The sequence below is a fragment of the Cetorhinus maximus genome, chromosome 13, assembly GCF_964194155.1.
Source record: "Cetorhinus maximus chromosome 13, sCetMax3.hap1.1, whole genome shotgun sequence".
Lineage (NCBI taxonomy): Eukaryota > Metazoa > Chordata > Chondrichthyes > Lamniformes > Cetorhinidae > Cetorhinus > Cetorhinus maximus.
Window position 1 is genome coordinate 520648 of NC_135891.1, and position 121527 is coordinate 642174.

At 47.1% G+C, this 121527-nt stretch overlaps 2 protein-coding genes across 5 annotated transcripts; one reads left to right on the top strand and one right to left on the bottom strand.

Moving 5' to 3' along the window:
• Nucleotides 1–7138: 7138 nt before the first annotated feature.
• Nucleotides 7139–77683, top strand: mtss1 (MTSS I-BAR domain containing 1). Its single transcript, XM_078556256.1, has 13 exons — nt 7139–7184; nt 12385–12469; nt 12674–12765; nt 15118–15192; nt 36854–37011; nt 42229–42336; nt 43165–43265; nt 44464–44590; nt 49186–49305; nt 67878–68051; nt 69719–69884; nt 72041–72067; nt 73831–77683. The coding sequence occupies exons 1-13, from the start codon at nt 7139–7141 to the stop codon at nt 74559–74561; spliced, it is 2010 nt and encodes a 669-aa protein (XP_078412382.1). The 3' UTR covers nt 74562–77683.
• A 9636-nt stretch (nt 77684–87319) lies between these two features.
• Nucleotides 87320–111424, bottom strand: LOC144688341 (CMP-N-acetylneuraminate-beta-galactosamide-alpha-2,3-sialyltransferase 2-like). Of its 4 annotated transcripts, none has more exons than XM_078554776.1 (7): nt 111193–111424; nt 101271–101661; nt 98565–98752; nt 97572–97751; nt 92028–92073; nt 90457–90576; nt 87320–87765 (listed from the first exon to the last, which is right to left on the bottom strand). In XM_078554776.1, exons 2-7 carry the CDS (start codon nt 101535–101537, stop codon nt 87580–87582), a joined length of 987 nt encoding a protein of 328 aa, XP_078410902.1. In that variant the 5' UTR covers nt 101538–101661; nt 111193–111424; the 3' UTR covers nt 87320–87579. The 4 variants fall into 4 exon arrangements, with proteins under 4 accessions (XP_078410902.1, XP_078410900.1, XP_078410903.1 ...); XM_078554774.1 differs by lacking the exon at nt 111193–111424 and adding an exon at nt 102496–102673; XM_078554777.1 differs by lacking the exon at nt 111193–111424 and adding an exon at nt 101786–101895.
• Between the last annotated feature and the right edge of the window lie 10103 nt (nt 111425–121527).

Genomic DNA, 121527 nt, shown 5'->3' on the forward strand with positions numbered 1-121527 from the left:
GGATCTTGGAGGAGAGAGGAAGGTCAAGCAGTGTGTGTAATCGGGAATTCAATCAATATTTCACCTGCAAAATGAGCTCCAGTCACTGACCATTTCAGTGTAGCCATTGTGTACCTACACTCTGGTCAAGCTTTCTTACTTTGGTCTCTTGGACCTTCTCTCTCTCTCTCTCTCTCTCTTGCACACACGCACACACATACCCCTTCCCATCAACTCACCACAATTCCACTTCTGTTTAGCTAAATAATTCTGTTTGCATCTTATTGTCCCTTTGCTTTGCTTATTCTATTTCTCTTTCTCATTCGTCCAATCCACAGGATTTCAGACTCAGTTCAGCCTCTTGTAACTCCAGCAATTGGATCTGAATTCTCATCGCTCCCTGGGCTCTTCCTGTGCCCGAGTCAATTTATGCAAATGCTTCCCTGGGAATTAAGACTTTCTGTGCAGAGTGGAACTTCCTTCCGGGGCAAAGTACTGGGGGCCATTGATGTTGGGGTGAAAAAATGGGGGTTCCCTTGAAAATAAAATCGAGGTTCCAGTGTAAAATATGTGAACAAAATAAGTTGTGTATGTTGGGGTTTAGCAGCATTAAATGACGAGATTTTGTCTGGTCCCACAGCAACAACCATTGCTTGGCAGAGAGAATTCATTGCTGTTCATCCATCACAGTGTTACTGAGTGACAAGATTGGGCATGGGCTGATGGGATGCACTGCAGCAGTTTTACACTGGTGGAAATCTGGTCAACGGAGAGGGTCCTTTAAGAGGTGTTGTTCTGTGTTTGTACTAAACTGGAGCTGGCTGTGTGAACAAGCTGTCAGAATGAAGTTTTGGTTTTCACACCTCTGTGAAGTGGTCGTGTTATCGCACCTCCGCACACACAAATTGATGCAGCGACAGTATGAACTCACGGTGCTAAGAGCACTGGCACACCAACCAGGCTGGGACCATCCAATGTTGAATTTTCACTGCAAAGCCAGCCCTGTTTAATCAGTAACATGTTTTCCTGGGGTTGGCTGTTTCTGATGGGACCACTCTGTGATCGCTCCGACAGGGATGTCTCCTGGAGTGTCCTTGTTTGAGATTGAGTTGGGGGGGCGTTACCATTGACCAGAAACTGAACTGGACTAGCTGTATAAATTCTGTGGCTACAAGAGCAGGTTAGAGGCTAGGAATCCTGCAGTGAGTAACTCACCTCCTGACTTCGCAAAGCCTGTCCACCATCTGCAAGGCACAAGTCAGGAGTGTGATGGAATACTCCCCACTTGCCTGGATGAGTGCAGCTCCCACAACACTCAAGAAGCTCAACACCATCCTGGACAAAGCAGCCCCGCTTGATTGGCACCACATCCACAAATATTCACTCCCCTCACCACTGACGCACAGTAGCAGCAGTGTGTGTACCATCTACAAGATGCACCACAAGAATTCACCAAGGCTCCTTCAACAGCACCTTCCAAACCCATGACCACTACCATCTAGAAGGACAAGAGCAGCATATACATGGGAACACCGCCACCTGGAAGTTCCCCTCCAAGTCACTCACCATCCTGACTTGGAAATATATCGCCGTTCCTTCACTGTCACTGGGTCAAAATCCTGGAACTCCCTCCCCAACAGCACTGTGGGTGTACCTACACCACATGGACTGCAGCGGTTCAAGAAGGCAGCTCACCACCACCTTCTCAAGGGCAACTAGGGATGGGCAATAAATGCTGGCCCAGCCAGTGAAGCCCACATCCCGAAAACGAATTAAAAATAAGACGACTGTTCTCTTTTTGCAGTTGATGAGATCCTTTCCCTGTCTTCCATAACTTTAGCATCTTTCACCACCTCAGGAATTCCCAAAGTGTCTTATAGACAATCAAATCAATCTTTGAGATGGAGTCACTGTAATAAGCCAGTTTGGACCCAACATGGTCCAATAATCTGTTTTCATGATGTTGGCTGAGTGTAAAATCTTGGCCAGATCAGTGGGGGAGAACCTCCCTGATTTTCTTCCAAATATGGCCAAGGGATCTTTTGACTTTCACCTGAGGGGCAGACGGGCCTTGGTTTAACATTTCAAAAAAAAAAACCAGAACCTCTGCTGGTGCAGCATTCCCTCGGCACTGACCCTCCGACAGTGTGGCGCTCCCTCGGCACTGACCCTCCGACAGTGCAGCGCTCCCTCGGTACTGACCCTCTGACAGTGCGGCGCTCCCTCGGTACTGACCCTCCGACAGTGTGGCGCTCCCTCGGTACTGACCCTCTGACAGTGCGGCGCTCCCTCGGTACTGACCCTCCGACAGTGCGGCGCTCCCTCGGTACTGACCCTCCGACAGTGCGGTGCTCCCTCGGCACTGACCCTCCAACAGTGCGGCCCTCCCTCGGCACTGACCCTCTGACAGTGCGGCCCTCCCTCGGCACTGACCCTCTGACAGTGCGGCGCTCCCTCGGCACTGACCCTCCGACAGTGCGGCACTCCCTCGGCACTGACCCTCCGACAGTGCGGCAGTCCCTCAATACTGACCCTGCGACAGTGCAGCATTCCCTCAATACTGACCCTCCGACAGTGCGGCGCTCTCTCGGTACTGACCCTCCGACAGTGCGGCGCTCCCTCGGCACTGACCCTCCGACAGTGCGGCGCTCCCTCGGCACTGACCCTCCGACAGTGCGGCCCTCCCTCGGCACTGCACTGAGGCAACACCCTCCTCAAATCTCTGGAATGGCACCTGAACTTATGGCTTCTGATTCTGAGGTGTGTGTGTGTTACCTGCTGTACCACAGATTGCACAGTGAAACCACAGAACAATCCATCATAGTGTCGACAGAGTTGGAAATGCGAGGGATTAACTAACAGAATGTACCAGCCCCTGGGGCAGTATGTGAACCGGGGCAATAGTGCAGGAATGACAGGCATGTCTCCAGGCATTAAGTTTCTCTGCTTTTGCTAACTCTGTGCACATAATCACTGACCTTCAACTTTAGAATTCAAGGTGAAGCCTGTTGCAGCCAGTCAGTCAGCTGTTGACTGCAACTTGCACACTGGAATTTATTAGACTGTTAAGGGAGTAGATCCCTGGTGATTTTCTTTTCACCTCGATTCTTGTAGAAGCTGTGAGGAATAACCAAGAGACAATGGACCCCAGGGGTGAGCAATAAAATGTCAAATTCCTGCAGGTTTCAAAGCTTCAAATAGGCTGTGCCTGCAGCTGTCCAGGCCGTAAACTCTGGGATTCTCCCTAAAACTCTTCCTCCCCGCTTCAGATGCACCTGAAAAGCCACCTCTTTGTTTTGGAACTTGTTTTTAGTCACGTGATCTAATGATTCTTTGGTTGGGTGTCGATTTTTGTTTGAATTACACACTTGTAAAGTACCTGATTATTCTCATACACTAAAGGTGCGGTTATAAATGCAAGCTTTTTTTATATCTTTCATGGGATATGAGCATCGCTGGCAAGGCCAGCATTTGTTGCCCATCCCAAATTTCCCTTGAACTGAGTGGCTTGCTAGGCCATTTCAGGAGGCAGTTAAGAGTCAACCACATTGCTGTGGGTCTGGAGTCACATGTAGGCCAGACCAGGTAAGGACGGCAGATTTCCTTCCCTTAAAGACATTGTTGTATTTGACATAAGTGAATGACAAATTAAAAATCAATCCAAATTAAAATTAGCTTTAAGACAAGGTGACACAGCATTAAGTACAATTTGGGTGTTATACTTGGTTAATGATGAGAAAATTCTCCCTACAATGCTCTCTAAGCTGTGCAATCCTGGGCAGTTTAAAACCCCACCTCTGTGCTAAAAGAGGAATACAACTGCATGGAGTTATTTAAACTCAAAACATTAACCCCAGAATCCTTTTGACCAGAATGGCTCCGAAATAGAAACCAGGAAACCCACCTCGGCCTGTAATCAGGGCATTTTAAATATTCTGGCAGGAAGTAGGGTTTTCAGTTTGACTGAGCAACTTTGATTTTTTATTTGAGTCCCTGGCTGTTTTTTTGGGGGAATGGGGGTGTTAATTTCTGTCTTCCTATCTCCCGGCTGTTCCCATGCTGCAGCCCAGCACTGGACAGTAGATTCATGTCAGTCACAGCTGGATACTGTGCTGGGACACAGCTGGATGTTGTGCTGGGAATAGCTGGATACTGTGCTGGGAATAGCTGGATACGGTGCTGGGGAATAGCTGGATACTGTGCTGGGAATAGCTGGATACTGTGCTGGGGAATAGCTGGATACTGTGCTGGGAATAGCTGGATACTGTGCTGGGAATAGCTGGATACTGTGCTGGGAATAGCTGGATACTGTGCTGGGAATAGCTGGATACTGTGCTGGGGAATAGCTGGATACTGTGCTGGAGAATAGCTGGATACTGTGCTGGGAATAGCTGGATATTGTGCTGGGGCACTGCTGGATACTGTGCTGGGACACAGCTGGATACTGTGCTGGGGCACAGCTGGATACTGTGCTGGGGCACAGCTGGATACTGTGCTGGGGCACAGCTGGATACTGTGCTGGGGCACAGCTGGATACTGTGCTGGGAATAGCTGGATACTGTGCTGGGGCACAGCTGGATACTGTGCTGGGAATAGCTGGATACTGTGCTGGGAATAGCTGGATACTGTGCTGGGGCACAGCTGGATACTGTGCTGGGGCACAGCTGGATACTGTGCTGGGAATAGCTGGATACTGTGCTGGGAATAGCTGGATACTGTGCTGGGAATAGCTGGATACTGTGCTGGGACACATCTGGATACAGTGCTGGGACACAGCTGGATACTGTGCTGGGAATAGCTGGATACTGTGCTGGGACACAGCTGGATACCGTGCTGGGACACAGCTGGATACTGTGCTGGGGCACAGCTGGATACTGTGCTGGGGAATAGCTGGATACTATGCTGGGGAATAGCTGGATACTGTGCTGGGACACAGCTGGATACTGTGCTGGGGCACTGCTGGATACTGTGCTGGGGAATAGCTGGATACTGTGCTGGGGCACAGCTGGATACTGTGCTGGGAATAGCTGGATACTGTGCTGGGGAATAGCTGGATACTGTGCTGGGACACAGCTGGATACTGTGCTGGGGCACTGCTGGATACTGTGCTGGGGCACTGCTGGATACTGTGCTGGGAATAGCTGGATACTGTGCTGGGGAATAGCTGGATACTGTGCTGGGGCACAGCTGGATACTGTGCTGGGGAATAGCTGGATACTGTGCTGGGAATAGCTGGATACTGTGCTGGGACACAGCTGGATACTGTGCTGGGGCACTGCTGGATACTGTGCTGGGGAATAGCTGGATACTGTGCTGGGGCACAGCTGGATACTGTGCTGGGAATAGCTGGATACTGTGCTGGGGAATAGCTGGATACTGTGCTGGGACACAGCTGGATACTGTGCTGGGGCACTGCTGGATACTGTGCTGGGGCACTGCTGGATACTGTGCTGGGAATAGCTGGATACTGTGCTGGGGAATAGCTGGATACTGTGCTGGGGCACAGCTGGATACTGTGCTGGGGAATAGCTGGATACTGTGCTGGGGAATAGCTGGATACTGTGCTGGGGAATAGCTGGATACTGTGCTGGGACACAGCTGGATACTGTGCTGGGAATAGCTGGATACTGTGCTGGGAATAGCTGGATACTGTGCTGGGGCACAGCTGGATACTGTGCTGGGAATAGCTGAATACTGTGCTGGGAATAGCTGGATACTGTGCTGGGAATAGCTGGATACTGTGCTGGGACACAGCTGGATACTGTGCTGGGACACAGCTGGATACTGTGCTGGGAATAGCTGGATACTGTGCTGGGAATAGCTGGATACTGTGCTGGGAATAGCTGGATACTGTGCTGGGAATAGCTGGATACTGTGCTGGGAATAGCTGGATACTGTGCTGGGGCACAACTGGATACTGTGCTGGGGAATAGCTGGATACTGTGCTGGGAATAGCTGGATATTGAGGATGCTGAGATCAGACAGGGTGAAGGACTCTTCATTCAAGCTGCCGATGTGATTGTGAGAGCAGTGGAGAAGATCAGGGGCGGTCCTGTAGGGTCTGTCTCTACCTTGTCTCCTTGCTCAGCTCCTCCTCCCTCACCCTCTGCTCTCCTCGTCCCTCGCCCTCTGCTCTCCTCCTCCCTCGCCCTCCGCTCTCCTCCTCCCTCACCCTCTGCTCTCCTCGTCCCTCGCCCTCTGCTCTCCTCCTCCCTCGCCCTCTGCTCTCCTCCTCCCTCGCCCTCTGCTCTCCTCCTCCCTCGCCCTCTGCTCTCCTCCTCCCTCGCCCTCCGCTCTCCTCCTCCCTCGCCCTCCGCTCTCCTCCTCCCTCGCCCTCTGCTCTCCTCCTCCCTCGCCCTCTGCTCTCCTCCTCCCTCGCCCTCTGCTCTCCTCCTCCCTCGCCCTCTGCTCTCCTCCTCCCTCACCCTCTGCTCTCCTCCTCCCTCGCCCTCCGCTCTCCTCCTCCCTCGCCCTCCGCTCTCCTCCTCCCTTGCCCTCCGCTCCAATCTCATGTTTACCGATTAGTTTAGTACCAGCTTTCATGTAGCAGCACCTTCCTGTTTTTTACATTTCACTCCCAAGCTTGTTACTCCCTCAGACAGCCTGCCTTCTCCTCACTGCTTCAGACAGTGAATCATCTGTGGAGAAAATGCTCAGTGTCCCTGCCAAGATATAACTCAATCCAGGTGCTCAGACTGCACACGGGATGTGCTACTCAACTGTGAGATAGAATCCATTCACTCTCCTCACAGCCCTTTCACTGCTGGGGGGGAGAAATGCTCCCAATCCCCTCACCTTGCACATCATCCGGAACTCCTTCCTGAAATTGCGCAGAGGGCTACCGTTTTGGCATTATGTGCAGCGGCCAAGCAACAGGAGGTTGTGATTCTTTTGTTTTTTGGCCTTTTAAAGTGGCCCATCAGCCAGTCGTATGGGAGAGGTTAAGACTGCAGCCTGTTAACAGACTCTCAGCTCCCAGACTTGCCCACTGTATTGCAGCCGTTGCCACATACCCATAGCAGCATTAACATGAAACTTTATACTGGTCTTTGCCCTCATGGCTTGGTCTGGAATTTATTTTCCTTGTTCACCTGAGGCGGTGTATTCAGGAGGAGAGGGTGAGCCTCAGGCTTCGACCTCTGTTGGTTCAGCTGGGGTGATGATAAGCATCACCTACTTTGCTAAAAAGCAGAATACAGAGCCAGGTTTGCTGCCCCTCACCCCTATCCATCACTCCCCGCGCCCCCCACACTCCACACCCCTGCATAAATGTCAACTCCAGCTTCTGAACAGACTCCACTGGGGGAGGGGAGAACATTCTCAATAACAAAACGACAAACGAAGCAATGTGTTGCTGTTTATAAAGAACGATGCAGCACAGGGGAAGGCCATTCAGCCCATCGAAGCTGTGTCAGCTTTGAAAGAGTTACTCGGTTAATCCTGCACCCTATCCCTGTACTTTCCCCATATCCTTATAATCTTTTCCTAATTCCTTTAGAAAGTTATTATTCAATCTACATCCGCTGCATCTTCAGACAGCGTGTTCCAGATCATCATAACTTGTCATAAGATTTTTCCTCGTCTGTTATCTGGCTCTTTTGCCAAAATAAAAGCAAAATACTGCAGATGCTGGAAACCCCAAACAAAAATAGCTGGAAAAACTCAGCAGGTCAGACAGCATCTGTGGAGAGAAAGACAGAGTTAACGTCTCGAGTCCGTCTGACTCTTCTTCAAAACTTCTGATGAAGAGTCATACGGACTCGAAACGTTAACTCTGTCTTTCTCTCCACAGATGCTGTCCGACCTGCTGAGTTTTTCCAGCTAATTTTGTTCTTGGCTTTTTTGCCAATTACCTTCAACCCTCTGGTTGCCGACCAACTGCCAGTTTCTCTTTACTTACTTGATCAAAACAGTTCAGAATTTTAAACTCCTCTGACCAATCTCTCCTTAACTTTCTCTGTTCAATAATTGTACTTTCTGAAATTTACAGGATGTTACACGAGTGGGAAATATTTTGTTCTGAGAAACAAATTCAAATGTAGTAATGTGAACTGAAACAGCATTTGAAATACAGGCCTGGCCGGTCAGTGTGTGAAATACAGGCCTGGCCGGTCAGTGTGTGAAATACAGGCCTGGCCGGTCAGTGTGTGAAATACAGGCCTGGCCGGTCAGTGTGTGAAATACAGGCCTGGCCGGTCAGTGTGTGAAATATACAGGCCTAGCCGGTCAGTGCCTGAAATATACAGAGCTGGCCAGTCAGTGCGTGAAATATACAGGCCTAGCTGGTCAGTGCATGAAATATACAGGGCTGGCCGGTCAGTGCCTGAAATATACAGAGCTGGCCGGTCAGTGCATGAAGTATACAGGGCTGGCCGGTCAGTGCCTGAAATATACAGAGCTGGCCGGTCAGTGCATGAAATATACAGGGCTGGCCGGTCAGTGCCTGAAATATACAGGCCTGGCCGGTCAGTGCATGAAATATACAGGGCTGGCCGGTCAGTGCCTGAAATATACAGAGCTGGCCGGTCAGTGCATGAAGTATACAGGGCTGGCCGGTCAGTGCCTGAAATATACAGAACTGGCCGGTCAGTACGTGAAATACAGGGCTGGCCGGTCAGTGCATGAAGTATACAGGGCTGGCCGGTCAGTACGTGAAATACAGGGCTGGCCGGTCAGTGCATGAAGTATACAGGGCTGGCCGGTCAGTGCCTGAAATATACAGAGCTGGCCGGTCAGTGCATGAAGTATACAGGGCTGGCCGGTCAGTGCATGAAATATACAGAACTGGCCGGTCAGTACGTGAAATACAGGGCTGGCCGGTCAGTGCATGAAGTATACAGGGCTGGCCGGTCAGTGCATGAAATATACAGAGCTGGCCGGTCAGTACGTGAAATACAGGGCTGGCCGGTCAGTGCCTGAAATATACAGAGCTGGCCGGTCAGTGCGTGAAATATACAGAGCTGGTCGGTCAGTGCGTGAAATATACAGAGCTGGTCGGTCAGTGCGTGAAATATACAGAGCTGGCCGGTCAGTGCATGAAGTATACAGGGCTGGCCGGTCAGTGCGTGAAATATACAGGCCTGGCCGGTCAGTGCATGAAATATACAGAGCTGGCTGGTCAGTACGTGAAATATAGGGCTGGCCGGTCAGTGCGTGAAATATACAGGCCTGGCCAGTCAGTGCGTGAAATATACAGGGCTGGCCGGTCAGTGCGTGAAATACAGAGCTGGCCGGTCAGTGCGTGAAATACAGGGTTGACTGATCAGTGTGTGAAATATACGGGGCTGACCGGTCAGTGTGTGAAATATACGGGGTTGACCGGTCAGTGTGTGAAATACAGGGTTGACCGATCAGTGTGTGAAATATACGGGGCTGACCGGTCATTGCGTGAAATATACAGGGCTGGCCGGTCAGTGCGTGAAATACAGAGCTGGCCGGTCAGTGCGTGAAATACAGGGTTGACCGGTCAGTGTGTGAAATATACGGGGCTGACCGGTCATTGTGTGAAATATACAGGGCTGACTGGTCAGTGCGTGAAATATACAGGCCTGGCCGGTCAGTGCGTGAAATACAGGGTTGACCGGTCATTGCGTGAAATATACGGGGCTGACCGGTCATTGCGTGAAATATACGGGGCTGACCGGTCATTGCGTGAAATATACGGGGCTGACCGGTCAGTGCGTGAAATATACGGGGCTGACCGGTCAGTGTGTGAAATATATGGGCCTGGCCGGTCAGTGTGTGAAATATACGGGACTGACCGGTCAGTGTGTGAAATATACAGGCCTGGCCGGTCAGTGTGTGAAATATACGGGGCTGACCGGTCAGTGTGTGAAATATACGGGCCTGGCCGGTCAGTGTGTGAAATATACGGGGCTGGCCAGTCAGTGTGTGAAATATACGGGGCTGGCCAGTCAGTGTGTGAAATATACGGGGCTGGCCGGTCAGTGTGTGAAATATACGGGGCTGGCTGGTCAGTGCGTGAAATACAGGGCTGGCCGGTCAGTGCGTAAAATACAGGGCTGGCCGGTCAGTTTTTGAAAGAGGTTGGTGTTTTGGATGGGTCTTTGTTGGACTGGCCCCTTCTCCGGTTCACAGTGTAATGATTTTCCCCGATAGTATTATTCTTTTCTGTAAATTTGCTATAGCCTGGGTTTGCGGTAGATGCCTCTTTGCTGATGTATTGCAAATGGAGTGTAGCAGAACAGAGGAAGCTCAGGTTCACTTTCTTCCACCAAGCCTTCTACAGCCAAAGCAAAGCTGGAATGAAGTACTTTTTGAGGTGTAGTCACTGTTGTAATGTAGGAAGCAAAGGAACCAGTTTGCACACAGCAAGCTCCGTCAAACAGCGGAGTCATTATGGCACAGAAGAAGACCATTCCTTCCTTCGAGTCAGTGCAGGCTCCCTATCGAACAAGCCAGTGAATTCCATTCCCTCACTGTAGCCCTGCAAGTTTGTTTCCCTCAAGTGTTCATTCAGTTTCCTTTTTAAATCATTTATCACCTCTGCTCCCACCACCTTCTTAGGCAGCGAGTTCCAGGTCATTATCACATTCTGTGTCAAAAGAAGTTTTTCCTTAAATCTCCGTATACCTTAAACCTTTATCTCCTCATTTGTGTATCATCAGTCAGACAAATTACCAGATCAACTCAATTTGGTGATGTTTGTGGGATAAATATTGGCCAGGTCACCAAGGGGAACTCCCCTTCTTCAAATAGTACCATGTGATACCAGACGGGACTAACATCCGATCTATAAGAGCGCAGCACTCTCTCAGTACTGACCCTCCAACAGTGCAGCACACTCCTAGTACTGACCCTCCGACAGTGCAGCACTCTCCTAGTACTGACCCTCCGACAGTGCAGCACTCTCCTAGTACTGACCCTCCGACAGTGCAGCACTCTCCTAGTACTGACCCTCCAACAGTGCAGCACTCTCCTAGTACTGACCCTCCGACAGTGCAGCACTCTCCTAGTACTGACCCTCGGACGGTGCATAACTCCCTCAGTATTAACCCTCCGACAGTGCAGCGCTCCCTCAGTACTGACCCTCTGACAGTGCAGCACTCTCCTAGTACTGACCCTCCGACGGTGCAGCACTCTCCTAGTACTGACCCTCCGACAATGCAGCACTCTCCTAGTACTGACCCTCCGACAGTGCAGCACTCTCCTAGTACTGACCCTCCGACGGTGCAGCACTCTCCTAGTACTGACCCTCCAACGGTGCAGCACTCTCCTAGTACTGACCCTCCGACAGTGCAGCACTCTCCTAGTACTGACCCTCCGACGGTGCAGCACTCTCCTAGTACTGACCCTCCGACAATGCAGCACTCTCCTAGTACTGACCCTCCGACGGTGCAGCACTCTCCTAGTACTGACCCTCCGACGGTGCAGCACTCTCCTAGTACTGACCCTCCGATAGTGCAGCACTCTCCTAGTACTGACCCTCTGACGGTGCAGCACTCTCCTAGTACTGACCCTCCAACAGTGCAGCGCTCCCTCAGTACTGACCCTCCGACAGTGCAGCACTCCCTCAGTACTGACCCTCCGACAGTGCAGCATTCCCTCAGTACTGACCCTCCGACAGTGCGGCACTCCTTCAGTACTGACCCTCCGACAGTGCAGCACTCCCTGCAAAAAAAAAAGAAACCAAATAAATAGAGCCATTGGCATGGGTTTTGGGGAGTCTGTTGCTTGCAGAAGGAAGTAAAGAACAAGTTTGATTTCCTAGGAGCATCAGAAGTGTATTTGGGTTTGTTACATGTTCTTAGCTCTATTCTCTTCTCTAACTCGAAATATTCACAAGTCTTTCATGATATGAAAGAAATATTGTCCAAATTTTGTAAATTGCTTTGAGTCAGAGGGTTAAAACCTGACTGACCTGTTGTGAGAGTCCGAGTACAGGTTGTGTACCTGTGGTTTTCATTTGTTCTATTCCTGACATTTACTTCAATCTTCAGTTTATCAATTCTGCGATTGACTGTCCAATAATAAAATAAACACTCCCAGGACAGGTACGGCACAGGGTTAGATACAGAGTAAAGCTCCCTCTACACTGTCCCCATCAAACACTCCCAGGACAGGTACAGCACGGGGTTAGATACAGAGTAAATCTCCCTCTACACTGTCCCCATCAAACACTCCCAGGACAGGTACAGCACGGGGTTAGATACAGAGTAAAGCTCCCTCTACACTGTCCCCATCAAACACTCCCAGGACAGGTACAGCACGGGGTTAGATACAGAGTAAAGCTCCCTCTACACTGTCCCCATCAAACACTCCCAGGACAGGTACAGCACGGGGTTAGATACAGAGTAAAGCTCCCTGTACACTGCACTAATGTGAGTGAATTACTGAGCTAAGTAATTAAAGTAATTGATATGATTGATATATATTTTGCTTCAGGTGCTACGAAGGAGATTGGTTCCGCTCTGACCAGGATGTGTATGAGACATCGCAGCATCGAGTCGAGGCTGAAGCAGCTGACTGTGTAAGTCTGTTTCCGACCTCACTCTTATTTCTAAAACAAACCTCTGTCCCTGGATTTTTTGCTCTCTCACTTGGTCTCACTATCTCAGTCTCTTATTCTTGCTCTCTTGGTTTTATCTTCCTTTATCTCTCTCTTGCAGGTGTGCAAACTTTCTCTCGCAAATCCCCATCACTTGCTAACTTGTTTTTTCTTTTCCCGAAACAGCGCTTTGACTGACAGTTTGATAAACCCTCTCGAGGGGCGGATTGAGGAGTGGAAGAAAATTGCTAACCAACTGGACAAAGACCATGCCAAAGGTAACTGACCTGGCCCGGCTCCCTCCCTCACCACCCGACCCAGTTCCCTCGCTCGCGGCCCAACCCAGGGCACGATTTTTTCTTTCACTGTCTTTCTGTAACTCTCTCTTCCCCCTCAATCCCCCATTTATCTCGCTCTGTCTCTCTCTCGCTCCACCTGTCCTTCTCTCTCTCGCTCCGCCTGTCCTTCTCTCTCTCGCTCCGCCTGTCCTCTCTCTCGCTCCGCCTGTCCTTCTCTCTCTCGCTCCGCCTGTCCTTCTCTCTCTCGCTCCGCCTGTCCTTCTCTCTCTCGCTCCGCCTGTCCTTCTCTCCCTCGCTCCGCCTGTCCTTCTCTCTCTCGCTCCGCCTGTCCTCTCTCTCGCTCCGCCTGTCCTTCTCTCTCTCGCTCCGCCTGTCCTTCTCTCTCTTGCTCCACCTGTCCTTCTCTCTCTCGCTCCGCCTGTCCTTCTCTCTCTCGCTCCGCCTGTCCTTCTCTCTCTCGCTCCGCCTGTCCTTCTCTCTCTCGCTCCGCCTGTCCTTCTCTCTCTCGCTCCACCTGTCCTTCTCTCTCTCGCTCCGCCTGTCCTTCTCTCTCTCGCTCCGCCTGTCCTCTCTCTCGCTCCGCCTGTCCTTCTCTCTCTCGCTCCGCCTGTCCTTCTCTCTCTCGCTCCGCCTGTCCTCTCTCTCGCTCCGCCTGTCCTTCTCTCTCTCGCTCCGCCTGTCCTTCTCTCTCTCGCTCCGCCTGTCCTTCTCTCTCTCGCTCCGCCTGTCCTTCTCTCTCTCGCTCCGCCTGTCCTTCTCTCTCTCGCTCCGCCTGTCCTTCTCTCTCCTGCTCCGCCTGTCCCTCGCTCTCCCGCCCTGCCTGCCTCTCGCCGCTCTCTTTGTCTCTCCTCATTCCAGCAGTAACCAGGACTAGTTACTCTAGTAACTACTCTCACTGGTTGTGTTAGTTGCAACGACATTCGGACTCAGAGCAAACAGAGGGAGTGTGGTTTGGGGGCAGGAGGGTGGTAATGCTGTTTATATATGACATTCTTTATCATAATGCTCAGAGAAAACCCACTCATTGTTGTAGCACAAATCAGAGCTGAAAGAAATAAAAATAGTCCATGTAGACGAACAGACAAACAGAATGGAAATGCAGATTTAGGCACAAGTTAAGATCGATTTTTGTGGAACGTTTAAGGACTTTGCCTGTGTAAGTCCAACATGAATACATGTTCAGTGGCTGTCACATGGCCGCAATGTCAATTTGTTCAGATTCCCTCTTACCTCCTGTCAGGTTTTTTTTGCTGGAGAAATTTTCATGCTGTCCTTTGTTCCTGAAGCTTAGCAATTCAGCAAAACAATGAAGCAGCCCATGTACCTACAAACCAGCACACACAAGGAAGCAGATTATCACATCAGAGCCATTAAGCGCAGAAAGAAGCCATTCAGCCCATCAAGTCCATGCTGGCTCTCTAGTGTAATCCAGTCAGTCCCATTCTCCCGCTCTACACCTGTAGCCCTGCAAGTTTATTTCCCTCAAGTGTCCATCCAATTTCCTATCAAAATCATTCATCATCTCCGCTTCCGCCCTCATGGGCAGCAAGTTCCGTGTCATTACCGCTCGCTGCATAAAAAAATAAAGTTCTTCCCCACCTTCCCCCTGCACCTGCAACTTTAAACCTGTGCCCCCCTCGTCCTTTAACCATCAGCTAACGGGAACAGCTTTCCCTCGGTCGACCTTATCCAAACCTGTCATAATCCTGTAAACTTTAAGCAAATCTCCCCTCATTCTCCTTGGAGCAAAGGAGAAAAGCCGCAGCATTTCCAACCTAACTTTGTAGCTAAAATCATCCATATCGCCAGAGTCACAATGAAACAATGTTTGTGCTGCAATGCTCTGTTCAAAGTGTCCAGGGCTAGGAGGCGAGATTGTCTAAGAGCATAAGGACTGCTGGATTTGTTCCTGTCTGTAATTCTTGACTGTATGTTCCTCCTGAGCTAAGATCAGACCTGATAATGCTGAAGGAGGCTCTGGGGAGTGAATCTGTAGTTCGCCCACTGCTGTACACATACACCATCTCCTCAGACCCTCCTCACCCAGTGTCATATACAATTCTCATTAAATGCAGGCCTGTGCATGTTCCAAGATGCTGATTGGGCAAGTGACTCATTAAAAGCTGTTCCCAGGACTTTGGCACAAGGTTGGGTGGTCTGGGGAACAAATTGTGACATAGAGTGAGTAACAATTCACAGGGCCGGTTGCAAAATGTCAAAAAGCATCAAAGCAATTGATGGCGTGTAACAAGACTCCACTGCTACTTCTGTCAGATCCACTTCATTTTAAACCCTTCTTATTAATGCTGTCTCCACTGGTAATTTTTGCAGACTACAAGAAAGTTCGGCAGGAGATTAAGAAGAAATCATCTGACACGCTGAAACTGCAGAAGAAAGTGAAGAAAGGTTTGTGGATTTTAATCTGAAGTTGGAAAATCTGTTTTTACCAAGCTCACATTTTTGAAAGATGTTGAGTGGCGCTAACTAAAATCCACTGCTATCCAGTGTCTATGGACCAAGTGCAATTAAGTCGAGGGAGGGACCAAGGAGAAACCAGGCAACTGAATGTCACTCTCGACAACCAGGAAGTATTACAAAATGAAACAATTAAAATGCTCACTTAATCTCTTCAGTATTTCCAATTGCCAATTACCATCCATCCATTGGTTAATGCATAAGCTAAAAACAAAACCCCTCACATAACAATTACAATTGGAGAATTCTGGAGAAATGATTAAATGTAGTCCTAAATTTGATTAAGAGTTTGCTCCTCAGATACTTCTACATTCTCAGTGCTTTATGAAGTTAAAATTGGGCTCTTATGTTTGGGGTGGAGTTCATTTTGTACCAGTAATTGGAACTGATGTTTGTCATCTGCCAGATGTTGATACTTATTTATTGCTGACTTTGGATGATGTAAATAACTGTCCAAATAGCTGGGCTTTAACTATGGCCTGTGGCCAATAGAAAAAACAAAGGACTTGCATTTATATAGCACCTTTCACATTCCTCAGGATGTCGCAAAGTGTTTTACAGCCAATGAAGTACTTTTGAAATGTAGTCACTATTGTAATACAGGAAACTTGGCAGTCAGTTTGTACACAGCAAGATCCCAGAAACTGCAATGTGATAATGACCAGATAACCAGGCTCAGTGATGTTGAGGGATAAATATTGGCCAGGACCATTCGCAACTCCTCAGATACTGAAGCCGTCCATATCCAAATGCAGCAAGACCTGGACAATATCCAGGCTTGGGCTCACAGATGGAAAGTAACATTCGCACTACACAAGTGTTCAGTAAAGACCATCTCCAAGAGAATCTAGCTGTCGCCCCCTTGACATTCAATGGCATTACCATCACTAAATCCCCCACTATCAACATCCTGGGGGTTACCATTAACCAGAAACTCAACTGGATTAGCCAAATAATACTGTGGCTACAAGAGCAGGTCAGAGGCTAGGAATCCTGCGGCAAGTAACTCACCTCCTGACCCTCCAAAGCCTGTCCACCATCTACAAGGCATAAGTCAGGAGTGTAATGGAATACTCCCCACTTCCCTGGATAAGTGCATCTCCCACAATACTTAAGAAGTTTGATGCCATCCAGGACAAAGCAGCCCACTTGATTGGCACCGTATCCACAAACATTTACTCCCTCCACCACCGACGCACAGTAGCAGCAGTGTGTACCATCTACAAGATGCACTGCATAAACTCACCAAGGCTCCTTAGGCAGCACCTTCCAAACCCACGACTGCTGCCATCTAGAAGGAGAAGGGCAGCAGATGCATGGGAACACCACTACCTGCAAGTTCCCCTCCAAGCCATTCACCATCCTGACTTGGAAATATATCGGCCGTTCCTTCACTGTCGTTGGGTCAAAATCCTGGAACTCCTTCCCTAACAGCACTGTGGGTGTACCTACGCCACATGGTCTACAGGGTTCAAGAAGGCAGCTCACCATTACTTTCTCAAGGGCAATTAGCGATGGGCAATAAATGCTGACTATCCCGTAAATGAATTTTTAAAAATCCTGTTTGATAAATTAGAGTTTTTTGAGGATGTAACTAGTAGGGTAGATAAAGGGGAACCAGTACATGTAGTATACCTGGATTTCCAAAAGGCATGTGATAAGGTGCCACACAAAAGGTTCATATTGAACATAAGGGCATGTGGAGTTGGGAATAATATTTTAGTATGGGTAGAGGATTGGTTAACAGATAGAAAACAGAGAGTGGGAATAAATGGAGCTTTTTCAAGTTGGCAGGCAGTGCATGGCGAGGTGCCGCAGGATCAGTGCTGGAGCCTCAGCTATTTACAATCTATAGATCCTTAGATGAAGAGAAGGAGAGTAAGTATCAAAGTTTGCTATGGTACCAAGCTTGGTGGAAAGGTAAGCTGTGGGGAGGACACAGAGAGGCTGCAAAGAGATATAGACAGGTTAAGTGAGTGGACAACAGGATGGCAGATGGGGTATAATGCAGGGAAGTGTGAAGTCATTAACTTTGGTTGTAAAAATCGTGTTATGATCCCGGCTGATGTTACTACTGGGCAATTCAGATCCTTCACCTCAGCTATCTCTTTACACACTCATACAAATTTGGAAAGATAAACCAATTTACCATATCTATCTTATACCCTAATATTCAGGGTAAGTGCGCGGTACATGTGAACCAACTGGTGAACTGTGGTCAGACACGCCACATGCCAAAGTAAATGACAGATGCAACCAAAGCTGATTCCATGGATTTCTCAACAACCCACCCAGACGCTTGTTACACCGTGAGCCAACCGGTCTCACTGAAACTGTCTTTCACACAAGGGTTTCTACTCTCCACGTTCGAACAACTCGCTTTGGAATTCTCTCCACAAGTCAATCCCACTTGGACAGCTTCAACGAGAATCCACCCCCAGGGTTTCAATCTCACCTTCTAAAATTCCTTTCCCCTGGATCTCTGTGTGCACTCAACCTTCACCTTCCAAGCACAATTTCAGACCTTCGGCCATGCTAAGCAGAGCACCACTTCTCTAAAGTTGGGCAATAAGGAGTCACCAGCCTTCGGCTGCCTCCTCAGGTCTTCAGTGTTTCTCTCGAGCCCACTTTATTTCAAGTCTGCTCCCTGCAGCTCTCTCTCCGATTTGTAGCCTATTCCTCTGTTCTTTTTTCTCAACTTTATGTAACAGGATCTGTTTTTGATCTCTGTCCTTGTCCAATTACCTGGGTACTTCTTCTGGGACCAGTTTCTGCCTCGCTCCCTGGTTTGGGATCTTCTTTGTTTGAAACCTTCTCCCTGCTCCCCTCCCCGTGTCCTGCTCCCTGGGACACCTTCTCTCGAATGACACTCCTGTTCAGGCCCCTTACCTCCAGTTTTGCTCCATTTCACTTTTCTCCTGCGCATGTGCACAGGGCTGTTTCCTGGCCTGAAGACATGAAAGACATCAATTGTGCATGTGCAGCCGTTTCCAGGGCAGCGTATGCGTGAAAGTCTCGAGGGCTGCCAGGAACTGTAGTCCCTGGCCTACAAACTCCCAATTCTGACTCCTATTTAAGCTAAGTTCCTCGGGGTTCATCGCAATAGAAAAGCAGAATATTTTTTTTAAAGTTGTTGATGTTCAAAGAGACTTGGGTGTACTTGTACAAGGAACGCAGAAAGTCAACATGCAGGTGCAGCAACCAATAAGGGAGGCAAATGTTATGTTGGCCTTTATTGCAGAGGGATTGGAGTACAGGAGTAAAGAAGTCTTACTACAATTGTACAGGGTTTTGGTGAGACCACAACTGGAATACTGTGTGCAGTTTTGGTCTCCACATTTAAGAAAGGATATACTGCATTGAAGGTTCACTAAATTGGTCGCTGGGATGAGGGGGTTGGTCCTATGATGAGAGGCTGAGTAAATTGGCTCTATATTCTCCAGAGTTTAGAAGAATGAGCAATGATCTCATTGAAACATACAAAATTCTGAAGGGGTTTGACAGGGTAGACGCTGAGAGATTGTTTACCCTGGTCGGGGAATATAAAACACGGGGGCACAGTCTCAGGATAAGGGCCGATCATTTAGGACTGAGATGAGGAGAAATTACTTCACCCAAAGGGTTGTGAATCTTTGGGATTCTCTACCCCAGAGGGTTGTGGATGCTCCATCGTAGAATACATTTAAGGCTGGGATAGACAGATTGAGGGATATGGGGAGCGGGCAGGAAAATGATGTTGAAGCCCAAGATCAGCCATGATCATATTGAATGGCGGAGCAGGCTCAAAGAGTAGGCCATATGGTCTACTCCTGCTCCTATTTCTTTTGTTCTTGTGACTACACTGGGATTGTCGGCCTGGATTATGGGCTCAGGGTCTTTGGAGTAGGCCTTGAACCCACAATGTTCTCACTCCGAGGTGAGAGTGTTGCCTCTGAGCCTCAGCTGACTCTGCAGAGGGGAGGAAAAGAGCTTCAGCTGAATGTACAAACCCAGTGTGGGAAGTAAGATGAAGAAATAAATACCTTTTTTAATTTCGTAAATGAAGGTTTGGAGATTTTTGGGAAGGGAGGAACTTGCATCCCAAATAAATCCTGTAAATCTAGCTATTGGAATCAGAGCCAGAAAAGCAACATGCAATCAACTGGGAAAAAGAGGATTGAATGAGGAATAAAATAAATTTTTCTCTCTCTTGGTGAAGTGGGAAATAAACAGCATCAGAAATCTATCTCGAGTCCTGTTTATCACACATTGCTGATATTTCGAACCTTGTAATATGTTACACTGACAGGCAGTCTGCCATCTCTGAATCAGCAACTCGGTAAATGTTTGTCATTTTCTCTAAATATATTCACCAGGGTTATAAATGGGATCCCAGCGTAAGAAGCCTGGGGTAATTCTCGACATTCGTTCACTTGCTGGGCCAGGTTGAGGCAGCTAGAGGGGCGGTGAATGGGCACTGCAATTGTCTAGTGGTCTAGGGTGGTGGCTGGGGAGCAGGGCAGGGAGGGCACAATTGGCTGGGGTTCGGGGTCCCTTCTCCAGAGACCCTGCTGGAAGTGGATGACGATACCTGCATTTTTCAAAGATGCAGAGACAATTGAATGATCCAAGATGAAACAGCACTTTGACTGCCCATCATGGTTTAATGACCTATCAATCCTTACTGACTTGGTTTAAACAGGATGAACAGGTAGTTAGGCTCCTTCACAAGCAAAGATGTGAAAGCATCCCTGTTAGTTACAGAAATCAATGTTGGAAATTCACTGAGAGCCAGTTTGTGGTCTTCACTCCGACAAAATCTTGCTCAAATCCAGTCTGAGCGATTCGTTAATAGATTAATGACAAGTTTGTGATCATTGAGCAGCAAAGTCAATAACTGTGGTTTGCGAATCAATACTGCGGCAAGTGATGGTGACCTTCAGTTTATGGAGCAACAATATTAATTGAGCTGTTTTAATAAAGGGCATGAGAGGTGCTGTGAGAAATGACTGCAGAAGAATTTTCCTGACTTTGGAATTAATCCTGACTGGGAGTTTCTGCTTCTGCTGCTCAGTTTGGGACAGGAATTAGAAGCTGTGGGTTTTTTGTTGGGCTGGATGTTTACCGCTTGTGACTCAATCCTGACACGGACAGACTTTAGAAAGAAAATATTTTGAATTCTGATTTCTGTAGCTCCTTTCACAACCTCGGGAGGTCCCAAAGTGTTTGCAACAGCAACCTGTATTTATATAGCACCTTTACTGTAAGAAAACGTCCCAAGGCGCTACACAGAAGTATAATGAAGCAAAGTTTTACACTGAGCACGAGGTGATATTAGAATAAATGGTCAAAAGCTTGGCTGTAGGTTTTAAGGAGCATCTTAAAGGAGCAGAGAGAGGTAGGGAAGGAATCCCAGAGCTTAGGGCCCAGGCAACTGAAGTCATGGCTGCCAATGATGGAGTGATTAAAGTCAGAGATGCTCAAAGGGCCAGAATGAGAGGGGCACAGATATCTCGGGGTTGGGGTGGACGGGGTGCAGTTGTGGGGCTGGAGGAGATTACCAGGAGAGGGATGGGTGGGGCCATTTATTTGAAAACAACGATTAGAATTTTAAAATCATGTGGTTGCTTAACCGGGAGCCAACGTAGGCCAGCGAACACGGGGGTGATAGAGGGACAAAACTTGCTGCATTAAAAGACAAAGATACCAGAGGTAGAATGTGGGAGACCAGCCCAGAGTGTGTTGGAATAGTTAAGTGCAGAGGTAACAAAGCAATAGATGAGGGTTTCAGCAGTCAACAAGCTGAGGCAAGGATGGAGATGGGTTATATTACAGAGGTGGAAATAGGCGATCTTAGTGCAAATATGATGTTGAAGCTCATCGTGGGGTCAACTGTAATACTGAGGTTGCAAACAGTTTGGGAGAGAGATGGAGTCGGTAGCTGAGGAAGAGTTTGTCACAGGCGGAAGATGATGGCTTCAGTCTTCCCACTGTTCAGTTGGAGAAAAATTCTGTTCTTCAGTTCTGGGTGTCAGGTAGCTGAAGGTAGCTGGGGAAAAGGCGAGGGGATCCTGAGGAGAGGCTGAGGGACTTGGAGGGTGAGCAGAAAGAGGATGAAGTGAGTCTGAGGGAGACTGAAGGGGACTGTGAAGGCAAGGAGACTCTTGAGGGAGACTGAGGGAGCTGGAAACCCAGACAAGACATTTTATTATTAAGCGGTAAGCACACATTGTTTCTAAAAGAGAGGCTGAGTTTTGAGTGATTACCTCACTGCCTCATCAGCATCTTGACACCTGTTATTTTTGAGCGAATGCTTAACTGCTTCTCTTTAGAAAATAAGTTTGAAAAATGATTTAACATGCCCTCTTTTTTTAAGGTTCCTTGCTGACTAGGTTTTTGTAAGTGAAAGTACAAGTAAGGCTTATCTTGCCTTCAGGTTGTGTTCTAACAGCATCTACAATGAATCACTTCAGCATATTTTTGTAGCTAAGCGTCGTCAATAGAAAGGGTGACTGTGTGTTACTGGCTAACCACTGGAATTGGAAAATTCTCCTTCAAAGTGATTGGAATCAAATATAAACCCCACCCCCCCCTTCCCCTGGCCCCTTCCCCTCACCCCCCATCCCCAACCCTCAGTCTCTCTTTTCCTTCAGACTAGAGAACATTAACGCATTTTAAGTCGCGCCTTGTGGTTCTGCCTATGGATTCCAAACCCGGTCAAGGGCGATGAAAGTTACTTTTCTTCATTGAGTGTTAAGGGTATGGAGTGAACTTTTGTGCCCAGCATCCACGCCACCAACCACCCCCCCCACCCCACCCCACAACCTCTGTTTTGTCCCCTCCTCTTTTGATGGTGGTGCTGACTCACACTGGGGCACAATTCGCCCCGAGTGTGAGCCGCTGCAGTGAGGGTAGGGGGCAAGATGTTCAGTGGAGAGGGTATCATGGCGGAACCTAGCACCAGGCCTCTTCAAATATCCCTCGACTGCTCTTGATGAAGAACAGGGGAGGGGGCGGGGGGTGGTGGTTCTCCCAGATGTACTGGAGCCAATATTTATCAACCAACATCACTTAAAAGTCATTGGTCATTGTCACACCACTAGTTGTGAGAGCTTACTGTGTACCGTTTTGTCGCTGTGTTTCCCACATTACCACAGTGGTTAGATTTCAGAATAGTATTTAATTAACTGTAAAGTGCTTTGGAACATCCTGGGGTTATGAATAGTGCTATACAAATGCAAGGTTGTTTTTTCTTTCTGCAGGGATTGGCCATTAGAAACAAGTTCTCCTGGTGATGAGCTTATTCTCTTTCTGGATCACTGAGTCCAGGTTTCAGTCAATGAAATTAATTCATATTTTAATGAATATCTTCAATGGTCAAAGTCCTGGGACCTGTTGTAATTTAGAGCTCCATGGGCAGTGCTCCTTCGTGGTCATAGAGGGAGCTGGGACTAATCTATTGTCAATAAATATCAGATTATCTCAGTTAGTTAGCACTCCCATGCTTGAGTTGGAAGGTTGTGGGGTTTAAGGGCCACAGCAGAATTCAGAACCACACAAGTGCAGAGAGAATCATCCTCCCATAACCATTGCCCCCAACATCAATTAACTGGTCATTGTTCTCATTACTCTGTGTGCGATCTTGCTGTACACAAAATGGTTTTGTACACTATTTACCTACAGTAAATTACCTTGAAGTTGACTATTTCAGGGTAATTTATTTACTCTGCGTGAACACTGTTCGAGTGAAATGACGTCACTCTCACTTTGGAATGTCTTGAGTTTTTCACGTTTGATATGGGTTGTTTGATGTTTCCAGCTTGTTGCAGTATGAAGTGACCTACATCATCCCCCTCTCCTCCCGCAAGGAATCTGTAAACAAGAGACACCAGCTTTTGTTATGTAATTGTCAATGATGCAGAGATTAATGGTGCAGGTGACCTTTACTTCATTGGGACACTTTCCAACTGTAAGGTATTGGTGAGACCAAGGCTGGAGTACTGTGTACAGTGTTGGTCTCCTTACCTAGAGGATATATTTTCCTTAGAGGGTGCAGTGAAGGTTCACGAGACTGATTTTGCAATGGAAAGGCTGTTCCATGAAGAAAAATGGAGTAGAATGGGCCTATGCCTTCTGGGGTTAAGAGGCATGAGAGAGGGTCTCATTGAGACCTCCTTATATGGCTTGGGATGGGTAAATGGTGTTTCCCCTGACTGGAAAGTCAAGGATGAGTGGGTGCAGTCTCAGGATAAGGGGTTGGGTTGCCAACTGTGATTAAATGTATTCCGGACGTTTCATCACATGATTTGCTCCAGCCATTAGCGGCCATCCATCCCTGTGACGCGCAGACTTCCTACGCCAATTGGAAAGCAAAAAGACTCATTATCCAATTGGATGATGCTTGACTGTCGGCCAAACAGCCTTTAGTTCCATTTTCAATATTTTTAAATTTGATAAAGAGAAATGTTCAAAGAAAATTATTTAATATCCTGATGATTTTTCTCCAGGGTTACACATAGCAGTGTCCTGGAGACTGGTCTACAATTCCTGGAGACTGCAGGCCCATCCTAGAGGGTTGGCAAACCTAATGGGTCAACCACTTAGGATTGAGACGAGGAGAAATTTCTTCACTGAGGGTTGTGAATCTTTGCAATTCCCTAATCTAGAGAGTTGTGGATGCTCAGTCATTGAGAACATTCAAGAGCTGGATAGATTTTTGGTTATTAAGGAATTGTGGGATATGGAGAGCAGACGGAAAAGTGGAGTTGAGATAGAAGATCAGCCATGATCGTATTGACTATTGGAACATGTTCGAGAGGCCAAAAGGTCTACTCCTGTTCCTATTTCTTATGTTCCTATAATTGGGAAAATTTTACGGGCTCAGATGCACACAGGTACATAAACATGATATGTTCCGGTCGGGAGTGTGATTCTATGGAAATGGAGAGGGCCACCCAAGTGTGCACTTGGCCCTATTTGGAGTAACCAGCGTGTATAAATCACTGAATTGGTTTGGATCGGGTCCAAAAGTTACTAACACTAAGAGCAGGAGGAGGCTATCAGCCCCTGGAGGAGTTGTTTTTTTTAATTCATTCATGGGATGTGGGCTTTGTGAGCCTGGATTCTGAGCTCAGGCCTCTGTCATGGGCTTGAATCCACAGCACCTGACTCAGAGACAAGACTGTAGCCCCGGAGTGTGTTGAGGCATTTACTGTGATGCAGATTTCACTCCAAAGCCACCAGCTCTTGCTGATATCTTAGGCATAGCTCTGAGTTCTGCTGGTGCAAAAAATGGACCAAAATTGGAGCATTTTGGAAATTGTTCATTGATAGTTTGTCCCTGACTTGGAGGAGGTGGAATGATTTGTGCTTTGGTATATAGTTGAGGCATATTTCTTGATGTAGAGATGAAAGGCTATGAATATCATGTGTTTATATATTTTCCTCTGTAAAGCCATTGAGATCTGAAAAGGTCACACATTAATGAGACGAGCGTTTACAAAGAGCAATGGGCAGAAATGCCAGTGTAACTAGATCGCTGCTTATTGTGCTGCCTTATAGGGTAAACCGGAAAAGAATTCCTCACTTAACTGGCGGAACAGGACTAGTTGTTTCATAAATAGCTGACCAGAAATTCTATTTCTGGATAGAATTAACTCTTCAACTGCTGAATTTGGATGCCCAATTTTTCCACAGAATCGCAGAAATGTTAAGGCACAGAAGGAGGCCATTCGGCCCATCATGTCGGCACCAACTCTCCAAATGAACATTATGACTCAGTGCCAATTTCCTGCCTTTTCCCCATAACCCTGCACATTGTTTCTATTCAAATAATCATCTAATGCCCTCTTGAATGCCTCAGTTGAACCTGCCTCCACCACACTTCCAGGCAGTGAATTCCAAACCCTGACTACTCGCTGTGTGAAAGTTTTTCTCACGTCACATTTGCTTCTTTTGCAAATCACTTTAAATCTGTGCCCCCTCGTTCTCAATCCTTTTTCGAGTGGGAACAGTTTCTCCCTATCTACTCTGTCCAGCCCCCTCATGATTTTCAACACCTCTATCAAATCTCCTCTTTGCTTTCTCCCCTCCAAGGAGAACAGTCCCAACCTCTCCAATCTATCCTCATAGCTGAAGTTTCTCATCCCTGGAACCATTCTTGTAAACCTCTTCTGCACTCTCCCCAATGCCTTCACATCCTTCCTATAGTGTGACGCCCAAAACTGTACACAATACTCCAGCTGAGGTCTAACTAGTGCCCTATACAAGTTCAGCATAACCTCCTTGTTCTTGTACTCTATGCCCCTGTTAATTAAGCCCAGGATACTGTGTGCTTTGTTAATTGCTCCCTCCATCTGTCCTGCAATGATCTATGCACATACACACCCATGTCCCTCTGGTCCTGCACTCTCTTAAGAATTGTACCCCTCATTTTATATTGTATCTCCATGTTCTTCCTACCAGAATGCATCACCTCACACTTCTCATTGAACTTCATCGGCCACTTACTTGTTTATATAACACCTTCGATGCGCTGTTTCAAGTCCCACTCCAGAGATTGGAAGACAAAATCCAGGCTGACACTCCAGTGCAGCACTGAGGGAGCGCTGCACTGTCGGAGAGTCAGTACTGAGGGAGTGCTGCACTGTCAGAGGGTCAGTACTGAGGGAGCACTGCACTGTCAGAGGGTCAGTACTGAGGGAGCACTGCACTGTCAGAGGGTCAGTACTGAGGGAGCGCTGCACTGTCGGAGAGTCAGTACTGAGGGAGTGCTGCACTGTCAGAGGGTCAGTACTGAGGGAGCACTGCACTGTCAGAGGGTCAGTACTGAGGGAGCACTGCACTGTCAGAGGGTCAGTACTGAGGGAGCGCTGCACTGTCGGAGAGTCAGTACTGAGGGAGTGCTGCACTGTCAGAGGGTCAGTACTGAGGGAGTGCTGCACTGTCAGAGGGTCAGTACTGAGAGAGTGCTGCACTGTCAGAGGGTCAGTACTGAGGGAGTGCTGCACTGTCAGAGGGTCAGTACTGAGGGAGTGCTGCACTGTCGGAGTTGCCATCTTTCAGACGAGTTGTTAAATCGCAGCCCCGTCTGTCCTAAGTTTAAAAAACATACTTTATGCAGGGAAAAGAGAATAGCATAAAATTATCAGTGAGTAGCTTATAATTAAAACCTGCAACAATCGAGTGTGCAACTAGCACAGTGTCCTGGGTGTAAAGGATAAGTGCCCTGTCCTGGGTGATCTTTTATACCTTGGCAAATAGGCTAATCCCTGGGGCCCAGCAGCTTCATCACAAATACACAGAAGATTTGGGCCTTCAGTCTTGGAGCAAGAAGACTGAGTCATGTATATGAGGGAGAAAGGGCCAAATTCAACCATAACTGTAGTACAGGGGTAACTGAGAATCACAGTGCAGAGGAGGCCCTTCGGCCCATCGAGCCTGCACCAACACGTGAGAAACACCTGACCTACCTACCTAATCCCATTTACCAGCACTTGGCCCATAGCCTTGAATGTTATGACGTGCCAAGTGCTCATCCAGGTACTTTTTAAAGGATGTGAGGCAACCCGCCTCCACCATCCTCCCAGGCAGTGCATTCCAGACCGTCACCACCCTCTGGGTAAAAAAGTTTTTCCTCACATCCCCCCTAAACCTCCTGCCCCTCACCTTGACCTTATGCCCCTTTGTGACTGACCCTTCAACTAAGGGGAACAGCTGCTCCCTATCCACCCTGTCCATGCCCTTCATAATCTTGTACACCTCGATCAGGTCGCCCCTCAGTCTTCTCTGCTCCAACGAAAACAACCCAAGTCTATCCAACCTCTCTTCATAACTTAAATGTTTCATCCCAGAAAACATCCTGGTGAATCTCCTCTGCACCCCCTCCAGTGTAATCACATCCTTCCTGTAATGTGGCGACCAAAACAGCATACAGTACTCCAGCTGTGGCCTCACCAAGGTTCTATACAACTCCAACATGACCTCCCTACTTTTGTAATCTATACCTCGATTGATAAAGGCAAGTGTCCCATATGTCTTTTTCACCACTCCACTAACATGCCCCTCCGCCTTCAAAGATCTATGGACACACATGCCAAGGTCCCTTTGTTCCTCAGAACTTCCTAGTGTCATGCCGTTCATTGAATACTTCCTTGTCAAATTACTCCTTCCAAAGTGTATCACCTCTCACTTTTCAGGGTTAAATTCCATCTGCCACTTATCTGCCCATTTGACCATCCCGTCTATATCTTCCTGTAGCCCAAGACACTCAATCTCACTGTTAACCACCCGGCCAATCTTTGTGTCATCCGCAAACTTACTAATCCTACCCCCCACATAGTCATCTCTGTCGTTTATATAAATGACGAATAATAGGGGACCCAGCACAGATCCCTGTGGTACGCCACTGGACACTGGCTTCCAGTCACTAAAGCATCCTTCTGTCATCACCCTCTGTCTACGACAACTAAGCCAATTTTGAATCTACCTTATCAAATTACCCTGTATTCTATATGCATTTGCCTTCTTTATAAGTCTCCCATGTGGGACCTTGCCAAAGGCTTTGCTGAGATCCATATAAACGACATCAACTGCGCTACCCTCAAGTTCTTCTCAGTGAAGAAACTTCAAGAAGAACGAAAAAATCCCAAGACTTATTCTCAGAAACTGGGAGAGGGGCCTGTAGATTTGTTCTTGGCGAAAAGCCTACAACAGGCGACAGTCCTGATTGTTCAGTGGTTGAAGCAGAGACAATATTCAAGAGTGGGTTAGATAAGGGGGTTGATGGGAAGGGAGCTTATCTGGAGGGTGAGTGCGAGTGCTGAGGCTGAATGGTCTGGTAGCAAGTCGCTGTTTCTCATAATTGTGAAGAGACATGGAGGTTCGGGGAGGTTCCTGGTTGGAGAAGTTGTGATGAACAGGGGGCTGCCGCTGAGAACCAGCTTACTGTCCTGTCGGGCAGTCCCAGCCTTACAGGGCAGCAGGGGATTCAGCTACTGGAGGCTGGGCCTGGGTGTTGCAAAGCAGGCCGGAAACATGTTCCCCCGACTGTGATGTGTGCACAGAAGCTGCTGGATGTCTCTGTTGGAATGCGGTTGTTATAGTAACAGATTAGGCAGCTGTGAGCTTGTTAGCAGCGTCACATTATCCCCTAAACTCCCGCCCTGCACAAACAGCCCAGAATATTCAGTGAGAAAGCTGGGCTCCTTGTTATAAAGCTGCTCAGTCAGCAGCCCGGCACGTGAAAGCCTGTTTACCAGACAGCCAGGCCAGGCTGGATCCTGTGACTTTTCACATGGTTCTGCTGGGAAAAAAAACACAAAAAAAACACCCAAATCTGATTTAACTGTGAGATTGAGCTACTTTCCCATAATCCACATACCAGCAATGATCCAACAGAATTAACTTGTTCCAAATTCTTGCCTGTTTTAAAGAGCTGTTGAACATGTGAATGATTAAACCATCGCTCCTCTATGTTTAAACTCGCATTTAATCAGAGGGACAGTTCCTGGAATCTCTCACCCTCCTCACAACACACAAACTTCTTTTCTTATGTAGTTAAAAAGTTTCCCAGATTAATCTTGTTAATGAGTTGAATTTCACCTTAACAACCATCTGATTGTGGGTAAATCCACTCAGTTCGGTTCAGTTGGTGCCATTCACTACTGAGTGCAAGGGTTCGAGCAAGGATTCAAACTCATAAACTGGACTGGCTCTAAAGTACTGAGGGAGTGCTGCACTGTCAGAGGGTCAGTATTGAGGGAGTGCTGCACTGTCGGAGGGTCAGTACTGAGGGAGTGCTGCACTGTCAGAGGGTCAGTACTGAGGGAGCGCTGCACTGTCAGAGGGTCAGTACTGAGGGAGTGCCGCACTGTCAGAGGGTCAGTACTGAGGGAGTGCCGCACTGTCGGAGGGTCAGTACTGAGGGAGTGCTGCACTGTCGGAGGGTCAGTACTGAGGGAGTGCCGCACTGTCAGAGGGTCAGTGCTGAGGGAGTGCCGCACTGTCGGAGGGTCAGTACTGAGGGAGTGCCGCACTGTCAGAGGGTCAGTGCTGAGGGAGTGCCGCACTGTCAGAGGGTCAGTGCTGAGGGAGTGCCGCACTGTCAGAGGGTCAGTACTGAGGGAGTGCCGCACTGTCAGAGGGTCAGTACTGAGGGAGTGCCGCACTGTCAGAGGGTCAGTACTGAGGGAGTGCTGCACTGTCAGAGGGTCAGTACTGAGGGAGTGCCGCACTGTCAGAGGGTCAGTACTGAGGGAGTGCCGCACTGTCAGAGGGTCAGTACTGAGGGAGTGCCGCACTGTCAGAGGGTCAGTACTGAGGGAGTGCTGCACTGTCAGAGGGTCAGTACTGAGGGAGCGCTGCACTGTCAGAGGGTCAGTACTGAGGGAGTGCTGCACTGTCAGAGGGTCAGTACTGAGGGAGTGCCGCACTGTCAGAGGGTCAGTACTGAGGGAGTGCCGCACTGTCAGAGGGTCAGTACTGAGGGAGTGCCGCACTGTCGGAGGGTCAGTACTGAGGGAGTGCTGCACTGTCGGATGGTCAGTACTGAGGGAGTGCCGCACTGTCAGAGGGTCAGTACTGAGGGAGTGCCGCACTGTCGGAGGGTCAGTACAGAGCGTGGGCTCACTGTTGGAGGATCAGTACTGAGGGAGTGCTGCACTGTCAGAGGGTCAGTACTGAGGGAGCGCTGCACTGTCAGAGGGTCAGTACTGAGGGAGTGCTGCACTGTCAGAGGGTCAGTACTGAGGGAGTGCCGCACTGTCAGAGGGTCAGTACTGAGGGAGTGCCGCACTGTCAGAGGGTCAGTACTGAGGGAGTGCCGCACTGTCAGAGGGTCAGTACTGAGGGAGTGCTGCACTGTCGGAGGGTCAGTACAGAGCGTGGGCTCACTGTTGGAGGATCAGTACTGAGGGAGTGCTGCACTGTCAGAGGGTCAGTACTGAGGGAGTGCTGCACTGTCGGAGGGTCAGTACAGAGCGTGGGCTCACTGTCAGAGGGTCAGTACTGAGGGAGTGCTGCACTGTCGGAGGGTCAGTACAGAGCGTGGGCTCACTGTTGGAGGATCAGTACTGAGGGAGTGCTGCACTGTCGGAGATGCTATTGTTAAACCGAGGGCTGGTCTGCTCCTCTGGGCATAAACATAGTCACAAAGTGAAGAAAAGCAGGGGAATATTTCCCCGTGTGTCCTTGCTGATATTTGTCCTTCAACTGATATCACTGAAACCCTGTTTCTCTATCACTGTTGGTGCGTTTTATTGCTGTGTTTATTTACATATTAGTTGGAGCTGTTGACCATGCATGATGTATTCTAAGAGGTCCAGGTGCAATGTAATGCAGGTCTGTAACAGACCCATTAACCTGTGCAATCTGCCCTCGATGCCTGTCGAGGTTATTGGATCCTCAGCAGTGGTAAAGTCTGGTAAAGGCTGTCCTAACTCCGCTCACACTGAGGCCCCTCCCAACTCGAGTTAGACACACACCAGACCTCCAACCACTCCACCCCCATGCTCCCGCCAGCTCTTGCATTTATATGCCGCCTTTATACGGGACATCCCAAAGTGCTTTACAGCCAATAGAGTTCTTGTTTAGTCATGGCTCTCAGGTAGCAGTCAATTTACACACAGCAAGCTCCCATAATCACCAACATGTTACTGACCAGAAAATGTTTTGTGATGTTAATACAGGGACCAGGAGAATATTGACCAGGACACTGGGGCTGTCTTTAAAGTAGTGACTGTGGAATCTTTTACCTCCAGCTGAGAGGGCAGATGGTTTTAACACCTCATCTGAGGGAGAGTCAGAATTGGAAGCAGTCATTCAGGTTTCCATCCTGTGAGGGTGAGGCATATGGGGCTGGTGTTTTATTATGAAGGGAGCAATACCTCTGAGAATCTCAATCAGATATGCCTTAAACACCAGAGTATTCCCTGGAGAGATGAGCAGCAGAAACTTCAGAGGAAACGTTAAGGTGAAGACCCATCTGTTCACCCGCCTCAGAATATCCCAGATTAATCATAACCAGACTGAGAGTGTGTCACACAGCCTCATATCCTGTGTGGGGTAAAGGTCATGCCTGAGAACAATGAAACCCCATCTCAGACACTGCATGTTTCTTTGCTGAGTGTGTACATTGATAGTGAGTGCAGAGACAAACTGCAGTTTGTAACTGAGAAGGTATTCCCTTCATCCAGATACAAGGACGTTATCCAGCACATTGTAACCACGGTGAAGGATTCATAATTCATCACTGAAGCCACTAACCATGTCTTCCTCAGAAGCATCTCTTAATCTCGGTTCAGTTTTCCCCTGTTCCTCATTAAGTCTTTCTCTCCCCCCACCCGCGGCACCCCTCCACAACCCCACTGATCCATACACACACACTCTGCTCAGTCTCCTTGGCCTGGATACTAACTGGAATGATTTATGTGGTGGGAGGGGAGGTGGAGTTTGAGAACCCGGAGACGGAGTTTATCTCGCCTTGTGTGGTGGAGTTTAGGTTCCAGCGTGTGTCGGTTTTGTTGCTGATAGGCTTCCCCATCCGGAAGTTAGTCTGATTTGGCAGGTTTGTCTTCCAGTCAGCTAGCGGACAGGATGTAGGAACAGATAGGTTAAAACTCCAGTCCTGGGTGGGACCCAATTCCAGATCCATAGAGATTTCCTAACCCCTGGGACTTTGTATAGGGGGGTGGGAGGGGTGTCAATGATGTGGGAGCTTTGGGGGGGCCAGAAGGAGACACTCCTCTGCCTCTTGGCCCACAAGCAGTGCTGTAAAGGAATTTACCTTCACTCTGAAGCTGCCCTCGCCTCCCTTCAGCAGCTGCGTTTCCCACGTCAAACAAATTCCTCCAACCAATGTTAAACCTAAAACAGATTAAATCGAGCCTGTCTGCCCCATTAACATATTTAAATTCTCCCCCTGCCTTGTGTGAGCAGATTGGTTGTCCACCCCTGTCCTGTCTCTTAAACCTGGGGGGGTGACAAGTTAGAGAGAGAGTTCAGGCTTTTAAAATTTAACACCTGACAACCCACCTGTTTTTGTGCTAAAATTCAGCCCCTCCATGTCCTCTCCCACCAACTCTGTAATCTCCTTCCATATTCTCTCTTGCTCCCCATCTTTCACCCTAGTATCGTGGGGGGCACTTGCACAGCCTGAACCATAGTCTCCTCCCCTGAACCCCTCCCGCTCTCTACCTCTGCAGTCCCCCCCACCCTCTTTATCCATTTCATTACCACTCCCATTTCCCCCTTTCCCTTTCACCTGGTAGGGGTGTGGGCGGGTGAGGGGGATGGTGAGCAGAAGGAAGGGGGGAGTATGGGATCAGGGTGGGTGGGGAGGGGGGAGTGCTGCATTGTTAAACAGATGGTCATCTCTGCTCCCGCGAACAGTAAAGATCCCTCAGCAATATTTAAAGATTAATGAAGTATGGTGTGGATCCTGCCCATTAAACAGTGTCTTCCCTGTGTCTGTGGGGTTTTTGTAACTCATTGTTTGAGACACTTACAAATATTGTGCCTATAAAAGTGGGCATTATTATTTGCTATATGTTACCTGTCTGGGGTAGAATGATTCTCAGTCGTGGGTGGGGTTTAATTACTTAGCAAAGGACACAATAGGTTGAAGTTTGTAACATCTGGTTAGGAACAGATGTACATTCCGACGTTCAGTTATTCAATAGAGCCAACCCCAGAAACAGGTTAATAATCCACTCACTGGTTAGGTTAATGATACATCACTAACTGGTTAGGTTGGGTACACACACAGCTCTCAATATCTTCGAGTTTATTCCATTGAGAGCAATCCTGTGAAGTAACTGTCAGGCGCTGGATGAGCTCCTGTTTCCTGACTCCACAAACCCACAATTACTTTTAGTCAAATGATGAGTGTTCAGTGATAACCGGATAAAAACTCTTTTATTTGAAAGCTGTGTTGGTAGTTCACTGCGTACAGACTCAGCTGCCTTACTGAGCCACACGCATTCACTCGAGGGTTTCTTTCTAATCTCTAGTCCCTGTCTGTTAGCCGGACCTGGGGCTTGTACCCACACACTGCTGCACATACACGTTTGCAGACTGAATGATGACGAGATCAGATGAGGTTGTGGTGCTGCCGTGGTGCAATTGCTCCAACCCTTGTTGTCTAGACACAAATCTCAATACTGACCATTTGCGAGAGATACTGGAAGATGCTCAGGATGGTTAACAGCTGGAAGTAGGTCCCACTCCAGAGACCTGAGCGCAAAATCCAAGCTGACCTTCTAGTGCATTTCTGAGGGAATGCTGCACTGTCAGAGAGTCAGTACTGAGGGAGTGTTGCACTGTCGGAGGGTCAGCACTGAGGGAGTGCTGCACTGTCCGAGGGTCAGCACTGAGGGAGTGCTGCACTGTCCGAAGGTCAGCACTGAGGGAGTGCTGCACTGTCCGAGGGTCAGTACTGAGGGAATGCTGCACTGTCCGAGGGTCAGTACTGAGGGAATGCTGCACTGTCCGAAGGTCAGCACTGAGGGAGTGCTGCACTGTCCGAGGGTCAGCACTGAGGGAGTGTTGCACTGTCGGAGGGTCAGTACTGAGGGAGTGCTGCACTGTCCGAGGGTCAGCACTGAGGGAGTGCTGCACTGTCCGAAGGTCAGCACTGAGGGAGTGCTGCACTGTCCGAGGGTCAGTACTGAGGGAATGCTGCACTGTCCGAGGGTCAGTACTGAGGGAATGCTGCACTGTCCGAGGGTCAGCACTGAGGGAGTGCTGCACTGTCCGAGGGTCAGCACTGAGGGAATGCTGCACTGTCTGAGGGTCAGCACTGAGGGGGTGCTGCACTGTCCGAGGGTCAGCACTGAGGGGGCGTTGCACTGTCCGAGGGTCAGCACTGAGGGAGTGCTGCACTGTCCGAGGGTCTGCACTGAGGGAGTGCTGCACTGTCAGAGGGTCAGTACTGAGGAGTGTTGCAATGTCAGAGGAGCAGTTCTGAGGGAGTGCTGCACTGTTGGAGGGTCAGTACTGAGGGAGTACCGCACTGTTGGAGGAGCGGTTCTGAGGGAGTGCTGCACAGTTGCTGTTACACAGGAACAGGTGGGGGCCATTCAGTCCTATGAGCCTGACTCGAATTTATGGTCCTGCTCCCTTGTCCTGGGTTCTCCTCCCACCCCCCACCCCCACAATCCCCCCCACCCCCACAACCCCCCCCGCCGCACCCCCACAATCCCCCCCACCCCACCCCCCACAATCCCCCTCACCTCCCCACCCCCACAATCCCCCCCACCCCACCACTGCCAGCGGGAACAGTTTCTCTCTGTCGACCCTATCGAACCCTTTAATCACCTTAAACGCACCGATTAGATCTCACCCTTTATCCTTCTCTACTCCAGGGAGCACAAGGCTAAACTCAGCAAAACCTCTGCTCACAACTTAACCCTTTCAGCCCTGGTATCATTCTGGGTGACTCCGAGCTGTGCCCTGTCAAGGCCAGCCTCTCCTTCCTGAGGTGCGGAGCCCGGAGCTGAACCCAGTTACTCCGGGTGAGTTCTGAGCAGAGCTCTGTGTACCTGAAACAGCATTTCCTCACCTTTGTCATTCAGACCCCTTGAGATAAAGGCCCCCTGGATGGAATTATTTGCTCTGGTCCTGGTGGGGTTCTCACTGTGGCAAAGAGTCAGTTAATAGTTGACTTAAGCGAGAGAATAATCTACTCCTTTGAGATGATCTACATTGTTTGATTTCTGAGACTGAGACCTGTGGCTCTCCACTGCCACCCACTGGCCTGACCTGTTTGGTGCAGCACAAAGTAGGGGTGAGGGTTGGAGGTAAGAACCTGGGTCAGTTCCTTCATACAAAATGAAAACTGCTGATTTATTCGCATTTCTGCCATTGGGGATCACAGAAATCAGGGCACCAAGGGTGAAAGAGATTTCCTTCACCCTGCAGTTTTGTTAGTTTCTGAAATTCAAACAATAGTTAACATTGCAAATATTTATCCTGATTTATCAGATGGAATTAGAACACAATCCCTTGCAAATCTAATTACTTGTCCTCACTGGAAAAGTATAGTCTCAATATTTCTCCCAAATGTTTAACCTCCATGTCTAGCCCTCAATGATGAGGGGCTGGCTGATTGTGGAAGGCATCTCCCACCAGCCAACCTGTCCTTGTGCTTTCCAGTCAGTCACTGGGAATGGGCAGCAAGGAGATCACTGGCTTATCCCTCCCCAGCCTTCCTAACTCTGCACCAACTGTGGATCAAACCCAGGGGCCTTGATGCTATGTGTCAGGGCTGCCCCAGGCCGTGCATTGACTCACACCCCCCTCCCCAGGCTGCAGGATGACCCCCTGTCCTCTCCCCTGGCCCTCCTCCCCAGCCCCTGCTCTGCTGCCTTCCTGTAGGTGCCAGGGCATCTGTGTCAGAGTCACATCTTATCATAAGCTCTTCACATAATGAATCCTTTCTAACTGTGTCTATCATTCTGCTACAATAAAGATCCACAAATATTATCTGAATGGACCAGTTTATCTGGTCTTCTGTTTATTTTGATTGTGTTGGTGATTGGCCAGGATATCAGGAGAATTCTCCGTTGTTCTTTACAGTGATCATGGGATCTTTCACATCCCCAGCTGACCTGGCAGGTGGAGCCTTAGTTAAATATTTATCCAGAGATCAGCAGCTCAATATCGGACTGAAAGTGTCAGTTTAGATTCTTTTTATATTAATTCTCAGAGTGTGAGCATCATTGGCAAGGCCGGCATTTATTGTCCATCCCTAATTCTCCCTTGAGAAGGTGGTGGTGAGCCGCTTTCTTGAATCGCTGCAGTCCATGTGGTGACGATGTTCTCAAGGTGCTGTTAGGAAATATTTACAGCACAGAAACAGGCCATTCGGCCCATGCGCTCCCTGCTGGCGTTTCTGCTCCACACGAGCTTCCTCCCGCCCCTCTTCATCTCACCCCCATCACCATTTCCTTCTATTCCTTTCTCCCTCATGTGTTTATCCAGCTTCCCCTTAAATGTATCTATCCTATTCACCTTAACCACTCCCTGTGATAGTGAGTTCCACATTCTCATCACTCTCTGGGTAAAGAAGTTTATCCTGAATTCCCCATTGGATTTTTCTGTGATGATCTTATATACATGTGGCCTCTGGTTCTGATCTCCCCCGTATGTGTAATCTTCTCTGCGTTTATCCTATCAAAACCTTTCATAATTTTTAAAGACCTCTGTTAGGTCACCCCTCAGTCTTCTCTTTTCCAGAGCAAACAGCCCCAACCTACAACCTTTCTTGAAAGTCATACCCTCTGTTCTGGTCCCATCCTTATGTTATTTTACCTTCTCCAGTGTCTCTGTATCTTTTTTATAATATGGTGACCAGACCTGTTAGGTTGGGAGTTCCCGGACTTTTGACCAAAAGTATTAACTAAAGACTTGGAATGGGGCTCGAACCCATGATTTGCTAACATAGAGACGAGAGTGGCTATTACCAGCCTCACTGGCTATCGGTGAGGGAGTGGGGGCAGTGCCGGGTGGGGAGTGGGGGCAGTGCCGGGTGGGGAGTGGGAGGGGAAATCTTATTGTTTTATCACACACACAGCAGATTCTGTGGTGCTGATGGTTTCTCAACGCTGTGTTACAGGGAAGGAGGATGTGAGGCTACAGCTGGACACAGCTTTACAGGACGTCAATGACAAGTATGTCCTGCTGGAGGAGACCGAGAAGCAGGCTGTGTGTCGGGCTCTGATTGAGGAACGCAGTCGGTTCTGCACGTTTGTTACTCTCCTGAGACCTGTGCTGGTAAGTCAGACGGGAGGGGGAGGGGGAAGAGGTGTCGCCTGGGCAGAGTTCGCTAATGGTGAGGAGGGGGTCTGTGTTTATTGGTTCTATATTTATTGTTTCCTCTTTGGCATGGTGGGATTGGGGAATAATTTGGATGCAAATCTTGGTGAATCGGAGGAGGCCATTCAGCCCCTCCAGCTGTTGGCATTCCATTAGATCATGGCTGATCGGCACGTAACTCCACCTACCCTCCTTGGTTCCATAACCCTTAATCCCCTTTCCCAAGAAAAATCTGTCAATCCCAGTTTTGAAATGTTTAACTGACCACCCACCTCCCCCCAGCCACCTCCAGCCTCAACAGCTTTTTGGGGGCGAGAGTGCCATACGAACATACATATTAGGAGCAGGAGAGGCCATTCGGCCCCTCGAGCCTGCTCCGCCATTCAATAAGATCATGGCTGATCTGGTTGTGGTCTCAGCTCCACTTTTCTATCTACCCCCACCCCCCATACCCTTTGACTCTCGTCAGTCAAGAATCTATCCAACTCAGCTTTAAAAATATTCCATGATCCTGCCTCCTCTGCTCACTGGGAAAGAGAATTTCACAACCAACCCCAAAGAGAAAACATTTCTCCTCATCTCCGTCGTAAATGGGACACCCCTTATTTTTAAACTGTGTCCCTTAATTCTAGTCTCTTTCAAAAAGGGAAACATCCTTTCAGCATCCATCCTGTCAAGAGCCCTCAGGAACTTATATGTTTCAATGAGATCACCTTTCATTCTTCTAAACTCCGATGGATACAAAACCAACCATTCTTTATAAGAAAGCCCCTCCACCCCAGGAATGAGTCAAGTGAACCTTCTCTGAACTGCTTCTAATGCATTTATATCCTTTCTTAAGTAAGGAGACCAAAACTGTATACAGTACTCCGGATGTGGTCTCACCAAAGCCCTGTACAACTGTAGCAAAAGTTCCCTAATTTTATATTCCATTCCCTTTGTAATAAGCAACACCATTCCATTTGCCTTCCTAATCATTTTTGGTACCTGCATGGTAACTTTTTGTGATTCATGTACCAGGACACCCAGATCCCTCTATTCTGCACAGTTCTGCAATCTCTCTCCGTTTAAATAATTTGCTACTTTTCTATTCTTCCTGCCAAATTGGACAAGTTCACATTTTCCCACATTATACACCATCTGCCAAATTTTTGCCCAGTCAGTTAACCTATCAAAATCCCTTTGTATACTCTTTATGTCCTCTTCATGGCTCGCTCTCCTACCTATCTTTGTGTCATCGGCAAATTTAGCAACTGTACATTTGGTCCCTTCATCCAATCTGTTGTATAAATTGTAAATAGTTGAGGCCCAGCACTGATCCTTGTGGCACACCAACAGCTACAGGTTGCCAACCAGAAAAAGACCCATTTATCCTACTCTGTGCTTCCTGTTAGCTAACCAATCCTCTGGCCATGATAATATGCTACCCCCTACACCATGAGCTCTTATTTTGTGTAGTAACCATTGATGTGCTACCTTTATATGTAGATTAAAATCACCGAATATTATTGCTGTACCTTTCTCACAAGCCCCCATTATTTTTTCCTGTATACCCCATCCTACAGTGTGGATACTGTTAGGGGGCTTATAAACCACTCTTACAATTGAATTCTTATCTTTGCTTTTTATTATCCCTACCCAAACTGATTCTACATCCTTAATTAACAGAGCTACCTCACCAGCCTTTCTTAGCTTTCTGTCCTTTTGAAATGCCAAGTATCCTTGATTATTCAGGTCCCAGACTTGGTCACCTTGTAGCCACGTTTCTGTAATGGTGATCAGGTTATTTCTGTTTAAAGCTGACAATTCATCTGTTTTGTTGCAAATGCTACGCGCTTTCACATACAGAGCCTTTATTTCTGTTTTTATACTGTTTTTGAAAACTCTGGTCTTATCTGTTGTTGCACTTTTATGTTTGTACACTCTGACCCTTGCTGCCATGCTCTGCTTATAATTACCTTATTGCTACTTTGCTCTCTTGCCTTGTCCTTTTCCTTTATACGAACATACGAATTAGGAACAGGGAGTAGGCCACTCAGCCCCTCGAGCCTGCTCCACCATTCAATAAGATCATGGCTGATCTGATTGTAACCTCCCACTTACCCCCAATAACCTTTCAACCCCTTGCTAATCAAGAATCTATCTAGCTTTGCCTTAAAAATATTCAAAGACCCTGTTCCACTGCCTTTTGAGGAACAGAGTTCCAAAGACCCTCGATCTTCTGAGAGAAAAAATTTCTCTTCATCTCTGTCTTCAATGAGCGATCCCTAGTTCTAGATTCTCCCACAAGAGGAAACATCCTCTCCACATCCCCTCTGACAAGGCCCCTCAGAATCTTAAAGGTTTCAGTCAAGTCGCCTCTTACTCTTCTAAGCTCCAGTGGATACCAGCCTAACCTGTCCAATCTTTCCTCATATGACAACCCATTCCAGATGTTAGTCTGGTAAACCTTCTCTGAACTGCTTCCAATGTATTTACATCCTTCCCTAAATAAGGAGACCAGTACTGTACACAATACTCCAGATGTGGTCTCACCAATGCCGTATACAACTGAAGCATAAACTCCTTACTTTTGTAATCAATTCCTCTCACAATAAATGATAAATGATCTATTAGTTTTCCTAATTACCTGCTGTACCTGCATACTAACCTTTTGTGATTCACGCATTAGGACACCCAGATCCCCCTGAATCTCAGAGCTCTGCAATCTCTCACCGTTAAATAATAAGCTTTTTTATTCTTCCTGCCAAAATGGACAATTTCACATTTGCCCACATTATACTCTATTTGTCAGATCTTTGCCCACTCACTTAACCTATCTGTCACTTTGTAGCCTCCTTACATCCTCCTCACAACGTAGTTTCCTTCCTATCTGTCGCAGCAAATTTAGTAACCGTACCATTTGTCCCTAATCCAAGGCATTTATATAAATTGTGAAAAGTTGAGGCCCCAGCACTGATCCCTGTGACACACCACCCATCACATCCTGCCAACCAGAAAAAGACTCATTTATGGCAACTCTCTGCTTCCTGTTAGCCAGCCAATCTTCTATCCACGCCAATATATTACCTCCTATACCATGAGCTTTTATTTTCTGCAATAAACTTTGATATTGCACCTTATCAACTACCTTCTGGAAATCTAAGTACACTACATCCACCGGTTCTGCTTTATCCACAGCACATGTGCCTCCTTCAAGGAACTCCAATAAATTGGTTAAACGTGATTTCGTTTTCACAAACCCATGTTGACTCTGTCTGATTGCTTTAAACTTCTCTAAGTGCCCTGCTGTAACATCTTTAATAATAGCTTCTGACATTTTCCCTATGACAGATGTTAGGCTAACTGGCCTGTAGTTTCCTGCTTTCTGTCTCCCTCCCTTTTTGAATAAAGGAGTTACATTTGCTATTTTCCAATCTAATGGAACAATCTTAAATTGGTTGTCAGCGCAATTCTTAGCACACTGCGGATTATTGCATGTCCCAGCCACTGTTCACAATGGGCAGGGTACAGACTGAACCCAACCAGCCCGTGCTGGCAAAACTCAAAACACAGTATCCAACTTAATTCCACAATTGGACAACATTTGCCAAATAATCCTCAGTGCGCTGAGAATTACGCTGACAACCAATTTAAGATTGTCAGTCGGCCTCACAATGTGGCGCATTTGCGCGCACAGGAAACTGCACATATTAATACACGTTCTTTCTGTCTGCAAAGAACATGCAGACACATTGCGCCTGTTTCAGCTAAAGAAAATAAGTAACAGCCATTCGCTGACTCATTCGTCAGGGCAATGCCTTGACCAATCAGGGTCAAGCTGCCTGGTTTAAATTTCAAACAATGCTTGGCTGTTAACTGTGAGTCAAAATTAACTGGTGCATTCTCCATGGCAACATCACTTGCCAATCAATCAGCATTCTCTTCACATACAATACAAATTGTTTTTTCCCCCTTATTGTTGCAAAATGCCCTGATGAGTTCAAGACAAAACCTTAGACATGTCTCTCTTTCCAGCAATACTCAAGTTCTGTACTACCAAAGGACTATTCCCTAGTTTAGATAAGATGAATAAGAAGTACACAACAGCCAATCACCTACCTGCTTCCCTGTGATGTCACACCTCAATTTTTATTTCTGAATGCAGGTTCTGACTGGCTCTTGTATGCCCCGTCTTCCCTCCGAATTCTCACTTAACCCCGCCCCGTCTTCCCTCCGAATTCTCACTTAACCCCGCCCCTTCTTCCCTCCGAATTCTCACTTAACCCCGCCCCGTCTTCCCTCCGAATTCTCACTAAACCCCGCCCCATCCCTCCGAATTCTCACTTAACCCCGCCCTATCCATCCGAATTCTCACTTAACCCCACCCTGTCCATCCGAATTCTCACTTAACCCCGCTCTGTCCCTCCGAATTCTCACTTAACCCCGCCCGTCCCTCCGAATTCTCACTTAACCCTGCGCTGTCCCTCCGAATTCTCACTTAACCCCGCCCCGTCTCTCCGAATTCTCACTTAACCCCGCCCCGTCCCTCCGAATTCTCACTTAACCCCGCCCCGTCCCTCAGAATTCTCACTTAACCCCGCCCCGTCATCCCTCCGAATTCTCACTTAACCCCGCTCCGTCTTCCCTCCGAATTCTCACTTAACCCTGCGCTGTCCCTCAGAATTCTCGCTTTCTCTTGTTGATTTTTAACCCCTCTCTCTCCTCTGAATTCTCGCTTTCTCTCGCTGATTTATAACCCTGCACTCTGCTCTCAGATTTCCACTGTGCTTTGTGTGAAGTAGTGCTTCCTGACATCGCCACTGAACAACCTGGCTCTCATTTTAAGGTTCTGCCCCTTTGTTCTGGACTCACCCCATCAGAGGAAATAGCTTCTCTCTATCGACCCTATCAAATCCTTTAATTATTTTAAACCCCTCAATCAGATCACCCCTTCATCTCCTATACTCGAGGGAATACAAGTCCAGTATTTAGTGTAGGTCAGGACCCAAAACACAGACACTAGTGGAGCTGCTGCTGATTTTATTCACAGTTTGTTTCCTTGAGATGTAAAGCTGCTCAGTCCTTGTGAAATATTCTCTCTATTTAATGGAACAAGTTTTAGTTCATGAAAACACCCAGTAAGCTATTTGTTATAATTTCCGTATCTCTTCCCTGCACACCAATCAAACACAGGGCGAGGAGATCGGAATGCTCGGAGAGGTTACACACTTGCAAACTATTCTAGAAGACCTGACAAACCTGACTGCTGACCCCCAGAAACTACCTCCTGCTAGTGAACAGGTGAGTGGCTTTTGACACCTCTGAATGGGGGAGTTTGACCTTTTTTCAGGATCTTTCTTCCTCTCCAGCATTGATAAGGACCTAAAAAGTAAACTGCCTAGCTCAGCTGGCCAATGGTCGCTGTGGGAGAGCATCGCACTCAGAATGTCCAATGCACACCCAGTGATCTAAGGTGGGAGCCCAGTCTGATGTTTTTCCCGCCCCACCCCATTCTTTGCAGATACAAAGAACATGTACACAAATTGCGCCTCTTTCAGCTAAACAAAATAAATGAAAGCCATTTGCTGGACAATGACTTGACCAATCAGGGTCAAGCTGCCTGGTTTAAATTTCAAACAATGCTTGGCAGTTAACTGTCAGTCACCATCGCTGGTGCATTCTCCATGGCAAGGCCTTTACCAATTAGAGTCCACTTGGCGACCAATCAGCACCCTCTTCTCATACAGTATAAATTGTTGTTTCCCCTCGTATTGGTGTTCTTGTGAAGTGTCCTGATGAGTGCAAAACGAAAAGCTTCAACATGTCTCTTTTTTCAGCAACACTCAAGTTCTGTACTACCCAGTGACTAATTTTGTGTTAGTTCAAATATTCTTTAGAGTGTAACGGAATTTTTATTTAGGTCAATGATAAAGAGGAACAAGTAGTTTGAAAGATGCTGGGCAGGTCACTCAACAGATTTTAATTTAAAGTCACATTTATTTGTGCAGGAATGTTCTGATGTTCAGTTAAACTATTACCCTTCCTAGTGGGAGCTTGACTGTTTGTTTCCTGCTGTTCCTCTGAGCAGCCGCAGTTTCTGACTGTCTTTGTGTTCTCTTTCCTTGACAGGTGATCTTGGATTTGAAGGTGGCAGATGATTATAACTACACCTATCACACTCCCCCCTCGTCTCCCAGCAGCTCCCACTCTCGGAGAGGGACTATGAGCAGGTGGGCAGCCAGCTGTGCTCACTCATGTTTGTTAGTTCTTTAGCCTGACATTGCCTGTAGTCTCTCCCTTCATCTGCCTTTTACCATGTTCTTCCTCACCTTACATCCAGACTGTGTTCAAACTGAAACTCATTCTCTCCACCTTAAATTAATGGAATTCCTCAGACTCCTAAAGCTAAGCTAGGCTTGGTTTCAGCTAAAACCACTCCTCCTTTGATCTTCCCTGCTATCTTTCACCTTGTTGATATCCTTTGGGATTGGAACTTTATGTCAGTTGTAAAGAATACTTGTGGTTTATTAGGTTGCTGCACTATAGACTAGAACTTGAACTTAGTCTATCTTTTATAGAGTAGCTCTGGTCTCTGTTTATAAAAATGATATTATGATACTGGAGAGGGTACAGAAAAGATTGAACATGTTGGGGCTCATTTCTCTAGAAAAGAGAAGACTGAGGGGTGACCTGATAGAGGTCTTGAAAGTGATGAAGGGGGTTTTGATAGGGTAGACGTAGAGAAGCTGTTACCACTTGTGGGGGAGATCAGAACGAGGGGCCATCAATATGAGACAGTCACTAATAAATCCAATCAGGAATTCAGGAGAAAACTCCTTTACCCAGAGAGTGGGGAGAATGTGAAGCCTGCCACCATGGAGTGGCACAGATTTCGGCACAGACTAGAAGGGCCGAATGGCCTGTTTTCTGTGCTGTAGTGTTCTATGGTTCTATGGAGTGGTTGAGGCAAATATCAGTGACATATTTAAGCGGAAGCTGGATAAACCCGAGGGAGAAAGGAATATAAGGGTACGGTGATGGAGGTGAGAGGAAGAGAGTGGGAAAAGGCTTGTGTGGAGCAGAAACATCTGCACAGACCAATTGGGCTGAATGGCCTTTTTCTGTGTGGAAATTCAATGTAAAACATACAGAAAAACATCAGTAAAGGGTTCGCTGATGGCTTGGCTAATAAAGATACAGTGTGATGTGACACTCCACTATAGGGACCAGAAAGGTGCTGGGACCTGTGAGCAGGGCTGGAGATTATTACATCGGCACGGTAAAGGCAAAGGGAGAGGGAAAGGACAGAATAAGAGATTTGAAGTGTTGGAATGAGCAGTACCTGAACAGGAATGTTCGGCCATTACAATCAGACAAGTGGTATAAAGGAAAACCAACCAAGTTTCTCTCTCTCTCCTATTCCTGCAGCATTTGCCAGTACCCACAACCTGCAGGAAGACACCCCGGTATTCCCAACTTCGAATCTGCTTCTCTGTCAATGGAAACGCTTCATATACAAACCCCATCTGTGTCAACAGCTGATGGCACCAGCCAGGTAAGAGTGGAATCTGACTCCAAACCTTCCTTCCTGTAATTACACAGTCAGGCGTGGTGTCTGCTACTGTCTGAGTGTCCCTGTCCTGATTCATTGGGAGGTCAATTCTGCATGATAGTGCCAAATCAGCCAGTGCTGCAGTGAAACTCTGATTACATACCAGTGGTTTCACTGGGTTTCCCAGCTTGGCCTGAGACCTGCAGTGGAACTGTTGGTGAGATTATCCATCGAGAGGGAGAGTGAGCTCCTCCTCCTATGTTGGATTATCCTGATTGCCCTGGAGTTCAGGAAGATGTGGATCCAATCGTGTCATGGTGAATTTTTGTTTTGTCCGTGATTCTCTTTCCTTGTGCCTGAACGCACTGACTCACACCGGGGTCCGGCCCACTGGGAAAGGGCTGCCTCCAGCCAGGGGCTCCACTCTTTGTGTGTGAAGAACGTGAGTCGGCAGCTTGGCCATGGGTGAAGTGCTGGAACATTGAACCAGGTTCTGGGTGTCCGGCTGTAAGAATGTTGGGGACCTTGGGGAGAGTGCAAAGCGTTCCCAGGAACGAGAGGCTTTAGCTTTGGGGAGGGATGAGAAACCTGGCGTTGTTTTCATTGAGAATAAAGGTCACAAGGAAATCCAGTGGTGATACATAAGACCAGACAAAACAGAAGCAGGAGTAAGCCAGCTCTGCCATTCAGTACGATCATGACTGATCTTCAACTTCAACTCCACTTTCTTAACAACTCCCCGTATCCCTTCTATCCAGCTTCACTGGTCCCAACCCCCTTAATCAGTATATATTTCACCACATTTCTACTTCCCTTTAGCTCTGACAAAGAGTCATACGGACTCGAAATGTTAACTCTATCTTCCTCTCCAAGGATGCTGTCAGACCTGCTGAGTTTTTCCAGCATTTTTTGTTTTTGTCCCCGTTTCCTGTGTTTCCCTCAGACATCAAAACTCTGTCTATCCCAACCATGTGTTCCAAAACTGGAGCATCCACAATCCTCTTGGGTAAAGAATTCCAGCGATTCACAACCCTTTGAAGTAATTTCTCCTCATCTCAGTCCTAAATAATCGGTCCCTTATCCTGAGACTGGGCCCCCGTGTTTTATATTCCCCGACCAGGGTAAACAATCTCTCAGTCTCTACCCTATCAAACCCCTTCAGAATTTTGTATGTTTCAGTGAGATTGCCTCTCATTCTTCTAAATTCCAGAGAACATAAACCCAATTTTACTCAGCCTCTCATCATTGGACAGCCCTTTCATCCCAGGGACCAACCTAGTGAATCTTTGCTGTACCGTCTCCAGTGCAAGTAAATCCTTTCTTAAATGTGGAGACCAAAACTGCACACAATACTCCAGGTGTGGCCTCGTCAAAACCCTGTACAACTGTAGCAAGACTTCTTTATTCCTGTACTCCAATCCCCTTGCGATAAAGGCCAACATGCTATTTGCCCTCCTCATTGTTTGCTGCACCTGTTTTTTAACTTTCTGTGTTCCTTGTACAAGTGCACCCAAGTCTCTTTGAGCATCAACACTTACAAGTTTCACACCTTTTAAAACATATTCTGCTTTTCTATTCTTGCATCTAAAGTGAATAACCTCACCCTTCCCCACATTATACTCCTCCTTCCATTTGTTGCCCATTCACTTAACCTGTAAATAGCTCTTTGCAGTCTCTCTGTCCTCCCTACAGCTTGCATTCTACCTAGCTTTGTATCATCAGCAAACTTAGAACATTACTCTGCCCCTTTGTTTAAGTCAGATGTCCAAAATATTGAGGGGTTTTGATAGAATAAATCTAGAAAAACTGTTACCATTAATAAATGACTCAGTAACCAGAAGGCATCAATTTAAAATCATCAGCAAGTGAACAAAGGGAGAAGTGAGGACAATTGTTTTAATACTCCTGGTGGCTGGGACATGGGGTGTCTGCTTAGAAACTCACCAAGGCCCCTTAGACAGCACCTTCCAAACCCATGACTACTACCATCTAGAAGGACAAGGGCAGCAGATAGATGGGAACACCACCACCTGCAAGTTCCCCTCCAAGCCACTCACCATCCTGACTTGGAAATATATTGGCCGTTCCTTCACTGTCACTGGGTCAAAATCCTGGAACTCCCTCCCTAACAGCACTGTGGGTGTACCTACACCACATGGACTGCAGCGGCTCAAGAAGGCAGCTCACCACCACCTTCTCGAGGGCAACTAGGGATAGGCAATAAATGCTGGCCCAGCCAGCGAAGCCCACATCCCGTGAATGAAAAATAAAAAAAAACTGGGAGGAGTGAAACTCTACGTAATTGTAGCAAGACTTGTTTATTCTTGTTTTCCAATTCCCTTGCAATAAAGGCCAAAACAGTTTACAAGCTGTTGATAAATATTTGGAATAGGGAAATGTAAAAGTTGTAGTGCAGGGGAGGGTCCAGGGACTGAGTGGAGAATTCATTCAGTGAACTGGCAAAGACACGATGGGCTGAATGGCCTCCTCCTGTGCTGGAACATTCTATAAAGCGGGGTCATTGAATATTTTTAAAGCGGAGGTAGATTGATTCCCTTGCCTAACAAGTATCTAAGGTTATCGGGGTTAGATGGGAATGTGGAATTTGAAACAGAAACAGATCAGCCATGATCTTATTGAATGGCAGAGCAGGCTCGAGAGGCCGAATGACCTATTTCTGTTCCTATTTCGCATGTTTGTATAATCCTGTATGAGGGGCGTTGTACTAATGTTGCTTGTTTAGTGAATTTAAATAGTTTTTTTCAGGTCTGGAGCAGGTCCCTGGAGACAGCTTTTAATTTTGAGATGCGACTGTGATGTATCTGTCAGAAAAATCAGTGTAAAACTCTCCTACCCAATTACATTAATATAACACTGACAAATGAGTATTATACAGCTGTTCAGCTGCTTGTTGCTGTGAAATTTATGTTATTTCAATAAGAAATGGCATCCTCATAACATCACCAAATTAGATGGAAGCACACTAGAACTTGCTCCTAAAATATTAAACAGGCAAGTACGTATCTATAATATATTTAAAATGTAATGCCTGTCTTAACTCAACAAAGACACCTCCACTTAAGTGCGAGATCAAGACTAGAGGCCATAAATATAAGATAGTCACTAATAAATCCAATAGGGAATCCAGGAGAAACTTTACCCAGAGAGTGGTTAGAATGTGGAACTCGCTCCCTTCGGGAGTGGCTGAGGTGAATAGTATGGATACATTTAAGGGGAAACTGGATAAACAGATGAGGTAGAAAGGAATAGAAGGATAGGGTGAGATGAAGAGGGACAGGAGGAAGCTCATATGGAGCATAAAGACCAGCATACTCAAAATGGGCTGAATGGCCTGTTTCTGTGCTGAAAAACTGCGTAACTCCTGTGGTGTAGCTAGTTCTCTACTTCACAGCTTGTATTCTATCTGTTATTTAACCGAATATTGAATATTAAAATTGAGGAAGTGTGTGACTTCAAAATGGGGACTCGATGACTTCCGTGCCCTGGTTCAATTATTTCTTACTGTCTGAGTACAGTTCTGAAGATGACCCTCGATCATGACACCTGATGTGCGATGAGCAGAGGAACTGACCTGGAGCTTGTGGACAGTTTCACCAGGGGCTCTGAGATATGTGTAGGAAGGTCTCCTGGTCTAGGGGTCATGAAGCAGGACGAGACAGTGAGACTAATGCCAAGCCATGAGGGCAAGTTGGAGCTCTGCTCTCTGGAACAGGGCTGTTTATAAAGTATTAAATCGAAGAAAAACTTCTTCTGAGTAAATCAGCGCACACATTTAATAAATAGAATGTTTGACATGAGTGAAGTTCCTTTTACTGAGGCTGATAACTGTTTGTAATAATTTGCCTGTGTCCCAAAGGGGAAAATGATGCTTTAATACTTTATTGAGTTTGAAGTTGTTCCAGATTGAACCAGACTCTGCAGCAGATCTGGATTTGGTCTTGTGTGTTAATGTAATCTCTTCCATTCACTTTGTCCCTTCATCTCACCCTCATCCCTGCCTCAGTTACCCCTCTAAATCCTGACACCTCCCCAGGTTAGCCCCCCCCAAATCCCATTGTTGCTTTGCATGTCCCACTGTAGTAGATGAGACAGGCGAAGCTGGAGACACAAGGTTTCTCTACCTGCCGTACAATTTCACAGATACCCCATCCTCGGGGGCATGGGGTGTGGGGGAGGAGGGAAGGTAGGGGAAGGTGGGGGTGGGAGAGGGTTATGGGGAAGGTGGGGGGTCATGGGGCAAAGGGTGGGGGCAAAGGATATGGGGGTACATGGAGAGTGGGAGAGGTTTTCAATCTCAGCTGATTCAGTAAAGTGGTTGTGTGTTGGATATTGAGTGTTGCACATTCAGCTGAAGCTGAAAAACTAGTGAACGTTTATTCCATGTTAAACCTGTGTGTTGCTGCAAAGTTCAATCAGCTGCCTCTGGGTATCCCTGGACTTTCAAATGGTTTAACAAAAACAATGTCCAAGAGTATGATTTCTAATCTTCTACTTCCTCTCTCACTCTCTCTCTCTCTCTCTTTCTCCCTCTCTCTGTTTCCTTTTTTTTTTGCTTTAATTATTTGTTTAACCTGCAGAAATCTACCAGTTCAGCATCCTCCGAGGCTTCAGAAACCTGGAGGTCGTTTAGTGAATGCAGCTCTCCCACTTCTCTCTGCTCTGGCTCCAAGACTGGGCTGTGGGCAGCAACCAGCAAGGTGGATAACAGCCTGTTCTAAGCCAGGTTTGAGTGCTCGGTCCTGAGGGAGGGTCAGAGTAAAGCATGGGAAGGACTGGCTTCCGCTCAAGCTGGGTGACTCTGAAGCAGGAATAACTGGAGCAGAGCATGTGGAAGGACCTGCATGTCGGGAGGGGGAGTGGGGGGTGCTGTGTATTTGACTGTATCATATCTAGTTGGGATCATCCCGGTCTCTTTGTGGTACTTTCGCTCCAGGAACCTAGCACACTTCACAATGGGAGATGTCGATGATGGGTGGGGTGGTAGGAGATTAATGGGGTGAAAGAAGCTGTTTACAGAGAGTGGAGGTTATGGAGTTGAAGAAGTCTGAGGTGAAGGGACTTGGCAAGAGGATGAGAGGCAGGCACACGCTGCTGGACCCTCTGTTACTGATGGTGGATGAAGCAGCTCTGTGGACCAGCATCAGTTCATTTGATCAAGTGACACAAATTAGTTGGCGGCTCTTTATCACCAGCTCAGCTTTCCGGGAGGTTTTCGCTCTTCCTTCAGTGAGATCTTTTTTGGTCAGTTTCTCCCATTTTTTCCTATATTTCTTCCTCTATTTCTGTTCCACGGAAGGCAAGGGGAGGGGAGGGTGAGGGGCTGGTTGGCTGAGTGGGCAGGTTGAGGGGCTGGGTAGGTGGGTGAGTGAGTGAGAGGTAAGTTAATGAAGAGCTGGGTGGGTGAGAGGGGGGTGCATGAGGAGCTGAGGCCTGATCAAACTTCCTGTCAGTGCCATCTGAGACCCTCGGATTGTCCCCATCCTTTGCTGCCTGCACTCAGCAGGTTCCTGCCTGGTCAGTCAAGGGCTGGATGATTACTTCTCAGGAGGAAGGGTTGAAATCCGGGTGAACATGAGATTTTTTTATTTTTTTGGAGCAATGAAATGTTTTACTGAGTGTCTCTTTACAAAGAAATCAAACAATAGCAGACAGGTTAACAGCATCCAGTCCCACACAATGATGATCCCTTGTGAATTCCAATATATTCACACTCCATCCTACCAGAGGATAGGTCATCTCCAGCACAGGGAGAAATGGCTAAACTCCGGGCCAATTTGGAGAGGGAAAATCTGGAAGGTTGATTTCTGCAGCAACCATGATAATTGAAACTAGTCAAGGAAATCGATTTGGCCCTGAATTCCCTGCAGTATCCACCTCCTGCACAATGTCAACTCTACCCAACCAGAAACCACTCCAGAACCTCAGCCAAAAGAATTCAGTGAATCAGCATCCACTGCATGAGATAGCAGTCTGTTCCAGTACAAGGGTACAGGTCTGTCACTGTGTAACACAGGGGTACAGTACTGGTGGGGGCAGGTCTGTCACTGTATAACACAGGGGTACAGTACTGGTGGGGGCGGGTCTGTCACTGTATAACACTGGGGTACAGCACTGGTGGGGACAGGTCTGTCACTGTATAACACTGGGGTACAGTACTGATGGGGGCAGATCTGTCACTGTATAACACTGGGGTACAGCACTGGTGGGGACAGGTCTGTCACTGTATAACACTGGGGTACAGTACTGATGGGGGCAGATCTGTCACTGTATAACACTGGGGCACAGTACTGGTGGGGACAGGTCTGTCACTGTATAACACTGGGGCACAGTACTGGTGGGGACAGGTCTGTCACTGTATAACACTGGGGTACAGTACTGGTGGGGACAGGTCTGTCACTGTATAACACTGGGGCACAGTACTGGTGGGGGCAGATCTGTCACTGTATAACACTGGGGCACAGTACTGGTGGGGACAGGTCTGTCACTGTATAACACTGGGGTACAGTACTGATGGGGGCAGGTCTGTCACTGTATAACACTGGGGTACAGTACTGGTGGGGACAGGTCTGTCACTGTATAACACTGGGGTACAGTACTGGTGGGGACAGGTCTGTCACTGTATAACACTGGGGCACAGTACTGGTGGGGACGGGTCTGTCACTATATAACACTGGGATACAGCACTGGTGGGGACAGGTCTGTCACTAACACTGGGGTACAGTACTGGTGGGGTCAGGTCTGTCACTAACACTGGGGCACAGTACTGGTGGGGGCAGGTCTGTCACTGTATAACACTGGGGCACAGTACTGGTGGGGGCAGGTCTGTCACTGTATAATACTGGGGCACAGTACTGGTGGGGACAGGTCTGTCACTGTATAACACTGGGGCACAGTACTGATGGGGACGGGTCTGTCACTGTATAACACTGGGGTACAGTACTGGTGGGGACAGGTCTGTCACTGTATAACACTGGGGCACAGTACTGGTGGGGACAGGTCTGTCACTGTATAACACTGGGGTACAGTACTGGTGGGGACAGGTCTGTCACTAACACTGGGGACAGTACCGGTGGGGCAGGTCTCTCGCTGTATAACACGGGTTCAGTACTGACACTTGTGTGGCACAAATGTTACTTGCAATTTGTCAGCCCAAACTTGGATATTGTCCAGGTCTTGCTGCATTTGGACATGGATTGCTTCAGTATCTGAGGAGTCGCGAATGGTGCTGAACATTGTGCAATTATCAGTGAACATCCCCACTTCTGACCTTATGATGGAAGGAAGGTCATTGGTGAAGCAGCTGCTGATGGTTGGGCTGAGGACACTACCCTGAGGAACTCCTGCAGTGATGTCCTGTAGCTGAGATGACTGACCTCCAACAACCACAACCATCTTCCTTTGTGCTAGGTATGACTCCAACCAGCGGAGGGTTTTGCCCCTGATTCCCATTGACTCCAGTTTTGCTAGGGCTCCTTTGTGCCACACTCGGTCAAATGTTGCCTTGATGTCAAGGGCAGTCACTCTCACCTCACCTCAGGAGTTCAGCTCTTTTGTCCATGTTTGAACCAAAGCTGTAATGAGGTCAGGAGCTGAGTGGCCTTGGCAGACCCCAAACTGAGCATCAGTGAGCAGGTTATTACTAAGCAAGTGCCGCTTGATAGCACTGTTGATGACCCCTTCCATTACTTTACTGATGATGGAGAGTAGACTGATGGACCATAATTGGCCAGGTTGGATTTGTCCTGCTTTTTGTGTACAGGACATATCTGGGCAATTTTCCACATAGCCGGGTAGATGCCAGTGTTGTAGCTGTACAGGAACAGCTTGGCTAGGGGTGCGGATAGTTCTGGAGTACAAGTCTTCAGTTCTATTGCCGGAATATTGTCAGGGCTTATAGCCTTTGCAGTATCCAGTGCCTTCAGCCGTTTCTTGGTATCACGTGAAGTGAATCGAATTGGTTGAAGACTGGCATCTGTGATGCTGGGGGCCTCCGGAGGAGGCCGAGATGGATCATCCACTCAGCACTTCTGGCTGAAGATTGTAGCAAATGCTTCAGCCTTATCCTTTGCACTGATGTGCTGGGCTCCTCCATCATTGAGGATGGGGATATTTGTGGAGCCTCCTCCTCCAGTGAGTTGTTTAATTGTCCACCACCATTCACGACTGGATGTGGCAGGACTGCAGAGCTTAGATCTTATCTGTTGGTGGTGGAATTGCTCAGCTCTGTCTATCACTTGCTGCTTATGCTGTTTGGCACACAAGTAGTCCTGTGTTATAGTTTCACCAGGTTGACACCTCATTTTTAGGTATGCCTGGTGCTGCTCCTGGCATGCCCTCCTGCACTCTTCATTGAACCAGGGTTGATCTCTTGGCTTGATGGTAATGGTAGAGTGGAGGATATGCCAGGCCATGAGGTTACAGATTGTGGTTGAGTGCAATTCTGCTGCTGCTGATGGCCCACAGCGCCTCATGGATACCCAGCCTTGAGTTGCTAGATCTGTTCGAAATCTATCCCATTTAGCATGGTGGTTGTGTCACACAACACAATAGAGGGTATTCTCAATGTGAAGACAGGACTTTGTCTCCACAATGACTGTGCGGTGGTCACTCCTACCGATACTGTCATGGACGGATGCATCTGCGGCAGGCAGGTTGGTGAGGATGAGGTCAAGTATACTTTTCCCTCTTGTTGGTTCCCTCACCACCTGCCGCAGACCCAGTCTAGCAGCTATGTCCTTTAAGACTTGGCCAGCTCGGTCAGTAGTGGTGCTACCGAGCCACTCTTGGTGAAGGACATTGAAGTCCCCCACCCAGAGTACATTCTGCACTCTTGCCACCCTCAGTGCTTCTTCCAAGTGGTGTTCAACATGGAGGGGCACTGATTCATCAGCTGACGGAGGACGGTCACGTGGTAATCAGCAGGGGGTTTCCTTGCCCATGTTTGACCTGATGCCATGAAACTTCATGGGTTCCAGAGTCGATGTTGAGGACTCCCAGGGCAACTTCCTCCCGACTGTACACCACTGTGCCACCACCTCTGCTGGGTCTGTCCTGTCGGTGGGACAGGACAAAACCACGGATGGTGATGGTGATGTCTGGGACATTGTCTGTAAGGAATGATCCTGTGAGCATGTTTCCTGACTACTCTGTGAGACAGCTGGTCACAGGAGAGGTGCCAGGGGACTGGAGGACAGCCAGTGTGGTACCGTTATTCAAGAAGGGAGGAAGGGATAAACCAGGGAATTACAGGCCAGTCAGTCTAACCTCAGTGGTGGGGAAACTATTGGAAGCAATTCTGAGGGACAGAATTAATCTACATTTGGAGAGGCAGGGATTAATCAAGGACAGTCAGCATGGTTTTGTTAATGGGAGGTCATGTCTGACCAGTTTGATTGAATTTTTCGAAGAGGTGACCAGGTGTGTCGATGAGAGCAATGCATTTCACGTAGTCTATTTGGACTTCAGCAAGGCTTTTGATAAGGTCCCGCACGGGACACTGATAACGAAGGTAAGAGCCCATGGGATCCAAGGCAATTTGGCAAATTGGATCCAGAATTGGCTGAGTGGCAGGAAGCAGAGGGTGATGGTCGAGGGGTGTTTTTGTGACTGGATGCCTGTGTGCAGTGGGGTTCCACAGGGATTGGTGTTGGGTCCCTTGCTGTTTGTGGTATATATAAACGATTTAGACTTGAATGTAGGAGGGTTGATCAGTAAGTTCACGGATGACACAAAAATTGGTGGGGTGGTAAATAGTGAGGAGGATAGCCTTAGATTACAGGAGGATATAGACGGGCTGGTCAGATGGGCTGATCAGTGGCAAATGGAATTTAACCCAGATAAGTGTGAGGTGATGCACTTGGGCAGGACAAACAAGGCACAGGAATACACAATGAACTGTAGCACCCTGGGAAGTACCGAGGATCAGAGGGACCTTGGTGTGCATGTCCACCGGTCCCTTAAGGTAGTGGGACAGGTAGATAAGGTGGTTAAGAAGGCATATGGGATACTTGCCTTTATTAGCTGAGGTATAGAATATAAGAGCATGGAGGTTATGCTGGAACTGTATAAAACGCTGGTTAGGCCACAGCTAGAATATTGCGTGCAGTTCTGGAATCCGTATTATAGGAAGGATGTGATTGCACTAGAGAGAGTGCAGAGGAGATTTACCAGGATGTTGCCTGGGCTGGAGAGTTTTAGTTATGAAGAGAGATTAGATAGACTGGAGTTATTTTCCCTGGAGCAGAGGAGATTGAGGAGGGACATGATTGAGGTGTATAAAATTATGAGGGGCATAGATAGGGTAGACATAGAAACATAGAAACTAGGAGCAGGAGTAGGCCATTCGGCCCTTCAAGCCTGCTCCACCATTCATTATGATCATGGCTGATCATCCAACTCAATAGCCTGCTCCCACTTTCTCCCCCTATCCTTTGATCCCTTTCACCCCAAGAGCCATATCTAACTCCTTCTTGGAAACATACAATGTTTTGGCCTCAACTACTTTCTGTGGTAGCGAATTCCACAGGCTCACCACTCTCTGGGTGAAGAAATTTCTCCTCATCTCAGTCCTAAATGGTCTACCCCATATCCTCAGACTGTGACCCCTGGTTCTGGACTCCCCCACCATCGGGAACATTCATCCTGCATCTACCCTGTCTAGTCCTGTTAGAATTTTATAGGTTTCTATGAGATCCCCCCTCATTCTTCTGAACTCCAGCGAATATAAACTTAACCAACTCAATCTCTCCTCATATGTCAGTCCCGCCATCCCAGGAATCAGTCTGGTAAACCTTCGCTGCACTCCCTCTATAGCAAGAACATCCTTCCTCAGATAAGGAGACCAAAACTGCACACAATATTCCAGGTGCGGTCTCACCAAGGCCCTGTATAATTGCAGCAATACATCCCTGTTCCTGTACTCGAATCTTCTGGCTATGAAGGCCAACATACCATTTGCCTTCTTTACCGCCTGCTGCACCTGCATGCTTACCTTCAGTGACTGGTGTACGAGGACACCCAGGTCTCATTGCACATTCCCCTCTCTCAATTTATAGCCATTCAGATAATCTGCCTTCCTGTTTTTGCTACCAAAGTGGATAACCTCACATTTATCCACATTATACTGCATCTGCCATGCATTTGCCCACTCACTCAGCTTGTCCAAATCACCCTGAAGCATCTCTGTATCCTCCTCACAGCTCACCCTCCCACCTAGCTTTGTGTCATCTGTAAATTTGGAGATATTACATTTAGTTCCCTCATCTAAATCATTAATATACATTGTGAGTAGCTGGGGTCCCAGCACCGATCCCTGCGGTACCCCACTAGTCACTGCCTGCCATTCGGAAAAAGACCCGTTTATTCCTACTCTTTGTTTCCTGTCTGCCAACCAGTTTTCTATCCATCTCAATACACTACCCCCAATCCCATGCGCTTTAATTTTACACACTAATCTCTTATGTTGGACTGTGTCAAAAGCCTTCTGAAAGTCCAAATGAACCACATCCACTGGCTCCCCCTCATCAACTCTACTAGTTACATCCTCGAAAAATTCCAGTAGATTTGTCAAGCATGATTTCCCTTTCATAAATCCATGCTGACTCTGTCCGATTCTGCCACTGTTTTCCAAGTGCTCAGCTATTAAATCTTTTATAATGGACTCTAGAATTTTCCCCACTACCGATGTCAGACTGACTGGTCTATAATTCCCTGTTTTCTCTCTACCTCCCTTTTTAAATAGTGGGGTTACATTAGCTACCCTCCACTCTGTAGGAACTGTTCCAGAGTCTATAGAATCTTTGAAGATGACCACCAATGCATCCACTATTTCTAGGGCCACTTTCTTAAGTACTCTGGGATGTAGATTATCAGGCCCTGGGGATTTATCAGTCTTCAATCCCATCAATTTCCCCAACACCATTTCCCTACTAATACTGATTTCTTTCAGTTCCTCCCTCTCACTAAACCCTGTGTTCCCCAACATTTCTGGTATGTTATTTGTGTCCTCCTTTGTGAAGACAGAACCAAAGTATGTATTTAGTTGGTCAGCCATTTCTTTGTTCCCCATTATAAATTCTCCTGTTTCTGACTATAAGGGACCTACATTTGTCTTCACCAATCTTTTTCTCTTCACATACCTATAGAAACTTTTACAGTCAGTTTTTATGTTCCCCGCAAGCTTACTTTCGTACTCTATTTTCCCCTTTTTAATCAATCCCTTGGTCCTCCTTTGTTGAATTCTAAACTGCTCCCAATCCTCAGGTCTGTTGTTTTTTCTAGCCAATGTGTATGTCTCTTCCTTGGATCTAATAATATCTCTAATTTCCCTTGTAAGCCATGGTTTGGCCACCTTTCCTGTTTTACTTTTGCGCCAATAAACAATTATTGCAGTTCACCCATGCGCTCTTTGAATGTTTGCCATTGCCTATTCACTGTCATCCCTTTAAGTAACGTTTCCCAATCCATCATAGCCAACTCGCGCCTCATACCATCATAGTTTCCTTTATTAAGGTTCAGGACCCAAGTCTCAGAATCAACTATGTCACTCTCCATCTTGATGAAGAATTCTATCATATTATGGTCGCTCATCCCCAAGGGGCCTCGCACAACTAGACTGCCAATTATTCCTTTCTCATTACACAATACCCAGTCTAGGATGGCCTGTTCTCTAGTTGGTTCATCAACCTATTGATCCAGAAAAACATCCCGTATATACTCCAGGAATTTCTCCTCTCTGGTATTGTTACTAATTTGATTTTCCCAATCTATATGCAGATTAAAGTCATCCATAATTACAGATGTTCCTTTATTGTATGCATCTCTAGACAGGAAGGAACTTTTCCCCTTGGTGGAGGGATCAATAACCAGGGGGCATAGATTTAAGGTAAGGGGCAGGAGGTTTAGAGAGGATGTGAGGAAGAATTTTTTCATCCAGAGGGTGGTGGGAATCTGGAACTCACTACCTGAAAGGGTGGTAGAGGCAGAAACCCTCATAACATTTAAGAAGCATTTGGATGTGCACTTGCGATGCCATGGCGTACAAGGCTATGGGCCTAGTGCTGCAAAATGGCATTAGAATAGTTAGATACTTGTTTGACTGGCGCAGACTCGATGGGCCAAAGGGCTGTTTTCTGTGCTGTAGACCTCTATGACTTTATATTAGGCGGGAGGACTTTGCAGGGTCGACAGGGCTGAGTTTGCCGTTCTCATTTCTGGTGCCTCGGTCGATTCCTTTGAGACTTTTTAGCTGTTTGATACAACTGAGTGGGTTGCTAGGCCATATCAGAGGGCTGTGGGTCTGGAGTCACAGGGACGGCAGATTTCCTTCCCTAAAGGACATTAGTGAACCAGATGGATTTTTACGACAATCGACAATGGTTTCATGGTCATCATTAGACTTTTAATTGCATAATTTTGTTGAATTCAAATTTCACCATCTTCCCTGGTGGGATTCAAACCTGGGTCCACAGAGCATTGCCCTGGGTCTCTGAATTACTCGTTCAGCAGCAATACCACTTCGCAACCGCCTCCCCACCACTGATATCTGTATACCAACCCTAGAAATATCCCTGGTGATGGTTAGAATCATCCCTGTTCCATTTTCTGCAATTTGAATTGCCAGACAAAATGCCTTGGATAATGCAACGTGTGCATCAACATGCCCACCAACTACTGAAGCCAGGTATGACACAGACATGGTGCCAGCTGTGTCTCTGTACCCTCTGTGCCTCACAGTATAAACATGTTCGTTCAGCTGTGCACTAACTGCTTGATATTGCAGTCAGTGTGTATTCCACCAGCGTATTCACCGTTGGCCTATCTATTGTAGCTCGACAGCACTGATCCCAGCCCAGGCCAATCAGCAATAGCCTGCTCGCCTAGGCTATGTTTGGGTTCCAATAGAACCTCTCGGCTCCAGATATCCTTCCTGCCTTGTTTCAAACCTGGACCATGAGCTCAGTGCCAGAGGAGAGTTGAAAAGTTGAGTACAGCTGCCCTAACAGTCAAGCCTGAGTGTGACTAAGGCCAGCAACAGAAGACTGTGACAGCTGTAGTCTTACATAGCACATAGGAAAATGATCCTAGCATTAGCTCTGTGAAGGAGAAAGCACAGACAGTGAACTGGATGGCCTCCTTCTTTGCGACACCACTTTATGATTCTATGAAAGGCCGTTAGCCCTAATAAGACCCACACTATCTTCTCATGGCCGATAAATGCAGGCTCATCAATTGCAGTCACAATCAATAAATTGAACAAATAGCTGTTGTGTTATATTGGGCAGGCTTGAGTCAGGCTGTGTCAGTGCGGGCTGTGTCAGTGTGGGCTGTGTCAGTGCGGGCTGTGCGGGCTGTGTGGGCTGTGTCAGTGTGGGCTGTGTCAGTGTGGGCTGTGTCAGTGCGGGCTGTGTCAGTGCGGGCTGTGTCAGTGCGGGCTGTGTCAGTGCGGGCTGTGTCAGTGCGGGCTGTGTCAGTGCGGGCTGTGTCAGTGCGGGCTGTGTCAGTGCGGGCTGTGTCAGTGCGGGCTGTGTCAGTGCGGGCTGTGTCAGTGCGGGCTGTGTCAGTGCGGGCTGTGTCAGTGCGGGCTGTGTCAGTGCGGGCTGTGTCAGTGCGGGCTGTGTCAGTGCGGGCTGTGTCAGTGCGGGCTGTGTCAGTGCGGGCTGTGTCAGTGCGGGCTGTGTCAGTGCGGGCTGTGTCAGTGCGGGCTGTGTCAGTGCGGGCTGTGTCAGTGCGGGCTGTGTCAGTGCGGGCTGTGTCAGTGCGGGCTGTGCGGGCTGTGTCAGTGTGGGCTGTGTCAGTGTGGGCTGTGTCAGTGTGGGCTGTGTCAGTGTGGGCTGTGTCAGTGTGGGCTGTGTCAGTGTGGGCTGTGTCAGTGTGGGCTGTGTCAGTGTGGGCTGTGTCAGTGCGGGCTGTGTCAGTGCGGGATGTGTCAGTGTGGGCTGTGCGGGCTGTGTCAGTGTGGGCTGTGCGGGCTGTGTCAGTGTGGGCTGTGTCAGTGTGGGCTGTGTCAGTGTGGGCTGTGTCAGTGTGGGCTGTGCGGGCTGTGTCAGTGTGGGCTGTGTCAGTGCGGGCTGTGTGGGCTGTGTCAGTGTGGGCTGTGTCAGTGCGGGCTGTGTGGGCTGTGTCAGTGTGGGCTGTGTCAGTGTGGGCTGTGTCAGTGTGGGCTGTGTCAGTGCGGGCTGTGTCAGTGCGGGCTGTGTCAGTGTGGGCTGTGTCAGTGTGGGCTGTGTCAGTGTGGGCTGTGTCAGTGTGGGCTGTGTCAGTGTGGGCTGTGTCAGTGTGGGCTGTGTCAGTGTGGGCTGTGTCAGTGTGGGCTGTGTCAGTGTGGGCTGTGTCAGTGTGGGCTGTGTCAGTGTGGGCTGTGTCAGTGTGGGCTGTGTCAGTGTGGGCTGTGTCAGTGTGGGCTGTGCGGGCTGTGTCAGTGTGGGCTGTGTCAGTGTGGGCTGTGTCAGTGTGGGCTGTGTCAGTGCGGGCTGTGTCAGTGTGGGCTATGCGGGCTGTGTCAGTGCGGGCTGTGCGGGCTGTGTCAGTGCGGGCTGTGCGGGCTGTGTCAGTGCGGGCTGTGTCAGTGCGGGCTGTGTCAGTGCGGGCTGTGTCAGTGCGGGCTGTGTCAGTGCGGGCTGTGTCAGTGCGGGCTGTGTCAGTGCGGGCTGTGTCAGTGCGGGCTGTGTCAGTGCGGGCTGTGTCAGTGCGGGCTGTGTCAGTGCGGGCTGTGTCAGTGCGGGCTGTGTCAGTGCGGGCTGTGTCAGTGCGGGCTGTGTCAGTGCGGGCTGTGTCAGTGCGGGCTGTGTCAGTGCGGGCTGTGTCAGTGCGGGCTGTGTCAGTGCGGGCTGTGTCAGTGCGGGCTGTGTCAGTGCGGGCTGTGTCAGTGCGGGCTGTGTCAGTGCGGGCTGTGTCAGTGCGGGCTGTGTCAGTGCGGGCTGTGTCAGTGCGGGCTGTGTCAGTGCGGGCTGTGTCAGTGCGGGCTGTGTCAGTGCGGGCTGTGTCAGTGCGGGCTGTGTCAGTGCGGGCTGTGTCAGTGCGGGCTGTGTCAGTGCGGGCTGTGTCAGTGCGGGCTGTGTCAGTGCGGGCTGTGTCAGTGCGGGCTGTGTCAGTGCGGGCTGTGTCAGTGCGGGCTGTGTCAGTGCGGGCTGTGTCAGTGCGGGCTGTGTCAGTGCGGGCTGTGTCAGTGCGGGCTGTGTCAGTGCGGGCTGTGTCAGTGCGGGCTGTGTCAGTGCGGGCTGTGTCAGTGCGGGCTGTGTCAGTGCGGGCTGTGTCAGTGCGGGCTGTGTCAGTGCGGGCTGTGTCAGTGCGGGCTGTGTCAGTGCGGGCTGTGTCAGTGCGGGCTGTGTCAGTGCGGGCTGTGTCAGTGCGGGCTGTGTCAGTGCGGGCTGTGTCAGTGCGGGCTGTGTCAGTGCGGGCTGTGTCAGTGCGGGCTGTGTCAGTGCGGGCTGTGTCAGTGCGGGCTGTGTCAGTGCGGGCTGTGTCAGTGCGGGCTGTGTCAGTGCGGGCTGTGTCAGTGCGGGCTGTGTCAGTGCGGGCTGTGTCAGTGCGGGCTGTGTCAGTGCGGGCTGTGTCAGTGCGGGCTGTGTCAGTGCGGGCTGTGTCAGTGCGGGCTGTGTCAGTGCGGGCTGTGTCAGTGCGGGCTGTGTCAGTGCGGGCTGTGTCAGTGCGGGCTGTGTCAGTGCGGGCTGTGTCAGTGCGGGCTGTGTCAGTGCGGGCTGTGTCAGTGCGGGCTGTGTCAGTGCGGGCTGTGTCAGTGCGGGCTGTGTCAGTGCGGGCTGTGTCAGTGCGGGCTGTGTCAGTGCGGGCTGTGTCAGTGCGGGCTGTGTCAGTGCGGGCTGTGTCAGTGCGGGCTGTGTGGGCTGTGTCAGTGCGGGCTGTGCGGGCTGTGTCAGTGTGGGCTGTGTCAGTGTGGGCTGTGTGGGCTGTGTCAGTGTGGGCTGTGTCAGTGCGGGCTGTGTCAGTGCGGGCTGTGTCAGTGCGGGCTGTGTCAGTGCGGGCTGTGTCAGTGCGGGCTGTGTCAGTGCGGGCTGTGTCAGTGCGGGCTGTGTCAGTGCGGGCTGTGTCAGTGCGGGCTGTGTCAGTGCGGGCTGTGTCAGTGCGGGCTGTGTCAGTGCGGGCTGTGTCAGTGCGGGCTGTGTCAGTGCGGGCTGTGTCAGTGCGGGCTGTGTCAGTGCGGGCTGTGTCAGTGCGGGCTGTGTCAGTGTGGGCTGTGCGGGCTGTGTCAGTGCGGGCTGTGTCAGTGTGGGCTGTGTCAGTGTGGGCTGTGTCAGTGTGGGCTGTGTGGGCTGTGTCAGTGTGGGCTGTGTCAGTGTGGGCTGTGTCAGTGTGGGCTGTGTCAGTGTGGGCTGTGTCAGTGTGGGCTGTGTCAGTGTGGGCTGTGTCAGTGCGGGCTGTGTCAGTGTGGGCTGTGCGGGCTGTGTCAGTGTGGGCTGTGTCAGTGTGGGCTGTGTCAGTGTGGGCTGTGTCAGTGTGGGCTGTGTCAGTGTGGGCTGTGTCAGTGCGGGCTGTGTCAGTGTGGGCTGTGCGGGCTGTGTCAGTGTGGGCTGTGTGGGCTGTGTCAGTGTGGGCTGTGTCAGTGTGGGCTGTGTCAGTGTGGGCTGTGTCAGTGTGGGCTGTGTCAGTGTGGGCTGTGTCAGTGTGGGCTGTGTCAGTGTGGGCTGTGTCAGTGTGGGCTGTGTCAGTGTGGGCTGTGTCAGTGTGGGCTGTGTCAGTGTGGGCTGTGTCAGTGTGGGCTGTGTGGGCTGTGTCAGTGCGGGCTGTGTCAGTGCGGGCTGTGTCAGTGCGGGCTGTGTCAGTGCGGGCTGTGTCAGTGCGGGCTGTGTCAGTGCGGGCTGTGTCAGTGCGGGCTGTGTCAGTGCGGGCTGTGTCAGTGCGGGCTGTGTCAGTGCGGGCTGTGCGGGCTGTGTCAGTGCGGGCTGTGTCAGTGCGGGCTGTGTCAGTGCGGGCTGTGTCAGTGCGGGCTGTGTCAGTGCGGGCTGTGTCAGTGCGGGCTGTGTCAGTGCGGGCTGTGTCAGTGCGGGCTGTGTCAGTGCGGGCTGTGTCAGTGCGGGCTGTGTCAGTGCGGGCTGTGTCAGTGCGGGCTGTGTCAGTGCGGGCTGTGTCAGTGCGGGCTGTGTCAGTGCGGGCTGTGTCAGTGCGGGCTGTGTCAGTGCGGGCTGTGTCAGTGCGGGCTGTGTCAGTGCGGGCTGTGTCAGTGCGGGCTGTGTCAGTGCGGGCTGTGTGGGCTGTGTCAGTGTGGGCTGTGTCAGTGTGGGCTGTGTCAGTGTGGGCTGTGTCAGTGTGGGCTGTGTCAGTGTGGGCTGTGTCAGTGTGGGCTGTGTCAGTGCGGGCTGTGTCAGTGTGGGCTGTGTGGGCTGTGTCAGTGCGGGCTGTGCGGGCTGTGTCAGTGTGGGCTGTGTCAGTGTGGGCTGTGTCAGTTTGGGCTGTGTGGGCTGTGTCAGTGTGGGCTGTGTCAGTGTGGGCTGTGTCAGTGAGGGCTGTGTCAGTGCGGGCTGTGTCAGTGCGGGCTGTGTCAGTGCGGGCTGTGTCAGTGCGGGCTGTGTCAGTGCGGGCTGTGTCAGTGCGGGCTGTGTCAGTGCGGGCTGTGTCAGTGCGGGCTGTGTCAGTGCGGGCTGTGTCAGTGCGGGCTGTGTCAGTGCGGGCTGTGTCAGTGCGGGCTGTGTCAGTGCGGGCTGTGTCAGTGCGGGCTGTGTCAGTGCGGGCTGTGTCAGTGCGGGCTGTGTCAGTGTGGGCTGTGTGGGCTGTGTGGGCTGTGTCAGTGCGGGCTGTGTCAGTGTGGGCTGTGTGGGCTGTGTCAGTGCGGGCTGTGTGGGCTGTGTCAGTGCGGGCTGTGTCAGTGCGGGCTGTGTCAGTGCGGGCTGTGTCAGTGCGGGCTGTGTCAGTGTGGGCTGTGTCAGTGCGGGCTGTGTGGGCTGTGTCAGTGTGGGCTGTGTCAGTGTGGGCTGTGTCAGTGTGGGCTGTGTCAGTGTGGGCTGTGTCAGTGTGGGCTGTGTCAGTGTGGGCTGTGTCAGTGTGGGCTGTGTCAGTGTGGGCTGTGTCAGTGTGGGCTGTGTCAGTGTGGGCTGTGTCAGTGTGGGCTGTGTGGGCTGTGTCAGTGTGGGCTGTGTCAGTGCGGGCTGTGTCAGTGCGGGCTGTGTCAGTGTGGGCTGTGTCAGTGCGGGCTATGCGGGCTGTGTCAGTGCGGGCTGTGCGGGCTGTGTCAGTGCGGGCTGTGCGGGCTGTGTCAGTGCGGGCTGTGCGGGCTGTGTCAGTGCGGGCTGTGCGGGCTGTGTCAGTGCGGGCTGTGTCAGTGCGGGCTGTGTCAGTGCGGGCTGTGTCAGTGCGGGCTGTGTCAGTGCGGGCTGTGTCAGTGCGGGCTGTGTCAGTGCGGGCTGTGTCAGTGCGGGCTGTGTCAGTGCGGGCTGTGTCAGTGCGGGCTGTGTCAGTGCGGGCTGTGTCAGTGCGGGCTGTGTCAGTGCGGGCTGTGTCAGTGCGGGCTGTGTCAGTGCGGGCTGTGTCAGTGCGGGCTGTGTCAGTGCGGGCTGTGTCAGTGCGGGCTGTGTCAGTGCGGGCTGTGTCAGTGCGGGCTGTGTCAGTGCGGGCTGTGTCAGTGCGGGCTGTGTCAGTGCGGGCTGTGTCAGTGCGGGCTGTGTCAGTGCGGGCTGTGTCAGTGCGGGCTGTGTCAGTGCGGGCTGTGTCAGTGCGGGCTGTGTCAGTGCGGGCTGTGTCAGTGCGGGCTGTGTCAGTGCGGGCTGTGTCAGTGCGGGCTGTGTCAGTGCGGGCTGTGTCAGTGCGGGCTGTGTCAGTGCGGGCTGTGTCAGTGCGGGCTGTGTCAGTGCGGGCTGTGTCAGTGCGGGCTGTGTCAGTGCGGGCTGTGTCAGTGCGGGCTGTGTCAGTGCGGGCTGTGTCAGTGCGGGCTGTGTCAGTGCGGGCTGTGTCAGTGCGGGCTGTGTCAGTGCGGGCTGTGTCTGTGCGGGCTGTGTCTGTGCGGGCTGTGTCAGTGCGGGCTGTGTCAGTGCGGGCTGTGTCAGTGCGGGCTGTGTCAGTGCGGGCTGTGTCAGTGCGGGCTGTGTCAGTGTGGGCTGTGTCAGTGTGGGCTGTGTCAGTGTGGGCTGTGTCAGTGCGGGCTGTGTCAGTGCGGGCTGTGTCAGTGCGGGCTGTGTCAGTGTGGGCTGTGTCAGTGTGGGCTGTGTCAGTGCGGGCTGTGTCAGTGCGGGCTGTGCGGGCTGTGTCAGTGTGGGCTGTGTCAGTGCGTGCTGTGTCAGTGCGGGCTGTGTCAGTGCGGGCTGTGTCAGTGCGGGCTGTGTCAGTGCGGGCTGTGTCAGTGCGGGCTGTGCGGGCTGTGTCAGTGTGGGCTGTGTCAGTGTGGGCTGTGTCAGTGTGGGCTGTGTCAGTGTGGGCTGTGCGGGCTGTGTCAGTGCGGGCTGTGTCAGTGTGGGCTGAGTTGAGCAGTGTCCAAGCCCAAGTCAGCGCCTCCAGGGAACATACTCAGGTTGCCATCCATTATAGAGGTGGCGATGGAATTCAGTGAGGGGTTGATTACTACCTAAGACACTGGGAGTAGCAGCAAGGACCAGCTCAGTGAGGACTGATAGTTTGGTGATGGTCCCGTGCTGAGGAAGGAGGAGTTTAGAGGAATAGTCTTCCTGTATGTGGAATATCCAGGTCTAAGGAGAATGTGGATTGTTATAGGAACAGGAATGGGAGGGGGGCATTCAGCCCATCAAACCTGTCCTGTTATTCAGTGAGATCATGGCTGATTCATGACTTAACTCCATAAACCCACCTTTGCTCCATATCCCTTAATATCTTTGGTTAACAAAAATCTTATCAATCTCTGATTTAATATAACAATTGATCCAACATCAACTGCTGTTTGTGGGAAGAGAGTTCCAAACTTCTCCAGTCCTTTGTGTGTCAGAGTGTTTCCTAATGTCATTCCTGAAAGACCTGTCTAAAAAAGGTCATAATCACTCCTATTCTTCAAATGATCTACAACTGTACTTATCCCATAGAGTGAGTTGAGACAGATAGTAAGCTCCTAGTCCGAGACTCCCCAACCAGTTTCCCTTTATCCTATCTTGAAATGCCTTGCAAACTTCTACCCTTTAACCTTCTGAATTCCAGGGAATACAACCCTAGTTTGTGTAACCTCGCCTTATAAGTTAACCCTTGAAGTTCGGGTATCATTCTGGTAAACCTACACTGCACTCCTTCATATCCTTGCTAAGATACGATGTCCAGAATTGCTCACAGTAACTCCAGGGGTGGTCTAACCAGAGCTTTGCATAGCTGAGGCATGACCTGAACCCCCTGGCTTTCTATTCCTTCAGATAGAGGCCAGCATTCCAATAGTCTTTTTGATTATCTTCTGTACCCTTCCATGACATTTTAATATGTACCTGGATCCCCAAATTTCTTTGGACCACCAGTGTTTCTAGATTTTCACCACTTGCAAAGTCCTCTGTTTTGTCTTTTTAAATCCAAAGTGGGTGACCTCACATTTGCTGCTCATTCACTCAGCCTATAAAATCTCTGTAATTTTATTCTTCATCTACATTGCTTGCAGCGTCATCTAACTTAGTGTCATCAGCAAACTTGGATATGTGGCTTTTAATCTCATCATCTAGATCGTGACTAGTTGAGGCCCCAAGGCAGATGCTTGTGACACACCACTGGGTACAACCTGCCCCTCAGCCAGTTTCCTAACCAGGTCAATAATTTGTCTTCAATTCCAGGAGCTTCAACTTGAGCTAACAGCCTCTTATGCTGAACTTTATCAAATACCTTCTGGAAGTCCATATAAATAACATCCATTGAAATCGCCCTGTTCATTACTTTAGTCACCTCTTCAAAGTATTCAGTCAGGGTCGTCAGTGATGACCCACCCTTTACAAATCCATGCCAGCTCACTCTGTCAGCTGAAAATGTTCAAGGTGGTCGTTCAGTCACCCCTGAAGGGGGCTGCTGCCTTGAACCACTGTAGTCCAGTGTAGGTAGCTTTGATACAACTGAGTGGTTTACATGTCGGTGTGGGGCTGCAGTCACATATAAGCCCAGATGCTTCCTTCTCTAAAGTAGATTAGTGAAACATTTGGGTTTTTCCAGCCCTCCAAATGCTCTCAGGGTCACTTACCAGCTTTTTATTTGCAGAATTATTTTCAAACTGAATTCAAATTCTCAAACTGCCCTGGTGGATTTGAACTCACGGTCTCTCATCCAGTAACTCTACTACTTGCATTGCCAAACCTGCAAACCATCTCCCTTGTTAGAAATAGCAGATGTGGGAAAGTGATGGTGGAGTGGGGCCTCATTTGAACAGAGGAGAAGCAGTGAACCCAAGAATGTGAGAAAGAAGCAATATGTAGATATCAAATCAGCACCTGAGTAGCCATACTCTTCCCTCTCCAGGGATAGCCACTTCCTTGTAGGAAAAAGTAGGGATGGAAATTGTAAGAACAGGAATTGACCTGTATCTGTAGTGACAATGGGTCATGTGTTATCTTGTTGACTGCAGTCTTTACATCTTAAATCCATTAAGATCTTGTTTAGTTGCTTTTGATAAATGTTCCTTCAGCAAATTACTGATTGGTTGGTTCTAACTGTGTGAGTGCTTCACCTTTGCTTTATCATCACTGGACAGTGTCCACAGATACTGGGAAAGCTCAGAATGGACTCCAATTGGAAAATGCAGTCTTGGAAAGTTTACCAGGCAGAGTCAGCGTATGTTGTGGGATCAAGCCCTGTTGGTCAGGAAAACCTCAGGGTTGTGTTTTGATTTTCAGCTGGGTGGTGATGGGAGGTGTTCCTGGTCTCTGTACTCAAGGAAAGACAAAAATCAGCCAGATCCCCAGGATTTATCAGGTTAAATCAGAGGGAGAGGCTGCGTAAATTTGGCTTGTATTGCCTCGTGTTTAGAAGGTTGGGAGTGTGCTGTAGATGTTTTTCACTCTCCAGCCTCAGTCCCCTGGGGAGCTGAAGCCCTGTGAGGTAGTGGAATTGGGAAAGTTGCAGTTTTGTGCCATTGAAGAGAAGAAGGACATAAAAATAATGTTTAACAGGGGAGGGGGTTCTGAATCTCTGAACAATCACTTGTGGCTTGGGATCAACCCCATATTTGATCTGATAGACCCAAGATCTCTGAGCTGTGATGTGTATGCGTATCACAGTAGAATTAAATCAGTCTGACAAAGCTACAATACCATTTTCATCCTAGATACAAAATAATTTTAAAAACTATTTACCCAACAGAATATTCAGAGTGTCGTATGTCAGAAATCATTAAATGATTGATCTCTTTTTAAACCAGGACTGGGCAAAATTGGCACCGATGGACCAGCTGCAGACCAGTGCCCTCCAGCCAAAGGAAGCATCTTCTTATCAAATGATTGGAGCGAATGGACCCCAAGCACCAATGGAAACCAGTGTGTATGTACAGATCACAGACAGACCACAGTCCACAGCAGCAACTGCTGCTTGCAAGGTACCCCATTGAAAAATAAAGACTTGCATTTCTGTAGTGCCTTTTACCACTTCAGGACATTCCAAAGCTCTTCAATGAAGCACTTTCTGAAATATGGTCACTGTTGTGATGTAGGAAACGCGGCCGTCAATGTGCACAGCAAGATCCCACAAACAGCAAGGTGATCAGATGATCCATTTCTTTGTGATGTTGATTGAGGGAAAATTTATTGGCCAGGGCACTGGGGAGAACTCCCCTGCACCTTCTTTAAAATAATATCATGGATTCACCTGAAAGGACAGACATGGAGTCTGCTGAACATCACATTTGAAAGATGGCTCCTCTGACAGTGCTGCAGTCCCTCAGTACTGCACTGGGAGCTTCAGCCTGGACTATGGGGCTCAAGAATCTGGATTTGACTTGGGATTTGAACCCAAAAGTTTGAGTGTGAGAGTGTTACTGAGCGCCGCCCCCCCCCCCCGAGTACTGTCTTTACCAGGTACAGCCCTTTGAGTGAACCTTGTAAAGACGCTCCGGGTTCCAGTGCGATTGTGCAGTTGGGAGTCTTGGTGATCTGGAACGTTTCTACCACAGTTGAACCTCTGCTTTGGTGGCAGATGTCCGTGAGAGATTGACCCAGATTCAGGAGTATGAGTTTATGCTTCTGGTCCTTCAGGGGGCATGAGAAGCCATTGACCACACCATGGCTTTGAGATAGCTCACCCCCTCGAATCACTGAAGGATAGAGGATTGTTTCAGTGCTGTCGCATAGGGTGTTTCATCCTGAAAATAGATGCAACTTGTACATGAATTAAAGATGTGAAATCCTGTGTCCAGCTCTGTCGGGCACTGTAGATTTGGTGGTGATTCTGACAGAGCAGTCTTTCCAATGGGAGCTCAGTGTCCAATTGTGAGCCTGGTGATCGGTTTTCTGGTGATCAGTTTTGCTGTGCCATGATTAAACCTGTTTCCATGCTGGATACCCTGATCAGTTCCCCCTGCTTCTGATCAGGGGCCTCTGAATATTTACCCATCCTCATACCTACAGGATAATCAATCTATCGCTTAATTCCTCTCTCCCCACAATTTTTATTAGTGATGTGTTGCAGCTAAATTGTAAAGAGCCGTCATTGTTCGAGGCATCAGTGGGTTGTTGCTGCAGAATGAGGCTGTTACAGGTGGCCTTTTATCAGTGTTTGGGACTCACTCCTCTCTCTCTCTCTCTCTCTTTTTTTACGTACCATGATCTAAGAGGGAGTTGGTGGCCATGGACTTCCATTTGATTTATGTCGGTTCATGATTACACTTGGCGAGATACTGCAGTGGTTTGCTGTTGCCTTCTGCAGACTGGCTGACCAGGAAACTCTCCCGCTCCTACCACCTGCCATCAGGCATATTGGAAGGGTTTACAGACTGATAATCGACCAGTTTGGCCATGTTATGAATGCACCTTCCATGACCATCAAGTTCTGGAGTGGGACTCGGAGTCAGGGGCGCTACCCACTGCACCACAAGACCCATGACTCATCCCTACAGTTGCCAGTGGGGTCAATGTGAATGACTAGTTATTTAGCCTTGTGTGTTTTAATTCCTGTGCATTTTCACTGCTCCCAGCCAGTTGAGTGCTGGTTGCCCACTGAGTGATATTATTTGTAAAAGGCACTCACTTCATTCCTGTGTATTTTTAGCCACAGGTCGGAGAGATGAGCGCTCGAGAACATCTTGCCTTAACCCTAAGTCAAGGGATGAATCTGGACGCTCAGAGGAGCAGCCGGGACTCTCTGCATTGTTCCAGTGGTTACAGCACCCAGACCACCACACCTTCATGTTCAGAAGACACCATCCCCTCTCAGGGTAAGAAACTCCAAACCAGGAAGCAGCAAAGGGCAGGATTGGCAATTGGAGCCAATCATGTACCAGAGAGGGTACCGTAGCAAAATGCTGACATTACTGGATCAGTAATTCAGAGGCCTGGGATAATCAGAGACACATGTTCAAATCCCAACGTGACAGCTGTGGAACTTAAACTCAGTGAATTACATAAATCTGGAATAAAAAGCGAGCCTAAGTGATGCTGAGCATGAAACTGTAATTAAATTGTTTTTGATAAAACACTAGCTTGCTAGACCATTTCAGGGGGCAGTTAAGAGTCAACTCCATTGCTGTGGGTCTGGAGTCACATGTGGGCCAGACCAGGTAAGGACGGCAGATTTCCTTCCCTAAAGGACATTAGTGAACCAGATGGGTTTTTACAACAATCGATGATAGTTTCATGGTCACCATTACTGAGAAAAGCTTTCAATTCTAGGTTTATTAATTAAATTTAAATTCAACCAGCTGTAGTGGTGGGATTTGAACCCATGTCCTCCACTACACCACCATATCCCTCTCAGTTCTTGAGCAGAAAATTGACAAAAGAACATCAAATATACGAATCAAAAGGCTTTCTACAGTCTTACTGGTACTAAGAATGCAGTTTGTTCCGACATACGGGATAATAACCCTGTAACCCATCAGCTCCATGCAAACCTTTTACTTGAGCAATCCCAAACTAATCCCACTGCCCCGCTCTCTCCTCATCGCCCTGTATCAATCCCAAACTAATCCCACTGCCCCGCTCTCTCCCCATAGCCCTGTATCAATCCCAATCTAATCCCACTGCCACGCTCTATCCCCATAGCCCTGTATCAATCCCAAACTAATCCCACTACCCTGCTCTCTCCCCATCGCCCTGTATCAATCCCAAACTAATCCCACTGCCCCGCTCTCTCCTCATCGCCCTGTATCAATCCCAAACTAAACCCACTACCCTGCTCTCTCCTCATCGCCCCGTATCAATCCCAAACTAATCCCACTACCCTGCTCTCTCCCCATAGCCCTGTATCAATCCAAATCTAATCCCACTACCCTGCTCTCTCCCCATCGCCCTGTATCAATCCCAAACTAATCCCACTACCCTGCTCTCTCCCCATAGCCCTGTATCAATTCCAAACTAATCCCACTACCCTGCTCTCTCCCCATCGCCCTGTATCAATCCCAAACTAATCCCACTACCCTGCTCTCTCCCCATAGCCATGTATCAATCCCAAACTAATCCCACTACCCCGCTCTCTCCTCATCGCCCTGTATCAATCCCAAACTAATCCCACTACCCCACTCTCTCTCCATAGCCCTGTATCAATCCCAAACTAATCCCACTGCCTCACTCTCTCCCCATAGCCCTGTATCAATCCCAAACTAATCCCACTGCCCCGCTCTCTCCCCATAGCCCTGTATCAATCCCAAACTAATCCCACTGCCCCGCTCTCTCCCCATAGCCCTGTATCAATCCCAAACTAATCCTACTGCCCCGCTCTCTCCCCATAGCCCTGTATCAATCCCAAACTAATCTCACTGCCCTGCTCTCTCCCCATAGCCATGTATCAATCCCAAACTAATCCCACTACCCTGCTCTCTCCCCATAGCCATGTATCAATCCCAAACTAATCCCACTACCCTGCTCTCTCCCCATCGCCCTGTACCAATCCCAAACTAATCTCACTGCCCTGCTCTCTCCCCATAGCCCTGTATCAATCCCAAACTAATCCCACTACCCTGCTCTCTCCCCATAGCCCTGTATCAATCCCAAACTAATCTCACTGCCCTGCTCTCTCCCCATAGCCCTGTATCAATCCCAAACTAATCCCACTACCCTGCTCTCTCCCCGTAGCCATGTATCAATCCCAAACTAATCTCACTACCCTGCTCTCTCCCCATCGCCCTGTATCAATCCCAAACTAATCCCACTGCCCCGCTCTCTCCCCATAGCCCTGTATCAATCCCAAACTAATCCCACTGCCTGTTCTCTCTCTGCCTTGTCTTAAAGTTTTCTATAACAGCAGTGTCCATGCAGATTCCCACTGTGATGGCGTTAACTTGGGAGATGGGGCTGGTTTAGAGTTGTTGAGATGGAAACTATTTGTACAGTTTTGCTGATGTTGTTTTGAAGTTTGCTGGTTGTTGTTTTACAGCGACAAGGAAGGAACCATCCCTCATTGGTGAGTTGTAAAATTATTTGTGTCATTTATTTTTTAAAAATAAATCAGAGGCTTTGTGAAGCAGGCAGGTTGTTTAAGGAGTTAATCTAAGCATTACAAAGAAATGCAAATTTCTGAGAGTCATTGCTCCCTTCTGGGAGTGTTGATATAAAGCTGTTTCAGGTATAGAGTGATGCAGAGACATTGCTCCCTTCTGGGAGTGTTGATATAAAGCTGTTTCAGGTATAGAGTGATGCAGAGTCATTGGTCTCTTCTGGGAGTGTTGATATAAAGCTGTTTCAGGTATAGAGTGATGCAGAGTCAATGCTCTATTCTGGGAGTGTTGATATAAAGCTGTTTCAGGTATAGAGTGATGCAGAGTCATTGCTGTCTTCTGGGAGTGTTGATATAAAGCTGTTTCAGGTATCGAGTGATGCAGAGTGCTCTCGTACACAATCATCTATGAGATGGGTGACTAATAAAATCGGTCATGATGAACATGGGATCCTTGATCACCTCCTGAACTGGAAGACAGGACCTCAATTTATTATCTTATCCAAAGGGTAGCACTTCCAATAGAGCAGCACTCCCTCAGTACTGCCCCACTGACACTGCAGCACTCCCTCAGTACTGCCCCACTGACACTGCAGCACTCCCTCAGTACTGCCCCACTGAAACTGCAGCACTCCCTCAATACTGCCCCACTGACAGTGCAGCACTCCCTCAGTACTGCCCCACTGACACTGCAGCACTCCCTCAGTACTGACCCACTGACACTGCAGCACTCCCTCAGTACTGACCCACTGACACTGCAGCACTCCCTCAGTACTGCCCCACTGACACTGCAGCACTCCCTCAGTACTGCCCCACTGACACTGCAGCACTCCCTCAGTACTGCCCCACTGACAGGGTGTTGATTCCTCCATTCTGGCCCTTCAAAAATGCAGTGCTTCCTCGGTGCTGACCCTAATTGGCATCCCATCCACCACCTCAAACAGCCTCTCCTTCTACCACCACCAGCACACAGTGGCAGCAGTGTGTACAATCTATAGGATGCAATGCAGCAACTCACCAAGGCCCCTTCAATAGCACCTTCCAAATACGCAACCACTATCATCTAGAAGGACAAGGGCAGCAGATAGATGGGAACACTGCCATCCTGACTTGGAAATATATCGGCTGTTCCTTCACTGTCGCTGGGTCAAAATCCTGGAACTTGCTCCCTAACAGCACTGTGGGTCTACCTACACCACATGGACTGCAGCGGCTCAAGAAGGCAGCTCACCACCACCTTCTCAAGGGCAATTAGGGATGGGCAATAAATGCTGGCCCAGCCGGCGAAGCCCACATCCGGTGAACAAATAAAGAAACTGACTGGGATTTTCCGGCCCTGTCTTGGGTGGGACTGTGGAAGCTCCAGTGGTGCAGCCAAAAGTCCATTGACCTTTGGAGGGACCAGACAAACCCAGTGGTGGGCGGGCCAGAAAATCCCACCGTGTTCCTGAACACCCCCCCACCATTGCCCCACAGATCCCCAGCACCCCAAAACACCATGCATCAGGCTGAGCTTGTTGGAATACAATCTTGTTAGATTTCTTACTGTGTTTGAATGAAATTGCAGCATTTTAGTGGCAAATCCCTGACTTGGCTCTATCATTAAATGATGCACAGATATTTCCTACAGACACAGTTGCCTGTTATCGATGGCACTTGCTGTGTTCAGGGTTTATCTCCATGTCTGGCTGTGTGTGTGTTTCCATATTAATTTCTATTCTCTCTCTTAGTGCCTGATTATGATTACATTTCCCTGCATGGAGAGCAAGAGCTGCCTGATCAGATGGATTTTGATAAATCCTCCACCATTCCGAGGAATAGTGACATCGGCCTGAATTACAGGAAAATGTTCCAGGCTAAGCGGCCGGCCTCCACAGTCAGCCTCTTGGTTGACCCTGAGCCCATGATGACGTCTCACGTTGCTACGATTCGGAGGAAGCCTTCCAGCAAACCGACATTCCGGCGTGGCACCATCAGCGGCGTTCCCATTCCCATCCGGACTCCCATGGTGCCCATTCCAGGGTCACCCGTGTCCAGTAAGCCAATGGGGCTGGCAGTCTCTCGGACAGGCAGCGAGGAGTGCGTTAGTCTGCAGGGAGGGCGTTCCAGTTTTGTGCAAAAGAAGCAAGGAATTTGTAGCTCAACCCAAAGTTTGAGTATGGCCCAGAGCCCCGGATACTCGCTGGTGCCAGAGAAACCGTTTCTGGTCAACAGCCTGCAGCGCTCAGCTCCCAACCTCCAGAATGCCCGAGAATTAAAGCCTGCGACACACACTACAGGGAATGGACTGACTCCTCAAGTGGGCACTGCTGAGGGCTCCCAAAGGACTGGAGGGGTTGACAACGTTGCTGCTACCCCCTTGCCAACTGAGGGAGGTGATGATGTTTTGTCCATGATTCGCAGGGGGGTCAAACTGAGAAAGACTTTGACCAATGACCGATCAGCCCCCAGGATCATTTAAAACAGACAGACAGTGGGACAGGCGCAGTTTCAAGATCCACCATTTTGTCCCCTCTTTCTCTTTCTCTGCCTCTTGTTCTAAAACTGGTAACAGTTCTTTCACCCCTCATCCTCAGATTAAACTGTTGATGCGCAAAATATCATCAAGAACCTGTCACACCCCAGCTCTCCCGATGGCTCAGAAATCCTCAGTCTGCTCCTTTAACAGGTCACAGGGTGGGAGGCTGGGTCTTGTGGACCAGGGGTGGGGGGAATGATGTTTGCGACTGCATCACACAGACCAGCAGAGGATGAAGTGTGACCCCTGCTGAATCAGCCCTTTTGTGGCATGGGCTAAAAATTGGACTCAACACCCCAGGTTAGAGACGGCAAATCAGCTCTGGCCCCTGCTCCGGATCACTGGATATTGATCCCCAAAACAGGGATGTGTGGATATTGGGCGAGGGCAAGATCAGGGCTGTGATATCTCACTCCATTGACCAACCAGGCAAACACAACCCTGTCTGCTCACTATCTGAAGATGGCCATTCGGGGAAAGTGACAGAGCTTCCATGGGCCTTACCCCAGCCTGCACCCTCAGAAGAGAATGGGAAGAAATCAGGGTGGGGTGAGGAATGGGAATATCACACCCCATGCACCCACCCCCCCACCATCGCCCGAAATACTGAAGCAAACTGTACCTGTTCCTTGCAGCAACATTCACTGCCAGGATCTCGATCAGTTCATTTGAAGTGTGTTTTCAGATGGAGAGGGATGGAAATAACTTTGCGATGACACTTCAGGGGATCTGCTCAGGATTTCAAACATGAAGCTTCTTACAAGGGATTTGTTTGAAGTTACTCCGAGTTTATAAAGACACTGTTTTCTTGGGTACTTGGTGAAAAGCAGCACCATCTACCTTCACACAGAAACCTCAACAGTTGGCTCGTGTTCATATCTAAACCCGCAAGGTTTAAAAAAACTGCACAGATGATGGGCAACAACAGATTTATTTTTTTTTCCTTGTGAATCTTAACAACATCGAAAGATATTTATTTGTGTCAAAATTGTGAAAGCTTCTGTTTGTACAATGAGTTCTTGTAGCAAATATTACAGATAATACTCCACCACAACTCATTGAAGCAAAAGGCTTTAACTGGTAAAGAATATAGTTTGTATATGTTAGTTTTTAAATCCCTTTTAAATTTTATCTTATACTGCTGGTGCCTATCGCATTGCTTTGTAGTACTGGCACCTTTACAGACTGGGCTTGAGGGGTTGAGCTATGACAGTGTGTAAACTGACCTATTTAATTACTGTTCTTTTGGTTTAAGTGGGCAGTGTTTTAAAAAAGTCAAAGCATCCAACTGTTAATTGGGTATTAAAGTACATTAGTTAGCTTGGCAATGTGAGCAGTCTGCTAAATATTTTCTTTGAAGTCATAGGTTTAGCAACAAGTGCATTTTGCCTGTAAGGTTTGTACATAAACACATTCCTGTAACTGCTGCCTGGTCTGTGCGCACTGTGATGTTATAAAGAGTGTGCCTGCTAACTTGCAGCCGGTATCCACTGACCTCAGCTGATGCCTGCTGACCCACAGCTGGTGCTAAATAATCTGTTCTTATTGACTCAGTCAGAGCTCACCAGAACCTCCATTGTATCTCCCAAAATCCATAGTGTGAATTCTTGAAGTGTCAGAGAAGCCGTTGATAAATTAATCACATCAACTGACGTAAAACAGAAAATCAAAGTCAACTTTGGGGTGCAGCCTATATTTAGAGCAACTTTTCTACACCTCAGTACGGTAACTGGCAGACAGTTGAAGTTGTCCAGGACCCTGGGAGGCAGATGATTTTAACGGAGGAATGATTTGGAATTGCAAATTTAATTGTAACAAGCAGGGACCAGGAATGGAGTTGACGTGAAATTGAACATTAGCACCAGAAAACAATTAGTGTTCATCCCAACACTCTGCCGCACCCAGGATGGCCACAGTTAGTGGTTTATAGGTGAGATGTGTGGGCCAACACTCTGTGCTTTAACTAATGCTTTCTGCACAGGAAATAACTTTCTTGATGAATACTTTCCACGATCATTTTTTGATAAATGGAGGGACAGATGACCATATATTAACGTCTGGTATTTTCCACAGCTTTGAGACAGTTTATCAGCATTCTTTTTAAAAAGGCATTTTTCCAGATTTGTTTTTGTGCGATTAGATTAACCTTTACTTTTATGATTGTACGATGGTTTCGGAAACTGAAGGATTGTCCAGCCCCTGATGCCCTTCCAGAATCTGTCTGCCACCACCTCTCTCCAGCTGTATCTCACACCCAGCTCTCACCCACTCTGTCTGATGCCCTGATTCAGTGCCTCACTGTGTAAGGGAACACTTACTGCTAACTGTTCAAAAACTTGCTACCTTGTCTGTCTGAAAGTGCCTCTTCCCAGTAAATGTGCCAATTTCAGCCCTCAAAATTAAGGATCATTTGCCTTTTGAGTGATTTTGAATTAATGCTCAGTGTGAATATCTAGACCCAAGGGACAGTCACAGATTCTTGAATTACTTACCAAACAACACAGTTCCAGTGTGAAAATCCAATCAGGACTGACCAGCACCTTTCAAAGTCCAACACCGATGAACAACATAAACCAAAACAATACACAAATACTTACGTTTCTCCCAAGCAGAGACGACTATGAGTTTTGTTGCAATACTTGGGGGAGTGGCCTATTTTGGGAAAAATTGATTTGACCACGTTTGCGTTTTCATAGAATAATAAAATCGTTACAGTACAGAAGACCATTCAGCCCATCATGTCCATGCTGGCTCTCCTAAGGGCTGCCCCTCCCCCACCCTCTCCCCACATTCATCCTTCTCAGATATTTAGAAAATGGAGAAAAATTGCAGCACAGGAGGAGGCCACTCTGCCCATCATTCTATCCAATGTTTCCTCATATAGCTGCAATGTTTAATTGAAAACTGAATGCTCCTCTTTGATAGATCAGTGTTAAATATGGGACAAATGTTAATAAATGTAATCATAAAAGAGCGGGTCACTCCAGGAACTCTCTGTTTGCTGGTTCCAACTGCTCATACTGTAGCCAGATTCAATGGTGATGCAGATCTCAGGATCGAGAGCTCCAGTTGACCCCTGGGCATCCACAGTTTTTTGAGGGAAAGAGTTCCAGATTTACCCCCCTCCTTGTGTGGAAAAACTCCTTCCTGACATCACCCCTGAGCAGCCCAGCTCTAACTTTAAGGTTATTCTCTCTTGATTTGAATTCCCTCCAGGGGAAATAATTTCTCTGTATTTACCCCATCGAATCGTTTTATCATTTCAAACCCCTCTGTCAAATAACCTCTCAACCGTTGAAACTCAAGAGCATTCTAGTTAGGCTTATGCAACCTGGCCTCATAAGTCAACCTTTTAAGCCCCGGGACTATTCTGATGAATCTGTGCTGCACCCCCTTCGAGCCAATAATTGGCCCAGAACTGAAGGCTCTGTAATGCTGAATTCTCTGTTTGAAGTTCGGCTCAGGTTCTGCTCTGTATCTGTATAGTACTGCACCCTGTATAATACTGCACCCTGTATAATACTGCACCCTGTATAATACTGCACCCTGCCCTTCACTCCAGTCTAGGTGATTCATTTTAGTATTGCAGATGTGGATGAGCTTTATCGACCAGACTCTGTTTTTGTGCAGCATTTTAAAGCTTCCAATCAGAAAGGTGCAACGCTGACCCAGCTGGTCTGGGCATCAAACAAAGGCCCAACAGTGACAATCTGGGAGCAGATTTTACAGAATTGTTACAGTGTAGATGGAGACTATTCAGCCCATCATGTCTGCACCAGCTCTCCAAATCAGCAATTCACTCAGTGCCCTTCCTCCCCCATTCTTCCCATAACCCTGCATATTGATCCTTTTCAGGTAACAGTCTAACTCCATGTTGAATGCTTAAATTGAACCAGCCTTCACCACAGTGTCAGGTAGTGCCTTCCGAGTGATAGCTCCCCTTCAACACACTGACTTCCTCAACATTAAAAAAGCCTGTCTGCAAAAATAGTCAGTGATCCTTAGTCAGATCCATGCCACAAGGAAAACATAGAACAAGAATAGACTTCTCAACCCAACAAGTTAATTCTTTCCACTGACTGTCCCATCTCCATGTCCCAATGTCCAATCCACCTCTTAAGGGAAAGCTCTTTATAAACATCTCCTCATTGCAAGGTTCCAGAATATTCATTCACCTTGGAGTTTCTCTATCCAATGGAAATCATCACTGATGTGCCCATTCCTTGCTCAATTCCCTCCCCCCAGAAACTATTCAGTAATTTCTATCACTACTTCCAGTCTTATTTCTCTCTTTTCTGAGCTATGTTGAAACAAAGCTTTTCTCCCATAAAAAAACCCAGAATGTAGTTCCTGTTGGCCCATTTAAGTGACACTAGAATCTTCAGTGAAACCCCTGCAATCTTAAACCATAGAGCTGTTTCTGCACCTTGCTTTGTACTGGTGGTGATTTGGCCCTGAGGTCAGAGACTTCTGTTGACAGTTAACTCTGCATTTTGTGGTGAATCAGGATCTCTCTCCCAGATGTGAATCAGCGTTGGCTGAAGCAGCACAGAACTTAGGAAAGCACTTGGCAAACACTTGTGTTTCATGGAGCGCAGGACTGTTGAAAGAGGAATCAATGAATTGAGTTGTAGGATTTGTGGACACACTGCTTGGGGCTTGTGTGACTCTGGATTAATGGAGAAAAGGAAATAGTGACAGGGTCATTAAGACAGGAGGTAAAAGGAGTGGAGGGAAGAGAAAGTGAGAGGAAAGCTCAGGAAAGTTCAAGATAAGTGCTCTTTTGAAAGATTGAGAGTCTGAGCAGGGGAGGGAAGGGTCCAAGATCTTTCATCCAAGCACATTAATAAATCAGCATGTTTAGCAAATCCTTTGTGTATGATGCAGTGTAATGAATGTGCCAAATTCCTTCATATGGAGTGAATGTCTCTTTAAGAAATGTTAATTGCACTCTGCTTGTAATCTATTACACAGCAGTAACCGGCAGTTAGTAAGTTTCTGGGAGATAGATTGGTAAATATAGCAGTACTGATGACCTTGGAGGGTGGGCGGGGGGGGGTGGGAATCGGTAACAATGCCAGATATATGAAAGTGTTTTATTCAGGAATGGGTCATTGCTGCCCATTTTAACTATGGAGTGTACAGTTCTCAAAATAAAAACCAAAGTTGAAATATTTATCAAATGTAGAAAGAAAGTAATGACTGGGGGTTGGGGGGTGGGGGGTGGGGGTGGGGGGGCAAGAAAAAGCACAATTTGGAAATCTGTGCAATGGTTGGCTCCTTGTTTATTCACCTCTTGAACCTTGATTCAAATCCAATCCAACCTGGCAGAATGAAGCCTCGTGTGTGTACACAGGCCGGCTGTGAGGATCCTGTGAGAAAAGAGTTGGGCAGGTCTCAGCTCAATGACCATTGCATCATAAACCCACCAGCAAAGCAACAATACTTCAGACAACTCAACACTAGTCCAGCAATCTCACCCAAGCTCCTTTTTTTTTGTTACGGCTTAGATTCTGAGCGAGGGAATAACCAAGCTGTGAGCTCTCATTGTTTCTGCAATGGGCAGCAGGGTTGTCCTGTACACTCGCTCTGAGGGCTCAACCTTCTGTCCATGTGGATGGCTGCACATGGCCACTTTGTGAGTAAATACGTCACAATGTTACCACCAAGATAACAAAAAGTCTGTGCATCATGATGTAAGCTTTGAGAATCATGTGTTTGCTGATCCCAGTTGGGTGGGGGTCGGGGGGGAGGGTGAGGTGAAAGAGCAGGGGATGTCCAGCAAAAAGATTGTCTTCACAGCTGGTCAACAAAAAAAATCGCAGCAGGTTTATCTCAACATGTTTATTCTGTGGGAATAAGCAGCAGAAGAGCAAAACAAAGAGGATCCAAGATTAGATAATGGGAAATGGCCTTATACTGGGTCTGGTGTATGGGGCAATCTCCCAGTTTGGGGGACATGCTGGAAGGAATTTGGCTACCTAATGTCAGTTAGATTCTAATCAAGGGCGTTTGAAACAGACACTGCCAGCCAAAAGTGACACATTTAATTCCCAACACTGGCACCTCTGACCTCAATAAGCACAAAAGAAAAATACACAGGAGTATTTTTGCATAACCATTGCACTTTAGAACAGAAATCAGTTTACTTAGTGGTAGATAGATGGAATTGTCAGAGCCTTTTATTAAATGCCATACACTTTGGACAACTGTTAATCATTTGTAAGTGCGCCAATTCGAGTTTCTATTTCATCTCACCAGGTGGGAAGGTGAGAAAGGTCAGCATTTTTATTTGACAAATTTTCATAAAGCATTTTTCTTCAAGATTGTTGAATACTGAATACTAAATGTTAAAAATCAAATGATTTAAAGAGACAGTATTCCTTCATGTACAAGAAACGAAAATCCTGCAGTAGGATCCATGAACAAAGCAGTGTTTAATCGATCAGCACCCAGATAATAATTGAACTTTTAAATCAAATTCTCTATGTATATTATTATGCAAATACAATATGAAACAGTTAAGATCTTTGGCCTGACAGTTTTTCTGTTATACATCCTCCTGTGAGTAGATAGCGTTTATTGTAAGTAAGGTTGTAAATGGGTTCTTTGGTACTCAGTCTATAATCCAACTACAATTAGAGACTCTCCCTGGAATTATCTTAAGGTGGGAAGTTAATAGACATGATAGACAGAGTCTGGCTGCAAATCCTGCCTCAATATCTGTTCATTTCTTTTATTGTCTTCCCTTTCACTGTTTTGTTGGATTATGCACCGATTGGTATGTAGACAGCTCATTGCCTGCATCTAGCCCAGTGCTACGACAACCCAAAGCAGCCACCGCAAGGTTTTCAAGAGTCTACCCACTTGGCTCATTCTCCAATCCAACTTTTCTTTGCCCACAGTTCAAAGATTGGATAATCCCAGATTCGACCTGATTCTCTGAAGCCTGGTAGCTCAGTAGTTGATTGCAAGCATGAGCCTTCACTGTGCTTTGCTGTGTCTTTGAGCTCTGCTCTTCAGATAGAATAAATTTTATTTTTTGTAAATAGAAACCATAGAAAAGTTACAGCACAGAGGGAGGCCATTCAGCCCATCTTGTCCATGCCAGCCTGAAGACACCCTGGTGCCCTTTCTAATCCCACCTTCCTACACCCGGCCCATAGCCCCGCAGCTTACAGCACTTAAGGTGCAGATCCAGGTACTTTTTAAAAGAGTTTAGAGTTTCTGCCTCTACCACCAACTTGGGCAGCGAATTCCAGACACCCACTACCCTCTGCGTAAAAAAGTTCTTCCTCATGTCCCCTATACACCTTCTGCCACTTATCTTGAATCTATGTCCCCTGGTTCTAGAATTCCCCACCAAGGGAAACAATTTTATCCTGTCTACTCTATCTATTCCCCTCATAATTTTGTACACCTCAATCAAGTCACCTCTCAGCCTTCTTTGTTCTAAGGAAAATAACCCCAACCTATCCAATCTCTCCTCGTAGCTACTCTTTTCTAACCCCGGCAACATTCTTGTAAACCTCCTCTGCACTCTCTCCAGAGCTATTACGTCCTTCCAGTAATGTGGTGACCAGAACTGCACACAATACTCCAGTTGTGGCCTCACCAGTGTTTTATACAATTCCAACATTATATCCTTACTTTTATATTCTATATCTCTACCAATGAAGGAGAGCATTCCATATGCCTTCTTTACAACCTTGTCTACTTGAACTGCTGCCGTCAGGCACCTGTGTACTTGTACGCCAAGATCTCTCACTTCATCTACCCCTCTTAGTATATTCCCATTTATTTTGTAATCCTGTAACTGTTTGACCTCCCTAAATGTATGACCTCACACTTCTCTATGTTAAAATCCATCTGCCACTTTACTGCCTACTCCACCAACCCATCTATATCGTTTTGGAGATTATGGCTATCCTCTACACTATCCACTACTCGGCCAATCTTTGTGTCATCTGCAAATTTCCCAATCGTGCCCCCCACGTTCACATCCAAATCGCCCAGTAAAACCTGTCAGCCACCTTGGTCTCTATGGATCATTTCCGTTTTGGGCACAACATGACCAGCTGAGCCACTGGGACAACACAAAGACAGTGACCTTCATCCAACCTCTAACTTCCAGCCACCAGTATGCTGTACTGTGAACTTGGACTGAAACCAACTGGATGGTCATCAGCAGTGTTGTGTTGTCAGGTGCCACCATGTACTGCAAACTGCAGTTTGGTCATTACTGCTGGGAGGTGGTTGATGAGCTGGATTTGTCTGGTGCATTAGGAGCAGAGGGGATTGGGCTGGGTTATGCTGATCTGTGTCACTGTGGTTTTCTATGGTTAATATATAACACAAACAGCAAGGGTCCCAACACCGAGCCCTGTGGAACACCACAGTCAGAATTCCCTTTCTAAATGTTTTGTGAGAAATAACTGATTTCTTCTGCAAAATGTCCCCCTCCTAAATGCTCTGATACTCATGGTCATGCAATCTTGAGCAATGATCTTATCTGCACTGGAGGTGGTTTCATTGCTTTCCTGTGCTTCCATTTGGCTGCAATGAACTAAGCCAATGGGTTTGGAATAAAGGCAATACTGAAAGGGGCCAGTGAGTTAGGAATTCTTGTAGCTCACAAGTGATAGATTTCAATGTGAACTTGACGGTGCATGCTTCTCACTTGTTACTGGAAGAGGTACTGCATTGTTCCCACAGAGCGTCATCCTCACTCAGGAGTAGACTGGGACGATAATGTTTATTCCAATATGAAATCATTGCTGTGCTTCATTCCTGACAGTAATGTATGTAGAAGGCAGTGCACATGGGTTTATAACCATTACTGGCACAAACTCCAGCTTGCTTTCTAATTTAAACCTTCCAAAGTACAATTACTTTTCACGAGAGTCCTTCTGTTTAGGGATCTCTGACTTGAGTTGGGGAGTTTATGCCACTGATCCACACTTACTTCTATGACATCACCTCACTGCGCAGACTCCTTGAAGCAAAGAAATGGGGTGGGGGTGTGGGGGGAGCAGGGGGTGGGGAAAAAGACTTGATTCTGATTCCAATCAGCTGAAAATGGCACCAAAGTTTCTTGATCTGCAAGAATTTTTTTTTTCTTTGAGTGTTGCTAATACATTGCTCAGTAAATCGACCAAAATGGATACTGTCTCTTTAAAACCCTGTTGCTCCAGTTGTGTTTGATTGTTGGGTTGTTTGAGAGTTGATCTCTTTTCCTTTGTTGTATAATATAAGGATTCTAGTTTTTTTTGTTTTCTTTGTAGTGACCTGCTTACAGCCTTAAATTAAAGGAATATGGGGGAATATTTTCTCGCCGTGTCTGTGTCTTTATTAAATAATTAAACCAACATGGATTTTAGCAAAATAGCCCGACAAATGGGCTGGAGTTCTCCCCAGACACCTGTTCCATTCGGAATTAAAGCTATTTGATGTGTATATAAGGTGTATTTTGAAGTGAGTGAGTTCATCATCAAATTTTAACATTCTTTTCAAATTCTTGTTCAGATTGTTTTTTTTTAAATAGACTAATGCCTAAACCACAGAAGTTTACAACACAGGCCATTCTGCCCATTGTGCCTGTGTTGTCTCTTTGCTCAGACTGATGTCACTTCCCTGGTCTCAACCTATCGCCCTGTACCTTTCCCTGCTTCAAATATTTATCCAATTTTCCCTTAAAAGCTGCAGTGGTCCCTGACTCAACCACTCCCTGAGGCAAAATAAACCATGCTCAAAACACCCTCCCACAGCCTGGAGGTGTGGACTGTCCTGGATTTCCCATACTGGGAGCCTGGACTGTCAGCTAACTAAGGTCAGCCACCTTGGTCTCTATGGATCATTTCCGTTTTGGGCACAACATGACCAGCTGAGCCACTGGGACAACACAAAGACAGTGACCTTCATCCAACCTCTAACTTCCAGCCACCAGTATGCTGTACTGTGAACTTGGACTGAAACCAACTGGATGGTCATCAGCAGTGTTGTGTTGTCAGGTGCCACCATGTACTGCAAACTGCAGTTTAGTCATTACTGCTGGGAGGTGGTTGATGAGCTGGATTTGTCTGGTGCATTAGGAGCAGAGGGGATTGGGCTGGGTTATGCTGATCTGTGTCACTGTGGTTTTCTATGGTTATGTTTCTGGACCCAGTCATCCAGAGATGAGAGTTCAGGGCAATGGACAATTTGAATTCAGTTAAATAAATCTGGAATGAAAAATTTGTCTCAGTAATAATGACCATGAAAACTACCGGATTGTCTAAAAACCTATCTGGTTCACTAATGTCCTTGAGAGAAGGAAATCTGCCATCCTTACCTGGTCTGGCCTACATGTGACTCCAGAGCTGCAGCAAGTGGCTGACTCTTAACCCTTCTCTGAAATGGTCCAGCAAGCCACTCGAATCTGTTAGAACTGCAGTGTTTTAAGAAGGTAGCTCTCTACCACCTTCCTGAAGTCAATTAAGAATGGGCAATAAATGCTGGTCTTGCCAGTGATATCCGCAACTAATAATTAAATGACATAAAAAAACAACTGATCTGCTGACTGGGCTCCCAAAGCACTGACTTTCAGACTGTGCCACCTATCCCAAGGTGGTGGGGTGTGTACCTAGCCAGGAGAGCTTTTTAAGCCAGTACGTAGAAGGTCCTACAAGAGAGTGGGTGGTCCTGGACTTAATTTTAGGGAATGAAGCCGGGCACGTGGTAGAGGAATCAGTGGGGGAGCATTTTGCAGATAGTGATCATAACTCTGTTAGATTCAAGGTTGTTATGGAAAAGGACAAGTATGGGCCAGAAATAAGAGTTCTAAATTGGGAGAAGGCCGATTTTAATAAGATCAGATATGATTTGGCCAGAGGGAACTGGGAGCAGCTACTTTTAGGTAAATCTGTGTCGGAGCAGTGGGACTCATTCAAGAAGGAAATAAGGAGAGTACAGGGCCAACATATTCCAGTAAAGATAAAGGGTGGGACCAACAAATCCAGGGAACCCTGGATGTCGAAGTATTATAGGGTTGGATAAAGAGAAAAAAGGAGGCTAATGGCAGATACTGAGGGCTCAAAACAGCGGAAACCCTAGAGGAGTAAAAAATGTGTAGGAGGGAACTTAGAAAGGAAATTAGGAGAGCAAAAAGGGGGCATGAAAAAACATTGGCAGGTAAAATAAAGGAAAATCCAAAGTTATTTTATAAGTACATTAAGAGTAAGAGGATAACCAGGGAAAGAGTAGGGCCCATTAAGGGCCATAGTGGTAATTTGTGTGTGGAGCCAGAAGACGTAGGTAGGGTTCTAAATGAATACTTTGTGTCCGTGTTCACAAGTGAGAGGGACGATGTGGGTATGGAAATCAGGCAGAAGGACTGTGATATAATTAAAGAAATTAGCATAGAAAGGGAGGAGGTTCTAAGTGGTCTGGCAGGCTTAAAAGTAGATAAATCTCCAGGCCTGAATGAAATGTATCCCAGGCTGTTGAGGGAGGCAAGGGAGGAGATAGCAGGGGTGCTGGCAATAATTTCAATACCTCCCTGGCCACAGGAGAGGTGCCAGAGGACTGGAAGACAGCCAATGTGGTAATTTGGCAAATTGGATCCAGAATCGGCTGAGTGGTAGGAAGCAGAGGGTGATGGTTGAGGGGCGTTTTTGTGACTGGATGCCTGTGTCCAATGGGGTTCCACAGGGATCGGTGTTGGGTCCCTTGCTGTTTGTGGTATATATAAATGATTTAGACTTGAATGTAGGAGGGTTGATCAGTAAGTTCGCTAATGCCACAAAAATTGGTGGTAAATAGTGAGGAGGATAGCCTTAGATTACAGGAGGATATAGACGGGCTGGTCAGATGGGTTGATCAGTGGCAAATGGAATTTAATCCGGATAAGTGTGAGGTGATGCACTTGGGCAGGACAAACAAGGCACGGGAATACACGATGAATGGTAGGACCCTGGGAAGTACCGAGGATCAGAGGGACCTTGGTGTACCTGTCCACTGGTCCCTTAAGGTAGCGGAACAGGTAGATAAGGTGGTTAAGAAGGCATATGGGACACTGCCTTTATTAGCCGAGGCATAGAATACAAGAGCAGGGAGGTTATGCTGGAACTGTATAAAACGCTGGTTAGGCCACAGCTAGAGTACTGCGTGCAGTTCTGGAATCCGCATTATAGGAAGGATGTGATTGCACTAGAGAGAGTGCAGAGGAAATTTACCAGGATGTTGCCTGGGCTGGAGAATTTTAGTTATGTGGGGAGATTGGATAGACTGGGGTTATTTTCCTTGGAGTAGAGGAGATTGAGGGGGGACATAATTGAGGTGTATAAAATTATGAGGGGCATAGATAGGGTAGACAGGAAGGAACTTTTCCCCTTGGTGGAAGGACCAATAACCAGGGGGGCATAGATTTAAGGTAAGGGGCAGGTGGTTTAGAGGGGATGTGAGGAATTTTTTTCACCAAGAGGGTGGTGGGAATCTGGAACTTGCTGCCTGAAAGGGTGGTAGAAGCAGAAACCCTCATAACATTTAAGAAGTATTTGTATGTGCACTTGCGATGCCATGGCATACAAGGCTATGGGCCTAGTGCTAGAAAATGGGATTGAAATAGTTAGGTACTTGTTTGACTGGCGCAGACTCGATGAGTCGAAGGGCCTTTTTCTGTGCTGCAGGCCTCTATGACTCTAAGGGACATTAATTTTACATCATTTGTTATATAAAATTTATTTGGGGGAAAAGACAAAATAGAAGCCACCGTGATTCTCAAAACCATCAGCTCATCTTCAAATATTTCTGCCTGAGGTTTGCAGAGCACTCATAGAAAGAAGCAGTTGGTTCCATCAGTCTTAAGTTCTTCCAAACTTTGGTTCTTTATGTTCTGACGGATCTGACTGGTCTAATCCCAGTGACGAATAGTCTGGTGAATTGCTGACCAGGATCATGAGGGTTCCATTTAATACTGGTCAATTCAGGAACTTCCAAGTCTGCCTCTATATAGATGGATTTTCCCAATTTCTGCCAAGCGACTGATGACATGAGTCTCGAAAGTTGCGTTGTGTACTCCTGTTACACGGAAAGCTCCAGCTAACTGGTTATTTTCCCAATAGTGGTGCCAGTTGCCTTTCTTGTCCACACCATAGCCAAACACCGACATCTGTTAGTTAGAATAGGATAGTTAATGACAGGAAAATCCTTAACAGGAACTTCCTACCTTTGTCTCTGGGCATTTCCCTTCAGAGAAAACTGATGGAGACAAATCGGTCACAAAATCTTTGTCAGAAACAGCAGTGACAAAGGCCTAGCCCTGGACTACCTGCTCAGCTAACCCTAACGTCTCAGAACTGTAACCTTTGTAGTGTTGGGAACAAGAGAAAGGCTGTAGTGACAGTTCCGAAGAAGAGTCATATTGGATTCGAAACGTTAACTCTGTTCCTCTACAGATGCTGTCAGACCATCAGAGTTTTTCCAGCACTTTCTGTTTTTATTTCACATCTCCAGCATCTGCAGTATTTTGCTTTTATTGCAGAGTGTGGTGTGACCAGTCGTGGGTCTCAGAGGTATGACCACTTCAATGTAAGCTAGTGGAACTGTTTTAGCAACCAATTGTTTGGATCTTGTTAAATGAGAGAGGGAGTTATTTTAATTCTAAATATCATCTAATTTTATGCTGAAAAGTATTGGTGGATCTCCCATGGTGATGCTCACAGGACTCTTAGAAAAATTAAAAATCTAAAAATACGATTAGGGGCCGAATCTTCTGGTTGGCATAGGGGGGTGGGCCCAACAGACCGACGCATAAAATGATGCGCGGTGACATCGGGCGTGTGTCCAGACGTCATCGCGTAGCATCTCGATATTTTGTTCGGTGGGCGCGCACCAGAGGCGGCTGCGCACCCACCAAAACGCCGACGGCCTATTAAGGCCATTAAGGAAGTTATTAAAGTAGTTAAGAATGTTGCCCGTCCAACCTTAAGGCTGGCGGCAGGAGAAAGGCCCAAGCGGCCTTCACGTTTTTCAGGAAACCTCATCCACGGGCAGGATGAGGTTTCCTGAAGCTTTTATAAAATAAATAAATAAATTTCCCCACCTTTACAAACATATCCCAACTCATGTGACACTGTCACATGAGGGGACATGTTTAAATAAATTTTAACATCATTTATTAAAGTTTTTTATTGTCTATTCAATCTCCCTGAGGCAGCTCCATGTGCATCTGTGAAAGAGCACTGGCTCCAACTCTCCCTCCTCCCCCCGCCCGCACAGGTAGCGCTGAGCGCTACCGGCCGCATCTCACGCTGGGTGGACCTTGATTGGCCCGCCCGCGAAAGTGGCAGCGCGCAGCCAATCGCGGGCAGCAATCGGCTCCATGCCAGCTCCCGCCATAAGGCGTTGTCATCAATGGCCTCATGTGATTCGCATATGAATTAGTGGCAGGAGTAGGTCACTCAGCCCTGCAAGCCTGTCTTCAATGAGCGACCCCTTATTTTTAAACCGTGACCCCATGTTCTAGATTCTCCCACAACCTCACCACATCTACCCCGTCAAGACCCCTCAGGATTTTAAAGGTTTCAATCAAGTCACCTCTTACTCTTCTAAACTCCAGTGGACACCAGCCTAACCTGTCTAGCCTTTCCTCATAAAACAACCCACCCATTTCTGGTGTTAGTCTAGCAAACCTTCTCTGAACTGTTTCTAATATATTTACATCCTTCCTTAAGTAAGGAGACCAATATTGTACACAATACTCCATTGGTCTCACCAGTGCCCTGTACAACTGAAGCATAACCTCCCTACTTTTGTATTCAATTCCCCTCTCACAATAAATGATAACATTCTATTAGTTTTCCTAATTACCTGCTGTACCTGCAAACTAACCTTTTGTGATTCATGCACTAGGACACCCAGATCCCTCTGAATCTCAGAGCCCTGCAATTTCTCACCGTTTAGATAATATGCTTTTTTATTCCTCCTGCCAAAATGAGCAATTTCACATTTTCCCACATTATACTCCATTTCCCGATCTTTGCCCACTGACTTAAGCTACCTATGTCACTTTGTAGCCTCCTTACGTCCTCTTCACAATTTACTTTCCTACCTATATTTGTGTCATCAGCAAATTTAGCCACCATAATTTTAGAATCACAATTTTAAAATCTCTATTAGGTCATCCTTCAGCCTTTTTTCCCCCAAGAGAAAACAGACCAGACTCTCATTTTTTTCCTGATTATGTTTACCCATTCATTTTGATTTATTAGTGACTTATTAGTGATTGTCTTATATTTATGGTCCCTAGTTTTGGATTCGCTCTGAAATTAAAACATACCAATTAAAGGATTATCAATTTTAACGGTCATTATCGGGTCTAGACAAAAGAACCCCTGTCTCAGGTCACTGAGGTTAAATGGTAGTTTTGATGTTGCTGTGGGAGAAATGCTGGCTGGGTCCTCATGTAAATGCCCACTAAGTGATCTCAGCTTGACCTGAACCAAAGAACGAGATCTTCAGCGGGACTACACCCTCCCTGTGCCAGGTGGACACGGACTCAGCACCTGTAGTTAAGCTGCAAAATAGCATCTGCTGACATAACAGCAAGTGCTGCCAACTAGACATAAACTCCACAAAGAGCTCTGATGAAAGGTCAAGGACCTGAACTGGTAACTGTCCCTTTCTACACAGATGACCTGCTGACTGTTCCCCAGCATTTTCAATTTTATTTCAATGGCAAAGCATTCAATCTACACTTTGCATCCCCTTTTAAATCTCTGTGTAACAGAGAGAATCACACCTATCTCGTTACTGACAGGTTAGCGCTGGAGGAATAAGCACTTGGTTTCTCTGGTCTTACTTGATCACAGATGTGAAGGCCGAAGATGAGAGCCAGCATCCCAGTGGAAGGATATCGTCCATGGTGCTCAGTCCACTCATCGTGGATATACTTGAAAAAGGTTGGGTGAAAGATGATGATCTAGTGGAATAATAATATGGGAATATTATAGATTATACCAGGTGGGATGGGGATGTGGGCATATTGCAGATGGGGGTGATTGGGTTGGGATGTTCTTGGTTCAATCCCTGGGGGTTTCTTGTTGGAGCACAAGCAGTCTGGAATAAATGCCTGACATTGGACAACAATATCTCAACAACAAGATCTCCGAGTAAACATCGCAGGAGGACAATCTGAACACTCGGAATTATTCTGGATAGAGAAACACACACACACCATGAACATACACACACACACCTTACACTGAGTCATACATACACACACCACACACATAAACATACACACACACACCTTACACTGAGTCATACATACACACACCATACACATAAACATACACACACACACCTTACACTGAGTCAAACATATACACACCACACACATAAACATACACACACACCTTACACTGAGTCATACATACACACACCACACACATAAACATACACACACACCTTACACTGAGTCATACATACACACACCACACACATAAACATACACACACACACCTTACACTGAGTCAAACATACACACACCACACACATATATACACACACACCTTACACTGAGTCATACATACACACACCACACACATAAACATACACACACACCTTACACTGAGTCATACATACACACACCACACACATAAACATACACACACGCACCTTACACTGAGTCAAACATACACACACCACACACATATATACACACACACCTTACACTGAGTCATACATACACACACCACACACATAAACATACACACACACCTTACACTGAGTCATACATACACACACCACACACATAAACATACACACACGCACCTTACACTGAGTCATACAGACACACACCACACACATAAACATACACACACACACCTTACACTGAGTCATACATACACACACCACACACATAAACATACACACACACCTTACACTGAGTCATACATACACACACCACACACATAAACATACACACACGCACCTTACACTGAGTCATACAGACACACACCACACACATAAACATACACACACACCTTACACTGAGTCATACATACACACACCACACACATAAACATACACACACACACACCTTACACTGTGTCATACATACACACACCACACACATATACATACACACACACCTTACACTGAGTCATACATACACACACCACACACATAAACATACACACACACACCTTACACTGAGTCATACATACACACACCACACATGTAAACATACATACACCAAGCACATAAATATACAAATGCATATATGCACCTTACATACACCTATATATTGATGCATGTACACTTGCATATTCAGATTTTTGCAGACCTACACACAATTGACTGATATACCTCAGTCATGTGAACATGGTATATATCACTATTACATTAATATAAAACAGCTCGTCTCACCTTGTCTCGATCAGCTTTAATGTGATTTTTCACTCCCCTGTATATCCTGGAAGGGAAGAAACAACATGAGGGAAGTGTTTACTGCTAATGCGATACACTCAGAAACACCACAGAGAGGACAACCAAATGGAGACTGAATAGGACACACTTCACCAGGCTGCTGCCATACAGCTAAAAGAGGATGGTGCATTAGTGATCCACATCAGAATGCCTCTAAAAACACCTCAAAATACTCCACGGCAGTGAAATCTGGGAGCACTGCTTCACACAAAGATTAGTGGGAATCTGGAACTCTCTGCCCCCCAAAAAATACTGTGGATATGGAGGTAAATTGTAGCTTTCAAAACTGAGATTGATAGATTTTTATTGGGTAAAGATATTGAGAGACAGAGAAAAGCTGGGTAAATGTAGTTGAGTAGTAGATCTGGTAGGATCTAATTGAATGGGGGGAACAGACTTGAGCAGTTGAATGGTTGACTCCTCGTTTTTTAAATTCGTTCAGGGGTTGTGGCCTAGCCAGCATTCATCACCCATCCCTAGTTGCCCTTGAGAAGGTGGTGGTGAGCTGCCTTCTTGAACCGCTGCAGTCCATGTGCTGTAGTTACACCCACAGTGCTGTTAGGAAGGGAGTTCCAGGATTTTGACCCAGCGATAGTGAAGGAACGGTGATATATTTCCAAGTCAGGATGGTGAGTGGCTTGGAGGGGAACTTCCAGGTGGTGGTGTTCCCATCTATCTGCTGCCCTTGTCCTTCTAGATGGTAGTGGTCGTGGGTTTGGAAGGTGCTGTCTAAGGAGGCTTGGTGAGTTCCTGCATCTTGCAGATGGTACCCACTGCTGCTACCGTACGCCAGTGGTGGAGGGAGTGAATGTTTGTAGTTGGGATGCCAATCAAGCAGACTGCTTTGTCCTGGATGGTATCAAGTTTCTTGAGTATTATGGGAGCTGCACTCACCCAGGCAAGTGGTGAGTATTCCATCACACTCCTGACTTGTGCCTTGTAGATGGTGGACAGGCTTTGAGGAGTCAGGAGGTGAGTTACTCGTCGCAGGATTCCTAACCTCTGGCCTGCTCTTGTAGCCACAATATTTATATGGCTAGTCCAGTTCAGTTTCGGGTGAATGGTAACTCCCAGGATGTTGATAGTGGGGGATTCAGTGATGGTAATGCCACTGAATGTCAAGGGGCAATGGTTAGATTCTCTCTTGTTGGAGATGGTCATTGCCTGGCACTTGTGTGGCACGAATGTTACTTGCCACTTATCAGCCCAAGCCTGGATATTGTCCAGGTCTTGCTGCATTTGGACATGGACTGCTTCAGTATCTGAGGAGTTGCGAATGGTGCTGAACATTGTGCAATCATCAGCGAACATCCCCACTTCTGACCTTATGATGGAAGGAAGGTCATTGATGAAGCAACTGAAGATGGTTGGGCCGAGGACACTACCCTGAGGAACTCCTGCAGTGATGTCCTGGAGCTGAGATGACTGACCTCCAACAACCACAACCATCTTCCTTTGTGCTAGGTATGACTCCAACCAGCGGAGAGTTTTCCCCCTGATTCCCATTGACTCCAGTTTTGCTAGGGCTCTTTGATGCCACACTCGGTCAAATGCTGCCTTGATGTCAAGGGCAGTCACTCTCACCTCACCTTAGGAATTCAGCTCTTTTGTCCATGTTTGAACCAAGGCTGTAATGAGGTCAGGAGCTGAGTGGCCCTGGCAGAACCCAAACTATGCATCAGTGAGCAGGTTATTGCTAAGCAAGTGCTGCTTGATAGCACTGTCAATGATCCCTTCCATCATTTTACTGATGATGGAGAGTAGACTGATGGGGCGGTAATTGGCCGGGTTGGATTTGTCCTGCTTTTTACGGAAAGGACATACCTGGGCAGTTTTCCACATTCCGGTAGATGTCAGTGTTGTAGCTGTACTGATCCTTGCATTCCAAGTAGGGGATTGGAACTCGACAGGGGTTAAAACAGAAAAGTTGGTGATCAGATTGTAAGTGTGATGAAAGCTGGAAGGAGAGATTTGAATCGGGATTGATGGGAGTTGTGAGTCCGGGCCCGAGTGACATCATGCAGTTCAGGGCATTAGATGGAAAGGGGGGAATGGAAATGGTTGTTGAAGGCAGAAAGAGGACATTGACTGTCTGGTATTGGGCAGACAACATGGCAGATTAAATTTAATGTGTAGAACTGTGAAGTGATGTATTAACATAAACACATGAACATAGAGTTGTGGTGCAAGAAGCCATTCAGCCCATCATGTACGCTATGCGAAAAAGAGCCACCAAGTCTCACCCCACTTTCCAGCTCTTCATCCTTGGCCATGTAGGTCACTACAAATCAAGTGCATATCCCAGAATCTTTTTAAATGCAGTGAGGGTTTCTGCCTCTTTCAGGCAGTGAGCTATTCCCACCACCCTCTGAGTGAAAATATTACTCCTCAATTCCCCTCTAATCTTTCTGCCAATTATTTTATTGACCTCTCTGCTAAAGGAAAAAGGTCTTTCCTGTCCACTCTATTTAAGCCCCTCAATTTTCTACACCTCAATTAAATCTCCCCTCAGTTTCTTCTGTTCCACTGAAAACAATCCCAGCCTATCCAATCTCCTGTTCCCTCTCACATCTTTCCTGTAATGCAGTGACCATGACTGTACACAACGCTCGAGCTGTGGTCTAACTTGTGCTTTATACATTTCTAACATAACTTCCTTGTTCTTACATTCTATGCCTTGGCTAATAAAGCAAAGTATTCTGTATTCCTTCTTGACCACTTATCTACTTTTCCAGTCACATTCAGGGATCTGTGGACATTCACTGCAACCTCCCTCTGTTCCTCTACGCTTCCCAGTATCCTCCCATTTATTGTGTATTTCTTTGCTTTGTTTGCCCTTCCCAAATGGATTGCCTCACACTTCTCCAGATTGAATTCCATTTGTCACTTTCCTGTCCACCTGACCAGTCCATTGATATCTTCCTGTCTCCAGCTTCCTTCCTCACTATCAACCACACAAACAGTTTTTCTATCTTCTATAAACTTCTTAATCATACCCCATACATCTGAGATTAAATCATTGAAATATATCACAAGAAGCATGGATTCCAGTACTGAGTTCTAATGAAGCCCATTGGAAACAGCTTTCCAGTTGCAAAAATACCTGTCATGCATTACCCTTTGTTTCCTGCCACTCAGCCAATTTTGGATCCAACTTGTCCTTTGTCCTTGGATCCCATAAGTTCTTATTTTTCCAACCAGTCATGGGAGCATGTCAAAACTTTGCTAAAAACCATGTTGATGCTACCCTCATCAACCTGAGTCATGTGGATCTGAAAGACCAGTGGAAGCAAATTCAACAGCAACATTCAAAGAGAATTGGATAAATATTTGAAGCGGAATAATTTACAGGGCTATGGAGAAAAAGCGGGGGAGTGGGATTAATTGGCTGGTGCTGCCAAAGAATAGGCAAAGGTGCAGTGAGCCAAATAGCCTCATACTGTGATGTATCATTCTATGATCCTAGGATTTTATGACAGAAGGAGAGAGGGTTGAATTTAAGATGAGAACGGTGATATTGTCATACATTACCCAAAGAAAGAAACAGTTCTATTTATATAGCACCTTTTATGACCGCAGGATGTCCCAAAGCACTTTACAGCTAAACAAGTACTTTTTGAGGTGTGTTATGACCAGGATGGGAGGAATGCGCAGCTGATCTAGCCCCACTGCTCCACAGGTTGCACCATTAGTGTAAATGTTCAATTCACTCACCAAAATGGCCAATTATTTACCTTCGCTACTGTTAAACCCAGGATAGGAGAGGATTTAAGCAGACTTCTTTCAATACACTCCAAATGATTGATTTATTATAAAATGAAACTTATTTTTTAAACAAGTTGCAAGAACTGGTTGATACATAATTTGTAATCTGAAAGTGTAATTATCTATCCCTTTTAAAATTCCCTATCATGCGCACACACACACAAACAAAGGACAAACGAATAGGGTCTCTGCAGAGATGGGCGGTTAAAAGAAAAGACTTCATAAAACAAAGGATAAAGTTTGCAGGGATTTGATGCTGACAATCGGGTGCTCCCTCGTGTGAAGACAGATCGCTAGTCCCAGTAGATGCCTGGAGATCCTCACCAACGAAGCTTCGGTGTGGAGGAAAATAGAACCTGATCAATCCTTCTTGTCTCAGCCTCCTGGGTTTTCAAAGACAGACAAGTTCCACTGAGATAAGAATTCCCAACTGGATATTGATAACCACTCTATTTCAGGCAAGGCTCAGAGAATGTGAACTGGGCAGCTTTTCCCCTTCTCAGTTCATTCCCAACTGAGTTCAAAAAAAAACAAACTCAAAGCATAAAGTTCCTCCGTCAGATAATTTCCAGTAAATCACCAGGCCGTCGCCTTTAAAACAGTTTTTTCTCCAACAATTGAAGTGATTGCAGTTCAAATAGCAAATAGCTCTCCTCCTCAAGTGTCATGCAGGTTAGGTGATTCCTTGGAAAAGGCCTGCTTGCTCACACTCCACGGTGAACTTTTGGATTTTTTTTTAAAAAGGTCATGTGTCCAAATAATGCAATGTCCTTCCAAATTTTAAAAGAAGATACAGTTCTTGAAGATATGTTTCCCAATAGGTGTAGTTGAAATGTAGAAAACATGGCAGCCAACATGCACACTCCAGGCTCCCACAAACAGCAATGTGATAATTACCTCATCTGATCATTTGGTGATGTTAACTGAATGTTAAATATTGGCCAGGACACCGAGGACAATTGCCCAGCTCTTTTTCAGAATAGTACCATGGCATCTTTTACACCCATTCAAGAGGGCAGATGGGGTCTTGGTTTAAGGTCTCATCCAAAACATGATACCACTAAAGTGCAGCACTCTCTCAGTACTGCGTTGGAGTGTCAACCGAAGAGTTTTGTGCTCATGTCCTAGAGTGGGACTTGAACTTACTGTCTCAGAGTCAAAAGTGTCACCCACTGAACCGCAGCTGACATTGCAGTGCAGCGGTCAGAAGCCAAATTGAGAGGAGACAGTGAGGAAATGTTGGGCTTTGGAAGAAATGAGCTTGATGAGGGAGGAAGAAACTGCGGAATCTTGAGGGGTTGGGGCTGGTTGTGGTTGAACAGTGGGTTATCCAGAAGTGACCAGCAGTTCAGACATTAAAAGCAGGTGTGTTTTTACGACAATACAGTGGTTTCATGGTCATTATTACCGAGATTAGCTTTTTAATTCCAGGTTTTCTTTATTTAATTGACTGAATTTAAATTCCCCGGCAGCCATGGTGAGATCTGAAGTCAGGTCTCCTGACCATCAGTCTAAGCCTCTGCATTACACATCTTGTAACAACCATTATTCTACCGAGCCCACTTCACTCAATTATCTTCATCTGTATCTAACCCTAAAGCTCTGATATCTGTCCTAATCAGAAAAGGTCAAATTGACAAGATGGACATCATGTTAGTGAGACATAGGATTCCTCTTACAGACGATCACTAAGCTTTTCTCAGACTATGTTTTACTTACAGAATGTTTTTTTTGTTTGATAGGACATTCACAAACCACCACAGGTCGAGAGGTTTAAACGGGACCAGTACCAGGTGAACATTGGGTTCAAGGTCCTTGGCACTCTCTGGGTACATCAAGTGGTGGGTGGTCTTTTTTCCCACATCAGACTCGTGTCCCTTGGTCACTGCCCTGTTCATTCTAAGTAGAAAAGCCAAAGAGTTACTGAAGTGGTTAAATTCACAAAACTCAAAGTTTTCTGTCAAAAGCTTAAGGTGCAAAGAATAATGACTGGTTTTCACGTGAGATTCCCTACTGGTGACATCCCAAATTCCCAACAGGTTGACCTGAGTTAGGCATGTAGTGTTAAGGTGCTCTAACATTGTAACAGTCAATAGGATTACTCAAATCATTGCGCTGTATTATCTGTGGATTGCTGGATTTTAACAGGTGGGCAGATTACCGCCACACATCGTTCTGCAAGTGAACATCTTCAACAGCTCCCACAGGCAAATTAAGAAACCCGTAATATTTAATTGAATAATGAGTTCTCCGCTGAGATTACAGCCTTGGGTCAGGTGACTAAGTTGATTAGATGTATGGACAGCGCAGAATCAGGCTGGAAGATCGAAAAGACACCAGGAAGAGTTGACCCCAACAAAATCCTATCTTTTCCAGTGTACTTGCAGCTGTCCTTTTAAAGACAGCTGGTTAGGCCACCCATTGTCAGGTGTGGACGTAGTAGCACAATGCACGTTCTGCCCTTTCATGTTTCAGAATGATGTCAGGGCACATTATTAGAATTGGACTTCTAACTGAAACAGTCAGGAACCCCGGGCCATTTAGACAGAGGATCTCTGGTAAAATTGTGGTGCATGAAAACAATGGGAATGTGGCTCTGTTAGGTAAGGAGCTAGGATTAAAACTTCCCCAATTTTTGGAACACTACTGCCCCTTTACTGCTGGGCTGGGCTGAGAGAGTTAAAATTGACCCAGTCGCATTTTAAAACTTGCCTTATAACAACATCCTGCGAATCAATCAACTCTCCATAATTTGATCCTTTGAGATTTCCAGAATTTCCAACAACGGCACACCTCCGACACTGACAGGAATGGTCAGTCTTAGATAGTTTGGATTTAGGCATGGCCTCAAAGAGTTTGTTCTGGGCGATGTTCAGCCTCGAATGCCCAGATTGTAACCTCTGAAGACAGAAACAATGATTGTCGGTGTACAGTCATTTACGAGAAAATAAAGCAGGGTCAGAGTGGGTGAGTGGGTGGGGTCAGGGTCAGAGTGGGTGAGGGGGTGGGGTCAGGGTCAGAGTGGGTGAGGGGGTGGGGTCAGGGTCAGAGTGGGTGAGGGGGTGGGGTCAGGGTCAGAGTGGGTGAGGGGGTGGGGTCAGGGTCAGAGTGGGTGAGGGGGTGGGGTCAGGGTCAGAGTGGGTGAGGGGGTGGGGTCAGGGTCAGAGTGGGTGAGGGGGTGGGGTCAGGGTCAGAGTGGGTGAGGGGGTGGGGTCAGGGTCAGAGTGGGTGAGGGGGTGGGGTCAGGGTCAGAGTGGGTGAGTGGGTGGGGTCAGGGTCAGAGTGGGTGAGTGGGTGGGGTCAGGGTCAGAGTGGATGAGGGGGTGGGTTCAGGGTCAGAGTGGGTGAGGGGGTGGGGTCAGGGTCAGAGTGGGTGAGGGGGTGGGGTCAGGGTCAGAGTGGGTGAGGGGGTGGGGTCAGGGTCAGAGTGGGTGGGGTCAGGGTCAGAGTGGGTGAGGGGGTGGGGTCAGGGTCAGAGTGGATGAGGGGGTGGGATCAGTGTCAGAGTGGGTGAGGGGGTGGGATCAAGGTCAAAGTGGGTGGGATCAAGGTCAGAGTGGGTGAGGGGGTGGGGTCAGGGTCAGAGTGGATGAGGGGGTGGGGTCAGGGTCAGAGTGGATGAGGGGGTGGGATCAGGGTCAGAGTGGGTGAGGGGGTGGGGTCAGGGTCAGAGTGGGTGAGGGGGTGGGGTCAGGGTCAGAGTGGATGAGGGGGTGGGATCAGGGTCAGAGTGGGTGAGGGGGTGGGGTCAGGGTCAGAGTGGGTGAGGGAGTGGGGTAAGGGTCAGAGTGGGTGATGGGGTGGGATCAAGGTCAGAGTGGGTGGGATCAAGGTCAGAGTGGGTGAGGGGGTGGGGTCAGGGTCAGAGTGGATGAGGGGGTGGGATCAGGGTCAGAGTGGATGAGGGGGTGGGGTCAGGGTCAGAGTGGGTGAGGGGGTGGGGTCAGGGTCAGAGTGGATGAGGGGGTGGGATCAGGGTCAGAGTGGATGAGGGGGTGGGGTCAGGGTCAGAGTGGGTGAGGGGATGGGGTCAGGGTCAGAGTGGATGAGGGGGTGGGGTCAGGGTCAGAGTGGGTGAGGGGGTGGGGTCAGGGTCAGAGTGGGTTGGGGAGTGGGATCAGGCACAGAGTGTTGTGAGGATGTGTGGTACTAAGAGATTAACAGAGCATGATTCAAACATCCTTCTTCTGTCATCATCTAGATGCTAAATGAGCAATTTTGTGTAATAAAGGTGAACACAGTTATGCTACCAAGAGACAATGTCTTTAGGAGATGGGCCAGAAAATGATGGAGGTTTTGCCTTCAACCAACAGTGAGAGTGGATCAACATAAAATGGAACTGTGGCTCAGGGCATTAACACTCGGACATACGGTGGCGGGATACAGACTTAATCCTCTCCCACTTCCCATCAATCAACTCTTAATCCAAAGGGAAGGCATGCGGTGTGGAGAAAGAGTCTGTGGAGACCATCACCTGGTGCTAGTCAATGTTGAAATAACAAAACTGTGCAGCTCACCTGCCTTCTCTCCAGGCTGCCAAAGACTGTGGTCACTACAACTGGTGAAGGGGGAAGATATGCGAGCAGGAACATTTAAACCTGGTCACCTGGAGCTCACTGGCCAGGAGATATGCCGATGAATGAATGAGAATGATCCTACTAGGATCAGAATCAGGCTTACGCAGGCAGCACCAAGGGAAATGTTGACAAGTTTTGCTACAGGTGCTCATTTCATTCAAGAGATCTGTGTTCACCTGTAGCCTCGTCACCTCCCTCTGCATTAGGTGAGTGTGGGGATGTCTCAACCCATTCCATGATGGATTCATGTCTTGAAGAAATTGACTAATTGACTAAATTGACAATGTCACCCTGCAAAGGCACAAGGGTGGATCTGTGAGAAATGGAAACATGCCACTGTGATGTAGGATGGACCCTCTGTATTTAAGTATGCAGCTGTTGGATTTGACACCGAGTGTCTGCAAAGGGACGTGCTGCAATCTCTTTAATGTTCCTCATCAGAAAACAAAATGCAACCATTTTAATGGGGTCTAAGAGCCTTAACACTGTAATATATGGAAAAACATGAACTTTAACAGCACCTCCCAAAACCATGACCTTTACCACCTAGGAGAACGACAACAGCAGGATCATGAGGACACCACCGCCTGCAAGTTCCCCTCCAAGTCACACACCATCCTGACTTGGAACTATATCACCATTTCTTCTTCAGCACTGGGTTAAAATCCTGGAACTCCTGACCTAGCGGCATTGTGGAGCACCTTCACTGCACAGACTGCAGCAGCTCAAGAAGGTGGCTCACTAACACCTTAAGGGTAATTAAGGATGTACAACAAATGCTGCCCACATTTGGTGAAATAATATTTATTGAAATGTCACTTTTAATGTCATTTTAACTTACCAACCACCATGAAAGGACTTCCAGGGGGATCTTTGCATTGTTACTGGTCAATTGTGGCTGAATACGTGAATTAAATCTCTTGTCAAACCAGTGGGAGATGCCTCGATCTGAAATACAGGTCTCACAGCTGCAAGTATTCTTCATACACAAGGGTCCTTCCTTCTCTAGGCTTAGGTTGAAGATATAGTATATGGGAAACGCAAAACAACAGATGGCGAGGAAAGACTTCATCCTTCTGTAAAGTTTCTTTCTGAAATTGCAGACCATGTTGCAGCTCGGCTGAAAATCATTCAGCTCCTGGTGGATAGTGTTAAAATCCCGCTCAACACTGAGAGATCTTCACAAACCATGATCTCCAATAGCCTGTTTCTTCGTTCAACAACATTCTGAGCTGAAAGTTTTTAAAGTATAAGGGAATAATTCAGTCACATATGATGACTAACAAAAGCTGATTATTTAGCTCTGAGTCACATGGGGAACACCACCTACTGCAAGTTCTCCTCCAAGCCACTCACCATCCTCATTTGAACTCTCTCACCGCCGTTCCTTCACTGTCGCTAGGACAAAATCCTGGAACTCCCTCCCTAACAGCACTGTGGATGTACCTACACCACATGGACTGCAGTGGTTCAAGGCAGCTCACCATCACCTTCTCAAGGGATGGGCAATAAATGCTGGTCCAGCCAGCGACACCCACATCCTGTGAAAGAACGACAAAATCTCTATCCCTCCTCCCTATACAAAAGGGGTGCCTGTAACTTACCGTGAACCATGTTAAGGAGGACGTCATTATTATTAACCAAAAACAGTGCTGCTTTTTTAATATAAAACACAAAGAATTAACGATGTCTAAAAAGAGCTTTCAGCCTCGAGGCCCAGCCTTGTGCTCTCTCTCTCTTTCAGGGGAAGGCTGATGTAGTTATTCCTCCTGGTGCAGACAGCCTAGGTGACCTCCCCCATACAGTCACTGTTATCCCCTACTGCAGCCTGGAAGGCGCCTTTTGCCCTTGTTAAGGGCCACGGGGACCTTGACAACAGCCAAGGGAAGTGCTGCTCACATCCTGGTGTGAGGTTTGTGCTGTGGCTGCAGCAGGTGATCTAACTGGATGATGCCCTCCTTAGTGAAGCAGAGCTCCTGAGGCATGCCCCGGAGTGAAGTTCAGACAGACAAAGTCCCCTGGGGGGTCACTGTGGCATGGTTTGCTGTGCACAGCCCTCCTCCTACCTCTGCCAGCTGCTCCTGATCTCTCCTGGTTTCTTTGTTGCTCCCCCTCATGCTCCAGCCCCAAAGGCAGCTCCTACCACGCAACTCATGATTGCTGTAAAACTGTTCTGAAAGCTGACAAAAGCAGTCCAGCCCCAGCAAAATCTAGTTAGCAGAAGTCAGAGGTCAAAGGAAACAGGAAATAAACCAAAACCATTCAGATGGTAACCAGACAGTAAACTGAAACGACAAGCCGGCCACGTCACTGACTTCCTGCCCGAGTTAAGCTGCAATTTTACACACAGTGGGCTGTACCATGCAATTAGGAGCAGGAGTGGGCCACTCAGCCCCTCAAGCCTGCTCCGCCATTCAATAAGATCATGGTTGATCTGATTGTAGCCCCAAATCTACATTCCTGCCTACCCACAATAACCTTTCACCCCCTTGCTTATTAAGAACCTATTTAGCTCTGCCTTAAAGATATTCAAAGACTCTGCTTCCACTGGAGAATTCCAATAGCTTACTACCCTCAGAGAAAAAAAATCTCCTCATCTGTCTTAAATGGGCGACCTCTTATTTTTAAGCAATGACACCTAGTTCTAGATTCTCCCATAAGAGGAAACATCCTCTCCACACTCACCCTGTCAAGACCCCTCAGAATCTTAAAGGTTTCAATTAAGTCGCCTCTTACTCTTCTAAACTCTAGCAGATACAAGCCTAACCTGTCCAACCTTTCCTCATAAGACAACCCTCCCATTCTAGGTATTAGTCCAGTATATCTTCTCTGAACTGCTTCCAATGCATTTACATCCTTCCTTAAATAAGGTACACAGTCCTCAGCCCAACCATCTTCAGCTGTTTCATCCATGACCTTCCTTCCATCATAAGGTCAGAAGTGGGGATGTTCACTGATGATTGCACAATGTTCAGCACCATTCACAACTCCTCAGATACTGAGGCAGCCCATGTTCAAATGCAGCAAGACCTGGGCAATATCCAGGCTTGGGCTGACAAGTGGTAAGTAACATTCACGCCACACAAGTGCCAGGCAATGACCATCTCCAACAAGAGAGAATCTAACCATCACCCCTTGACGTTCAACGGCATTACCATCACTGAATCCCCCACTATCAACATCCTGGGGGCTACCATTGACCAGAAACTGAACCGGACTAGCCATATAAATACTGTGGCTAGGTGAAGCTTGACACCATCCAGGACAAAGCAGCCCGCTTGATTGGCACCACATCCACAAACATTCACTCCCTGCACCACTGACACACAGTAGCAGCAGTGTGTACCGTATACAAGGTGCACTGCAGGAATTCACCAAGGCTTCTTCAACAGCACCTTCCAAACCTACGGCCACTACCATCTAGAAGGACAAGGGCAGCAGGTAGATGGGAACACCACCACCTGGAAATTCCCCTCCAAGCCACTCACCGTATCACCATTGCATCACTCTCGCTGGGTCAAAATCCTGGAACTCCCTCCCTAACAGCACTGTGGGTGTACCTACACCACATGGACTGCAGCGGCTCAAGAAGGCAGCTCACCACCACCTTCTCAAGGGCAATTAGGGATGGGCAATAAATACTGGCCCAGCCAACGAAGCCCACATCCCGTGAATGAATAAAAAAATTCCAGATGTGGTCTCACCAATGCCCTGTATAACTGAGGCATAACCTCCCTACTTTTGTATTCAATTCCCCACATAATAAACGATAACATTCTTTTAGTTTTCCTAATTACCTGCAGTACCACATACTAACCTTTTGTGAGCCAAGCACTAGGACACCCAGATCCCTCTGCATCTCAGAGCTCTGCAATCTCTCACCATTTAGATAATATGCTTTTTTTTTATTCTTCTTGCCAAAATGGACAATTTCACATTTTCCCACATTATACTCTGTTTGCCAGACCTTTGCCCACTCACTTAACCTATCTTTATCCCCTTGTATCCTCCTTATGTCCTCTTCACAACTTACTTTTCTACCTATCTTTGTGTCATCAGCAAATTTATCCACCATACCTTCAGCCCCTTCATCCAAGTCATTTATATAAATTGTAAAAGGTTGAAGCCCCAGCGCTGATCCCTGTGACACACCACTCGTTACATCTTGCCAACTAAAAAAAGACCCATTTATGCCTACTCTCTGCTTCATGTTAGCCAGCCATCTATCTTTCTATCCATGCCAATATGTTACCCCCTACAACATGACCTTTTATTTTCCACAAAAACTATTGCGCAACCACTATTCCTGCAACCACTATTACACTAAGTAGAAAAAGAGTTGCACCTGGAGAGTCTTGACAATTTCCCAGATCCACAACAACATCACAGTAACAGGCCATTCAGCCCCTCTGCTCCATGCTGGTGTTTCTGCTCCACATGAGTCTCCTCCCACTTTACCTCATCTCACTCTATCAACATATCCTTCCATTCCTTTCTCCCTCATGTGTTGGTCTAGCTTCACCTTAAAGGTTTCTCTGCATTTATTCATCTATTCATTTCAACCACTCCCTGAGGCAGTGAGTTCCATATTCTCACCACTCTCTGAGTAAAGAAGTTTCTCCCGAATTCCAGATTAGATTTATTACAGACTGTCTTATATTAATGGCCTCTGGTTCAGTCTCACCCACAAGTGGAAACATCTGCTCTATGTCTACCCTTTCCTAACCTTGAAGACCTCTATCAGGTCACCCCTCTCTTCCCTTCTGTTGCGAAAACAGCCCCAGCCTGGTATAGCCTCTCAATTCAGGTATCATCTTTGTAAATCTTTTTTGCACCTTCTCTAGTGTCTCTATATCCTTTTTTAATAACCAGAACTGTGCACATTGCTCAAAGCATGGTCACGCCAATTTCAATACAAGTTTAACATAGAATTCTAAAACCAGGAAGCTATTTCAAAAGTTTTACTCACTGATAGGTGCAGTTTCCTGGGTCAACAACAACAATTTGCATTTATAGAGTGCCATCAGCAGAGATAAACATCCCAAAATGCTACACAGAGGCGCAATGTGAAATAATTTATGTTGTTACAAATGTTGGGTGAGTTGCTGTATACATATTTGCAGGCATGTGCATTAAAGCTGATAAATATACATTGTACCCAGGGCAGTTTCACTGCAGCTAGAGAAGGTCGGTTTTAACTGTTAGGTGCTGGGAAGTTCAGTCTGTTCTGAAATCAGAATTTCATTACCATGAGGCTGACAAAGGAGAGACCAGTGAGGGCCGGACCACCCAACATCATTAAACGTGGGTACACACTGCCTGTCCTGCCCAATATAAAATTCTCACAGGGCTTGACTAGGTAGATGCGGGAAGGATGTTTCCCCAGGCCTGGGGAGGGTCTAGAACCAGGGGGCACAGTCTCAGGATAAGGGACAGGTCATATAGGACTGAGATGAGGAGGAATTTCTTCACTCAGAGGGTGGTGAATCTTTAGAATTCTCTACCCCAGAGGGCTGTGCAAGCTCAGTCATTAATTATGTTCAAGACAGAGATCGATAGATTTCTAGATATTAAAGATATCAAAAGAAATGGGGATAGTGCAGGAAATGGAGTTGAGGTAGAAGGTCATCCATGATCTAGTTGAATGGTGCAGCAGGCTCGAGAGGCTGAATGGCCTACTCCTGTTTCTATTTCCTATGTTCCCTGCCTGTCTTGCCAAGTGTAACTGGGTGTGGAGCAAACATTGCCTGTCCTGCCTGGTGTAACTGCGTGTAGTGTGTATGCTGTGTGTCCCAACAGGTAGAGCTGGACTTAACCTTCACACTGCCTGTTTCCACCCAGCAACCTGTCAACTTGTTTTAATGAACCCTGATTTGTACTGTATATGTAAAGGACCCACAACCTAAATCAGGTGCGCACCCTATGTGACTGTGACAAAGGTAAACTTTCCCTCCTCAACCTGTTTGCAGCCTTAACACGGCTGACCACATCCTCCTCCTCCAACGCCTCTCCACTGTTGTCCATCTGGGTGGGGGCGCTCTCACCTGGTTCCATTCTTATCCATCTAATTGTAGCCAAAGGATCAGTTGCAATGGCTTCTCTTCCTACTCCTACACCGTTACCTCTGGTGTCCCTCCAAGCATTGATCTTTGCTCCTCTCCTATTTCTCCTCTACTGCCCTTAACAACATCATTTGAAGACACAGTGTTAGTTTTCACGCGTACACTGATGACAGCCAGCTCTACCTCACCAGCACCTCTCTTGACTCCTCCACTGTTGCTAAGTTATCAGACTGTTTGTGCAACATCCAGTCCTGGATGAGCTGAAATTTCCTCCAATAAAATATTGGAAGACTGAAGTCACTGTTTCAGCCCAGCTCCAAACTCTGTTCCCTAGCTACTCTCCCTGGCAACAGATTGAGATTAAGCCAGTCTCTGTTTGCAACCTTGGTGTAACATTTAATCCTGAGTTGAACTTCCAACTTCATATTCACACCATCACAAAGGTCGCCTATTTCCACCTCCGTGACATCGCCCAACTTCACCCCCCCTCAGCTCACCTGCTGCTGAAACCCTCATCCAGGCCTTTGTTACATCCAGACTCGATTATTCCAATTCACTCCTGGCTGCTCTCCCACATTCTACCCTCTCTAAACTTGAGGTGATCCAAAACTCTGCTGCCTTATCGTCATTCACACCAAGGGTAGAATCTTCCGGTTCATTTTAAAATCTCTTAATACTTCATATTTTTAAATTTCCAAAGCAAAAGATGAACATGAGCTTTACATTTCCTACATAAGCAGCTTTATAAAAAGCTGTTGGCTATTTCTGTTTGAAATATTCACTTTACGTGCAGCACCATTACATTCATAAGCTATTTAAAAACTCTTTTACAGGATTTGGGCATCGCTGCCAAGGCCCAGCATTTATTGCCCATCCTTGAATACCTTTGAGAAGTTGGATGATGTTGGAACTTCTGGAACTTATGAGGAGAAACTTAGAGCTGAATCTATAATCTTTAGAAATACGGATGAGAGGGGGTATGGTTCAGGTTCCAAGATGTCGGTACAGACAACACTCTTACTGTGAATGCACGAGGACATGAATATAAAAAACTTGAAACGAGAAAGTTTAGAATAATTCTCAGGTTTCTATCGCTTTGTTACTGCATTTACCTCAGTTTGATGTACATTAAATCTATCTTACCTCCAGAATATTACTGAAATGATTGAATTGATAAGGTGTCATTTCACATTCTTTTTAACTAGCATAAAATAAATAATAATGAAATGTTAACGATACTTGCAAACAATATCTTCTCGCCAAGATTAACTTAGTGCCTCAGACAGAGGAATAATCCCAGAAAATTCACCTTGTTGAGTAACAGTAAAACAGTTTCTCCTCTTGTCTTTACTGGTGAAGATTCACTACTGACACGGAAATCTATCAGTGTTCAAGGGGAAGAGGTTTATGAATATTTTGCCAGGCATTGACGGAAATAGTAAATAACATGAGACTGATCTCCCAAATGGCCTTTTGTAATTAGGGCAATATGTAAACTATTGCAAAATAGAGAGCAGGTTTATTATTAACCATTTGAGTTGAGTTCCAGCTTTTCCACGTGTATATGAAGAAGGTGGGTTGTAGGTGTAAAGCCTCCGATGAAATTAAAAATAACAAAGAGTTGTAAGGTAATAAGTCAAAGGATGTTGGGGGTAGTTTAAGATAAGGTGAAGGAGAAAAATAGTTGTAAACAAACCAGCTTTAAGAATGGGGGAAATGAGGGAGAGAGTACAGCAGTTTGCAGACATGGAAAGGCAAAAGTTACTCTGGGACAAAAACAGAATTACCTGGAAAATCTCAGCAGGTCTGGCAGCATCGGCGGAGAAGAAAAGAGTTGATGTTTCGAGTCCTCATGACCCTTCAACAGAACTAAGTAAAAATAGGAGAGGGGTGAAATATAAGCTGGTTTAAGGTGGGGGTATGGTGGGTGGGGAGAGAGAAGTTGAGGGTGGGGTGGTTGTAGGGATAAGCAAGCGGTGATAGGAGCAGATAATCAAAAGATGTCACAGATAAAGGAACAAAGAGGTGTGGAAGGTGGTGATATTATTTAAACAAATGTGCTAATTAAGAATGGATGGCAGGACACTCAAGGTACAGCTCTAGTGGGGGTGGGGTGGAAAGACTGACAGGGCATTACAGGTATAGATTTAAAAATAATGGAAATAGATGGGAAAAGAAAAATCTATATAAATTATTGGAAAAAACAAAAGGGAGGGGGAAGAAACGGAGAGGGGGTGGGGATGGAGGAGGAAGTTCAAGATCTAAAGTTGTTGAATTCAATATTCAGTCCGGAAGGCTGTAAAGTGCCTAGTTGGAAGATGAGGTGCTGTTCCTCCAGTTTGCGTTGGGCTTCACTGGAACAATGCACCAGTTTGCGTTTGGTCTCTCCAATGTAGAGACCGCGGTCTCCTCTACATTGGAGAGACCAAACGCAAACTGGGCGACCGCTTTGCAGAACACCTGCGGTCTGTCCGCAAGAAAGACCCAATCCTCCCTGTCGCTTGCCATTTTAACACTCCACCCTGCTCTCTTGCCCACATGTCTGTCCTTGGCTTGCTGCATTGTTCCAGTGAAGCCCAACGCAAACTGGAGGAACAGCACCTCATCTTCCAACTAGGTACTTTACAGCCTTCCGGGCTGAATATTGAATTCAACAACTTTAGATCTTAAACTCCCCCTCCCCCTATCCCCACCCCGTTTCTTCCCCCTCCCCCCTTTTTTTTCAATAATTTATATAGATTCTTCTTTTCCCACCTTTTTCCATTATTTTTAAATCTACAATTAATACTTTGTTAGTCTGTCCACCCCACCCACACTAGAGCTGTACCTTGAGTGTCCTGCCATCCATTCTTAATTAGCACTTTTCTTAGATAATATCACCACCTTCAACACCTCTTTGATCCTTTTGTCTGTGACATCTTTTGATTCTCTGCTCCTATCACTGCTTGCTTATCCCCACAACCACCCCACCCTCAACTTCTCTCTCCCCCCGCCCCCCACCTTAGACCAGCTTATATTTCGCCTCTCTCCTAACTATACTTCAGTTCTGCCGAAGGGTCATGAGCACTCGAAACGTCAACTGTTTTCTTCTCCACCGATGCTGCCAGACCTGCTGAGTTTTTCCAGGTAATTCTGTTTTTGTTTTTTGTTTCATGTGCCACTTGTCTGCCCAATCCACCAACATGTCTATGTCCTTTTGAAGTTCAAGACTATCCCCATCACAGTTGACAAAAATTGGTCAAAGGTCAATAAAAAAAAAGAAAAAGGAAATTTATTGTCCCTTTCTCTCTCTCCTAAGACATATTAAAACATAAATTGATCATATAGGTTGTCAACTAACTTTATGTCATAGAACTAAAAGAGTATTAGTCAATCAGAAAGAGATGAAATGCTCAATGCTGGGTCAGAAACACAACAGCCATTTTATTTATTTATTAATGATTAGTTGATGGAAAAGAAAACTTTGTATCCAAATTTGCTGATGGCACAATGAGCCAGACTTTAAAGAATGTAGATGGAAGCATTATATTCCACAGAGATATTAATAGATTAAGTGAATCGGGAAAACTGGACCTCAAAAGGATAAAACAGGGAACTGTCTAAATGGTGAAAAGCTAGAAACTTTGAAGTCCAGGTACAGAGATCATTAAAATGTCCTGATGAGGTACAAAGAATAATCAGAAAGATTAATAGAATGCTGGTCTTTCTATCTGGAGGAAAAGAATACAGGGGATAGAAATTACACTAAAGCTCTACAAAGCCTTGGTTAGACCTGGGGGAACTGTGAGCAGCTCTGGGTCGCACGTCTTAGGAAGGATATGTTGACTTGGAGGGAGTGCAACATAGGCTTACCAGAATGATACAAAGACTCAAAGGGTAAAATTTTGAGGAGAGAAACCATTTCCATGGCCAGGGTGTCCAGTACAAGGGGATAGAGTATAAAAATTGGAGCCAGACCTTTCGGCAGTAAATTTAGAAACACTTCTTCACAAAAAGGGAGGCAGAAGTTTGGAACTCTCTTCCACAACATGCATTTGAAGCTAGATCCACTGTAAATATTAAATCTGAAATTGACAGATTTTTGTAACCACAAGTATTAAGGGATATGGGGCAAAGGCAGGTTTATGGAGTTAGGTCATTGAGATCAGCCATGGCAGAATAGCCCCAAGGGGCTGAATGGCTTCTTCCTGTTCCTATGTTTCGAGTGTACAGCAGGGGAGAGGAGGAGTGAAGGGGGAGGGGAGAGGAGAAGAGAGGGGAGAGAGGGAAGGGGTGAATTGGAAGAGGGGAGGAGGTTGGTTTTATTGTGGAGTGAAAATAAGGATGGGCAAATCACACCATCCCTTCCTGGCTCTACAATAAGTGGGGAGGTGGTGGCATAGTGGTATTGTAATTGGACTAGTATCCCAGGGAAATGCTCTGGGGATCTGGGTTCGAATCCCACCACAGCAGATGGTGAAAGTTGAATTCAATAAAAATCTGGAATTATAAGTCTTATGGTAACCATGGAACCATTGTTGTAAAAACCTATCTGGTTCACTAATGCCCTTTAGGGAAGGAAATTTACCATCCTTACCTGGTCTGACCTAAAGGTGACTCCAGACCTGCAGTAATGTGGCTGACTCTTAAACGCCCTCTGGACAAGGGCAATAAATGCTGGCCTGTGAACAAAAAAATAAGGTAATAAAATGTGAAACTTACCCTTTGGCTGGACAATCTCTGTTGAAGGAGCTGCCAGTTTGGTGCCTGAAGAAAGGGAAACAGAGCTAACTGAACCCACTGGCAATTCAGATTGGCAAAGGGACATTGGCGTCTCTAGCTCCGGGTTAACACTCACACTGCTCTGTACCTGAGGTAATGACTGCACAGCAGCAGAAAGGCCAGCATTTACCTTACAGACTGAATCAGATCCAGCTGCACAGTCCAAAAAATGTCAAATATGTTTATTGACTTAATCCTTATAGCATTCAAAAGGAATTTTAAAAAAATAACTACACAAGTTGTAACTTGGCAAGTCTGGGCTTATTTTTTTATTCATTCACGGGGTGTGGGCTACATTTCTTACATAAGACTATGCAATATAACAGTCAATACTGCAGCTGGGAAAATGTTAGGCGTACCTGTTTATTGGTAAGAGTGTGCCAATGTGTTTAGAGGCTTGGATAATCTTGCATCGGATTGTATTGATCCACCCAGCTTTTCCTGGATCCCAGGATTTTGGATTCTGACTGATGTGGGGGAGTTCCAGATTCACACTGACAGGCTGCATTATTTTAGGGGAAGTGAGCCTGCCAAATGATCCTTGAACTGCAAGGGTTGCGGTTTGTCTGCTTCTGAAGTCAAATCAATCTAACAAAATCCTACTTGTTTACTGAAGGTTGTATGCCATGCACCAGCATTTCAAAATAAATTGCCTTTCAAGGTTTCACTCTGAAGCTAAGGTCAAGCCTGATCTGCTATCAGTGGCACTTACAGCAAATTTAAAGTTGTACACTCTCCTTCTAGATGGCGTCCCAAGTATTCTCACCAAGTCCCTATGCTCACATCAGAAATGTTTGAATTTGAATAAAGGGAAGGAGAAATTAGTTTGGTTTTACACACTTTGGCCCTGGGATTGTGCCACTGTGCTTGACATGAAACCCTGGTCCTGACCCCAGGTGAAGCAGCGCGGGCCCCTGTAGGATTGTGTATATGGGGCCTGCAACACCACAAGTAACCTGGATGGGGAGGTCAATTGGAAACTCCTGCAGATATGGAAGTTAGACACCAACTGGGCCCTGATTCCAGATCTGGGGAACAGAGGATGCAACTTCTGTCTTTTTCGCATTTCAAAAGAGTTTATATTATTGGAGGTGGGGGTGTGGGAGGTGGGGGTGTGGGGGGGTGAGAGTGGCAGGACAGGAGATTACAGAATCACTACAGCATAGAAGAAGGCTATTCAGCCCATCGTGTCTGTGCTGGCTCTCTATAGGAGCCCAGTGCCATTTACCTAGCGTTACTCCCCTGCCTTCTCCCCATAGCCCTGCAAATTCTTCCCTTTCAGATAATTATCCAATCCCTTTTGAAAGCCTCAATTGAACCTACCTCCACCGCACTCTCAGGCAGTACATTCCAGATTCTAACCACTTGCTGTGTGAAAAAGTTGCTCCTAATGTCTCCATTGCTTCTTTTGCCAACCACCTTAAATCTGTGCCCTCTGGTTCTCGATCCTTCCGTCAATGGGAACAATTTCTCCCTCTGCCTACTCTGCCCAGACCCCTCATGATTTTGAATACCTCTAATAAATCTCCTCGCAACCATCTCTTTTCCAAGAAAAACTGTCTCAGTTTTTCCAATCTATCTTCATAACTGAAATTCCTCATCCCTGGAACCATTCTCATGGATCTTTTCTGCACTCTCTAATGCCTTCATATCTTTCCTAAAGTGTGGTGCCCAGAACTGGACTCCAGTTGAGGCTGAACTAGTGCCTTATACAAGTTCAACATGACTTCCTTGTTTTTGTACTCTATGCTCCTAATAATAAAGCCCAGGATACTATACGCTTTATTAATTGCTGTCTCAACCTGTCCTGCCACCTTCAATGACGTATGCACATATACATCCAGGTCCGTCTGCCCCTGCACCCACCTTAGAATTGTACCCTTTATTTTATATTGTCTCTTCCTACTAAAATGAATCACTTCACACTTCTCCACATTAAATTTCATCTGTCATTTATCCACCCATTCCACCAACTTGTCTATGTCCTTTTGAAATTCTGCACTATTGTTCTCACAGTTCACAATGCTTCCAAGTTTAATTTCATTCGCAAATTTTGAAATTATGCCCTGTACACCAAGGCCTAGATCATTAATATATATCAGGAAGAGCAAGGGTCCCAATACCGGCCCCTGGGGACCCCCACTACAAAACCTTCCTCCAGCCCAAAAAACATCCATTAACCATTACTCCCTGCTTCCTGTCACTCAGCCAATTTCGTTTCCATGTTGCTACTTGTCCTTTTATTCCATGAGCTATAACTTTGCTCACCAAGTCTGTTGTGTGGCACTGAATCAATTGCCTTTTGGAAGTCCATGTACACCACATCAACAGCATTATCTTCATCAACCCTCTCTGGTACCTCATCAAAAAACTCCAGCAAGTTAGTCAAACATGATTTGCCCTTAACTAATCCATGCTGGCTTTCCCTAATTAACCTGTATTTACCCGAGTGACCATTAATTTTGTCCTGAATCATCATTTCTAGAATGTTGTATACCTGGATCTACAAAAGGCATTCAATAAGGTGCTACACAAAAGGTTAATAGGCAAGATAAATGCTCATGGAGTTAGGGGTGGTACTTTGGCGTGGATAGAGGATTGGTTAACAGATAGAATACAAAAAGTGGGCATAAATGGGACTTTTTCCAAGTTGACAGGCAGTGAACAGTGGAGTGCCGCAAGGATCAGTGCTGGGGCCTTAGCTATTTACAAACTACATTAATGACTTAGATGAAGAGACAGAGAGTAATGTACCTAAGTTTGCTGATGATATCAAGCTTGGTGGGAAGGTAAGCTGTGGGGAGGACACAGAGTGGCTGCAAAGAGATATAGACAGGTTAGGTGTGTGGGAAACAAGATGGCAGATGGAGTATAATGTAGGGAAGGGTGAGGTTATTCACTTTGGTATTAAGAATAAAAAGCAGAATATTTTTGAAAAGGTGAGAAACTTGTAAGTGTGGATGTTCAAAGAGACTTGGGTGTACTTGTACAAGGAACACAGAAAGTTAGCATGCAGGTGCAGCAACCAATAAGGAAGGCAAATGGTATGTTGGCCTTTATTGCAGAGGGACTGGAGTACAGGAGTAAAGAAGTCTTACTACAATTAAAAAAGGTTTTGGTGAGACCACAACTGGAATACTGTGTGCAGTTTTGGGCTCCACATTTAAGGAAGGATATACTTGCATTGAAGGCGGTACAACGAAAGTTCACTAAATTGGTCCCTGGGATGAGGGGGTTGGTCCTATAATGAGAGACGAAGTAAATTGGGTTTATATTCTCTGGAGTTTAGAAGAATGAGAGGCAATCTCACTGAAACATACAAAATTCTGAAGAGGTTTGATAGGGTAGACACTGAGAGATTGTTTACCCTGGTCGGGGAATATAAAACACGGGGACCCAGTCTCAGGATAAGGGGCAGATCATTTAGGACTGAGATGAGGAGAAATGACATCACCCAAAGGGTTGTGAATCTTTGGGATTCTCTACCCCAGAGGGTTGTGGATGCTCCATCGTTGAATACATTTAAGACTGGGACAGACAGATTTTTGCTCTCTCAGGGAATGAAGGGATATGGCGAGCAAGCAGGAAAATGGAATTGAAGCCCAAGATCAGCCATGATTGTATTTTTTCTAATTCATTCAAGGTATGTGGGATTCACTGGCTAGACCAGCATTTATTGCCCAAACCTAGTTGCCCTTGAGAAGGTGGTGGTGAGCTGCCTTCTTGAACCCACTGCAGTCCATGTGGTGTAGGGACACCCACAGTGCTGTTAGGGAGGGAGTTGCAGGATTTTGACCTAGCGACAGTGAAGGAACGGTGATATATTTCCAAGTCAGGATGGTAAGTGGCTTGGAGAGGATCTTGCAGGTGGTGGTGTTCCCATCTATCTGCTGCCCTTGTCCTTCTAGATGTTGGCAATTGTGGGTTTGGAAGGTGCTGTCTAAGCAGTCTTGGTGAGTTTCTTCTTATGGCCAGTGCCTTCACAATTTCCACTCTCACTTCCCTCAGTATCCTTGGATGCATCTTGTAGATGGTACACACTGCTGCTACTGTACATCAGTGGTGGAGGGAGTGAATGTTTGTGGATGTTGTGCCAATCAAGCGGGCTGCTTTGTCCTGGGTAGTGTTGAGCTTATTGAATGTTGTGGGAGCTGCACTCACCCAGGCAAGTGGGGAGTATTCCATCACACTCCTGACTTGTGCCTTGTAGATGGTGGACAGGCTTTGGGGAGTCAGGAGGTGAGTTACTCACTGCAGGATTCCCAGCCTCTGACCTGCTCTTGTAGCCACAGTATTTATATGGCTGGTCCAGTTCAGTTTCTGGTCAATGGTAACCCCTAGGATGTGGAGGATTCAGTGATGGCAACATCATTAAATGTCAAGGGGCGATGGTTGGATTCTCTCTTGTTGGAGATGGTCATTGCCTGGCACTATGTGGCGGAGCAGGCTTGATAGGCCATGTGGTCTACTCCTGTTCCTATTTCTTATGTTCTAGAAGCTTCCCCTTCACGGAGGTTAAACTGACTGGCCTGTAGTTGCTGGGTTTATATTTACACCCTTTTTTGAAGAGGGTATTTGCAATAAAAACAGAAAATGCTGGGAAAACCAGCAGGTCTGGCAAGGTCTGTGGAGAGACAAAAAGTGTTAATGTTTTAAGTCCTTCAGGCCCAGAAGAAGAAGGAGTCAAAACAAAAAACTACTGCGGATGCTGGAAATCCAAAACAAAAACAGAATTACCTGGAAAAACTCAGCAGGTCTGGCAGCATCGGCGGAGAAGAAAAGAGTTGACGTTTCGAGTCCTCATGACCCTTCAGCAGTTCGAAGGGTCATGAGGACTCGAAACGTCAACTCTTTTCTTCTCCGCCGATGCTGCCAGACCTGCTGAGTTTTTCCAGAAGAAGGAGTCATATTGGACTCAAAACACTAACTCTTTCTCTCTCCACAGATGTTGCCAAACCTGCTGAGTTTTTCCAGCATTTTCTGCTTTTTTTTCAGATTTTCAGCATCAACAGCATTTTGCTTTTATTTTGGTGTAACATTTACAATCCTCCAGTCCTCTGGCACCACCCCGAGTCTAAGGCAGACTGGAAGATTATGGCCAGTGCCTCCGCAATTTCCACTCTCACTTCCCTCAGTATTCTTGGATGCATCTTATCCGGTCCTGGTGCCTTATTAACTTTAAGTACAGACGGCCTATCCAATACCTCCTCCTTATCAATTTTATACCCTTCTAGTGTCTGAATTTCCTCCTCTTTCACAATGACCTGCTCAGTATCTTCTTCCTTGGTAAAGGCAGATGCAATGTATTCATTTAACACCTCAGCCATGCCCACTGCCTCCATGCGTAAGTCCCCTGTTTTGGTCCCTAATCAGCCCTACTCCTCCTTTTACTACTTATATGTCTGTAGATGGTGGGGTGGTAAGTGTCTGGTCCGAATGCTCTGAGCATCGTGAGTGTGTGGCAGGCTTTATGGGCCAGCTGGTCTTTTCCTACCTATCATTTTTGTATGTTTGTATATAACTTGTTGGTAAAGCTGGTGAAACGAGAAGATGTAAAAGCAAACTGCTGCCTAAAGCAATGCAGAATTACTGCAGGGAGCAGGAAACCTCTAGGGGAAGGGTAGCAGTCACTTGTATACAAAAAAGGCTTGTAGATAAGTACATGAATGAGAAAGGAATAGAAGAATATGTTGATTAGGTGAGATGAAGGAAATAGTGGGATATGGCTTACGCAAAGCATAAATGCTTGGGCAGTAGATGAGTGACCGTCTTGGGCAGTAGACGAGTGACCGTCTTGGGCAGTAGACGAGTGACCATCTTGGGCAGTAGACGAGTGACCGTCTTGGGCAGTAGACGAGTGACCGTCTTGGGCAGTAGACGAGTGACCGTCTTGGGCAGTAGACGAGTGACCGTCTTGGGCAGTAGACGAGTGACCGTCTTGGGCAGTAGACGAGTGACCGTCTGGAGGATCGTTAACCAGCTGATTGCCTCTTAAATGACAGGTGCAGGGTTGTTAGGACAGAAGAAAAAAGCTGGTCCTTCCGCTCCTGGAGTAGAAGCAGGTTAAGAATGCTATTGCCTGAGGTGGGGAAGCTGAAGGACATGCTGCAGGCTGGACAAACCCCAGGCAGGGACAGGAAGGCTGGTCCTATCCATGAGGTTGAGGAGGAAGATATGGAAGAAGATACTGTTACCGATGGTAACTAATGTTTCCCTCTGTGCTTGTGTTAAACGTCCCTGGTTCACAATCTCCAGTTTTGAGAGAACATTTCCGAGTTTTATTGAGTATTCAGTACTGAGTGTGTTGATCGGTGGACTCCAGTCTCAACAGGAGCCTGTTTGAATTTCAGCATCTCGTTCCTGACTGGCTGGTAATGGGTACAAAGGCACCTGCACCCACTGCCCACATCTGTCATACCCACTGCAGTAAATATTGATTTGTGTTGCATTTATACCCTAACTGAGCAGTAGATTCACTTTAACAACTTGATTATCATGCTCAGATTGTTTGTTTGCCAGAGGGTTTTGATAATAAACATTTTTTAAAAAATTTAAAAGAAACAAGCTTGCACAGCATTTTGGGTGGTTAGCGCTGAACTAAAGCCTTCTCCTTACAATAACCAGCTGATTGGAAATAAACACTATGTCACGAAGGATTTCGAGAGCTACTTAAAGACAAATTACCTTTAACTGTTCACTCCTGCCTGGAGGCTTGGAGACACCTTTTAAAACACATCAGGAGATTTTCTGGGACACATTGTCAAGAATTCATCAACACCTGAGTAACATTTAGTCTGGAAATTCTCTGAGGATTTCACCTAAACAGAGTGAGTGCTACTGTACCGTATTGGATACCTCATAGGAGTCACCATGAGAAAGGGAATGGCTTGATTATTGGCATCTTGCTAGAGTTTCCCTTGGTCTGCAGCGGGAATGGGAGGAGATGAGGTCAGGATGAGCAGCACCAGTTGCTATCGGAGAGGGGGATAGGAGGGTGTGGTGGACTCCATTCCCTCTGGACCCCCTCCACTAGGATCTCAGGTGCTTCATCAAACAGCCCATGTGTCCGATCATTTAGTCCTTAAGCCATCCTGCTGTTGATTTTTTAAATTAATTCATGGGGTGTGGGCTTCGCTGGCTGGGCCAGCATTTATTGCCCATCCCTAATTGCCCTTGAGAAGGTGGTGGTGAGCTGCCTTATGTCTGCCAGTCGGAGCACCCCACAGTGGATGCGATGGTGAGGAGCCCACTTATACTGCTCCACGGAAATTTCAATTAATCAGCTGAGCGCTAAACCTGCAGGTTTCCGGAGTAACACCTCCAGGCAAATCCCAATCATTGTAATTAGCAATTAGGACCAAAATCACGTGTTAAAACCAGATGTTCAAACAGGTATGTCTTATCAGCACAGCACTTACTGAACGCCTGTTTTCACCTTTTTACCAAAATAACCCATTTTATCCTTTGCGGTCCTGAGTCCAAATCGTTGTTACAAACTGCAAACAGTAGTGGTCCCAATACCGTTCCTTGGGGCACCCCACTCAGCACTCCCCCAGCCCACTCCGATATAATGTCCCTAACAAGTACCATCTTCTACCCATCAGCCATTTGCTATCCATACATTTACCACAATTTTGAGACCTTGGTTAGGATTGCTCTCTGGAAAGGTATGTACAAGATTACAACAGGATTCAACATGTGAGAAATGGGAGTTTTCCATCAGACACAGAATTCCAGACATAAAAACAAAAAACTGCAGATGCTAGAAATCCAAAACAAAAACAGAAACAGAAATACCTGGAAAAACTCAACAGGTCTGGCAGCATCGGCGGAGAAGAGCACAGTTGATGTTTCGAGTCCTCATGATCCTTCAACAGATCTAAGTAAAAATAGGAAAGGGGTGAAATATAAGCTGGTTTAAGGGGGCGGGGGGGATTTGTTGGGACAAGCAGCCAGTGATAGGTGGCGATAACCACAAGCTGTCACAGACAAAAGAACAAAGAGGTGTTGAAGGTGGTGATATTATCTAAAGGAATGTGCTAATTAAGAGTAGAAGACAGGACCGATAAGGTACAGATAGCCCTAGTGGGGATGGGGGAATACTGAAAGGTAGAAATAAACAATGGGTGGAAATACATTTAAAAATAATGGAAATAGGTGGGAAAAGAAAAATCTATTTAAATTATTGGAAAAAACAAAAAGGAGGGGGAAGAAACAGGAAGGCATTTGATAAGATGCCACATCAAAGGTTATTGCGAAAAATAAAAGCTCATGGTGTAGGGGGTAACATATTGGCATGGATAGAAGATTGGCTGGCTAACAAGAAGCAGACAGATGGCATAAATGGGTCTTTTTCTGGGGAACAAGGGCAATTAGGGATGGGCAATAAAATGCTGGCCTAGCCAGTGACGCCCACATCCCATGAATGAATTTTAAAAAAGATCTAGTTTCTCCTACAGGAGGAAACATCCTCTCCACATCCACTTTGTCAAGACCCCTCAGGATCTTAAAGGTTTTGATCAAGTCACCTCTTACTCTTCTAATCTCCAGTGGATACAAGCCTAACCTGTCCAACCTTTCCTCATAAGATAACCCACCCTTTCCTGGTATTAGCCTAGTAAACCTTCTCTGAACTGCTTCGAACATATTTATGTTGTACCTTGTGCTGTCCGGAACTGCCCACAGTAACTCACAGTGTGGTCTAACAAGGACATTGTAAACCTGAAGCACGACCTTTGCCCTCTTGTGTTCTAGTCCTCCAAATAGAAAGACCAGCATTCCATTTGCCTTTTGGTTATTTTCTGTACCTGTTCCTTATGTTTTAATAATCTCTCTACCTGGATCCAAAATCTCTTTGGGCCTCCACTGTTTCTAGCTTTTCACCAGTTATTAAGTCCCCTGTTCTCATGTTTATATGCAAATCAGATAAGATCACACTCGCCTACATTGAAATTTATTTGTCACAATTTTGTCCAATCACTCATTCTATCAAACTCTCTTTGTAATGTTATGTTTCCATCTACAATGTTTAGAATGCTTAGAGTCCATTTTTATGCCATCAGCAAATTTGGATGTGTGGCTTTCTATCCCATCATCTTTCTAAGTTATTAATTAATACGGTGAATGGGTGAGGCTCCAACACAGATCCTTGTGGGACACCACTAGTCACATTCTGCCAATGAGAATTTCTGTCCTTTCTCCCTACTCTCTGTCTCCTGCCCCTCAGCCAATTTCCTAACCAGGTCAATAATTTCTCTTCAGTTCCATGATTATCCACTTTATCTAACAGTGTCCTGTGGGGAACTTTATTAAATACCTTCTGGAATCTCGTATAGATACCATCCATTGACATTCTCCTGTTCACTGTTTTAGTCATCTCTTCATTCAGGTTTGTCAGTCATGACCTACCTTTCACAAATCCTTGCTGGCTCTCTGATCAAGCTGATTGTTTTCAAGGTGTTCAGTCACTCAGTTCTCAGTGCTAGACTCAAGTCATTTCATGACAACAGATGTTAAGCTAACTGATCCAGGAATCCCTCATTTCCGTCACTCACCTTTCTCATACAGCAGAGTGACATGTGCAATTTTCCAATCCAAAACAATGGTTTCATAATCAAAGATCAATAATGCAGCAGGATGAAGACATAAGTCCTGGCAGAAATCCTGCCTCTTCCTGCCCCTCCAGTGCGTTGTTGGTGTTATTCAGGATGCTGCATGTCACTGTTATGCTGGAGTCTCTAGCTGGGGAATAGAGGAGGGTGTCTTCAGCTGGTTCAACATAAGCATCCAAATAGCCTGAAATTGCCATGTGGCTGCTGTTGTATCCGCTCTACTGTAGACAGATGGAGTTTGGAAGAGGTGTCATCAGTTGTGGTAGAAAGGATTATCCCTTGTCTCCAAGCAGCCATCCACCCATGCCGGCCTGAAACACTGGGGGGAGATTTGACTGATGTAAGATGGCAGCCCCCTCAGTATCTGGCATGTACCTGCATTAACCTCTTCTGGCGATTGCACATAGGTTAGATGTCGATGGAGTTAACAAAGTCTCCTGGTTGGGTCTGGGAATGGTGGAGTTGGGGTGAGGACTCTGATGTGTCTGTAGCCTATAGTCCCCTGCATTTGTAGAAAGTCAGTAAGAGCTGCAAACCCCAATGGTCTCTCCGTCTAGCTGCTGTCACCAGTTGAAGAGCAGTTATCTCAACTGACCTTAGCAATAAACACACTGGGCCACCTACCTGATGTGTTTGTGGGTGTCTGACAGTGACACATTCTAAC

Coding starts and splice junctions, on each gene's coding strand:
- LOC144688341 (XM_078554776.1), bottom strand. CDS start 101,537: ATGGTCTGCAATTTCAGAAAGAAACTTTACAGAAGGATGAAGTCTTTC. Junction 92,074..97,571: donor TCAAACAAAAAAAACATTCT/GTAAGTAAAACA, acceptor CTTCCCTTCCAG/GATATACAGGGGAGTGAAAA. Junction 90,577..92,027: donor TTAAAGCTGATCGAGACAAG/GTGAGACGAGCT, acceptor TTATTCCACTAG/ATCATCATCTTTCACCCAAC.
- mtss1 (XM_078556256.1), top strand. CDS start 7,139: ATGATAAGCATCACCTACTTTGCTAAAAAGCAGAATACAGAGCCAG. Junction 12,470..12,673: donor AGGCTGAAGCAGCTGACTGT/GTAAGTCTGTTT, acceptor TTCCCGAAACAG/CGCTTTGACTGACAGTTTGA. Junction 15,193..36,853: donor GCAGAAGAAAGTGAAGAAAG/GTTTGTGGATTT, acceptor GCTGTGTTACAG/GGAAGGAGGATGTGAGGCTA.